The sequence below is a fragment of the Molossus molossus genome, unplaced genomic scaffold (genome assembly GCF_014108415.1).
Source record: "Molossus molossus isolate mMolMol1 unplaced genomic scaffold, mMolMol1.p scaffold_m16_p_6, whole genome shotgun sequence".
In the NCBI taxonomy this organism is placed as follows: Eukaryota; Metazoa; Chordata; class Mammalia; order Chiroptera; family Molossidae; genus Molossus; species Molossus molossus.
In genome coordinates this window covers 33,923,600-34,067,778 of record NW_023425399.1, presented here as the reverse complement: position 1 = coordinate 34,067,778, position 144,179 = coordinate 33,923,600, and positions in this window count along the sequence as shown.

Sequence of the window (144,179 nt, the reverse complement as noted above, 5' to 3'; positions counted from 1 at the left end):
CTGAATATTTCTTGCCACTCCCTTATAGCCTGCAAAGTTTCTTTTGAGAAATCAGCTGACAGTCTAATGGGAACTCCCTTGTAGGTAACAAACTGGTTTTCTCTTGCTGCTTTTAAGATTCTCTCTTTGTCTCGAACCTTTTGCATTTTGATGATGATGTGTTTTGGTGTGGGCCTCTTGGGGTTCAGCTTGTTTGGGACTCTCTGTGCCTCCTGGACTTTTATGTCTGTTTCTGTCACCAAGTTAGGAAAGTTTTCTACCATTATTGTTTCAAATAGGTTTTCAATTTCTTGTTCTCTCTGTTCTCCTTCTGGCACCCCCAAGATGCGAATGTTGACATGCTTGAAGTTGTCCCAGAGGCTCCTTACACTCTCCTCATTTTTTTTGGATTCTTTTTTCTTTTTGCTGTTTCTGATTTTGCTGTTTCTGTTTCTTTTTGCTTCCTTATATTCCAAATGAATGGTTTGCTTCTTGGCTTTACCTACTCTACTATTAAATCTGTGTAAATTATTCTTTATTTCAGTTAGTGCCTCCTTCATTTCCGACTGATCCTTTTTTATGCTCTTGATGCCCTCATTAAGTTCGCTGAGGTTCTCACTAAGTTCATTGAGTATCTTTATAAGCAGTATTTTGAACTCAGCATCTGTTAGGTTGCTTATTTCTATTTCGCTTAGTTCTTTTCTTAGAGATTTTATCTGTTCTTTCATTTGGGACCTGTTTTTTTTTGTCTCCTCATTTTGGCTGCCTCCCTGTGTTTGTTTCTATGTATTACTTAACAGGAGGTATGGGGCTAGCTGAGACCAGATGCTGCTTGTTTAAAAAAATTTAGGAAAACCTAAAGCAGGATCCAAGGCAGGCCAATCCTATGGTTAAGCAACTGGCAACAGTTGGGTGGGCCTGAAAGTTGGGTGGGGCGGGGCCTCAGGGAATCACCTGGGTGGGGCTACCAGTGCGAGCCAGGTTGCTAGAGTCTCACATAATGGCACTGTCTGCTGCCCAAGGAAGGGCTCACCAGAACAAAGGCCTCTGACATCATGTTTGTCATGGAGAAAGCCCCCTCTCCAGCCCTTGCTCCAATGCCAAATAGCTCAGTTCTTCCTTGTGTGTCTCTGGCGCCCCTTGAGCTCCCTCCCCTCCAAGCTTAGAGGGAGTGAGTCTGATAAGTCCATGCGTGGGCCCTTTAAGAGGAGCTGCCTGGGGCTCTAGCTGCCTCAGCCTCCCTGAGCCTCAGTTCCTGCTGGTTTTTCCAGCCAGAATTGATGGGGACTTCTCTTCCTGGCACTGCAACCCTGAGCGGGGCACCTGGTGTGGGACGGGGACTCCTCAGTCTTCAGGGAGGACCTTCCCAGCCGAGGAATCCTCCTGATTTTTATCTGCCACACATGGGTGTGAGACCAGCCCATCCCTCCTACCAGTCTGGATGTGGCTGCTGCTTTAATTTTGTAGTTGTAGGACTTCCATTCAGCTTGATTTCAGGTGGTTTTGAATGATGGTTGTTTTGTAGTTTAGTTGTAACTTTGATGTGGTTGTGGAGGATGCAATATCATGTTTACCTACCTGCCATCTTGACCAGAAGTCTCCCCCTCACACCTTTATTCCCTTATCTACCATATAAAGCAATTGGAATGGATGATCCTCACCTAATATGCTACCTTAAATCTGTGCTAATCTAAAATTAAGACTATGGAGCAGTGGTTCTCAACCTTCCTAATGCCAGACCCTTTAATATAATTCCTCATGTTGTGGTGACCCCCAACCATAAAATTATTTTTGTTGCTACTTCATAACTGTAATTTTGCTACTGTTATGTTTTAGACAACCCCTGTGAAAGGGTCGTTCAAGAAACTCTTTACCCATTCCTATCTTCCCTACAGCACAAGGCTGCTTATTTAACCACCTCAGTGTATCCCTCACCTTCCAACACAATTTGACACTTGATGAAATTGTTACAGATATTCCTGATCTCATTTTCATTATTGCAGGTATACAACTGTAATGCCAATGTTTGAAATACTATTTGCTCATGTAGCCAAGTCATGGCGGCAGGTTAGGGAAGATTCCCATTGCCATATATAAATACTCAACCCCATGGGATATTTTCTCTTAAAACTTCTAAGTGTCCATCTCTTGATGATTATGTCATTATTATTTATTGAGCTGTGAGAAGTGGTTCTCAGTACACAGAGCAGAGAGGAACAAGCTTACAATTTTAATAAGGCCCACAACATAATTAAGACATACAATTTCTTCTAATGCCAGGCCAGGAGAACTTTTCAGCCTATAATATGAATGACTAAACACTTTCATGTTTGAATTTATACATGGCTATAAAATATATTTTCATTTTTTACATCAGCCCTTTTATTTAATTTTCCCATGCAAAAATGAAACACCCCACATCATATTCCACTAAAAATGGGAAGTTCAATCAGGCTGCAGATGCATCTATTTCTTTATTCAAATGCATCCTGAACATTGTGTGCATAGTCACTCATCTGATCATGAAAAAATAAATAAAACCAAATTGCTCCTTAGACTAGCTCTATCTATTTGTGCAAGTCTTCCTTCAAGTAGGGCAGACTGTGGTTCTGTAAGGCAAGCAAGGATGAGAATGATTAATTCATTATATAAACTCAATCTTTTACTCAACATATTTCTAGAGTTCCTACAATAATGTGTTCATTGAGGGACATAAAACATGCACAGGATACCCCTTTTCTCATGGAAGCTGCATCTAGTTTGGATTGTAAAACAGAGACAAGTGCAATGCAAGGGGCTCAGTTAAAAGTTAGGAACTGATCTTGAGAAAGTATGAGAAGAGGAATGGGAAAGGAGACATCATTTCAGTTTTGAGGCATCAGATAAACTCCATGGAGATAATTAAATTTGAAAAAGGCTTGCAAAATAAGGAGAACTTCATTAGGCAGAGAATAGAAATGGGCATTCCACTAAAAGAGAGCAAGGTTAGTTAGGGGAAGAGACCATGTGTATTCAAAAACTTAAAATAATTATTACTGAGAGATACGTTTAGGCTTATTATTCACTGGGGAGATTTGGGAACATATGGTTAGGTCACAGGGGATCTGTGTGCTAGAGTTAGGAGCTTGAAGTTTAGTTGCTAGATTTTAGAGACTCACTAAAGATCTTAGAATGAGGACATGTTGTGCCACAGTGGGTTTGAGTGGGATTCAGAAAACAGGAGGTCCCTAACTTTAACCTTAACCCTAACTCTAAGGAGGATTAAAAGGCTAGAGCGAAAGTGGTATTGGGAATGGAAAGAAATAAATACCAGAAAGATACATAAAAGATGTGAAAAAGGAGTCCAAAAGACATTAAGGGATTGCATAGGGAGTAGGGGTTGAAGGTACCTGTTATTGACCCAAGAAATACATCTGAAATCAATGAACCAGTAATTTCCATTAACTGACTTTTTGTGGGTTGTATTCTGTACATAGCATAAAAATGACTATAGATTAATCCAAGATGTAGACCTATTAGAAGTGAATAATCAACTAAAGTAAATTACCAACCACAGAAAACTTTGAAATGTTGCAAGTAGTCGAGTAAAAGAAAGAATAGGTAGTACGAGAAGTGAAAAAGCAAAAAAAAGCAAAGTTACTCAAGCATTAATATATAGTAACCACTTGAAGAAATTAAAGTATAATTCTGAAAAATTAGTGATGGGTTTAAGTAAAAGTATCTAGTGTTAATCATAATCATACATGAATTTATGACACTAACAATGGAGACATTAACCTTGTACCAAGACAGATATCCTCAGTAGTGTCACAGTGAGTATGCCTTATTTCAGTCTTCAAAAGATTGAGTGATAGAAATTGTAAGTTTCTCATTGAGAAAACAAAGGCAAGCAATAACTACAGGACAAAGTACAAGAAAGTTTGTCCTAAATATGAAAGCAAACTAAAATATTTTTCATGTTGGAGCACCCAATTTAGCACAAAAATAGGGGAGACTTTATAATCTCTTGGCACTAAAAACATTGTCAAAATAGAAGTTCCAAATGAATTTCAGATCTTATACTAGTAGAGATGGAACTGTAATTATATCTCACTGCTTGGCTCTACAATAAATAGGAATTTCATTATAGCCATGTGTTATTGGTTTTTATCTGTGAGACTCAACTTACATGAAAAGCAAAGAAGACTTGACTATAGTTACAAAATAGAATGTAAATGTTATGAAACTTAACAACTATCTCTCAGGAGATAGAAAGTATAAATGGTGGAAACAGGCAGGGAAAAGAGTAAACACAAAGAGTAGCATATCTTACATAGAGAGAATTAAAAAAATTTCATAATGATGGAAAAAGAAAAATGTTTAAGTATATAAATTAAAGATACATAAAATTAGTCACTGGGATTAAATAAGGATAAATAGCAATCAATATTGAAAAGACGTGAGGTGGGAGGAGAGGGGTGATGTTTAGGAGTTATACCCTCATCTTTCATATAACAAAATAGAGAGATTAAAGTTAATAATTCAAAAAACACTGAGTCGCTACATTATTTAAAATTATAGAACTAACCACCAGGACCATTTGAACAGAAATGTTAAAAGAGATTACATCTGAGGAATAAAACTAGGAAGGGTTTAATTGTGGAAGTAGAACCAGTTTCTTTTTATGATGAACCCTCCTATTTCATTTGATTGTTTTATGTAATATGGCAAAATTAATTATGAATTAGTAAAAATGACATTTAAAAATTATAGAATGGAGGAAGATGAAGGAAAGAGAGAAAAGAAATGAAAAAGAGAAAAAATATATATTCTGCTTTCATGGCATAGGGGGTCATTTGGGAAGGGAGCAGAGAAAATGCAAGAAGGCCAGATAATTTTCTGCCAATGAAATTACCTTTTCTACCAAGGGAAAATAAATCAAAGTCAGGCCAAGGAGCGAGGTGGTAGTAGGTTTGTAGGTCTAAAATAACTTACAAAAGACAAAAATCTATTTCTGTAAGAGCACATAAATAAAAAAAACTAACAAAAGAATTTGAAAGGTTTAGAGTGAGGAAAAAATGGTGGCGGAGTGAACGGAAGCTACACAGACCGTCTCCCAGAACCAAACTGGAATTACAACTATAACACAGACAAATCGACGGGAAAAAGCAACAGAAAAGCAGCTTGGAGGACCATATAACCAGGGACACTGACTCCATCCCGGTAGGCTTGCGAAGGTGCGAGACGGGGGCTGGGAGCCCACGGTCGGCAGCTCTGCAGCGGCCTTAGCTGGCAGCTGCACCCTCGGGTTACACTCCCAGGCGGCTCCACAGCGCAGAGCCGGGACAGAGGCTGAAACAGCCACAGCCACTCACCTTGGGCTCCGGCAGAGGGAGGGCAGACTGGACTGGAGCTGTGTCAGGACACTCAGGACCTGGAGGGCGCTCAGAGCTTTGGCTGAGTGCAGCCACGCAGGATGGTGGTGGCCACATTGCTCCTTCCCAAGGCTCTAAGAGAGGCAGCAGCCCCTCCCTCGGAGATCCAACCCCACCCTGTGGGCCATTGAAGTGCTAACTTAGGCTCACTAACAACCAGCATCTGCCCACCCTCGGGAAATCCCCTTGTACTAAGCACCTGAGGGAGCTTTTCAATCAACTGACAACCCAAAACTCATCAAGTAACCTAGACTGCTAGCCTCCAGGCAAAAAGCTAGAGGATAACAGTACCTTTCCTGGGCTGGCAACTTTAACCAGGAAAGTAAGACTTGACAGTGGTGTTCAACGTGGGTCCTCCCTCGCTCATCTAAACACAGGAGAGGGAGCCACAAACAGCAGAACACCAACACCCACATGGAAAACTTGACAGGCTCCAAAGCCCACAGTGATAGCCAAAATGGTGAAACACAGAAACAGAAGCCAAATGAAAGAGCAAGAGACCTCCACCGAAGATGAGATCAATTAGGCATGTTAACAGAGCTAGAATTCAGAGCCATGATCTTCAGGAAGCTGAACACCATGAGTAAGGACATAGAGACACTAAAAATAAGCCAATTGGAAATTAAACACCAACAAGAAGAGATAAAAAATGACATATCAGAAATGAAAAACACATTGGAAGGTTTAAAAAGCAGAGTAGAGGAAGCTGAGGACCGGATCAGTGAATTAGAAGACAGGGTAGAAAAAATCAACCAATCAGAAAAACAAAAGGAAAAAACTATTAAAAAACAGGAAGACAGCTTAAGAGAACTATGGGACAACTGGAAACGTAATAATATTTGCATCATAGGAGTCCCCGAAGAAGAAGAAAATGAGCAAGGGATAGAGAATATATTCAAAAAAATAATGCGAGAAAACTTCCCTAATTTGGTGAAGGAAGAAGGCATTCAAGTTCAAGAAGCACAGAGAGTTCCAAGTAAGAAGAACCCAAACAGGCCCACACCAAGACACATAGTAATTAAAATGCCACAAATTAAAGACAAAGAGAGAATCCTAAAAGCAGCAAGAGACAAGCAACAGGTTACCTACAAAGGGAACCCCATAAGGCTCTCAGCTGACTTCTCACAAGAAACACTACAGGCCAGAAGAGAATGGCATGAAGTAATCAAAGTCATGAAAAACAAGAATCTGAATCCAAGACTACTCTACCCAGCAAGGCTATCATTCAAAATAGAAGATCAAATAAAGAGCTTCCCAGACAAAAAAAAAAGGCTAAGGGAATACATTAGCACCAAACCAGCACTGCAAGAAATGTTAAAAGGACTGCTGTAATTAGCAGTAGAAATGGGAAGAAAAATAGAACCACACTAAACAAAAAATGGCAATAAATAAGTACATATCAATAATCACCTTAAACGTAAATGGATTGAATGCTCCCATAAAAAGACACAGAGTAGCTGATTGGATAAGAAAGCATGACTCATCTATATGTTGTTTACAAGAGACCCACCTCTCAACAAAAGACTTACATAGGTTGAAAGTGAAGGGATGGAAAAAAATTTTCCAAGCAAATGGAAAGCAAAAAAAAGCTGGGGTAGCAATTCTCATATCTGATAAAATAGATTTCAAAATGAAGACCATAACTAGAGACAAAGACGGCCACTACATAATATTGAAAGGATCCATCCAACAGGAAGATATAACCTTGATAAACATATATGCACCCAATATAGGAGCACCAAAATATATTAAAAATCTTCTGGAGTACTTCCAAGGAGAAATCGACAACAATACAATCATAGCAGGGGACTTCAACACCCCGTTGACAGCACTGGATAGATCCTCTAGGCAAAAAATTAGCAAGGAAACAGAGACTCTAAATGAAGCACTAGACTAAATGGATTTAATAGATATCTACAGAGAATTACACCCCAAAACTACAGAATACACATTCTTCTCAAGTGCACATGGGACATTCTCAAAGATAGACCACATGATAGGACACAAACTAAATCTCTACAAATTCAAGAAGATTGAAATCATATCAAGCATCTTCTCAGATCACAATGGCATGAAACTAGAAATCAATTGCAACAAGAACATGCAAAGACATTTCAACACATGGAGGCTAAATAGCATGTTATTAAACAACGAATGGGTCACCGAGGAGATCAAGGAAGAAATTAAAAACTTCCTGGAAACCAATGAAAATGAACACACAACAACACAAAATCTATGGGATGCAGCGAAAGCAGTTCTGAGAGGGAAGTTCATAGCACTACAGGCCTACCTCAAAAAACAAGAAAAATTTCTAATTGACTGTCTAACCTCACAACTTAAAGAATTAGAAAGCAAACAAAAAGAAAGCCCCAGAGCAAGTAGAAGGAAGGAAATAGTAAAAATCAGAGCAGAAATAAATGACATAGAGACCAAAAAAACAATTCAAAGGATCAATGAAACAAAGAGCTGGTTTTTCGAAAAGATAAACAAGATTGATGGACCCTTAGCTAGACTCACCAAGAAACGAAGAGAGAGAACCCAAATACACAAAATCAGAAATGAAAGAGGAGAAGTAACAACCAACACCACGGAAATACAAAAGATCATTAACAACTACTATGAACAACTATATGGCAACAAATTCGATAATCTAAGCGAAATGGACAAATTTCTAGAAACACAGAGTCTCCCAAAACTATTCCCAGAAGAGATAGAAAACTTGAACAGACCAATAACAACTAAGGAAATTGAAGAGGTAATCAAGACTCTCCCAGCAAACAAAAGCCCAGGCCCAGATGGCTTCACGGGGGAGTTTTACCGAACATTCAAAAAAGAACTAGCACCCATTCTCCTCAAAATATTTCAAAAAATTCAAGAAGAAGGAAGACTTCCAAACTCGTTCTATGAGGCCAGCATAATTCTACTTCCAAAACCAGAAAAAGTCACTATGAAGAAAGAAAACTACAGGCCAATATCCCTGATGAACATAGACGCCAAAATCCTGAACAAAATATTAGCAAATCGGATCCAGAAATACATCAAAAAAATTATTCACCATGACCAAGTGGGAGTCATTCCAGGGATGCAAGGCTGGTACAATATTCGCAAATCAATAAACGTGATACACCACATAAACAAAATGAAGAATAAAAAGCACATGACCATATCAATAGATGCTGAAAAAGCATTCGACAAAATTCAGCATCCATTTCTGATGATAACGCGCAGCAATGTAGGAATAGAGGGATCATATCTCGACATAATAAAGGCCATATATGAAAGACCTACAGCCAACATCATACTCAATGGACAGAAACTAAAAACATTTCCATTAAGAACAGGAACAAGACAGGGATGGCCACTTTCGCCACTCTTATTTAACATTGTACTGGAAGTCTTAGCCACAGCAATCAGACATGAAGGAAAAATAAAAGGGATCCAAAATGGAAAGGAGGAAGTGAAACTGTCATTATTTGCAGATGACATGATATTATACATAGAAAACCCTAAAGACTCCATCAAAAATCTACTAGACTTAATAAATGAATTTGGCAAAGTAGCAGGATACAAAATTAACATCAAGAAATCGACGGCATTCTTGTATACCAATGATGAACTCACAGAAAGAGAAACTGAAAAAACAATCCCATTTACCATCGCACCAAAAAAATTACGATACCTAGGAATAAACTTAACCAAAGAAGTAAAGGACCTATTTGCTAAAAACTACAGGTCATTTAAAAAAGAAATAGAGGAAGATATAAAAAAGTGGAAGCAAATACCCTGTTCATGTATTGGAAGAATTAACATCATTAAAATGTCCATATTACCCAAAGCAATCTATATATTCAATGCAATCCCCATCAAAATACTAACGACATATTTCATAGAACTAGAACAAATACTTCAAAAGTTTATATGGAACCAAAAAAGACCCCGAATAGTCACAGCAATCTTGAAAAAAAAAAGAACAAAGTAGGTGGGATCACAATACCAGATATCAGGTTATACTACAAAGCGACTGTAACCAAAACAGCCTGGTACTGGCACAAGAACAGGCATATAGACCAGTGGAACAGAACTGAAAACCCAGAAATGGACCCAAGGCAATATGCTCAATTAATATTTGACAAAGGTGGCAAGAGTCTACAGTGGAGTAAAGAGAGCCTCTTTAATAAATGGTGTTGGGAAAATTGGACAGCTACATGCAAAATAATGAAACTAGACCATCAACTTACACCATACACAAAAATAAACTCAAAGTGGATAAAGGACTTAAATGTGACCCGTGAATCCATAAAAATTCTAGAAGAAAATGTAGGCAACAAAATTTTGGACATCATACGGAGCAGAATTTTCACTGATACATCACCTAAGGCAACAGAAATAAAGGAGAAAATGAACACATGGGACTACATTAAACTAAAAAGCTTCTGCACAGCAAAAGAAACAATCATCAAAATGGAAAGGCAACCCACTGTATGGGAGAACATCATTGCCAATGATGTATCAGATAAGGGGTTAATTTCCAATATATATAGAGTGCTCATACAACTCAACAAAAGGAAGACAAAGAACCCAATTAAAAAATGGGCAGAGGAGCTGAATAGACACCTCTCCAAACAGGACATACAAATGGCCAAAAGACATATGAAGAAATGCTCAACATCACTAATCATCAGAGAGATGCAAATTAAAACAACAATGAGGTATCACCTCGCACCTGTCAGAATGGCCGCCATCAACAAATCATCAAACAACAAGTGTTGGCGAGGGTGTGGAGAAAAGGGGACTCCAGTACACTGCTGGTGGGAATGCAGACTGGTGCAGCCGCTATGGAAAACAATATGGTGCTACCTCAAAAAATTAAAAATTGAACTTCCATTTGACCCAGTGATCCCACTTCTAGGAATATACCCTAAGTAGCCTGAAACACCAATCAGGAAGAATATATGTACCCCCATGTTCATAGCAGCACTATTTACAATAGCTAAGATCTGGAAACAGCCCAAGTGTCCACCAGTAGACGAATGGATAAAAAGCTGTGGTACATATACACAATGGAGTACTATGCAGCTGTAAGAAAGAAAGATCTCTTATCCTTTCAGACGACATGGAGGGACCTGGAAAGTATTATCCTAAGTGAAAGAAGCCAAGCAGAAAAAGACAAATACCACATGATCTCACTTATATACGGAATATAATGAACATAACAGTCTGAGGAATACAGTAGACCCAGACACATGGAAGTAGGGCACAGACTGACATCCCTCAGAAGAGGGGGTGGGGGAGTGGGGGGGTGGGAAGAGATAAACCCCAGAACTTATATGCATGTATGCATGACCAATAGACATGGACAACTAAGCCGGGGACGGGGCGGAGGTGGGGTGGGGTGGGGGGTGCCAATGGGGTAAAAAGGTAAAATATCTGTAACAAAAAAATAAATAAAAAATTCATTAAAAAAAAAAATACCAAAGATTACATTTATTCATGTAAAACTCTAGAAAAGGCAAACTGTAATGACAGAAATGCTAGAAAACTGGGAGTCAGGAAAAGGCATTGTCGGCAACAAGGGCTGGAGGGAACTGTTCAGGGCGATGGAGCTGTTTTACAGCTTGTTTATTGTGGAGATTGCATGACTGTTGGCAGTTACCAAAATTGTTCAAACTGCGTATTTAAAACAAATGAATTTATTGTATTACCTCAATAAATAAAAAAATTATTAAAATAAAAAAAAAGATTGATAGATTAGTAATGGATTAAAAAAATGAGAGGATGGGTGCAGAAGAGGGAATGAGACTTTTAATATGTAAATTTTTTCTTTTGAATCTTATAAATGTATTATCAATTTTTAAAAATAACATAAAAATAGAAAAATAAATAATATATTTTATATAGTAAATGATGTTTAGTGTTTCTGTTAATAAAATACAGTAAAACAAATAAACACAAAGAATACTTTGTTACAACTTAGTAAAAATATCATCCAAAATGACTTTACAGATCTTTCAAACACAGACAAGTTTTCAAAAGTTAAACACTATGACTACATATATATGGTTATATACCAAGTTCATATTTTTTAAAAAGATGTTACTAATTTTAATAAATTTATGATTAATATAGAGCATCATTTTAACAGTTCTAAAAATGAAAAGTCAGTAAAATTTACTAAAATTCAAAATTCTTTCTGATGAACACACTCACCAAAATAGCAATATATGTACACTCTCCTACTCTAATAAAATATATTGTCTCAGTCCAGAAGACAGCATCATACTTAACAGGGAATCACTGAAGACTTAACAGGGAACCCCAGAAATGTCAGGAAAAATGCAATGATGTTTATTATCACCGCTAGTGTTTAACATTCTACTGGAGGTACTAGCTGATATAACTATACAAAAGAAAACTTAGAAGCATAAAAATTGAAAGAAAAAAAAGAGGAGGAAAAAAGTCATCACAATTTTCAGATGATTTGACAGAAAAAAAAACTCAGATTCAATTAAGGTAGTGTAATTTTTATGGAAATCAGTACTTTCATATTCACAAATATCAACCATCTAGAAAATCCGATGGAAAGATCCTGTGAACAATAACAACAGAAAAAAAAAAAAAAAAAAAAACAAGTTTGTCCTGGCCGGGTGGCTCAGTTGGTTGGAGTAGCCTCCCATTTGCCAGGGTTGCAGGTTCAATTCCCAGTTAGGGCACATGCAAAAGTCAACCAATGAATGCATCAATAAGTGACACAACAAATCTGTTTCTCTCTCTCTCTCTCTCTGAAATCAATAAAAAAAATTTAAAGAAAGAAAAAGTAAGTTAGCGAGGAGAAATACTTAGCAAGAAATGCACAAAAACTTTTATGAAGAATTGGTTTTTGTACCCATTTTTATTTGTCATTTATTTTGTACCCATTGTTTTGTCATTTATTTTATTTATAAATCAGAGAGAATCATTCATATGAAGATGAAAAAAACTCAATACAGAGATGAGAATTATTATGCAGGCACAGATGTATTTATATTAAAAAGAATTTTAAAAGTAGATCTTGATTGAATGACCTTATCTAAGAAAACAGAAATCATTTAAACCCAATAGAGAGACTCACGAAAGAATTCTGAAATTTCAATAGCAGGGCTGCAGATTAGAAAGAACATATATTTCCTCATCCATGAAGTTTCAAGCTGTTTTAGTGAACTTTGCCCTCTCAGTCTTGTCAACATCCTAAGAGTTTTTTAACTGTAACTAAATTAAATTGATGAACAATATCAATAGCTATTATCATCTGTTAAGCCATTGTTACATATCAAGGCCCTGTGTTGATAAAGATTTTACATATGTTTTCTTATAAGATACTTGTAATACACAACATAAACACCAAGAAGCTATTTTTTTATTTTATTTTGCAGATAAGATACATAAGGCTCAGACAGATAAATCTCTTGGCCAAGACCATACACATGATACAAGGCAGAGCCTGATTTCCAGTTTGGGTCTCAGCCTCACACAGCACACCTGTGTTTTTTCCACTTTAGTATGCTCCTTTCTATTTAGTCAACTTCCAATCAATCCTTCACATACCACTTAAAAAAAAAAACAAAAAACTCGGATCTGAAGTAAACAGTTTTAAGACTCCTTACCATAACTTTCCAGGCGAAGGTATTAACGAGAAGTATGATAGACATTAAAGCTATAAAAGGCCTAGAAACTCTACAGCCTTGATAGTAATTCCCATATAATGACTGGTGCATCTTCCCATAATAACAATTAAAAAGGCAGAGGAAACAACACAATAACAACTTCAGTCTTATACAAACATTTCAGAGCCCTTGAGGGCATAGTAGAACCATTGAATAAGGTACATCTCTGTTGACAGTCTCTCTCTTTTATTTTTTTATTTTTTGCGTAGTTATTTGTTCTTAGGGCAATGTTAGTTACATTGCAAGCATCACTGTTTATTCTAAATATAAGAAATGATCTAAAAATTACTTTTATCATAAAAATCATAGTTTTCCTCATTGTGAAAAACAGCGTCTCCATCATGGTCAGTTGCATGACAAGAGTCTTTTTGGATTGGAGCCAAACACAGCTTCCCAAGAAAAACTCTTTGATCAATTAGGAAATGATAATGTGTGCTTTTCTATTTTTCTTGTACCAAATTGTCTTAGATGGAGCTGAACTCTGTAAAGCATTTACTGACTACGTTTATAGGTAGCCCATTTAATACACAATATTTTATTTGTTTTTTATTCTCAGCCCCTTTTAACCTCTAGACTGTAATGACTTCCATATGGCTAGCCAAGTCTATTTTTAGATTGTTAATTATTCATCTCTATTTTTAGCTCTCTTCTTTCTTTTGGTTGCTGATTATTGTAAGACCTAAAGTGCCTTCTCAAATTTTGACCATGTTGTTTTTCTGCCAGATTAGAGGCCAGATCTGTCAGTGAATACTAGTCTTTCCCTCCTCAATATCAATCTTTTCCACTTTAATTTTTATCTTAACAAATCAGCTAAGACAATAAGATTCAACATATATGTCAAAGAACTCCAAATTATACAATATGTTAAATAAATATCAAATAAGATACACATTTTCAGAGGGATCTTGGCCATGTGGCTACCATTAAGTTGGAGAATAGTAAAACTGTCTGTTAAAATATTTCACAAAGTTTGGGCTGAAAAATCAAGTTTTGCACATGTAAAACAACCTATTTAGGATTCTCATTCCTTGCTCTAGACAGATTTTTCTTATTTTAGAATACAAATGTGCAATAAGAATTGCATTTGAGATCAATAAGATGCTCCAGTTTCAGTCTTTGGAGATCTTGGTTTTTGCCTTTGAAAATTCCCAAGTATAATATCATCCTAAATTGGTGAGCCTTTAATCTGTTCTTCATCACATGAAATTGTCAGGTTGTTTTCTTTCCCTTCTTGCTGCGTGTGTGTGTGTGTGTGTGTGTGTGTGTGTGTGTGTGTTTAAAGAACAAAATAGAATAAAATACTGAGGATTTTCGCAAATACCTAAGGTTAAAATTCAGAATGTCTTCTTTCATGTGCCTATTACATATAGAAACTTAAAAGATACCTAAATTTTGTTCTAACAATAATGCTGCATTTTAACCATGTAGTTTTTGTAAATTAGTCTATATCCAAATAGGAAAACAGCAAGGAATGGACTTTGCCCTAAACCCATCCTATATCACTCTGCAACCTTAAATCTCTCTTGTCAAAGCTGATTCCAACTGTCTTTCTAAAATGCCATTTGCTCTGTGTGCAAGGGATGGGATTTGGAGGGCAGAGCATTGAGAACAAGTGTGGAAGTGGGGAATTTGGCACCACTGTGGTTTATAAAACACTTGTGTTGACTGTTTTTGTCATTCGATTTGATGTTTTAAGCTAACTACCATATCCCCTAAAATGTGAAGGTAATTCATCAGACTCTTTAGCAAGAATAAAGTTTATGAAAACACTTCATAAACTCTAAAATAACTCACAAATAGGAGGAATTACTTTTCATCCCTTAGGGCTAAAGAATTTAAAATTTCAGTACATTGACAAAAGCTTTTAAATGTAAGGACATATTCATGCCAAATTTTAAAAAAGAGTATGTTTGCTTCTGCAGTTGGCTAAAATCCATCCTTGGCTTTTCAAAGAAATGTGCTTTAGTGAAACTGAATACTCACATGTCTCTGTGTCCTTTTTATAAAATATTTATCCCATGAGAGGATGCCCCTTTAAGAAAGGTATTGAGTGATCACATGGTCTCATGTGCACTATGTGACACTCTTCAGACAGCATGGTCTACAATAAACCTTAAGTGTTTCTTTAAAAACATTCCCCATATGTCTTCATATGAAAGAGCATGTAACATACAACAGGATCACAAGTTACATGACATCTGGCAAACAAGCTCTCCAAAGCTGACCTGAAATAAAGCCTGATACGCATAAGACATTAATAAAAAGAAAGAAAAAAAAGAAAGGAAAATAAAAGATTGGGGAATTCTATCTTTATTGTTGACACTGATATGTGAAAAACAGTCCTCACTTTATAAATTTAAGATTTCCATTGAGAAACACTGTAGAATAAAACACTTTTATTACAATGTATTCTTAAAATTGAAGATTTAAATTGTCCCTTAACAAAATCCCTAGGAGATGATACAGATACAAAAACAAGAAAAGATTAGGAGTGTGTTTCTATCCTATCTGTCCATTAAAAAAATAGTAAACATGAAAAACAGTGGGTCTAAGCCTACTGTAAGAACAAAATGCATAAACATGACTTTTAACTTTCTTATATTTTTTTTATCTCCTCTGTCCATACAAGGATAAAATAAACCCATTTTATTTTAAGTGGGCACAGCATGAATTGTGGTAATCAGCTTTGTTGTCACTTATATTTTCCATCAGTGATTCAATGCCTGAAATTCTCAGTTAGAGAAATATGAATTCATCCATGAATTTAGAAAAAACTTAATCAAGTTCCATAATTCAATAATTAGCACAAGCACTTCAGCCTAGCAGAAATCACTGGGAGAAATTCAGGTAATTTCAGAAAATGACAGGGGAAAGCTTCAGAGCAATACACTCTTCCGAATAAAAAATAGGGGAGTGCATTAAAATCACAACAATAATTTTTCCAGAAACTATGTCTTGAGCAGCATCTATGTCCTTGATATTTTTCAATATCTTTTATGCTCACAATAACCTTGTGAGACATGTACTATTATTATTTTTACAGTCATAAAACTAATGTGTATGATTTGGTAAACCCAATAAACAACATTGACAAGACTTGAACTTAGGATTCTGTTTCCCCAAGACTGGGCCTTTTTTCATTACACAATATAACTTCTGTAAAAATAAATGTTTTCTTTCGTTTTCTTGGTTACATGCTTTAAGTCAGATACTTCGCTAAGTGCTTTAGTTATTTTGTCTCATCAACTCTTTCCCCAAACCCTGTGAGTTAGGCACTATTATAATCGCATCCATATTTATTTTAGGTGATGAAACAGAAACATGGAGACATAGACTAAGGTCACACAGGAGGAGGGGAAGTCAGAATTTGAACATAGGCTTCTGACTCTGAAATCTTCCATTATACTGCCTTTCCAACAACAGGCATGATAAATCTAATGGAATGATAATTACACAACTATTACATTGCAAGTGTGATTTTGGTGTGCTAACTTAAGTTACAAGAAACCATCTTTCCTTTCTCCAGGGTGGACACAGTAGTGTCTGATTGCTTGATGTATCAAACCAAAACACACCTCTCTACTATGCGAGGTTAAATGCCATACACACACCCCAGCTCTGACCCCATCAGCCTCATTTCTCCACACTTCCAGAATTTTCCCTTCCAGAATTTTCCCAGATCCACTCTGTGAAACATCCATGTGCCTTGAGATGATTGAACAGTGTCCTACTGGCAAACAAGATCATGATCACAGAAATTTGGAAAATGTTCTATTCCACAAACTTGGTTTTGCGGGGTGGTTTTATTTTAATTTTTATAGATAGCAGTACTTCTCAGGGATCAATAATATGGCAGTGTGTGCTATGAACCTCTGAATTCTAGAAATAATATGCAGAATTATTCAATCCCCAAATGTATTTGAAGTGAAACACCAATGGACCCTTCACAGAATGTTAATTTCTGCAGGACCACAGTCAGGTAAAAGATGCTCTATGTGTTTACACTTCATCTACTCATATTCTTGAACTCTGAGCTCCCTCTCCCCCATTCTCTCCCACAAATGCCTTTCTCTTTTCTCTCTGTAAGCCCAAGCCTTCCACCCCTTGCTAAATCTCACTCAAAAGATCTCATGGAGAAAATCTTCTTCCCTGATGTGCTTTCTCTTGGCTTCATTTCTCATTAGCACAGCACCCAGATTGTTTTCTGTAAAGGGTTATTCATAGTGTCCTGTGAACACAGGTGTAAACATCTTTAAACAAAGGATTTTACATAAATTTAAAAATTTTCATTTAATTTTTTGCATTTATCTTCAAGTAGAGCAGGAGGGAGAGAGAGAGAGAAACATCGAAGTGAGAGAGACACATCGAATGGTTGCCACGCACACGAACCCAACCAGGGGCAGGGACAAAATGCAACCAAGGTACTTTCCCTTAGCAGGAACCAAACCCGGTACTCTCTGGTCCATGTGCTGACACTCTAACCACTGAGCCAAACTGGCCAGGGCCCATTTGATTATTTTTATAAACAATCTATTGTGCCTCTATAGTGAAATGTCCAGAGAGGGTAAATTCTAGACTGCAGACTCTTTTCCAGGAGTGGCACCTTGTGCCCCCAGTGCTACTTCTCCAGGCCCAGCAGAGGGCTGGCCATAAAAGAGAGGAGGGCGCCCTGGCTGGTTTGGCTCAGCGGTTGGAGCGTCGGCCTGCAGTACAGAGAGACCCGGGTTCGGTTCCCGCTAAGGGCACGTACCTCGGTTGCAGTTTGTCCCCGGCCCTGGTTGGTCGTGTGGGTGGCAGCCACTCGATGTGTCCCTTCACATCGATGTTTCTCTCTCTCTCTTTTCCTCTCTCTCCCTCTCGCTCTATCTGAACAAAAAATGGAAAAATGTCCTCAGATGAGGATAAAAAAAAAGAGAGAGAGAGAGAGAGGAGGGCCACATTTGTCACAATTTGAAGGTGCAAACTGTATTCTTAGAAGAGGTGGAACTGTACTTAAATAAACATGATATGAGGCAGGAAGTCACCCTTAGAAGAAAGATCTCCTAGGTTTTTATTTTGTTTTGTTTTGTTTTGTGTTGAGCTTGAGATAAGAGTCTGTGTGCAAATAGCTTATTTGGGGGAAATGATACCAATAATAGGAGTAGATGATTGGGAAGTTTCCAAATACAGTGTATTGATCACTGATCTCACCACCTGGGGCTCAACCCCCACTGGGAAATGTTAAAGAGCCCCATAGAATGAGCTTTAGAATTGCCTGCCTTTGGGATGCACTAGCTCCCATCCTCCACGGGCTAAGGGTTGCCTGGTGGGCTGTAACACTCAGGCTCCGGCAGGCAAAGAATGTTTGAGTGCCATGGGGTTCCTGCCCCAGAGCAGAAAGCATGAAATGTGTGGTGTAGCTGGGTAGACCCTATTTGGTTTAAACTGCACAGAGCCAGATGTGTCAACATGGATCAGAGAAAAAGATGGGCAAAGTGTCTGAGAAAGGGCCCAAGAGGTGGCTGGGTTTGTGTGGGATCTATTTCACTCACTGAAGTGTTGCCCCTTCACAAGCCCCATCTCTGGAACAACATGGGGAGCAGAGGAGTCTTAACTAGACCTGCAAAGTTAGAAGAGCATTGGGTGAAAGCCCCTGAGAAAGAGAAACAGTTCTGCAGAATGACATTTGGCAAACAATTTCAGCACACAAGTCGGCAGATGCAAATACTTGGATATCACTGATGCCAGTTTGGATAACAGCCCATGGACCTTTAAAGAAAAGTGCACCATGTTATAAGGACCTGCTATTTTATAGCCAAGAAAGCTTCTGAACACAAATGTAGCCTTCATGGACATTTGTATAAAATTATAAACGTCAATTTTTTCAAAAGGCAGAAAAATAACCTGCTAAGGACCCAAGCAGGTAGAGAAATCATCCTGAACTCGATTACATAACACACATTCCAGTGACTTCTCTCAGCAAAGAGGGAAATGGCAGAGACTCCTGTCTCTCTTCATGTCCCAAACATGTGGTAGTATGCACATTGGGATGAAATATCAATGTTTGTAATTTGAATGAAGTAAAATGATAAATGGTCTCCCAGTCTATGTCTCTCAGTCCAAGGGGAAAAGATGGAGGAAGAAACATGAACATTTTCCACATAAAAGGCAAGAGAGAATGAGAGAGAGAGAAGCCCTCAGGAAGGGGAGAAACATCAGAGACACAGATGACAGTCTGCAAGGACCAAAAAGTGAAAGAGCAAAGCAAACGTGCTGCCCACCCTTAATCACAAGTGACTTATTTAAATAGACAAAATGACAGGCTGAACTCCATCTATTTTAACTGCCAAATCCTATCAGCAGGGTGTGATTACCTCCCAAGACCACCTTCTGGAGGGGCGGTTGAGGGCCTGCCTCAAACCTGCCCCGAGACTCCCTGGCATTCCTTCCTCCATCCAGAAATCCGGAATCCTTCTAAGGAAACATTTGTGGCCATTAAACCAATTGGAGTTGAACCCATGTCCTAGAGGTTGACAGGATAATTTATTAATGTGCTATATAACCAAGTCTGGATTTTTAAAAAGAATTTGCACAGATTTTTTCTTCTTTTTTTAAAGCTTTGCAAGATACTAAGTGTTCTTGAAATCTATCGATGAAGGAAGGGAAATAGTAATTTCTGGCCTAGAATTTCCTATTCATAATATAAAGGAATTCATCTTTTATTTCAAATACAAAATAACAAGGAATTAAACCCCAGGGAAATTTAACTAAAATTGTGTCTTATGAGTTAAACAGGAAGAAAGCTAGAAACAGTATTAGCAGCCATACTATTTTGCAACTATGTAATAAAAAAGAACTAAATGAAGTGGTTCCTTTAAATTAAAAAATAAAAATAAAAACCCAAATACTCTTGTATGCCAACCTTTTAGAAAGAAATAAGAAAATAAACTTTTGAGGGTGTGTTTTCGTGCTTAATAGTTTTCCAGGTAAAATGAACTGTGTGTATTTGTGTGTTTTGTATCTGGAAGAACAGAATTTATTGTAATGCCTCTTCATTTTCCCAAAACTTAGAATTGGGAAGGCAGATATAAATATCTATGAAGAATTAAGAAGTAAATAAATCTGCGACCCACCGAATATGTAAAATGTTCTATGCATGCAAAGTCAGCAACTTTCAGTACACAATCCAGACCAAGGCATATTATTTTATGTATCGATGCACATTTTTAAAGACATTATTTGCATATCAATCTAAGCGGTGTTTTGGGATAAATTCTCAAGAAGCTTGCTCTGAAAATCAGAAATTTATTTTCTGACTCATGTAAACATATGTGTTTGAACTTTCCTGTGAATTCAATGCTAGGATTCTCAGGTATTAATTGGATAATTGAAACCTCTTAAATCAGCAACTCAGGCTGCCCTTTATGTTTCCAGCTGTTCTCCAGAGCAAGGAAAAGCTCTTAGGCTGTGATGTAATGCCAGCCTATTGCTCCAGTCTTGCCTAAAATATATTACCCATGGACCATGATGACTTTTCTCTTATGCATACAATTTCACATTCCAGGCATTAATCTCTTTTGGATTAACAAAGAAAACACTTCATATTAAAGCAATGAAAAGTTGTTTATGTTCAAACTGATGAAAAGGATATTCTCCCATATTTTAACTTTTCATGTCCCTGGTTGGTAAAGAAAACATCCCTAGATAAAATGACATTTCAATTATCCTAAGTAAAAAGAGAGGAGGGAAAACACACACACACACACACACACACACACACACACACACACACACGGGAAACTACAATATATCCTATGTGGACCTGAGGGTGTTTTCTTTGTTCTTTTTGGTTCAAGATGAAACAGCTGTTTATTGTTCAAAATAGCATCTCACATTTAGATCTTTTTCGCGTCAAAAGGAAGCCATCCTATCCTTCCAGTTTGCTAACATTAGAGAGGAGTAAACACTCATTTCCTACATATATTATTTATATTGCAGACTTGTGAACTTTTGCATCCAGTGTCAGACTGACCCCTCTCCTACTAGATCCTGAATCTTCCTTCCCCTGACCCCACCAACAGACCAGAGTAACCTGAAGGTCATCTTTTCCTTTTCATTTAAAAAAAAGCAACAACATGTTTCCTTGTTGCAATTCAGCAGCTCTAACCCAAGGTTTGTTCCTACCAAAAGGGAGGTGGCAGTTGACATTTTATCAGGGGGCTTATATTGGTGTCTCAGAAGAAACTTAATGGTGGTGAAATCTTTTCAAGGGTCTCATGTTTCCACTCCTTCCCTCTCTGAGCCCTATGTACCTGCCAATTTGATTTTAAAACCACATCTGCATTTTGGGGAGGAAAAAAAAAACTACCTTCATACCTAGCAGTCTTAAGCTGGTTAATCTAAATAGTTTGAAACATGCTTGCAGACCCTTAATACAAAAAGGCAGAAAATTTATCTTTTTCAAATGAGTCCTTTAAAATAAACCCTCTACTCTTAATTTAGGGATAATTTTGAAACCTGCCACATTAAAACTGAATGACTGACTTAGGTTCAAGGTAATCTCCACCCTGCCCAACTTCTTTACTGGTAAAAAATAAATAAATAAATAAATAAATAAATAAATACCTATTAAATTAAAATGCTAAAAGAAAAGATTCTTAGAATATAATTAGCATTTAATAAGAAGAAACCCAGGAATTTATCTTCTCTCACATATTCAGGTAGTATTACAGAAAGACCATAATGGGGTTACTATCTATATTATTATCATTAAAATACAAATAGTTTAAAGACCTATATCCAAATTATAAAACCCTTTTACAGAAATGTTAAAATCTAGAAAATAATCATACAATTCAAAGAACAAAATTTAGAACTCAACAAGTCATAATCCATCAATTTACAAATAAAGAAACTGAGGCCCATAGAGATTCAAGTTCTGGTCCATCATAGGTTAATAAGATTGTGCTATTTATTGAATTAAAGACATAATCATTCTGTCACTCTCCTGAATAAGAGAGAGCCTAGGATGCTGGAAATAAGCCAGCATAATTAGAATTGTCAAATCAATTTTTTTAAAATTAACATTGAGGTGGAGATTGAACTGGTTATTTGTCCCAGCTTAGGTAAAACCAAAACAGCTAAATGATGAACATTTTTTGTTTGTTTTTCAATAATTTTTTTTCAGTTCATGTAGGATGCCCTCAAACTTCATACAATTCTCTCAATATATTATAGAATAAGATCTTGTCCATTATTCTGTATTTCCTGCATGCTTTTGAATATTTATTCATTTAAATGTAGCTTTCATGTCATCTAAGCATCTCTATGAAGCCATTTCTTTTCACAACAAGTCATCTGAGTTTTATCTCCAGACCTTTTAGGAGTTGGTGAAACATGAATATGACAATAGTCAAAAGAGAATGGGAAATTCATTTCAAAAATCATTTGTAACCTTTTCCTCTTCCCCATCTCTAAATACCACTGTTTTTTTTTTTTGTTTTTTTTTTCTGGTTAGTAGTGCTGGGCATTTACTCCTTTTTCTCATTTTGTGCTCTAAAAAAATGGGAAAGGATCTGAAAGAATGAGCCGTGTCTGAGATCCGGCTGGTTCCCACCCTTTGGAGACCCCGTCTCGCCCACGCAAGTGGCACTCTATAACCTTATTTCCACTGACATTTTTTTTGAATCTTAGAAAAACTGGGCACTAGGATGTACCCCCCCCCCCAACTCCCAGTATCTTGAATTTACCCAATCACGCCTTACTCAGCAGCTCAGTGTCTTAACGACCCTGGCAAAATGACATGGGTCATATTTTCACATGGATGAACTATTCCTGAACAATTTCTCCAGTGTATGAGGCACAAACAGGCTTTTCTTTAATATCAGGCATGCATGTCTTCCCCGCCTCTTGCTTTTTAACAAACATATGTATTGTGGCCAGTGCAAGAGAAATTCTATTACCCATTAATGTTTGAGTTTCTCTCCTCCTCACCCCCTTTCCCTACCTCCTTCAGACCTTTCTCTCTTTCTGTTTCTCTCTCGCTCTCTCCCTCACTCTCTCTCCCCTTCTCCCTCTTCCTCTCTATATTTCAAGATATCAAAACATAGAGGACCTCTGCCCAATTTTTATTTTTTGCATGTGCAGATGGATAAAATTATGTGTCCATTTTATTTTCTCTTATACTCTTTTCTACACAGGAATTTGGGGCAAGAAGAAGTATCAGTTACCGTAGTCATTTTGGCAAACTTAATACGTACATTTCTTGTTCCTGGAGGAGATTATTTCTGTCTGGGGCTACTTTGTTTCATGAAATGCCAAGTTTGGGGCTGGAAGTGGGGCCCATTACAAGTTAAAATCCTAGATATACCTATATTATAACTGTTGCTAGCTGTGTTTTCAAAAAAGAGTGTTATCCCCAAATGATTTTGGTATCTACCACCTGGTTTTTAAGTATATAACATCCTATATTGTACTTGCAATGGCAGATAATTGATATATATTGTTGAATGAGTGAATAAATGAATGATGTGTCATACTAGCAGGACTTCCTCTTTTTTTTTTTTTTTAATTGTTTAGTCATAATCCCTGTTTATTCTTTATAAATTTAAGTAACTATAAAACATTTCTTCCTGGAAAAAAATCCATTTAGTTTTTTGGAGGGAACAATTGTCTAAAATGTGTCTCTGGAAGTCAGTGTTTACTTCTAAAAGCAATTGAAACAAAAAAATTCCCATGATGACACAGAGATGGTGTGTTTCAAAGTGTCAGCAGTCAGCAGTTCACCTAGTGCATGTACTGGATGTTTTGACTTTGCTCTCACTCAGTAGCTCTGTCCACAAACCCTCTCTCTCATTGAGATTCCTCCTCACGTCAGCATGATCAGTCACTGGAAACCGGGCTACTGAATCATTGCTATGAATGGAAAAACAAAAAAAGATAGTTGCCAACTCTATGAGAAGTTATCAATTTCTCTCCAAAGGTATTATTTATGGAAAGTTTGAAGGATCACCTGGGCTCACTTCTTAGAAAGAAATTACAAAATGTGAAATCCAAGTAATGATACTAAAAAATGAGTCTCAAGAAATCTATTTTCTCATGAGGGAAGAGGGATTGGGGGCTCAGGAAGGAGGTGAAGGGATTCCAAACTACAAATTCATAGTTACAAAATAGTCATGTGGATGTAAAGTAAAGCTTACAAAATGTAGCCAATAATATTGCGACTCCCGTGTATGGTGCCAGTTGGGTACCGGAAATATCGAGGTGAACACTATACATATGATTGTCTAACCACTTAGCTGTACATCTGAAAACAATACATAATAAAATTGAAAGTAACTGGAAAAAAAAGAAAAAAAAAAAAACCTATGTCCTTTTGTGTGTGTGTGGCCATCCTACAATCAGCAGTATGTTCTGTGTGAACTGTGTCTGGGGTTTATTTTCTGAATATAGGCATTTGCATCTGTTTTGAAGCAACCTCCTGATAGGTTTCCCATCATCAGTTTAATGATCCAAATTTTATGACTCTCTGAGGGCCCGGAACATTGGGAGGTGCTTTTACATCAGTGGTATAGAAGAAGGAAATATCACATTTCTGTTGGCTAAAAACAAAGAGATGTTTTAATTGCGTATCCTGTTTTCTCAATACCAACCCTACCAATGAGAGACTTTCTGACTTTTCCAGAACAAGTTTAAGTACAATCTAATTTTTTCCCAATGATAAAAACAAAATGATTGTTAGAACACAAGGTAATTACTAGACCATTCAAGAAGCCAATTAATTCTTTACCACGTTTTTTGTTTTTGTTTTTGTTTTTTTCCAGAACAAAGGGATATAGTCTGTCTGAAGAACAATGTAAAACTAATCTGAGAACCTTCATGGCACCTGTCCGAAAACATGCAGATCAAGAAAGAAGTCCATTTCAGTGTTTGTTTCAATTCAAGTAGTTTGTTAATGCTTTCTTTTTATTAATCACATAAATTTGAAGCTCAATGTTACTTCTGCAGGTAGTCACAGGAGTTCAGGAGTTGGTATGATGGTAACAACTGCTTGCTCCTACCTCTGAACTATACATCTCTTAGCCAAAAGGGCCAGCACGCTGACCTTGAATCAATGAAATGTCAACACAGCAATAGTTTTGTAAGTGCAATAAAAGATGGTTAACTCAGGTGCCTCGTGTTACCCTGCAACTCCCAGCCCACACTAACCTTGGATGTCCCCAGAACATGCCTTATCGAGTGAAAGGGAAATTGTCCACTGCCAGAGGTCACCATCATCCAGTCCTCCTGCAGCCACAAAGAGCATCATGCAAGGGCTTTCTAGAATTTCACATGGTGCTGAGCAAAATGGCTAGATCCTACAGATATGACGGACTTCTTAAGACAGATCACAGTGAGGAAGACAGAGTCAGCAAGTGTGGGGCCCTCCCTCCATAATACCTGCAGCTAGGCATTCGCTGGGATGCCAGAATAACTCACAAGCCCTCTTGAGAAAGTCACTCTGTGGTCGTATCTCCTCATCTGTAAACTGATGCCCTGACCATTAGGTTATAAATGCAGAGTAGCTTATGTGTAGAGTCACAGCAACAGTAATTTGTGTACCACAGTTTCATTTCCTTTAAAAAGTTATGAATAAGTATATATCAGGCAAATCTGGAAAATAACATGGCTAGATCTTTTAAAATATTGACTACCTTACACAATTCTTTAAGCCTTAAAGTCCTCACCATGGGAGATTCCAGCATAACATGTCTGTTGATAATACATTTTTTTAAATGAGGTAACTTCTTTTCAGGTATCAAATATTATTCTCAATATTCTTCATATTGGTCAGTCTTCAAATATAAATTTGGCTCTTGATAGTGACCAAACATCATTAAGTATCAATCGCATAAATAGATGGGTGATAAAAGTAAGCATTACAGTCCTGGCCAGTTTGGTTCGGTGATTAGCGTATTGGCCCATGCACTGAATGGTCACAGGTTTGATTACTGGTCAAGGGCACATACCTGGGTTGCAGATTTGACTCCCAACCAGGGTTGGGGAACCAACTGATGCGGCTCTCTCATATCAATGTTTTTTCTTTCTCTCTTCCTCCTCCCTCTTTCTCTTCCACTTTCTCTAAAAATCAATGGAAGATAAATATCCTCAGGGGAGAATTAAGAGAAAAAAAGTAGACATTACAAATTTAGGCAAAACTCTAGTGTAACTATAAATATAATAGGACTGATTTCCTCTGCTGATTGCAAGCCAAGCCTAAGGGCAATTTCAAGGCTGAAGCTATGGATGAAAGGGTGATCTGACAGGGACAGCTGTCATCTGTCATCCCGTTGACCTTCAGGGTTAATTCACCTGATCTGGCTGGCTGACTAAGGGTCATCTCACTCACCCTCACTACCCCATGGGTATCCTTTTTAAAATTCCTTGAATGATAATTTTTTAAAAAGAAAAAAGGAGCCCTTCTTTCATCTGAAATGGCTATTCATTCTTTCAACAAATGTTTATTGAGCTCCTCCTATATAGTAAACATTGTCTACTATATGCTGATGAACAAGACAGACTAGACTCCTATGCTCAGAGTAAGGACACAGAATAAAAAAGAAAACACAAAATCAACAAAAATTTTAAATGGTAATAAATGTAATGAAGAAAATATGGGGTCACTAGACAAAGAAAGTCATTAAATTAAGTCCCCACTTAAAGTTGTTGACAGGTGCTGTGACTCTAAGAGAAACAATGTATAATAAACCAATTTTACCATAGGCTAATATATATAAACAAGGGTTAAGTTCATATGGCAGAATATGACGACATGAGGTTGAACAAAATAGGAGGTAGAGTAGTCCTGTCTCTGAGAAGGCAACATTTCTACTAAGATCTGAATAATGAAAAGGTGACAGCCATAGGACACCATGGGGAGGATTTCCAGGCTGAGGGAACAATAAGCCTATAGGTTCTAAGATAAGGTGAGACAGGTGGTTTCTTTGAACTAAGTAGTCAAGTACCATGTGACTGAGGTTTATAAGCAAAATTCATTATATGCCGAAATACTAACTGTAGTCTTCTGCCTCAACATCAAGTCATTGGCATCCTCAAAATCTATTGTCCAAAAGCAACATCTGAGCAGCAGGTATGAACCTTTCCAAGGTGACCACTTGGAAAGACACAAACTTCCATGGATAGAAATATTCTCAGGTGTTAGAATGAAAACAAGATATTCTCTTAGAATCATACGAGTGGAAGTGTAACACATTTATTTAAGATGACAATGGCCAGTATTTAATTTAGGACTTTTTATTTAAAGGCCTAAACATTACTTCCTGCTCAGGCAAGCTTGAGAAGATGGGATCAAGGGGGTTTTCTGGTCCAGTGAGCAAAGGATGGGAAAATCAGAAAGATTCTGAGTTATAATCCCAGTTGAGCTACTAGGTGACCTTTAGGCAAGTCATTTGACCTCACTGTGCCTCATGCTCCCAGCTGGAAAATTGGATAAGATCAGCAGGATATCACTGCAAACCAGATGCTACACCAAACTCATGCTCTCTCAGCTAAATAAATTACCACCAAAAAGACAGGGGGTGGAGGGAGTCCAATCTATCAGCCCATGTGAAATGCCCAATTAATGACATTTGGTCCCTCTTTATATTGAAAGTTATTAATTTCTCCCCTATTCATCAAATCAAATTAATAAAATGAGTAGTTCAAACGAGAGTACTATTTCCTGATATACTTAGAAGTGTCACTCTAGCTTACATTTACTTTGTCATAGTATATTTGCAGGTTAATAATTGCTACAATTCCAGTCTTGCCTCATTACACCTTCCCATGACAAGTCATGCCAGTGTCAATGACACACAGCTAGAACAACAAAGAGAAGATTGAAACAGGAGTTTATTTTCCCATTTTTCAAAAAAAATTAACTTGCAGTTTCTATATGAAACAGAACAACGATGTTTTGTATCTAGGTATTAACAAGATATTTGAATAGAGAACAAAAATTCCATCACTCAGAATGCTTTGTTGATAACAATAATAAGTAGTATTTTGCTTACAAAGACCAATTTAGAAAATGCAAAAATATTTTAAAATGAAGATTATTTTTAGTTTAAGCACCTTAATTAAGTCTCATGGGGGGGGGGGGACAAATATATACATATATATATTCTTCTAAGTTAAATTATCTACATTACTGAATAAAAAGAATTTGATGAGAAAACCATATGATAAAGTTGATATTTGCATGTATTTGAGAATAACATCCTAATTCTATAACTTGAAATTGTACCACAGATGGTAAAACAAAGCTTTAATCATCATCTACATGTAGACCAGGTCAACACAGGTGTATACCTTTCCAAACATAGGCATATTTAAGAATATCTGGGTGTCTGGTTTAATTTTATAGTTTCCACTTGAATATTTCTAAGATCATGTGAATATACATTGAAAGAAAGTTAACTAAGCAAGCTGAAGATATTAAAAATATGACTGTGGGGGCTAGCATATGCCTAACATTACTCCAAAGGTTTATATACACAGAATGTATGTGGAATAAAATCTCACTTATTAAAGCCTCATTAAGCCCTGGACGGTTTGGCTCAGCAGTTAGAGCATCGTACCGAGGATCAGAGAGTCCCGGGTTCAGTTCTCGATAAGTACCACAGTTGCAATTTCTTCCTGGCCTCAGTTGGGGTCGTGTGGGTGGCAACCACTTGATGTGTTCTCTCATGTCGATGTTTCTCTCTCTCTCTTCCTTCCTCTCTCCCTCCAGCTCTATCTGAAGATAAATGCAAAAGTGTCCTCCAATAAGGATTAAAAAAAAACTCATTAACTTTTCTCCTCTCTGCTCTAAAATTTTACAAACAATAGCCTTTGCTCTGGGAGACCTGGGTGGGAGAGCAATGACAACGTCTTGGGTTGGGCTGTCTGTGAACAAGGCAGCTTGTGTTTGGCTGCTTTCCTTCCAGCTGTCAAGGGATGCTCCAGGCAATACTAAAGTTGCTTTGCTTTGTTTTTGAATTAAATGTTGCTCTCTATTCTTTGATCTTGATTCTGATAAAAGTATTTTCTCACCTAAGAGCCAGTTGCTATGTCTTTAAAAATCCATGGTCAATATAGATGTTGGATGAGTGGCTGAAATTTACACAGTTGAGTGACCATGGCAAGGTTGCCTAATATATCAGAGACTTATTTTTCACTCATCTATGAAATGGAGAAGGTAATAGTAATCTTTTCAAAAGACTATGATAAGGATCACCAAAATAAGAGTGTTTTGCCAATTACAACATGCTACAGAAATGTTATTTCTTATTGTTCTAGCCTGTTGTTTATCCTCATGGGTTTGCCTTGAGCTGGTTACCCAAAGAGGTAGCTCTTCATCCTCCTCTATGTACAACCAAGTAGGCATGTGACTAGCCCTGAATCAGTTACCAGAGAAGCCAGCCAGGCATCCCCCCAGATGCCCAGATCTTGGACAGCATATGAGGGACCACAGGAACCACATGAAAGGAGTCAGAGCAGCCTGTGCTTGCATTGGCCATATCATATGACTTCTCAATCTGTAATTATTAGCTATAATCCTCACATTTAGGAAACCACAGCAATAAGTAACTGGCATTATTTAATATGTACAAAATCAAGCTGCATGTATCATTCCCCTGCTCATTTTCAGCAGGGTATTACCTGTTTTGTTTTTAAGCATGGATAAAAATTTGGAACAAATCTAGCCATCAAAAAAGAAAAAGATTAATAATAAGAGCGGGAGAGAAGAAAGAAGGGATGAAGGGAGAAAGAGAGAGAGAAAGAGGAAGGTTAGGGAAAGAAAAGAGTCAATTCCTACAAAATGACAAGTAGTAAATAAAATATACATTTGGAAGCTTGTATAGAAATATATAAATCAGTATCAGTCATCTTCAGAAATCAAAGACATTCATTATCATTAATTATTATATAACACTTGTGATGGTGCTTTTGGATAGAGTAGTGTTATGATATAACTAACACCCTTATAGTGAGATATGTTTTAGAGATTGTTTGAATGGAGGTTCTAAAAATGAATATATCTAAGTTTTTAACAGCCAGAAGTTATGTAAAGTTTGGGAGAAAAAATGATTATATTTTATTATGTAACTAGATGCTTTTTTATGCCATTTTTTTCTTCTACTATACTGACCTGAAGTGTCATCTTTTAAAAATTTTTCATAATTATTTTCTTAGCTATAAACTCATTATCAAAGCAATTATATATGCTACCCAGGCTTAGAGCTATAGTAAATAATGCTAAACACATAATTCATTTGCAATGAATAATTGTTTTTTTTAAAAAGTGAAATGTAGAAATGTCATCAAAATGGAAATTTCTGTGTAACATATGGATTTTAAAATCTCAGCCTGGCAACGTTTGATAATTTCAGTAGAGTGAAGAGAAGTGGTTATTTTTTGTAATATGTGAGTGTGGATATGGATGCTCAAATTACATTTTTTTCAGCTATTATGTTCATATGCTACCCAAACAACTTACTTAAAAAATCATTAAACCAACTATTTAATATCACTTAGAGAATAAAGTCAATCTTTTCTTTCTCGTTTACAGTTAATAATTCTTGAAACTCTTTTGTACATATGGACAACTTAGGTCATAGGGTTACCCATAAAATGATGACAATACTTGGGAAATTCCCATCATGCTTTGTTTCGTTTAATATCAAGAACCTTGAATTATTCCCTCAGCCCCAGCCGCAAGGTGTTGGTAAAGAATAACATTCTCCAGATGGCACATTGACAAACTTCTGGCATTTAGCTGAAAGCAAATAACATTTATTTGTACTTCATAAAGATTTTGATGAGACACTATCAAGTATTTCAGTGGCGCCCAGTACAACCTCTTAGGTTAATAATATTTATTTTAAAGCTTTCCAAAATATTAGACATTGTATGTGATAGATGATAATGGCTCTTAAAGCCTGTTTTATAAATTGCATTGATGTGAAAGATATTTGCAAAATAAAAGCAACAAAGAATGGCAGCATGAGAGGTCCCCTTGAAGTTACAACAATGTGAACAGCTATAATTCAAGAAAGGATTCCCTAAAAGCAACTGGTTTTCTTTAGTAAGAATTTGTATTAGCTGATTTATAGTCACTCTATTCTTTCTTTTTCTTCTTCTTCTTCTTCTTTTTATTGATGTTACAGAGACAGAAAAAGAGAGATAGGAACATCAATGAGAAAGAACATCAATTGGCTGCCTCCTACATGCCCCCCACTGGGGGTTGGGCCCACAAACTGGGCATGTGCCCTGACCAGGAAACAAACTGGTGACCTCTTGGTGCATGGGTTGATGCTCAACCACCAAGTCACACCAGCTGGGCATATCCACTCTATTCTTAACTATTAATGTAAGCTTACAATGACAAGTTGATCATTCACTAACTCTTAATAAGTATTAAACCGAGTCAAATAAAGTTCATAAATACAAGTGCCTAGAATTAAAATGCATGTTGGAAGTCTTTGGGAAGAGACATAGCTTTAGCCTGCAAAATTTGGTCTGTTTCATTGGAAAATCTTCTATAGTTTGTTTCAAAGACAGGCTACTAAGTAGGTAACTAGTATCAGAAACACATAGTAACTGATATAATATGATTCCCAAAACTCAACCTCAAATATCACCTTTAATATATTATGGCAACTTGTATTTTTCTAAAGCAGCTCATTTCATATTTAGATGCTTGCCAAGTTCTCCGAACTTTACATAGTACTTAAATGTGGCTTTTAACTGCGACTTGCATTCCTTAATGCATATTCCAAAATTTACTTTCTGCCTTCTTCTCTCTGGTAACAACTGGTCATTTTTGCTGACTCATATTTAATTCTTAGTCTAGAGTGGCTATTATTTTTTCATCTACTCAAAAGAAACCTAATTATTCATCATCTTACATTTGTGAATTTGTAAATTAGAACATTGCTCTAATTTCTGAAATTTTAAGGTAATATGATAGTCTAGATTTTTATTTCCTTTTCTGGTCCCAATGGCCAAGAAGATAAAATTTCCATTTTTCTTCACCACATCCCTTGGTCTCTCATCCATACTTCTTATAAATGCAACTGGAAAGCTTTCTATTTGGGGTGCGAAAAAACAAAACATTACACTTGGCCTGGATCCTGTCACCACCAAAAGATACATTACCTACCTCAGGTATATGATACCATTAGTTTTCAGCTATTCAGGTATAACAGTAAAAAATGAAGTCCACCGTGTCCTCTATACCCCCAATCTCATTTCAAGGCTCAGCTGTCTAAGAACCTGGACATGTCCACCTGGATGTCCCAATGGCATCTCCAACCTTAATGTCTAAACATGATTCTGGTCTTCTAAGCATACCTGCCTCGCTTGTTTCCCAGGCCTCAGTGAATGGTAATACAAGTTACCAGCTGCACTGAATGAAAAGAGGGCAGAATCAGCCATGTCTTCTAACATTCAATCAACAATTCCCAATTGATTATAAATATACAGAATCTCTTGATTTTCTGCCTTCATCTCTGTGCCTTTCACTACAGCCCCTCGGTTGCTCAGGCCCTCCTTATCTCTGCTGAATCCAGTCAATCTCCCCACAGCTGCCAGAGTGACCTATTAATATGAAAATTCATGTACATCACTCCTTCATGAATCCATTAGTGACTTCCTGTTGCCATCATAATAAAAACCAAGCTCTTTGGCACGCCACGGAAGACTCAATAAATTGGTTCTTATCTGCCTCCCCTGTCTAATCTATCAACAGTCCCCTATTCCATTCAATCCTTTATAGCCTTTACTCTAACCATACCCATCTTTAAATTCACCATCTATTCTCACACCTCTCCTTATCACATATGGTATTTTTATCTTCTTTGAATGTTCCTATGCTCCTTCAACTAGTTAATTATATTTACCCTTAGAAATTCATTTCAGAAATCCATTCCTTTGGAAACGTCCCCTTACTTGGCCCTGGTGTGGAGCAATGGTGTTTCCAAAGTCCTTTCGGCTTACCCACTAGCATTCTCATTCACTCTTTGCAACCAAAACTGTAAGACAACTGTTTTACCTCTTTGAGTTATATCTTCATTTGCCTGTCCTCACACACCTCCACATTATCAAACTATGAGCTCTTTGAGGTCAGGGATGCTGGTCACCGATTCTTTACATGTAATATAACACCTAGCACAGTTTCTTGTACATTGTAGATATTCACTAAGTACTTGTTACAGGGACAAATAAAGTTAATTGGTTAATTTTTGACTACACACAAACTTCTTTTTTTTTTTCTCCATCTTTTTCCACCAGGATTTTTTAAATGAGTTTTTAGTGACTGGTCACATTAGCAAAACTAGGAGGTGTCATTCTATACTTTATTTGGATAATTCTTCAAAAGAGGAGCAGGAAATAGGGAGAAGGAGAGAGAGAGAGAGAGAGAGAGAGAGAGAGAGAGAGAGAGAGAGAGAGAGAGACTCAGGTAAGCTATAAATTGTCTTATAGATTTTTGTCTACCAAGAACTAACTGACCTTCATAGATGGTGTAAAGTTCAATGTCATAACCTCACTTTCCAAAATCTGTGACATTGGAGTCAGCTTCTTGGACAGAAGAAACAGTCATGGCCTACACCACATCACTTGAAGAGTTCTGTCAAAATTCCTCCCTGTTGGCAAATGTCTTCTGTCTGTCCCTCCAGATCCACCTCCTGCTCTTCTCCACAGGGCACTCTGTAAGCTCCCTCGTCCACTAGGCTCTTGTTGAGTTCACCCAGTAAGGAGCCCCAGGAGGAAATGGGGGGAAGAAGGGTGTGGGAGATGTTGAGTGTCCTGGCTTCCTCCCTACAAGGTCACCTCTGGCAGTTGTTACCATAGGCTGAAGGTCACTGTCCCTGTCAGCACAGACTCCTCTATGTGGCCCACTCCTATGGTCATGATAACAACTCTTTCTCCTTATCCCTGCAAGAGTAAGGGTAGTGACAATGTAGTAACAGATTACTAATGTCAGGTTACTTATCTCTACCTTGTGGGTTATCCTCTACCTCACCTCCACTTTGCAAATAAAGCTTCCTCAAATGATTGCTCATTCGAACATGCCTTCTGTTTCCCACTGGGACTTGGACTGATATACACCTTTCTCATTACTCTTTAAATGATTTCTTATTTTATTGATGTCATCATTTGAGTTATACCTCTGGATTAAGGTAATCATCTGGGGTGGGGCAAGAAGAAAAAATGAGAAAGAAGTGCATGTTAACCCATGAGGATCCACTGATTATGTTACCAGATGTGTTACATTTCCTGGGATTATGTACAATGAAGAAGGAAGCATTCCGATTGCTTGGGACTGAAGTGGCTACCAAGTGATGCTGGGAGTTTAGAATGGAAGAGGGTAAAATGACAGGCCAACAAACCCAAAGTGGTTATTCCTTACATGTGTGGCGTGTGCAATGCCATTGTTTGAAATAAATGGTTTTCAAAGCTCTAAAGGCTTTAGGCCAAGTATTTACCATTCTACAGCTGACTTGACTCCACCGTGCATGCTCTGTGCAAGTCACCCCAAGGGAGCCTCCGTGGGTACTGCCATTTCTGTGTCAATTGTCCTGCAGACACCCAGGGATCCTGCCTGAAGCCTCAGAGGGTCCACATACCCTCAAATGGAGAGGCCCTAGGGGAAACACAGAGTTTTTCAGATTGTAGAAACCTCCTTCACTTTGCCTGTCACAGCAGTTTAAGGGTGAACTTCTTCCTCTGAATTTTCAAGGATAAAATGTGTTCTGACCAGGAGCTCCTGGTGGCAAGCCTCAGACCAGGTGCAGCCTCGCTTTTCTAACAAACGCCTTTGAGCTAACAACTAGAGAGGTCTTGACCAAATAAATTATGATCTAAATGGTTTAATTATTTACAGTTTTTTCCCTATAAAATTGGTCTTTATTTTTAATGTGGGGAGAGAAAAAAGAAGATAAGGAGGGTGGTTTGATGGAGGAAGCATGCTTAATAGGAACAATTTAAAAAATGAATTCTAGACCTAGTTCTGTTTATTATGTGATAGAAGTCAAATGTACTTAGTCTTTCTCTTTAAATAAAATAATAACTCCCTTACAGTTGTATTACATGTTGGTTTCTCTCTTTTTTATTTCAAGTACCCTTCCAATTCTCAAATTCCAAATGACCTTTTCAAAGACATTACATCTTTCTCATTACTGCCTGAATACCACTTGTTGCTTATCTAGGAACCTGCAGTGTTATTTGCTCCACACCCAATATCTGATAAGCTCCCAAAACCAATGTGTTAGTCATGTGAAACTGAGCTCTGACTAGTCTACTAGTACAAATCTCTAGACTAAAGTTGCTTCATAAAGCATCTTTAGTTTAATTAAGCTCTCTGACAAATTGACATTATGGAAGTGAGCATTTTTATTTCTTCTGAGCAGGGTTCTCACAATCAGCTAAAAAGCAAGGTTTCTTATGTGAGCCTCACAAGAAATATCAGAGTAGAGGATGACCACTCAGTCACTTGGCATGAAGTCACTCTCTTGAAGATACTGCCAACAAGGTTATAAATCGTTTTGGTGGTTTTTGTGAGTTGGACTCTGGTCAACTGAGTTCTTGACTCAAACCACCAACTCATTTCACGTAATTGACTGCATAGCCCTCAGTCTGCAACAACATTTTTCCAGGACTTACCTCCTAGGTATAGGCAGAATTTGAATCAATGCCTTCAGGCCAATAGGCTTCAAAGTACATCATTAATAACCACTGCATTCCATTCACACTAGATAAGGCTTTGTGGGCTGGGGAAAAATTCATAGGTTTTTATCTATTTGGGTTGGCACCACTGAGGAGTTAAACTTAAGCTAGCCAGGTCTATTCACCCCAAGCCATGAGCCTACCTTCGGGAAAATAATTTTGGAGAAGCAAACATGAGGGGATATGTCACATATGAGGAAGCTGCCAATATCCCAGAAAAGGTAAAAATGAATAAATTAAAAAGGTTTTCACTGTTTCCATTCTTAGGGAATATTTGCTCTGCTGAACCATCTCTATGATTCAACAGCATATATTAGCATATCACTTCTTTATTTACAATTGGTGCAAGACTTGATCAAATGATTTTTTTTTTCTTTTAATGTCTGAAAGTTATTAGGGGAACAAAATTTCTGTACATATCTGAGTGGGCTAACTGTACTTTATGTTATATAAGAATTAATCATGCAAGACCATTAAAATGGTAATTGATAACAGAAAGTATCATTATTTTTTACAGCATCAAGCCCTTCAGTTATCTATCAGTTAAGAAACACAAGCCCAGCCAGTGTGGCTCAGTGGTTGAGCATGGACCATGCACTAACAGGTTGTCGGTTTGATTCCTGGTCAGGACACATGCCCAGGTTGTGGGCCTGATCCCCAGTGGGGGGGCATGCAGGAGGCAGCCAATTGATGTTCTCTCTCATGGATGTTTCTCTCTCTTTCTCTCTCTCTCTCTCTCTCTCTCTCCCTCTCTCCCCCTTCCTCTCTCTCTCAAATCAATAAAAAAAAATGTAAAAAGAAGCACAATAAATCAATCTTAAATGACAGGATCTGTCTTTTATTTATTATATGATTTTAATATGCACATGTGGTTTAAATTAATTAATCATTTCTTTTTTTTCAAATCTGACAGTAGTCAACACCTATAAGCATTTTTTTAAGCAGTGATCTGGGTGCTCCCTTGCTAAATCTTTGGATTATTCCAACTTGGATTTAATTTCACATTCAGCTCTATTGTAAACAACCACAGACATGCCAAAGGCTTTTTATGAGTTTCTTTGTAAACATTTTTTTTTTTTGTTAAAAATGTATAAAAGTATACCTCAAACAGATTTTGATCCCTTTTGATGATTGAGGTATCCTCTCAGCAATTGTATATGCATTAAGGCAAAACATGACTCATAATTTCTTAGTCACCCTGTATTGTCTGGAAAAAAAAAATGTATAAGGAGGGAAAAAAATCTTATTTTAAAGTAATATTTTTCCCCATATTAACTAAAAATGAGAATATCAAAAAAGTAGGCCCAAAATAAAAAGACATTTTTAAAAATTTAATTTTAAGAGTATTTTTCAACTATTCTGTTAACCCCATTTTCTCCTTGGCTTTGAGGCTTTAGAAATTATCATCCACAGCCCTTCTGACTTACAAACCTGGCATTTTTACCTTGTAAATTCAAATCCTACATAAACTGTCCATGTTTCTACACTTGGAATATTCACTTGGTACTGTTCTTACAAAATGTTCCATTGCTGAGAAAAGAAATAGATTTGATTCAATCCCCCTGCCTACTATGTGCACTTCAACCAATAATTTTTAATGGATTTGAATCATTAACTGATTTTATGATATCAGACTATTATAGTGTTATTAGTTACATAATGAAGTATTCAATTTGGCATTCCTCATTAGATTAATCAAACTGTGATGCTTAAGATTAGGTTAGAGTAATGTCAGCACGTACTAATTTGTTTAATTTTAGAATTTTATATCAGAGACCAAAGCAATCTGTGGGGTTAAATTGTCTTTCCTCATATCAGATTCATGATCTTCTGGGTTCACAGATCAAGTTCCCTTCTTTCCATGAGCCATGTGAAATCCGCCAAACACTGTTTAGCTTATACAATGTGTTATACACAGCAAAGCCTGATCCTTCAGTGGGTACAAAGAAGGTAATTCAATCTTAAAGTTCTACTGCTGTCATAAGTGTTTATGACATCACCAAGACCTAGCCGATGAATTGTAGCTTTGTCTTCCTTCTGCTAACATGCATTATTAGAGATGGACTGTCAACGTCTAAGAAGTCATTTTAACTCCTCCTTTACAAAAATCGCTCCTTATAAAAATTCCCTGATTGTCAGGATAGTAGAACAAATGACTGCTAATCTTCTAATAACTCTACCAATGGAGGAAGGCACAACCCTTACTGTTAATTCTCAGAGTTCACACACAATCATACAATCATGCTTTTCATTCCCAGACCTCAAAAGCTCTTACAAATTAGTGAATATTTTAAGATCACCTCCTATGTCCAACCCTGAAGGCCCAATTCAAGTCTTACTTCCTGGATGAAGACAGGGTAGGCATAAGGGAAAGAACATTGGTTTAGAATTGGAGAAAAAAATGGTTCCCATGCTGTCTCCATCACTTACTAGAAAAGGTGGATATTACTGGCCTCTGTTCCTTCCCTCTGTCATTTGTGTGAAAGCTAAAGGTTTTGGATGGGAATAGCCCTGACCATTTTCAAAGGAATGATCCTTCGTCATGTAAAGCAGTAAATATAAGCCTGTTGTCATCATATCTTTCAGGAGCAGAGATAACCCAGCCTAAGCCAACTAGCACATGGCTTCCTTACAGATATTTGCTTCAGAAGTATACAGGTGACCTAAGTTTATTCTAGCTTAGGGAAGCTTTATACACTGATTGCCTCTTGTCTTTAAAGATGGTGTGGTGTAAAATTCAAAGGCTTGGAGCTGCTGTAGCTACCATAAAATAAGGCACCTGGAAGACAAAGCCAACATAAGAAGAAAGAATGGATGAAAGAATCTCAGAGCAAAGGAGCTGAAGGCCTAATCAAACCATACCTGCAGCTTGCCCTACCTTGTCACTTTCCAATCACATGAGCTCATCACTTATATTGTTTAAGACAGTTGGAATAGAGCTTTCAGTTCCTTGTGATCAAAATACTCCGATTCTTCAGTTTTCATGCCCTCACTTGTAAATGAGGATAACAGCAACTACCTTTTAGAGCATTGTTGAGGATTAAATAAAATGAGACACATTTGGCATATTGTAGAGCTTTTTCTATCAGTAATCTAAAGCACTTGTCTGCACTGTGCATCTGTATCATTCTGTTTAGGTACCTCGAATTTTGTTGTTAGTCTTTTAGGATTATGAATTTTTAACTTGAGGTGGGGATTGTCCTTTAATAACCACTTTGAGAACCAAAGGAGAGTTACAGATTCTATCGGGGGGGGGGGGGGCAATTATGTCACATAAGCGTTATGAAGAAAACTGCTGCCATAATATACAAGGAGGGGTGTCCTATAGTTAGTGAGAAGGTTAACAAACTGGATGGACTGGTGAAACTCTTTCATTAGGTATTCATCCTCAACAGATATTATGACCCCTTTGAAGAAGTTATTGTTCCTTTTTACATAAGTCTGAAGTTTGCTAACCTAATGCAATATAGTCTCTTCTCTCTTGCTCAGTGCCACAAGTTTTCTAAGTGACCACGGTTCCGCTTTCCTATGAATCACAAAACTTTCCCTCCCTTGCTGACAAAAATAATTTTTATAGATAATCTTATTTGAAAATGTATTTTTAAAACCAATTTAATTTTGATGTGCTACGATGTCAAAGGAGTTAATGTGGTCTACTTTCATGCAGTGTCTACTTTCTCCTTCTGCGTGCAGTTGTTAATAAAGCACTAAATCTTATGTTAACACTCATCCATCCAGGTGCAGAACACCTGGATTCATTTTATACTATCTGCATCATTTAAGACATGCTGCTTCACAAACCTCCCAAAAGTTAGTCACTTAAAGCAATAATTATGTATTTACCTCATGGTTCTGTTGGTCAGCAATTTGGGCTAAGCTCAGCTGGTTGGTTCTCTTGTTTTCCATTGGGCTCCCTCATGCACCCATGTCAGCTGTCAGGTTGATTAAGGGTTGCTGTTTGAGGATAGCCTTAGTTCAGTTCCATGTGGTCTTTCATTTTGCAGCAGTCTAGGTTGAGATTGTTCTGGCAGTGGGGGTCCAAGAGAGAGCATTGATGTGCACAAGGCTTCTAGAGGCCTGATCTGAAGACTGGCACAATGTCACTTTTGTCACATCCTGATGATCCATTCAATGCCCCCAGCCCACTCAGATACAGAAATTAGGACATAAAGAACTCTTGATATGTGCAGCAGGAGAGGAGCATTGCAAAGGGATTTGGGTACAAAGAGGGGAATAACTGTGGCCATTTTGCAATTAATCAATCACCCCCTCACTCCCTTTCTAGACTTTAAATCCTCAAGAATGGTGTCATGTTACTTGTATTTTCAGTGTTTATCACTGTACTTCCTATATGCTTCACCCTCAGCCCTCTTTGGATTTGGTGATGGTGACTGCCTTGTCCAATTTGGCTGGTATAACAGAACACCATGGACTGGGTGGTTTATAACCAACAGAAATTTATTTCTTAGAATTCTGGAGGGTGGGAAGTCCAAGATCAAGACACCAGCGGATTTGGTGTTTGGTGAGAGCCCACTTCCTGGTTCATAGACACTGTCATCTCTCTGAAACCTCACTTGACAGAGGGTCAAAGAAACTCTCCAGGATCTTTTGTAAGAGCCCTAATCCCTTTCATGGGAGTTCTGACCTTATGACCTACTCACCCACAAAGGGTCGCACTTCTTAATACCATCACATTGGGAGTTAGAATTTTAATATATAAATTTTGAGGGAACATAATCATTCAGTCTATAGCAGCAACTTAGACCATCATATCCATTTATAACAAACATGGTCAGCCAAAAGATCTATTCATTAATGTGAAAATAGAGCCACAGTCAATGTAAATGTTTAGGTTAATGGGTTACAAAGCAATATTTGTCTCAGTCATTGCACACCTCAGACTGCACAATAAAATCAATGTGGTACTTTGAAAACTATGAATGCCCACCACAGACAATTAAATTAGAATACAAGAGGTTAGGGTCTGTACATATTTAAAAGTTCACTAAGTGATACTATTGCACAGCTATGGCTGAGAATGATGAATTTAACTATTAAACTACCTACCCATCTAATGGAGCTGTGGTTCTCAAAATTTAGTGTGCATCAGAATCACTTTGAGATCTTTAAATACAGATTGCTGGGCTCCACAACCCAATTTCTATCTCAGTAGATCTATCTGACATGGGGCACAGGTAATGCCAGGTAATGCAGGTTGAAGAAACACACTTTGGGAAATCAATGTTTTAAAGAAATATAGTCTATTGGCATTTTAAAAATACACTATCTCAGAGATGTGCTGCCAAAAAGGCAGACGTTTCTATGTTATTGCCATATAGTAATTCAAGTAGAGGGAAAGGGAGGTTTCTCTTACATCTACCAATATGTGGGTCCCTGATCCACTGGTTCTAATTGATTAAAATGAGGTCTGGGCACTGCATAGACTAGAATTTGCCCTGGGTGATTCTATTGTGCATCCAGGAGTGAGAAATTGTAGCCCAGTCATTGTGAAAGTATTGTCACAGAATCAGCATCACCAGTAGCACCTGAGAACTTGTTAAAAATGGAAATTTTCAGTCATCATCCCAGACCTATTGAATCAGAATTTCTTGGGGTGGTGCCCAGCGATGTGTTTTAACAAGCCCTTCTGGTGGTTCTGGTAAATGCTATAGTTTGAGAACCTCTGCATTAGTGTATACTAACAATGCAAGGAAGCAATTAGTGCCAAATGAGTGATATAGATTCCAAGCCCCATACGTGTTTGTAGAAAGTCATGCTGGGGAGTTTACTGAAGTTAGGATACAGAGGAGGAGTAAAATCTGAATGAGCAGAGAGAAGATGGAGCTTCAGTTTTTCTAGCCCAAAGAAGTACGTGATCTAGAGTGCATGGGAGTCAGAATCCACAGGTGGTCCTGGAGCAGTCAGCTGACCACACTGGAGGCTGTAGGTGGTTTATGCCATAAACTAGAGGGCCATAAGTCCACACTGGAACACAGCCTGTTCTAGAATTTCAAGAAGAGATGGAAAGCTTCACAACGGGACTATTCCAATTTCCAGGCTGAAGCAGCAAATGACTTTAAGAACCCCGTTACCTCCAGAGAATTGTAAATAAATCATTGGTGGAAAGGTGAATTCTCTTGCTATGGGAAACAAAGAGGAAGGAATGGCTCATTGTGAGAACATAATACTGCCCCCTTTCAGAGAAAATAGATAATGCCAGGGGCACTATTTCCTTTCCGCATTCAATAAACCTTATTGAGTGCTTCCCATATGTCAGGGATCATGTTAGTCACTAGGAATACATCTGGGAACAAAACACAGTCCCTGCCCTGAAGGAATTAGTCTAGTCAGGGAGGAAGAGTCAAAGGCACCCACAAAATGTGCCTTACTTTAAGGTGTTTCATCATATCCGGGAAACCACATTCTTGTTAATCTCTGTAAGAAAAAAAGAAAGTATTCTGTTCAGATTTAGATACCTGATCCCCATCTCTCATACCCCTTCACTATGAGGTTCCCCCTGGGAGAAGCACACAATGAACAATTACTAAAATGGGAAAAGAAGACCATGAGCACGTGGACATGGCTTCCCAATGCAGGGTTCCCAGCTGAAAAATGGATTCAGGGATGTAGGTTCTTGGCCTAGATGAGTGTTCATAGTCTATTTCCTTAAATTCAGATATGATTTTGCAAAGAAAGCACCAAGCTAGCTAGCCAACCAGCTATGAAACAAAGACTGAAAGCCCTCACAACCTAGGGAGGAAAGCTACAAAAAAAACAAACAAAAAAAAAAAACATCACCAGACTGCCCTAGACCACCATTCTGAAGGTTAAGTCAATCTCTTTGCACAGACCAGACTTCCAGAGGAGAGAAAGGTATAGAAAGAGTGGAAATATAATTAGTCATCTCCAACGAGTGAGACCATCTTCCTAAATCAATTGTTTTAGGAAGAGAGGCAGTAAATACAAGATTGAAATGTAGGCATATACCTTTGAAAGCACAGTAACCCCTCACCACACATAAAAGTTTTCTGGTCAATATCTAGGAGTAGGAAAAAATAACTGTTACTACTTTTCCTTCCTTAGGAAGGATGCAGTAAGGGTATGGAAGGAGCTGGATCTCACATAAGGAGTGAGGGTGGTGACCCTTCCTACATTTAAATTACTTAGCCCACACTACATAGATTAATAACCCTGAGCTCTTATCAAGAACTAGCAAATATCTCCTCTTGGTTTTAGTTGCTATTTTCACATTGGGTCCATTTCCAGACCATTCTTCTTCACTGAGCTCCAAAATTACATAATAAATTGCCTCTTTAATATGTCAGTTGTAAGTGTAATAGGCACTTCAAACTTAGCCAATCTAGAAGTGAGCTTGGTATCCTTCCCTGTGGTACTGGCTCTTTGCTCAATGATTCAGTAACTTTGATGGCTTCCCATGACACTTGCTGTAGAATCCTACTAGGCTGTACATGAGCTGGACCCGTGCCCACACCAGTCTTAACCTCTACCCATCTTCTCCTTGCTTAGTCCAGTCAGACATAATAGCATCTTTGCTGTGCCGGGGATATGTGAACATCTCTATATCACATCTTAGCTGTGGTTCTTCCTTTGTCCTCTTCTCTCACAGACCAGCATGGCCTCCTCCTTCACAACATTAGGTCTCAGATCAAATGTCAACTCAGTAGAAAAAGCCTTTTCTAACTATCCTGTCTAACCTTTCCTCAATTTTAGCTCTTCATTCTGATTTTTTCATTATACTTGTCACCATATGATATATTACATTTATATGTTTATTGACTTGTGGAGTATTTCATCTAACCAGAATACAGACTCCATAACAAAGAAACTTAGTCTGATTTGTTCTTGTATCTTCAAGTGCCCTGAACAGTGGTTGGCACACAGTAGTTAAATTGGAGCAGATTCCCCATGTATACGTAGCCTCCCGGTTTATGTAGAAAGGAACACCAAGTCAGCTAAAGAGCCCTTCACCTTTATGAGTTTTACAAATTTTGAGCTCTGCCCACCATTTACTTGAGTTTTCATCAAAACTTACCTCCTTCCCACCACCCCAATCAAGTGATCTAAGAATGGTATCCACCCCCCAATCCCAGTGAAAAGTGTGGTCTCAGAAATTACTGCCTTGCTATTTCCAGATGTGAGATTCAGACTCTTCCACATATGTGAGACAGCACGAATGCAAAAATATTATATTATCTGGGACATCATTATGCTTGGCAGGAAAACCATAACATAGTAGTTAAATTTGGAACTGCCAAGGCAATACAGGTTGAATGATCATCATAATTCAAATGAATAAATGTTTATTTTTACTTAAAGCAAATTGAATAAACTATTTAACAACAATACTACTAAAGACAGCTAATAAACTTGAGAAATCATGGATTTAAATAAAAATTTGCTAATAATGGGTTGCTGAAGGATAACATTTTGGTTCTTATGGCTGCTTATTGGAGGCTCATTTTCGCTTCTTATTGAAATAGTTGGCAATATTTATGATCAGGCCTCTCAAAATTCTTTCTCATCATTTCAGAAGACCTAGGATGTGCTCAACTCTAATTTGACAATCCAAGTTTCTATTTAAATTGGGAAATTACTTTAAAACTACTGGAAACAAACATCTAAATTCATGTGTCATACACTAGAATGAACCTCTCTGGTAATAAACTAAAATAGTAAACTCAAAAGCACTTTCTTTTTGCCAAACCTCTCAACACATATCTTGTCAGCCTCCATGGGGTGACTGCATCTCACTTCTAAGACCCTAGCCTCCGTGTACTTTTGTAATTTGCTCAGTCTTCCATACAGAAAGAATGAGTAACAATGACACTAATCTCAGTAGGAAGGGAAGAAATAATCCTAAAGGCCTTCATTAGGCTTCCTTTCCCTCTCGGATGTCAAATCTAATCACCTCCCCCTTCATTACTGCCTGTCAGAACGGTAAGTGAGAACAAGTTTGATTTTTATCAAATACATTTCAATTTCACTCTCTGGCATTTTAGTAGCAAGAATCTGGGCAAGACCACAACTTTATCTATTAGCACACTCAAAACACGAGTCTCAACTGCAGTAAGAACTGAAGACACACATGCTCTAAAGCTTTTTCCCTTAGATGGAGACTCCATTTGCTCACCTGCATTACTTTAAGCGGAGTCACACACAGGCTAATGCAGATTGTTACCTGAGTCTCACATCTGCGTTTCATAAGACCTTTTACCCCTTGTTTTTTTCTTTCAACTCCAAAAACTAAAAAAGAACTTTTCCAGGGACAATTTCTTTTTTTCTTTTGTTGTAATATGTACTTTTCCAGCACATTATCACACGATCTATTTGATCTTTGGAATTTGTAGGTGGCAAGAACATCACAAAACTATATCAGACATGTATGACAACAAGTATCATGTGTCCTCTAATTAGCATGAAATCCAGCAATATCTACTGAGCACCTACTATGGGCATGCTCCTGGGAAAGGCAACAGTGGATATTAAATGTGTGGAGAATCATAGAGCAGAAAGCCATTGTTTTCTTATTTTCTGATAACATTGACCTCAGGCCGGCAATAAGCAAATGTGTTATTTAGGAGGTGTGATTAAGCAGTAGGGGAAAAACACTATATGCAAAATCACCTTTCATACCCAGGTAGCACAGTTTTGGGGATGCCAGAAGATTAGTTAGGCTTTAAATTCAAAGCACCAGTCTCCCTGTGCAGTGGAGAAGATGGAGCTAAATCACTCTGATGTCCTTGTCAATCAGAGACATACATTTCTCTAATGAGAGAGATGACCAAGAAAGTCCTAAGACCTTGGAAACAGCGCGGGGTGGGGGCAGCCCCTTCCTCTCCTTGCCACTTGAGGAGAAAGTAAAGGTAGCCACTATTGAGAGGATTTAAGCAATGGAAATGCAGCCACATTTATTTAAATTATTACCTTCCCATGGTGGCTTCCTGCCTGAGCCACACCCCCAAACGTACATCCAGCTCAGGCGGCCTCAGATCTGCTACTATTTGAAATATCTTTCTTATTCTTTTCATTCTTTCTTTGTTACCTGGAAACAAAATTAAACTAAACAGGATAGAGGCTGTTCAAACCACACACACTCTATCTAGCTACCATCTAGAGAGACACACATTATATTTTCAATGATTATAAAACCTAGTTCTCAGTGGGATCCTTTGTGTTTTGCTTTTTTGTAAACTTCTGATGTTCTCTCTTAATCTGGTGAATAGCTCCACCTTTTCCTGGTTCACACAAGCTTATTAAGGTCACCCAACTTCAAAGTTCCTCCCTGTGGCTCAAATGGTGAAGCTCTCCCGTGTGTGAGTGTCTAGAGGACGCCAATGGAAGGAGGAATAATACTCTTCTGTAAGGCGATCTGGACCAATGACAATGCTGCACTCTTTTTGCCATGAATACCAGTGGTGATTTCGGCATCACAGGTCGCCCAGATAATGTCTCTAAAAGGCATCAGTGTTCTCTGAGATGCTTCCCACGTATCCTGTTGCAAGATCTAAAGGGTCTCCGAACTGAATACAGTTGCCCAGTTTGTCATAGGTGGTGCCAGAAATGCTAATCAACTTCAGATATATTCCCCGGATAACAGTGGAAATTTTCTGTTTCAAATCCATCCAACAAGAAGTTAGATGCAAGAATGCCTATCTGCCACACCGACTTTCCCTTCTCTTCCCTTTGCCTAGTTGAGATCACAACACACAACCTGTTGCTTTGAGTGCTTCATGTAAAGACTCCTATTTGTGCTTGCAAATAAATCAGTTCGTGAGCAGCCACCCCAGGCTAAGGATTTTAACAACAATTTCTTTCCCTTGGATCTCACCAAAAGGCATCTTTAAAGTGATTCAAGCACCGATTTCTCTGATGATGTCCATCCCCTCCCCCTTTAAACAAGACATGTTTAAACATACAGGGCATGAAAAAGAGAAGGCAGGAAAGACTCATGGGAACAGATTGTAAATCTTTAAGGGGAGAAAGGGCTTAGCAGAGTCAGACAACCCAAGATTGGAGTTGCCTGGGCAGAACGAAGTTTTCTGGGCTCCTGCAGGCCTGCGGCTGTGGCAATGTCTCACACTGTTGCCACGAAGGGTCTTTCACAAGTCTGCTTAAAGATGTAAGCAGAGGAAATCTTCTTTTTCTTTTAATTTCTCAAAAACAATGTGTTTCCTTGCCTGAAAGCCCAAAAGATATCCTTCCACTTATATAATCAAACGTTCAGGTCTGGTTAACTGTTGTTACATTTGCCTGTTTTCTCATGTTTGGTCAACCCCAGGAGATGGTCTGATGTAGTAGGTAAGTAGATTCATGTCCCAAATCCATCACTACCACTTGTGTGACCTTCAGAAAGTCACTTAATATATCTATGTCTTAGTTCCTCATCCATTAAATAGGAATAATAAGACTACTATTTACCTCATGCCATGGTTTGAGGGTTAAATGTGATCATCTGGATAAAGCATTTAGACTGATCCTAAATGCTCAATAAATATTAGCTGCAATGGTTATTCCCAAAGGAAGGACAGAAGTAGTCAAATCATGGAAAAGACTAATCATTTTAGATGCTATTAATATAAAAAGCTGCTTGCCTTGATCCAAAGTATTTCTTTTATTTTTATTTTTTTTAGAACAAATAAAATATATCTTAATTATTTTAAATTTCACTCTGCCAATTTGTAAAATGTATTCATAAATTTACATAACAATTATTTAGTTTTGATCTGTCTCCTCAGGAGACCAAACACTAAAACAGAGGACGCTCCACCCCAGGCAAAGGACACCCACGAGGGGCTGGAGGACAGTGTGTATTTTCATTGACAAGCTGCTAACAAGCCAAACCTCTGGAAGGTCACAACACTCACTTGGCAAAGTAGATGCTATCTGCTTTATTGGAAACGTCTTAGGAGTATAATAAATAAAATTTTGTTTCCATAGTTTGAACGTGTAATTCTGTTGGCCAGGAGCTGTCAGAGAGAGATTAGTGACTGCAATAATGCTTAACAAAGTTGGGCTGATGAAAGAAGAGCTTAGCAAGTAGCTCATTTCTGAACAATAAAGCGCTTTTAATTGGAACAAAGCAGACACTTCCCAAAAAAGTCCTAAGTTCTGGCAGGGTGTACTTCCCACAGTTTGGTACTAGAAAAGTTTTCCAGAGTCACCCACATATTGAAGAGACACCACAGGTCTCAGTCTGTTTTGTGGCTATGCAAGATGTATCAACCACGGTGGAAATTCTCAAATTTGCCAACTGTGAAGCAAGCACAAACACTGCTTGCATGCAATGGGGAGTCTGGCAGGTCCCCAGAATTAATGCAAGATTGTCGTGCTGGGCTATACGGCCATGTCATGGCCTTCTGAACTGGTAAAGGGAATAAAGTGCCAGAAAGAAGTAGGCTCTTCTGATTCCAGCAACATAGCCTGTGGTTGGCTGGCACAGTTCAAGAAAGTTTACTTTGGCTGGGCCAGTGTGGCTCAGTGGATTGAGCATCATCGCATAGGCTGAGAGGTCCCGGTTCGATTCCCAGTCAGGGCACATGCCTAGATTTCAGGCTCAATCCCCAGTAGGGGGCGTGCAGGAGGCAGCCAATTGATGTCTCTCTCAAAGTATGTTTCTCTCTCTCCCTTCCTCTCTATCTAAAAACTCAATTAAAAATTTTTAAAAAAAGAAATGTTACTTTCAAAGTAGTAGAGGAAAAGATACGTGTGACTTAACTGGGTGAAATTTATCACTGACCTAGAAACCAACCCTTTGGACAGCCAGAAAGAAACAAATTCAAGAGCAAAAGAAAGCAATTAAATATGAAGATGAGAGTTAGGACATGTAGTCGTAGTCTGGGTTTCCCGTGGGTTTATATACAGGAAAGTACAATAATAGGATATACCTCATGGTCCACATCGGCCCAAGGTTAAGTTTACACACCATGGTGAAAGTGAAAAGTCCAAAAAAGGATTCACATTCACAGTTAATCAATCATCTTACCACAGGAATTCATGCATTAAAAACCAGGTAAGCAGACAAGTAGCTACAGGAGTGATTAGAGTGTATCCTGACCTACAACACAAGTTCACAAACAAATACAAAATTGTCTAACCAACAGTGAATTTGAAGGAAGAAAAATTGAATGGAGAGGGTAGCAGCAGGTCATGAAAGTATAAAGAATTTAGACATGAATCTCAGATAAAGTCAGTTTTTAAGATTAAATGGGAAAAGGATACCACTTTTTCCCTCAGGGTCAACTGAATTTTTCTTGTTTACACCAAAGCTGTTTCGAAGTTACACTAAGACTATTCATCTTTCATTTTTAGTTTCTTAGGATAGGAGATTAACAGTGTGTTCCAGCCACCCTGTTTCCTATAGACAGTGATATACTGCTTTGTCACCTCTACCTTCTCAACTGCCACCAACGTGTCCATCTTCACTGCCATCATCTCCAACAGCACCACCTTCACTTCTACCTCTACTATTACCAGCAGCAGCTCTGACATCTCCTCCACTACTACTGACTCCATTTCCGTTTCCACCTAAACCTCCACCCCTATCATCATCACACCTTCCCCGTCGCCACTTCCGCCCTACCACCACTGTCATCACCTCCACCTCCTCTCCTTCTCCACCAATACCACCACCGCTGTCACTGCTGCCTCAACCACCTCACACCACTACCTCCTCTTCCTCTAACTCCACCACCAGTATCTTTATCCCCACGTTCACCACCACCACCTTCACTTTTATAGACCACACCCCTATTGTCACATCCTCACCTCTACCACTTTCTCCCAAACTGACTCTGCTACCTCCACTCTCTCTCTCTTCACCTCCACCAACATTATCTCCTTATTATCTCCATTGCAATCATCACCAACTGCAGCAACATCTCTACTTCCATCAGAACCACTTCTGGTACTTTCATCACCTCTATGACCTTTGTTGCCACCTCTTCCATCCCCACCTCCATCACCACATCACCATGGCTACCACTAGTGTATCGAGAAGCCAGGAGCTAAGTATTTTATAACCATTACTTTTATTTAATTCTCAAAGAAACTATATGAGGTGGGTATTTTTATTCTCATTTTTACAGACAAAAGTCAGAGAAGTTATTGCTGTTTACTCCAAATCACAGAGACACAAAAAAGCTAATCCAAATTTCTATTCCAAGTGTGTACAATTCCATGTTTTTATGTTCTATTGAACTGTGGTGTTTTCCCTAATGAAAAGAAGAAACTAACTGTAAACAGAACAAATATACTTTTTCCACACATCTTTAAGGGCACAACGAATGCAGTAAGTGTTAAGGGCACAGACATAAGTATGTAGCTCATGGGTAGCCATTCTCTTCCTGTACCCAATACAGACTCAGCCTGTGACTAAGGCAGTCCTATCAATATGAGGTGATCCTGAGATTTAAAATTCCTAATTTCATAATAGTTATGTAATTTTTCCATTTATTTTATGAAACATTTTTAATCTTTTATTTTTATCTTAAGTTTATTTAGGTGACATTGGTTAATAAAAGTATGTATGCTTCAAGTGTACCGTTCTATAACACATCATTTGTAGATTGTATTGCATGTCCACCACCCCAAGTCAAATGTCTTTTTGTGACCATATATTTGACCCCTTTTACCATTTGCTACTTCCCCTCATCCCCTTTCCCTCTGATAACCACCATACTGTTGTCTGCGACTATGAGTTTTTGTTTGTCTGTTTGTACTACTTGTTTATTTGTAGCTTTCAATTTTATATCCTCATACGAGTTAGATTTTTTCCATCTGACTTATTTCAATTAGCATGATATTCTCAAAATTCCTCTATGTTGTCACAAACGGCAGCATTTCATCTTTTCTCATGGCTCAGTACTATTCTATTGTATATATGTACTACATTTTCTTCATCCAACCATCTATCAAAGGACACTTCAGTTGTTTTCAGTCTTGGCCACTGTGAATAATGCTTCAAGAATAGGTGTGCATTTATCTTGCCCTGGCAGGTTTGGCTCAACAGTTAGAGCGTTGTTCCGTGGACCAAAGAGGCCCGGGTTCAGTTCCCGTTAAGGACACACACCTTGGTTGCAATTTGTCCCCAGCCCTGGTTGGGGTTGTGTGGGTGGCAGCCACTCCATGTGTCTCTTTCATGTCGATGTTTCTTTCTCTCTCTCTCTTCCTCTCTCCCTCCCACTCTATCTGAAAATAAATGCAACAACAACAAAAAGAATAGGTGTGCATTTATCTTTACAAATAAATGCTTTTATACTCTTGGGTAGATACCCAGAAGAGGGGTTTCTGAGTCATATGGTAATTCCATTCTTAATTTGTTGAAGCACCACCACGTTGTTTTCCATGGTAGCTAGACAAGTTTATATTCCCTGCAGCAGTGAATGAGGGTTTCTTTTTCTCCACAACTTCTTCAACACTTGTTATTACTTGTCTTATTTATATTGCCATTCTGCTAGATGTGAGGTGGTAACATTGTAGTTTTGATTCAAATTTCCCTAACAGTTAGTGAAGTTGAGTTTCTCCATTTTTCCAAACAAGATTTGTTTATTACAATTAAACTAGTGGACATTTTGAAATGGAAGGCATTATTTTAGATATAAAACCTCAAAATATATATGCTGGATGTTGAGATGTATCTACAAGTCCATATACCGAATAGTGAAAATGAATGGCTCATTTCCTTAATGCAGTATGGTCTGTGTTACTATCATGTAAGACTATCTATATAAATTAGAAGAAAGGAAATAATCATCATTGTTTGCTATCTCATAATATTCAACCAACTTTAGGAATTAAAAACAAAAGACATCATCCATCTTGGCTTACAGCCTTGGGGATATCTTTCAAATGATAAACCGTTCCCATAGTCTCTGAATCCTAAAACACAGGCAGAGTCACTGCATAAAGTAGAAGACAGAATCTATACTTCAGAGTCAAGCAGAACTGAACTCTTATCACAGTATTGCTACATATTAGCTCTGCTACTCTGAGCAGTTTATTTAATTCATATTTTCCCAACTGGTAGGCTAAGGCCCACTGTCATGTCACATAGTGGTTTAGGTATGCCAAGATATTGATGCCCTCAGCCATAGAGACACATTGCTGAATCTTGGGACCTATATGTTCCAGCCTCCTCAGGAGTGGTGAGAACAAGTAGGATCACATTCCATGTGTGCCGTGACCTAGAAAATGCTCTGAAATAATAATAACCTCTAAACCTCAGGCCTGTGGGGTGAAACAAGATCACCCTATTCAGAGGGCTACCGTTCAGATCTGTGAGGAAAACTGCATGGTTCAGGAATCCACACACAATTTATGCTCAAAAAAATTATTTTTTTCAATATATTACTCTCTGCTTCTAGTTACAATTTCTTACACTATAATCAACTCATTAAGAAATGGAATGGACCTGGCTGAGTGGCTTAGTTGGTTGGAGGATCATCCCATAAACCTAAAAGTTGCGGGTTCGATGCCAGTCAAGGCTCATAACTAGGTTGCGGGTTCCATCCTCAGTAAGGGCACATATAAGAGGTAACTAGCTATGGCCGGTTTTTCTCAGTGGTTAAAGCGTCAGCCTGCGGACCAGAGAGACCCAGGTTCGGTTCCTGCTAAGAGCATGTACCTCAGTTGCAGTTTGTCCCTGGGCCCGGTTGGGATTGTGAGGGTGGCAACCAGTCAATGTGTCTTTCACATCGATGTTTCTCTCTCTCTCTTCCTCCCACTCTATCTGAAGATGAATGCAAAAATGTCCTCAGGTGAGGATTAAAAAAAAAAAAAGAAAGAAAAAGTAACTAATCATTTCAATGTTTCTCTCACTCCACCCCCCCCCCCATCTCTTCTCTCTAAAATCAGTCAACATATCCTCAGTTGAGGATAAAAAAAATAGTGGAATGGCCTGACCTTGGGTGTTAAAGGTGGTGAGTAGACTGCACTTCTTTTGGCTACTGGCTAGACAATGATCAATTTCACATCTACTGTAGACAAAGCAAGCCTGGCTGGAGGTATAAGAAATATGCCCCTTCTGCACCATAGCCCATGCATATTATTAAGTTGTTACTAAAATACTGATGATTTTTAAATGTACATCTCTATTCTTGATTTTACTACTGAGCTCCAGATTCAAAATTCAAATTTCATTTTGGACACAGCCACATTGATAACACATTAGTATCTCAACTTAACCACCTACCACCAATTCCTACCAAGCCTGCTTTCCTCTGGTCTCACATCCTGACTTGTGCCACCATCATCTTATTAGTTGCTATGGAGCTCCTATCCTTACCTTTCATCACACCATATATCCCTTTATCGTGCTGCCATGGAAAATTTTAGGACTCTTCTTTTACAATTTTCCAAACATCCTTTATAGCCCATACTGTCCTAGTTAGTCTCACATTATTTTTCCCTGACCTTCTCAATGGTCAATATGCCTCAGATCCTACTTGATCCCAATTAATTCTATGGTCTGTTTGGCATTAAAGGTTTATAATAAATGAATTATCCTAAAATATAAAACTAGTTGTGTGTTGTGTTTAAACAAAACCCTTTCTTCTTTCTTACATTTATACCCTTTAAAATGTGGCTTTGGAGCTCCTCCATCAAGAGAGGAAGGCTAGCAAAAAAAATAATAATAATAATAAAATGAACTAAGAAGTTCTGCACAGCAAAAGAAACAATCAACAAACGAAAAGACAACGCATGGAATACAAGAAAATATTTGCAAATCATATGATAAAGGATTTATTTCCAAAATATGTAAGAAACTTATAAACTAAATAACAAAAAATCCAATTAAAAGTTGGTAAAAGACCTAAATAGATATTTTTCCAAAGAAGACATACAAATGGTCAGAAGATACATGAAAAGGTGTTCCATATCATCAATCATTAGGGTAAAGCAAATCAAAACCACAATAAGATATTGTAACTTAAAAATGCAAGTTTGGCTGCCTGCTGCAACAAAAGCCAAACTCGTGGGGCAGGTGTTGGTGCAAAAGGAAAGAGATTTTATTCAGTTATCACATGACCTGAGAAAATGGTGGACTCTCATCTCAAAGACCAATCTCCCTTTCCTGATCAAGCCTGCAGTTATAGAGATAAGAAGGGAGGGTCTCCCCTCCCCCCCAGTCAATTATCTTGCTAGATTTTGGCATGCTTGGGCCCTGTCCATTCATTTTTCTAGCTTTTGGCAATGCTTGGTGTAAGAACCTCCCCCTGTGCTATCATGGTCCATGGTGGAGGCTCTCTGGTTCTCCGTGACTGTCTGCAGTGGGGAGGGGGGTTGAAGGACTCTCCAATAGGAAGCATGAAGATGCTGCAGCCCTCAGCCTGTCTGGTGATGTCAGACAGGGTGCCCACACATCCAGGGCAGCCAGTTGGAGTCTGAGGGGCAATCCCTAGATCCCAGTGCATTGGCATTTTCTGCACAGCCCCCAGGAAGTCTACCCCCTTCAAAGTGGCTAGCCAGGTTAGCACTCTAACTGACAGCTACCTACAGTAACAACAATATCACTTCGAACTTATGAGGATGGCTATTATAAAAGACAAGAGAAGTATTGGAGAGAATGTGGACTGCATTGTTGGTGGAAATGTAGGTTGGTAAAGCTATTGTGGAAAATGGTATGTCAGTTCCTCAAAAAATCACAAATAGAACTACCATGTGATTCAGAAACCCCAATTTTATATATATGTATGAAGAAAACAGAATCAGTATATCAAAGATATCTAAACTCTCATGCTTATTGTATCAATATTCATTCACAATAGCCAAGATATGATAATAACCTAAGTGTCTGTAAGTGAATGAATGGATGAAGAAAATGTGCCACACATACACACAATGTAATATTATTCAGCCATAAGAAAGAAGGAATTCTTACCATTTGTAACATTGATGAACCTGGAGGATATCATGCTAAGTGAAATAAGCTAGACAGAGAAATGTTATATAATCTCATTTATATGTGTAATCTAAAAAAATAAACGAAAGATTAACTCATAAAAATAGATAGTAGAATGGTGGTTCCCAAAGACTAGGGAGGTGGGGGAAATAGGTAGATACTGGTCAAAGGGTATAAACCTTCAATTGCACATGACTAAGTTCTGGGTAACTAATGTATAGTGTTGTAGAGAAACTCATTCAGAAATGCAGTATGTCACCCTGGCTGGTTTGGCTCAGTGGTTGGAGCATCGGCCTGCGGACCAGAGAGTCCCGGGTTCGGTTCCCGCTAGGGGTACGTACCAAAAAAAAAAGAAAAAAGAAATGCAGTATGTCTCCAGCAGTAAAGATGTCTGTCTAAAAAATATTGGACTGTGTTTAACCTTCTATGACTATTTAACGTTAGGGGAGATTGGAAACAAAAGGAATGCTTAGGAAACAATTCCACTTGTCTAGGAAAGAGCTAATTAATGTAAGAGGTAAATCAAAAAGATATAAAAAATGACCTAAAGTGAACTGAACTGGGCAGAGTTTTGATAAAATTTTAAAAGCCCAGGAGTGAGAACTATGTGTGAAAGATGACAAGGATAATTCTATATATTAGTGAGTTAGAGAAATAAAAATCATGAAGGTGAAGATCATTCTGAAATTTTGGTTGTGATTTGAAAAAAGTTCTGAGTTTTATTAGATGTGATTTTTGTGCCAGGATTTAAACCTAATATTTGACAAACAAGAGGACAGAGACAGAAACGATGTTTTCAGAAGCACTGATAGGGCAACTCCAAAAAGATAAATATAGCTAGGATGGCACACCCAGTGATTTTGGTCTGATTATGTTTACCTTACCATATAATTTTACAATTTTTCTTCAACATCATCAACTTTTATTTATTTATTTTTAATTTTATTTTTGTTACAAATGTTTCTCCTTTTTTACCCCATTGATACCCTCCTTCCCATCCCACCCACCCCATCCACGTCTTTGTTGTCCATGTCCATTGGTTATGCATACATGCATATAAGTTCTGCGGTTTATCTTTTCCCACCCCCCACCATTCCCTCTTCTGAGGGTTATCAGTCTGTACCCTACTTCCATGTTTCTGGGTCTACCCTATTCCTCAGATTGTTATGTGCATTATATTCCATAAATAAATGAGATCATGTCTTTTTCTGCTTGGCTTGTTTCACTTAGGATAATACTTTCCAGGTCCCTCCATGTGGTCTCAAAGAATAAGAGATCTTTCTTTCTTACAGCTGCATATTACTCCATTGTGTATATGTACCACTACATTTTTATCCATTCGTCTACTGATGAACACTTGGGCTGTTTCCAGATCTTAGCTATTGTAAATAGTGCTGCTATGAACATGGGGGTACATATATTCTTTCTGATTGGTGTTTTGGGCTTCTTAGGGTATATTCCTAGAACTGGAATCACTGGGTCAAATGGCAGTTCAATTTTTAATTTTTTGAGGTAACACCATATTGTTTTCCATAGTGGCTGCACCAGTCTGCATTCCCACCAGCAAGAAGTGCACTTGAGTCCCCTTTTCTCCACACCCTTGCCAACACTTGTTGTTTGATGATTTGTTGATGGCGACCATTCTGACAGGTGTGAGGTGATACCTTATTTTTGTTTTAATTTGCATCTCTCTGATGATTAGTGATGTTGAGCATTTCTTCATATGTCTCTTGACCATTTGTATGTCCTCTTTGGAGAGGTGTCTATTCAGCTCCTCTGCCCATTTTTTAACTGGGTTCTTTGTCTTCCTTTTGTTGAGTTGTATGAGCACTATATATATTGGAAATTAACCCCTTATCTGATGTATCATTGGCAATGATGCTCTCCCATACAGTGGGTTGCCTTTCCATTTTGATGGTTGTTTCTTTTGCTGTGCAGAAGCTTTTTAGTTTGATGCAGTCACATGTGTTCATTTTCTCCTTTGTTTCTGTTGCCTCAGGTGATGCATCAGTGAAAATTCTGCTCCGTATGATGTCTGAAATTTTGTTGCCTACATTTTCTTCTAGAATTTTTATGGATTCACGGGTCACATTTAAGTTTTTTTTATCCATTTTGAGTTTATTCTTATGTATGGTGTAGTTGATGGTCTAGTTTCATTTTTTTGCATGTAGCGGTTTAATTTTCCCAACACCATTTATAAAAGAGGCTGTCTTTACTCCACTGTATGCTCTTGCCACCTTTGTCAAATATTAATTGAGCATAATGTCTTGGGTCCATTTCTGTGTTCTCTACTCTGTTCCACTGGTTTATATGCCTGTCCTTGTGCCAGTACCAGGTTGTTTTGATTACAGTTGCTTTGTAGTATAACCTGATATCTGGTATTGTGATCCCACCTACTTTGTCCTTCTTTTTCAAAATTGCTGTGGCTATTTCAGGTCTTTTTTGATTCCATATGAACTTTTGAAGTATTTGTTCTAGTTCTGTGAAATATGTCGTTGGTATTTTGATGAAAATTGCATTAAATCTATAGGTTGCTTTGGGTAATAAGGACATTTTAATGATGTTAATTCTTCCAATCCATGAACAAGGTATGTGCTTCCGCTTTTTTATATCTTCCTCTATTCCTTTTTTCAATGTCTTGAGGTGTTCTGCAAATAGGTCTTTTACTTCTTTGGTTAAGTTTATTCCTAGGTATCTTAATTTTAATGATAAATGGGATTGTTTTTTCAGTTTCTCTTTCTGTGAGCTCATCATTGGTTGCACTGATTTCTTGACGTTAATTTTGTATCCTAGTACTTTGTAAAATTCATTTATTAAGTCTAGTACATTTTTGATGAAGTCTTTAGGGTTTTCTATGTATAATATCATGTCATCTGCAAATAATGACAGTTTCACTTCTTTCTTCCCAATTTGGATCCCTTTTATTTTTTCTTCATGTTTGCTTGCTGTGGCTAATACTTCCAGTACAATGTTAAATAAGACTGGCGAAAGTAGACATCCCTGTCTTGTTTCTGTGCTTAATGGAAATGTTTTTAGTTTCACCCATTGAGTTTGATGTTGGCTGTAGGTCTTTCATATATGGCCTTTATTATGTCGAGATACCATCCCTCTATTTCCACATCGCTGAGCGTTTTTATCAGAAATGGATGCTGGATTTTGTCGAATGCTTTTTCAGTGTCTATTGATATGATCATGTGGTTTTTATTCTTCATTTTGATTATGTGGTGTATCATATTTATTGATTTGTGACTATTGTACCAGCATTGGATCCCTGGGATGAATCCGACTTGGTCATGGTGAATAATTTTTTTGATGTATTGCTGGATACGATTTGCTAATATTTTGTTTAGGATTTTGGTGTCTATATTCATCAGGGATGTTGTAGTTTTCTTACTTTGTAGTGTCTTTTTCTGGTTTTGGAATTAGAATTATGCTGGCCTCATAAAACGAGTTTGGAAGTCTTCCTTCTTCTTGAATTTTTTGAAATACTTTGAGGAGAATGGGTGTTAGTTCTTTTTTGAACGTTCGGTATAACTCCCCTGTGAAGCCATCTGGGCCTGGGCTTTTGTTTGCTGGGAGAGTCTTGTTTACCTCTTCAATTTCCTGAGTTGTTATTGGTTTGTTCAAGTTTTCTATCTCTTCCCGGTCCAGTTTTGGGAGACTGAGTGTTTCTAGAAATTTGTCCATTTAGCTTAGAATGTCGAATTTGTTGCCATATAATTGTTCATAGTATTTGTTAACGATCTTTTTCTGTGGTGTCAGTTGTTACTTCTCCTCTTTCATTTCTGATTTTGTGCATTTGGGTTCTGTCTGTTTCTTGGTGAGTCTGGCTAAGGGTCCATCAACCTTGTTTATCTTTTCAAAGAACCAGCTCTTTGTTTCACTGATCCTTTGAACTGTTTTTTTCGTTTCCATGTCATTTATTTCTGCTCTGATCTTTACTATTTCCTTCCTTCTACTTGCTCTGGGGTTTTCTTTTTGTTTGCTTTCTAATTCCTTAAGTTGTGAAGTTAGACAGTCAATTAGAAATTTTTCTTAATTCTTGAGGTAGGCCTGTAGTGCTAGGAACTTCCCTCTCAGAACTGCTTTTACTGCATCCTATAGGTTTTGTGTTGTTGTGTGTTCATTTTCATTGGTTTCCAGGAAGTTTTTAATTTCTTCCTTGATTTCCTCAGTAACCCATTCATTGTTTAATAACATGCTATTTAGCCTCCATGTGTTCAAATGTCTTTGCATGTTTTTGTTGCAATTGATTTCTAGTTTCATGCCATTGTGATCTGAGAACATGCTTGATATGATTTCAATCTCCTTGAACTTGTAGAGATTTAGTTTGTGTCCTATCATGTGGTCTATCTTTGAGAATGTCCCATGTGCACTTGAGAAGAATGTGAATTCTGTAGTTTTGGGGTGTAATTCTCTATAGATATCTATTAAATCCATTTGGTCTAGTGCTTCATTTAGAGTCTCTGTTTCCTTGCTAATTTTTTGTCTAGAGGATTTATTTAGTGGTGTCAACGGGGTGTTGAAGTCCCCTGTTATGATTGTATTGCTATCGATTTCTCCTTTAAAGTCCTCCAGAAGATTTTTAAATATGTTGGTGCTCCTATATTGGGTGCATATATGTTTAGCAAGGTTATATCTTCCTGTTGGATAGATCCTTTCAATATTATGTAGTGGCCGTCTTTGTCTCTAGTATGGTCTTCATTTTGAAATCTATTTTATCAGACATGAGTATTGCTACCTCAGCTTTTTTTTGCTTTCCGTGTGCTTGGAAAATATTTTTACATCCCTTCACTTTCACTCTATAAGCATCATCAACTTTTAAATGAAAGACAAGTTTTGTTGATTATTTCAACTTTATTTCTATCTCCATTCCATCTTAGGTCTCTGAGCAAAAAATATCTGTCAGTATAAGCTGCTAAGCATCTGAGGTTGTTTTTTACATGGTATTACAACCAAATGTGACTAATACACTGATTCAGAAGAAATTAACAGTTGATTGAGCATGAGTATAAGAAACAGCAGAGAGACAAAGTGCGCTTTGAAATTTAGAAACTAGATTACTGACAATGGGAGTATGGCTTCTATCATATACTCACTCATATGCTAGATAAACTTTGTATCTTTCTTTTCACTTACTCCCTATGTACAGTTTTTATTTATGAATCTATAATAGTTTTGGAAGAGCTCTGAACATGTGTGGGACACATAACTTGCTGAGAACATGATAAAAACTAGGGATGTTTTCTTGGAAAAAAAGAACAACATACAACTTTTTACAAGTCATCTCAGAACCGTAATCTCAGAAGAGTGTTTTTAAAAAGATAAAGAGAAGGCTTTTGTTGATATTTTTCCTACCAAATGTTGGAACTTTCTTTACCTTTCCTTATGTCATTTGACTAGACTTTAGATTTTGGTAAGAGAAGAGTGGGTCTCCTATACTCTGAACAGAGCTATAAAAAGTGTTTACATTACAGTTTGCAAAGGGCTTGCTGCAATTATTGCTTGGGAGAATGATTTAAGATGTATAAAGCATTGCATATAAAATTAGTAGTTTGTAGATAATGTCACTCATTAATTTTCAATTTATTCACTGAAAAGTATATTGGAGGGTAAAGGAAACTTGAGAGTAGTAAGTTACTTAAGTGGCTTTCCTCATAAAATGGAATATAGCAAAAAATTTTAATGAAAAAATTTTTATTTGGTATAAACTTACCAAAGTATTTGTAGATTAGCAATTTTTTCTCCAAGACTATCTCTAAATGGAGACAGCTGTAGTCAGCATAATATGAAAACTTGTCTCTTTAGGAGAAGACAATAGAACCTCCCACATAACTCCTTCAGTTTTCTCATTTACATCCTCCCAGAATAAATGTTTAACATTAGACACACCTGGAAGGGGCAGACAGACTGAGCCAAACAAAGAGAAGGTGATCATCTACACAAATGTCTCCTCAATTCATTCCAAGTTGACCCCGTCAGACAAGTTGCCACTTTTTCTTTTGACCTTGGGAATCTACACAGAATAATTTTTACTTGAAAGGTGGGAGTTGCATTTGAAACAATATAAGAAATTTCTCCAAGTAGCAAAATAAAATTGTTCTTTGCCTTGGCCAGCTACAATTACTTCATTGCTATGACATATGACATCATAGTCCCCAGACTCGGGGGTGTTTCTAATGAGCTGGAGTTGGAAGGGTCCCAGTGGAATGCAGAGAACCAAAAGGCACACTGTTCTTTCAAATTCCATCATGATATTAGGAGGGAAAACAAAGGGTTCTTCAAGAGCCAGAGGTCAACCTGTTAAGTAGTATCAAAAGGTAGCAATAATGAAAGGGAATGGCCAGACAGTTTCAGAGCGTAACAACAGATAATTGTCACCTGTCTTTAGTATATTATTACTTCTGCTTCATCAGTAATAATAATAAATATATGTTAAAATATTCTTATAATTGGGCATGTTATCACATGAGACCCTTGCCATATAATTGCATCAAAAGAAATATGATTACAGTTTCTAGTGCATAGATATTATTGTAATTATATATACTTTTTAATTTAAAAAAAATACACATAAAAATAAATAAAAAGAAAAGACACAAATGTTTACCCAGAACACAAGTTAGTCTCTTTCTGCTCCTGAGCACAAAGGACCCTCAGAGAAGCAGCCACCTTCCCTAGGGCCCATGTAAGCCTTTAACTACATATTCCTTTCTAGGAATGATTCTAATTATTTAGCCAATTTATCAAGAAGACAGCCCCAGTGCTAACCCCAACATTAATGTATCAGAGGTCACAGGAACTAACAGGAGCCTCTTCCATAAGGCAAAAGTGACAGAAATGGACATGGGGATCTTATTTGTAGTCCTGCCACTAACTACTAATGCTCAGCTAGGTTAGGGAACTTAGACAAGCTTCTCTCAAAAATATATATATTTTAAAAATACAAATAGTATGGAGTTTTCAGATACATTCACAAATTTTGTGACAGACCCATTCAACACATACCCTTCTGTGAGAGGGCGGGCCAAGGGGAGCTGTACATTACTTCTAAGCTTCTGAAACATGCTTCAAAAATGTTTTCTTGGGAAAGCCCATGATGAGAGCACAATATAGTGGGAGAGTTTAGTACAACCATATGAGAATCATAGAACAAATAGGGAAACATAATTAAGGCTATATAAGATTTCAGTAAAATAAGAACTTTGATATCATGAATCTAGATAGTCAACAAACAAATAAACCTTAATTTTTTATTATGGAGAATTTCCAAACATGCATAAAAGTAGAGAGAGCAATATAGTGAACTTCAATGTGTCCATTAAGCAGCTTTGAAAGTTACTAGTGAACCTAATTTTCTCATTTTCTCACCAATGACTTCTATTCTCTTCAATTCCCCTTTCTCTTCCTTTTATGTCTTGGAGTCATAGATACACACTTTCTATACTCCTATGGTAGATGTACTGCAAAAGATGGCCCCAATTTTTTACATAACTACCCATCCCCTTTTCTTTTTCCATTTACCATTCAATGCCCTCCAACATGAGCAGCAGAGACACGGACATGCAACTTATTTGAGCCAATGTTATCTTAGCAGAAATAACAAGAATTGTGCTTCTGTCTCCTCTTTTGTTTCCAGCATCCCCATGAGAAAATGCCTGAGCTAGCTGACTGGAGGTTGAAAGTCCCAGTCATCCTAGCTGAGGCTAGCCTAAATTAGCCAACAGCCAGCCAACTTCCAGATCATCAAATAAGCCTAGCCAAAATCAGCAGAATTTTCCAGCCAACTGTCCCTGGATTGTGAGCAACAAGTGCTCTTAGAAATCACCAAGAAAAAAAAAAGAAAAATGATCAATAATGTGCAATTTCCAGATATTCTATACAACTGAGGATTTGTTGTTTCACAGCATTATTTTGACAATAGATGCCTGACACAGAACTTATGGATTATTTATAAATATTATATATTTCTGCTCAAGATGCAAAAAGAAGCACACAGAAGACAATAGCCCCCCTACACACACACATAGAAATCAGATAGATTGGTAAATAGATGATAGATAGATAGATAGATAGATAGATAGATAGATAGATAGATAGACAGATAGATAATATTTTTAATCAATCAAAACAAATACCAGCTAACTAATTGTGCATTGATATCAAAAGTAAAAACAGAGAGAGCATTTTAAGCTGTGGGCTGGACAGAGGTGCTGGTGACCTGAATTCAGCTCCTGCAGGAAAATGTGGCCCATTCACACTCAGACACCAGAGCCAGGGACATTGTGTGAGTCAGAGGGCTGGTACGGGCGAGTTGGCTGAGAACACTGGCTGAGAAAAGAGCCACCGTCACCCATGTGTTTATGGTCAATTGATTCCAATGAGGGTACCAAAACAATTCATTGAGGAAAAAGAATAGTCTTTTAACAAATAATGCTGGGAAAATTGAATATATACATGAACAAGAAAAAAATTGGATTCCTACTTCACACCATATGTAAAAACTTACTCAAAATGAATCAAACATCTAAATATAAGATCTAAAACTATAAAGCAGAAGAAAATATTGGGGCAAACTTAAATGATTTTTCTCAGATATGACACAAAATTATAAGCAATCAAAAAATAAACTAAATCAATTGGACTTTATCAAAATTAAAAATGTTTGTGCTTCAAAAGATATCACAAAAAAAAAGTGAAAAAGCAACCCACAGAGTGGCAAATATTTGCAAATCACATTATCTGATAAGGGTCTGCTATCCAGAGTAAAGAATAAAGAATTCTTACAACTCAACAATAAAAGAGAATCCAATTTTAAAATGAGCAAAGAACTTTATAAACATTTCTCCAAAGAAGAGATACAAATAGTCATAAATACATGAAATGATAGTCAACATCATAGTCATTAGGAAAATGCAAATCAAAACCACAATATGATAGATCTTCATACCCACTAATATGCTTTTAATAAAAAAGACAGACAATAACAAGTATTATTAAGGATGTGAAGAAATTTGTACCCTCATGCTTTGTTGGTGAGAATGTAAACTAGCGCAGCCACTTTAGCAAAGAGTTAGGCAGTTTCTCAAAAAGTTAAATATAAAGTTACCTTAGGGCCCAGGAATCCTATTCCTAGGTATGTACCAAGAGAATTGGAAACATATGTTCATACACAAGTGTCCATAGTGGCATTAATCATAATAGCCAAACATATATATAACTCAAATGTCCATAAAGTAATGAAAGAATGGACAAAATATGGTATGTCCATATGATAGAATATTATTCAGCCATAAAAAAGTAATGAAATACTGATTTATGATACAATATGGATGAACCTTGAAGACATTATGATAAGGAGAAGTCAGACCAAAAAAGGCCACATATTGTCTGATTCTATTCATGACTTGTCCAGAATACAAAAATCCATCGAAATAGAAAGTAAATCAGTGGTTTCCAGGGGTTGAGGAAGTGAGAAATTGAGAGTGACTACTAATGAGAACATGGTTTCTTTGGGAGGCAATAAAAATGTTCTATAATTAGTGCTGATGGTTGCACAGCCTTGGAAATATGCTAGGAACCACTATGTTGTAGACTTTAATAGAGTGTATTTTATGACATGGATTGTATTTCAATAACAATAGTAATAAAGACATACAGAAGAGAGATTCAGTAGATTTACCAATATCTAATAGGAGTTCCAGAAGGAGATTGTAGAGGAAAAAGCAGTGTCAATATTATAAAAGGTGACAACTTATTAAATAAAAAGATTATATGATACCTCAAATTAAAATAACATGCTAACTGTAGAACAGGATTAATAAAATAAATCCATATATAAACATACCTTTGTGAGTTTGCAGAAAAGAATAACCTAACCTTAAAGCTGTCAGAGAAACTATAAATTACCTTAAAAAGAATAAGAACACTAATAGCAGCCTCTCAATAGCCCCATGAGTTTACTAGAAAATAATGGAGAATTGTTGTTATATTATTCAGGGAAAATCACTTTTAATTAGAACTTTACATTTAGCTAAGCTATGAGTCAAAAATTAAATTCCAAAAAATGGCATATGTATATTAAAAAACTAATGAACACCCAAATTTATACACGACACATTATTTGGGCATGTTGTAGTAAATTATATATTCATAGTAAGCATATATTTTTCAAGAAACTACTTTAAATTGATTTTTGAATGATTCTTTTAATTAATCATAACTGAAATTAAACATTATTTAAAACAAATGACAAGAACATAAGTGACTAAATATAGTGCCTTTAATTATTTGTTTTTCTATTCCTTCTAAATATTCCCCATGTAACTCAAGGTTGTTGCATGTATCTTGGATCATATATATTTTATTTCCATATTATTTATTTTTCTATTTCTATTTTATTCTCTATTTTTTTCTACTTTTTCCCCCCATTTTTCATTTCTTTATGAATTGTTTCCATTCTACATTTCCATTTCTATTCTCTCACCTATATATCTTCTCAATCTGTGTTTCTATTCTGTATTTTTATTTGCATTCTATATCACTTTCATTTCTTTGTGTGTTAACTTTTTGTTGTTGTTGTTAATCCTCACCTGAGGATATTTTTTCATTAATTTTTTTTTTTTTTTTTTTAGAGAGAGTGGAAGTGGGAAGGGGTACAGAGAGAGAGAAAATGAGAGAGAGAAACATCAATGTGAGAAAGACACATTGATTGCATGCCTCCGGCATGTACCCCAACTGGGTAGGGGACAGAACCTGAAACCTAGGTACATGCCCTTGACTGGGAATTGATCCTGTGAAGCTTCGGTACAAGGGCGAACACTCTAACCACTAGGCCACACCAGCCAGGGTTCTTTGTAGATTAGCTTTACACACTATACATTGATACTGAGATACATATATAAGAATTTGGTTTATTTACAAAAGTTTGTTCTATTGTGTCTCCTATTCTCCTGCTAGTATTCAACATTCCTGTTGCTGTGATTCAGTTTCTCATTTGATGTCTCAAAATACTCCTCCTGCCCCACTGGCCACACACACACACACACACACACACACACACACGCACACACGCACGTTTTCCTCCTGAGGCTTTCTCCTGCCTCCAATATCTCAGTCCATTCCCAGGCCTGTCACATTTCCACTCCTCTCTCAACCAAGTTTCCTGCCAAGGTTCTGAGTTCACTCCAGTCTGCTCACCTGCTTATCCCACACACTAAAGCCAGGCCTCGTGCGCATCCCTGTGCTGGATGCTCAGGCTGCTGCATCTTATCTGGGCTGCCTTTGCCCTGGGGCTGTCATCACTGATGCAACTGTGGGGCTACCAGTGCTTGCTCCTCCCTACTACTCCTTCTTTGGGTTTTCATCCCCTAGAGGGGCACTTAAATGGTTATGATATTTTCTTTTCCTCAACACTGTTCTTCACAACCAGGTGCTTACATCAGGGCTAATTCTGGGCGTGATGCCTCTTTTATTCTCAGGGCCCATTAATGAGTCTAGCTAATTTTGTCACAATTATGGAGAAAGTATCTCTACTGCAAGGCTAAGGGAGGAGTCACATAGAAGGTTGCCATCTGATTCTTTGAAAAAGGTAAATGGTTGTAAAAGAGTTGATGTAATGACTTAGCACTCACCTTTGGAAATTCATCAAGCTGTATACTTATGCAAATATATGTATGTATATAATGCTCAAGTAAAATAATTATTTTTATAGTTTTTTTTTAATTTTTAATTTTTTTTTTGTTACAGATGTTTCTCCTTTTTTACCCCATTGGCACCCCCCCTCCCCATCCCCCCTGCCCCGTCCCCGGCTTTGTTGTCCATGTCCATTGGTTATGCATATCTCTTCCCACCCTCCCCACCCCCTCTTCTGAGGGATGTCAGCCTGTGCCCTACTTCCATGTTTTCGGGTCTACTGTATTCCTCAGACTGTTATGTTAATTATATTCCGTATATAAGTGAGATCATGTGGTATTTGTCTTTTTCTGCTTGTCTTATTTCACTTAGGATAATACTTTCCAGGTCCCTCCATTTTGTCTCAACGGATAAGAGATCTTTTTTTCTTACCGCTGCATAGTACTCCATTGTGTATATGTACCACTGCTTTTTTATCCATTCGTCTATTGATGGACACTTGGGCTGTTTCCAGATCTTAGCTATTGTAAATAATGCTGCTATGAACATGGGGGTACATATATTCTTCCTGATTGGTGTTTCAGGCTTCTTAGGGTATATTCCTAGAAGCGGGATCACTGGGTCAAATGGAAGTTCAATTTTTAATTTTTTGAGGTAACACCATATTGTTTTCCATAGTGGATGCACCAGTCTGCATTCCCACCGGCAGTGTACTAGAGTCCCCTTTTCTCCACACCCTCACCAGCACTTGTTTGATGATTTGTTGATGGCAGCCATTCTGACAGGTGTGAGGTGATACCTCATTGTTGTTTTAATTTTCACTGATACATCACCTAAGGCAATAGAAACAAAGGAAAAAATGAACACATGGGACTACATCAAACTAAAAAGCTTCTGCACAGCAAAAGAAACAATCATCAAAATGGAAAGGCAACCCACTGTATGGGAGAACATCATTGCCAATGATACATCAGATAAGGGGTTAATTTCCAAAATATATAGAGTACTAATACAACTCAACAAAAGGAAGACAAAGGACCCAATTAAAAAATGGGCAGAGGAGCTGAATAGACACCTCTCCAAACATGACATACAAATGGTCAAGAGACATATGAAGAAATGCTCAACATCACTAATCATCAGAGAGATGAAAATATTTTTATAGTTTTAAAGTGTATTATAATTTTTAGAGTTAAGAAACAAGAAGTAAAGCTTCACACAAAGCTAAGTAAAAAGGTCAACATACCTATAGACAAAAAAATGTTAACAGGATTTCTGCTTGAAGTCAAGGATATTAGGGTTCTATGTGATTATTTTTCCTTCTTCCTAACTTTCTGAATTTTCTAAAGTTTCTGTTATAAGAAGGCATTGCATTATGGTTAAGAGTATTCTCTATGAATTGTATTTCTGGGTAGAATGCTTAGGTTAATAGTATGAGAAGAAAAATAAAAAGGATTTTGGACACACAATCCATTGGTTCATCTTTACTTATGTTTCATACTTTCTTTTGTCTCCATTTTTATTATTTCCTTCTTCATATGCATCTTTATCACTGTCTTCACATTCCTCTATTTCACTATATTACTGAAATAAAGTCTTTAACCCTACCTACCTCTAGTACTATTTCAAAAATTCCTGATTTTAGGTGCTAAATAAATCTTCAAAATAAAAGATATGTAAAATTTGTTTTTATAGGTTTTCATAACAATTAAATAAAGCTATTAAATAAAAGATGTCATCAGGTTTGTCATGATAATGAATTGAGACCAGTTGAAGAGAGAGAAGTCTCAAAACATTTTTCATTTGGGTTCAACCTTAATATTTTCTTTTTATCAGATATCAACTTTGAGATAAAACTTTTAGAAGTTGGTCCATTGCTTACAACAAACCCAGAAGAGTTTTAAAAGTTCACCTTTATCTGATGGAGTAAAGATTGCCAGAGATGAGCCCCAGCTGGAGCCCAAATTAGAGTAATTAAGAAGCAAAAAGCCAAAGTACTTTCCTATAATTTGTTTATTTTATTAGAAGATTAAACAGTATTACTGGTGCAGAATTTGTCATACTTATAGAAACAGAAAGAGAGTGCATTGTTTAAGTGCTATGTGTTAACAGATATGAAAGTTAGAGACCCACAAAACAAGACTGGGTCATCAAACAGTAAGAGATATGCTTTAAAAAAAAAAAAAAAAAGAGAAAGAAAGAAAAAAGACATGTAATTTTACTTTCATGATAAGAATAAAGCCATTACCAAATGAGGAAATGGCTCCTTGAAACTATCACAAAACATTCCTCTGTGGTCCAGAGAAACAGAGAGAGACCTGAAATTTGGAATCGATACCAACTTACCTGATGTTTTTGATACACTCTTATAAATCCTAACTATATTAGGGAAAAAAGAGAAACTGTTATACAATATCATGATCTAAAATGTTTTGAGGATTTAAAACCCCCCAATCTCCCTTTTCCCCTCCTTCTAAGCTGTACTAAATATGCTTATGCCACTATTTATGTATGTTATTAATTAACTTTCTGATAGAGAATTTGGCTCATTTGTGTGTTCCATCTCCCCCTCTCTTCCTAATGTTGAAATGTATATGGTTATTACTGTGGCTGATACTATTGTTTGCTTATTTAGTTTCTCTTTTGGAGGAGATTTCAGAGTAACAGAAGAGAAGAAGGATATGGTGCAGGTAGATAAAGGAAAATTGGTTATTTAATGTCAGGAAGATAAGGAATTCTTGTCTTAAGAGTTTTCATATTTCTTTTAAAAAAAGGAGCTGAAATCAAGAGGTGTAGGTACGGTCAGAAGCTTAAAGAAATTTCAAAACACACTTACCAAGCTCTTACTTGGGGGTATTGTGATAGTTATATCTAGCTTTGATTGGGGATACAAAGAAGACTTCATGAAGGAAATTTCAAGGTGGCACCTGAAAAATAGGGATGACTTAGGCAGGTGGAAGTAGAGAAGGAAAAAAGAGCTTAAACAAGAGTTTAAAGTGTTGGGAAGGTAGGGGTGAATAGCCTTCAGATTGTAAATGGTAGATATGACTGGATGGGTAGTCAGGGGTCAGACTAGGGGAACTCCTTTATTGTGTGTTATGCATCTATAATTGTATGTGTTTATGAGGTGATGCCGAAGAAGAATGATAAGTAGGAGAGAGACCTGTTTACTTTTTATGTTTTACATAGTTCACTGTGACAAGAATAAATGTAACAGAAAGGGAAAATAAAGGCAGAGAGAGCACTTTGATAGCTTCTGCTATTGCGCCTTGGTGAGAAATGGTATGGAAATGACAGAAGAAATAGAGTAGAAGAGACAAGTTTAAATAGTATTTGAAGACAAAATAATCACAACTAGCTAATTGATTGACTTTATGGGATGAGATAAAATTGATTTGTTGGGAAAGAGAATGATTTACAATTAACTCCTTGGTTTTTAGTTTATGTAGCCAGACAAACAGTGATATCATCTCTAAGAGAAAAATAACAGAAAGCAAAGCAGGTCTAGAAGGGGTTTGGGTGAGGCAGAGAAATTGAAGGATCTACTGAACATTCAAGATGAAATGTCAAAAAGTATTAGCATATACAAATTTAAAGCTCAAAAGAGGGGTCAGCTGTAACTTGCAGGTGGGGTTGAACCATGAGAATGAGTCCCACTTGGAAAAAAGGGCTAAGACCAGAATTTTAAGAAGAATCAATTGTTAAGGGTTGAGCAGCAGATGACAGAAGTCTAAGGAAAGAACAAGGTGATACAAATGCCAGAGAGATCATGAAATTGAAGAGTTACAAAAACGGAATGGTCAATAATATTGTGTCACAGAGGGATGAAGGGAACCATATAAAGGCTGATGGTAACCTTTATTATGGCAGGTTCAGTAGCATTGAAGAGGCAAAGCCAAGTCAAACCTTAATGTGGGGAGGAGAGGTGAGAAGTGCCCACAAGGTGAAGAAGACATAGTTGAGGATCTTTAGCAAGTAACTTGGCTGGGAATTAAAAGAGAATGGTGGTCAGTGTGGTCAGATCAATGGAGGGCTTTGTCTAGAGAAAAGTAAATATAGGCATGTTCTTTTGCTGGGAGTCAGGTAGATGCTTGGTATTTCTCTATTTTGACATGGAGTATGAGGTGAGGTCACCTCTTGGGAGTAAGAAGGGTTAGGTTGGGTAGAGGATTTAAAGGGGGTAGCAAAATTTTGTAATTTACTTACAGGAAATTGAAAGAGAATCTAACAATATAGAGTGGTCTTGAGGGCCTTGATGAGGTTGAAAGAAAAATAAGAAATTTAGCCTTTGTTTCTCTTTTTTGTTTCTCCCTCTCATATCAGCCTTTCCAATTCTAACTTTTCCACTTATCTGCTTCCAAACTAAATGAATGCTCACAGTGATGGTACTGTCACTACCAAAACAACAAAGAAGACATTGCACTTTTTCTATATCACTAGATACCTATGGGACCAACCCAGGATTTGTATGATGCAGCTACAATGTTTAAATATGTGCAAATTACTTGACAATACTGTACCTCTAATTTGCAATCTGATAATCAGAAATAATATTATTTACCTGACACTGTATGAGTTAATAGAGGCAATATATGGACAGGCCTAGAACACTGCTTGTTCTATAATAGAATATGCATAAATTTAAATTCCTCCATAAAGAGGGAAAAATAATGATTAATGTGTTAAATTGGGTGGAAGAAAATATAGTAGATGATACAACAACAGGAAATAGGACAAAGGAATGGGAAAAGGCTTGCTAAGTAGATTTTTTTTGCTGGAAAGAAAAATGCATGAGAAACCAAGACATAGATGGAGATGGATATGTCTAAAGAAAGATGCTCAAATACAAAAGTGTAGAGGAGGGCAAGGAAGTTCCTCAAGCACCATTAATCACAGTGCTTGATGTCAATCCCTCTGGGGTTCAGGAGCAAAGAAACAGGCAGAAAAAGCATGTGCAGTCCTGTATATCATTCAAAAAAGCAGCTGCTACTCAAATCTGGAAAGTCAAGACTCTTTAAAAAAAATAAAATACTGGAGCCAAACAAGATCCCAGAAATAGCATACTTGTAGAAAACCACTCACTACTTCTGGGAAAATAGATTTAGAGTTGAATTGAGGATAACATTGCACAACGTGGACATGAAGAAAAAGGAAAGAGAACTTCACTGGGTTTATCTGAAGGTTCCTGTCATTGATACATTCAGCAAATAATTATTGAATACCTAGTATGTGCCAAGCACTGTGTCCTCTGTAGAGAATTATTTCTCCTTTGGCATATTAAGGTTGATTAAACAGTTGGCTTTATGGATCTAGAAACCACAAAATTTTTAGAGCAGAGAAATGCAATCTAATGTGAAATAATATTGAACTGGAAATACTGGAGAGGGATGAAAATAATTTTATCTCTGCCATTGATTCATTGTACCACTTTAATCATGCCTCTATGTCTCTATACTATTGAACTAGAGTTTCCTCCGTGTGTCATAAATGCAGATCGTTGTCTATTAACATCTGTCGTACCTATTGTAGATACATAAACAGGCTTCTCTTTGGCCAACATTATTGATAATTTTAAAGATATTTTATAAATGAGATTTATTATGAGGAGAGTAAAATAACCCTTAAAATGAGGGGAAAAATTGGACATTAATTACACATCATATTTTCTTGGGAATACTAATTATGAATGCTCCTCTTTCCCCCACATCATCTAACATAGCACTGTTGACATAATAAATGTCAATTAATCTCCAGATGAATAAAAGATCATGATTGTCATTTAAGAGAAAGTTCCTATGTCACCAAAATTTAACCAACCATATACATGATTTAGCATCATCCCCCTCCCCAAGGAGATTTCTTATCAGGTATTCAGAATAAAAATTACATTCTACATCTCGATTGAGAACTTTGGTTCTAATCATGTTTTAAGAAGAACATGGAAACAGGTGAGTGAAGTTTGCTGATGGTTTTGATTTATTTTTCTAGATAGTGAATCAAAAGAAGCCTCAGAGGAAGTCCAGATGGTTTAGTCACATTAGGGATGGAAAGTGCATTGACCCTTGAAGTTTGACTTGCTGGAACATAATGTCCCATTAGACATTTTAACAGTAAGGGGATGGAGAGACTATAGAGATGAACCGTAGAGACTGATGGATAATATTAGTAGCAGAGGGAGTGAACAAGAAGAGTAAATAGGAGAGAAAAAATAAATATCAAGGAAAGGACTTGACGGTACAAAATCAAAAGAAAGTAGAAACTGGAAATTATCTCACTAATTTATTGGATAGACTATGTTGGCTAATAAAATCCTCTTTGTCATCTCTTAAGGGAATGGAGCTCTTCAACTAATGTAGTTCTATCTTTGATGACAATTCCCAGAAAAGAGGGATGTGGAATGTTAAAACTGGCAGTGCCCTCACCACCAGCACAGGTAAGATTATTGGACCACAGTACAGGGTGGTCTAGTAAGACTGTAGCTAGAGATAAAATATAAATTATTACAAGATATATCTTGTTAAAAGCCTGTTTCTCCCTCATGTGAATTTCTTGCTAATCAAACATATCAATTCTCTCAGTATCTTTATTTATTAAAGTCCAATTCATCCTCTGATGCTTGGATTGGCCAATGGTTAATATGGTGCCCATCAGCCAGAGACTTGAAAGACAAGAAGAGTGAAGCTGAGGTGTTATTCCCTCTCTGTCCCCAGTTATCTCCCTGAGAGACTGTGTTGGGCTGGCTGTAACCCTTGACCAAAGGTCAGTGCTTCTCTCCAGATGGGCCCCTCTTCACAGCTCTGTGCTTCCAAGGACTAGCAGCCTAGTTATGAGAAGCTCTAAGGTACCGCACCACCTCTTATTATTATCCTCAGCCTGTGCACAGCTTTTTAAATAGACCCTTTGTTAAACCCTCTGTTTGGTTATCTATCACAGCTTAACAAATCTCCCTGAAACCTAGTAGCTTAAAATAGTAATCATGTGGCCCTGGCAGGTTTGGCTCAGTGGTAGAGCATCAGCCCGTGGACCAATGAGTCACGGGTTCAATTCTGGTCAAGGGCACGTACCTCGGTTACAGTTCATCCCAGGCCCTGGTCAGGGTCATGCGGGAGGCAACCAGCCGATGTGTCCCTCTCACGTCGATGTTTCTCTCTCTCTTCTTTTCTCTCCTTCTCTCCCCCTCCCACTCTATCAGAAGATAAATAGAAGAATATCCTCAGATAAGGAATAAAAAAACATAGCAATCATGTATTAGCTCTCCCAGTGTCCATTGGTCAAGAATTTGGGAAGAGATTGGCAAGGCTGGTCTCGCTTAGGGTCGCTCCTGTGGTTTCAATTACATGTTGGCTGGGGCTTCAGCCATTTAGGTCTAGATGATGTACTTCCATGATGACTTACCCACACAGTAGGAAGTTGGTGCTGACTATTGAGCTTTATGAGTATGGTTTTCTCATAGCAAGTGTGAAAGTGTGTGTGTGTGTGTGTGTGTGTGTGTGTGTGTGTGTGAGAGAGAAAGAGAGAGAGAGAGAGAGAGAGTCATATCACCTTTTATGGCCTCGTCTTATGGTTTATGGAGTGGCACATCTGCATTATGCTTTCTGTTAAGGGAAGCAGTCAGAAAGGACCACCCAAGATCAATGGGAGGGAAGACAGACCTTACCTCTTGATTGAGACATGCCAACTTCACATTGTAAGAAGAGTATGTGAGATGGATATGTATATACATACCACTGTGGTCATCTTTGCTAAATACAATCTGCCAACTTCTCCTTGAATTATCTTGATTTGACTCTGTCATCTCTTTTCTGCTGATATTGTGACAGTTACAGTCAAGATGATTCTAGGGTCACTCCAGATCTGGAACTATAAAAATCTTCTTAAGAATCAAATAACTACCTAAACACCAGCAGGATGAAATGGTCAGCAGGGACATACTGAGTTTGAGACCAGAATATAGACAAATTCTCTGGGTATAGCAAGTTGCTGGAGGAACACTCTATTTACAGTGAGAGGTATATTTTCAGATCATAATGGTCATTCAGACATGTGACTGGTTTCAGGGAGTCCTGTGAGGTTAACAGAAGTGTGCAGAAAATCCTGAGTAAAGGGAATAAGCTGTTGAATTAAACAGATCTAAATTTTAATTCTTTTTCTGTCCATTTTTTTGGTTGTAAGATTCTGGGCAAGTTGCTAAGCTTATCAGACCTCAGTTTTCTCACCCTTTAAATAAGGATGTGGTTGAGACATCTACTGGTGTCAGGCAGGATCTAACCAGGAAAACAGAAACTGCTTTATATGTTTACACCAGGGAGAATTTAATACAGATCTGTGGTCAACAGAGGATGGAGAAGTTGAGAGTCCATGGAAGATTGTGAGGAAACTCAGAAGTTAGCCACCTCTGGAAGCCATTTCCACCCCCAAACTAGAGGAACAAAAGGAAGAGGTGCCCCGGGGGGACACTGTGGACCTACCTGCAGGAGCAAGAGCCTCTGGAGAAAACGGCCATTCTTAGTACCTGTCAACTTTGAATTCATTCTCTCTTCCCCGTTACCTTTGCCCAAGCAAAATCACAGATCTGAAAGGACATAGATCTTCTAATACAATTATCAGTTTGTAGCTTTTTTTGTCTTTATTGTTGAGATTATTACAAATGTCTCCCCAATTATCCCCCTCTACTTGGTTCCCGGCCCACCACAGGAGTTCACCATCCTATTGCCTGTGTCTATGGGCAATGTGTATATGCATATAAGTTCTCTAATAAAAATATTTCTAATGCATAATTTAATTGCACAATAGTAATATGAAAATGTTTGTCCTAACTTTGGGAAGCATTGAGGCATTTAACAAACTCAGTATAGGGTCCTTATAGTAAGTATATACCCACTAGTAGGTAGCCATTATTATTATTATTATTATTATTACTATTATTATTAGAAAATCTGTAGACTGAGTGTGGGGAATCAAGCCCTGAATGTGCATCTGGAGTAAGAATTAAACATTGAGACTAAGGATTTATTAAGATAAGGATTTGAGTACAAAATGCCTCGGGAAAGAAACCTAAAATGGAAAATGAAACAAAGATTTAGGCTGGGACTAAAAAACAATAGAGAAGCCCACTTTCTAGAACTGGGTAGTATGAATGAATTAATATTAGCTATCCCAGAGTACTGAAGCACTAGGAGCTACATTATTCTGGCTCTTGAGTAGAACTTCACCTGAAGATGGAGATCAGGAGACATTATCCAAAGAGAAAGGTTTCCAGCCAAGGCAATCAAGTAGGTGATTACATTAACCACATTGGTGGAAAATAACCATGAACAAATCTGACTCTGACTGTATTGTAAACAAATCATATCAACTTTGACAGGTTAACGAAACCAGCATTAGTATGTGGGCCTCACAGTGTGGAGCTCAGTTCTGCAGATCATACTACCTCACTCAGCCTCATCGGCCTGTTTGCCAGTATGCACACAAATGTTTTGATCACTGCTTGTCCTTGGCATATGTGCTAATACTGGCAAGACCCAACCAATAATCGTTACCAAATCCATTTCACTTTCTGTTGACTAGGTGTCATATGTCCAACAAAGTGAATGTTTTAAAACAATTCCTGTTTTTTTGTGTGTTACTTTGTATTAGAATGCTAGTGCCAATTACTACATTTCAAACAAGAACAAACATGATGAAGGGACCCCATCACATTACATGCAGCATAAAGTAGCATCCAACTGCTTAAATGACACAGAGAAGATGATGCCTCAGAAAGGAATAAAAGTACACAAAGGCATTAGAACCTGAATGCCATTCTGAGACAGGAATGCCTCAGTAAGTCAAGATTGTATTCATCAAGAAGGAAAAAAAGGTCAGCATTACATACACTAAAAAGTGGCCTTTCCATGGAGACGTCTGAACCTAATTTATCTTGCTTCACTAAGACAGGAAATGCACTACAATGTTCAGGATGGGGGAAAATGACAATTTAATGATTATGGAACATCTTTCACTTTCCAGGGTAATTGAACAATCTCAACATCAAAGGCAGAGCCGGTAGCCTTTTGGAAAATGGAATGTCATTTTCTTTCCTTTTCACTTTTTACTACATCAATGGACTTTAGCATTTTCTCTGGCTTTATTTATCCATTTTCATTTAGCATTGATACAAAACAGACCTGACTTTAAGTGTACTATGCAAAGAAATAATTTATGTTGGAAACTTTAAATGGATGAGAAAGAACTACTTTTGTATCTGTTACATTTTAATGACTTTAAATATATCCAGCTGAACAAAGTTCAGACCTTCATCGTACAGGTGAAAGTAGCTTGATATAATAGACATCCTATTTCACCAACCACCTCATCAAGGAAAACATACAAGCTGCCACCTCTGAGACATGCCCTTCTCCTAATTCACCAATTCTTCCATCTATAAATGCTAGCAGCATTATCAAATTTTAAAGCTGATTTTTACCAGAAGTTCTTTATAATTTTCTCCAATGATCATTTGCTAATTTTAGAGAAGGGAGGGGTGTAACTCCTAATACTGAACTTATGGAAGAAATTGATCGAAAACAACTATGAATTTCCAGTATCTTTCCTTTTCTAATATTGAACTTAAAAACTTAAAAAAAATTTTTTTTTCATAGAATGGAATTTCAGGGCTAATAAGCATTTCCCTAGATTAAAAGTTTGGCTATAACTTGCTACCCATAATACTGACAAGAAAAGTGCCTACTGCAAACTGGTATTGATTAAATAATGATAAATAACAGGAAAAATTTGAGAGAGAGAATGTTGTTTGTTTTTGTTTGTTTTACCATAATTAACCTTAAGTCCCCAGGTTCTACAATAAAATTTTGCCTAGAATGAAACTAAGGTGCAGTGAACATTATAGAATTCATGAGGAAAGCAATGATAATGACTTGTTTTATAGACGTTCAAGTCCAGGGTTGGAGCCCCACTCCATATCCTTTAGTTAGTTCCCCAAATGAACAACTAACAAAAATTAGAGGGAGAAAAAATGAATGTTTCCTTGGATTTCAAGAAAGTGATGGCAGACATCTTCCCTCTTCCTAGGTGTCATGAAGTTGGTGTTCATTTATTAGGGAGAGAAGAGAATTCTTATTTGGCTTATTTTCCTTATTGGAGTTAAGAGCCATTTGATGTTGAGGCCATTTAAATATCGTGATTTGGCATTTTCTTTTGGGACTAGAGTGCCTTTGGTTTAGGAAGCTCTTTTGACTCATTTCCTAAGGGCATCAAGAAAAAGGAAATGGGGAGCTGGCTGCTTAACTGGTGCTCTAGGATTTTAGAGAAAAAACATAATGAAGACTAAGATTTTCCTCTACACGGTCCAAGACAGCTTGCCAGACTGGAAAAGTAGATGGGGATTTAAATATGGTTTATCAATGAGCTTTCACTGTGGCAATGCTACCTAACAACTCAAAAACCTCAGTGGTTTACAACAACAGACATTTAATTTATGCTCATAGATCTTAAGGTCAACTGTGGTCAGAAGGAGTTAACTGGGCTTCTCTGGGTCAGGCTTTGGGTCAGGTTCAGGTTTGCTCCACAAGTTCTCCTTCCAGGACCCAAGCAGAAGGAGCAATGACCACCGAAAGCAAGATCTTTCATGGCAAAGACCAGATCTCATGAAGGCTGATGAAAGTTTGTAAGACCCTTAAAGCCCAGGTTTGGAACTATCACTTCTGCTCACATCCCATTACCTAATGCAAGCTAGGTGTCCAAAACCAACTCAATAGGGAAAGAACATTCTGCCTCCAGGGAATCCATGAGAAGGAAAAATTATGAACAAATAATACAGTCTACTCTACCTGGAGTCTGGGTTACGTTTCTCCTCATCATGGCATTATATTCCAGTATTTATAGCTGAGCTCCAGAGGGTTACAGAAACTTATAGAAATTGTTCATGCAATTTGTATTCTCATACATTTTTCTTATTCTCCCAGGCATTTTTTACTCCTCTTCCTCAAAAGAGATCAGAAATTTCAGCTTTAGACACTTAGCTTTAAGACTGAATGCCTGTGGTAGGCTGGAAAATCCATCTCCTCCCTCCTCCACACCCTCTCCCTCCACAACTTCCTGCCAAGATATCAGGTCCTAATCCTTGTAATCTGTCAATATTATCTTATTTGGAAAAGGGATCTTTGCAGATGAATCGAGTTAAGCACTTTGAGATGGGGAGATGATCCAGCCTGGATTATCCAGAGGGGCCCTAATGCAATCACGCGTGTTCTTGTAAGAGAGGCAGAGGAACCATTGATGTACACACACAGGAGGTAGCAATGTGAAGATGGAGGCAAAGATTGGAGTGATGTGGCCACAAGCCAAGAAATGGCAGCAGAGGCAGAAAACAGATTCTCCCCTAGAGCCTTTGAAGGGAGTACAGCCCCTTTAACACCTTGATTTTGGCCCAAGGAAGCTGATTTTGGACTTCTCGTCTCCAGAAATGTGGGAGAATAAATTTCTGTTGTTTTAAGCCACTGAGTTTTGTTAATTTGTTACAGCAGCCCCAGGAAACTAATACAATGCCTTCCTTCAATTTTTGCCTTCCTTAAAGAGCTTTTAATGTCTGAAGTGAAGTATTCTGGTAGATTAAATTTCCAAGGAAGGAGGAAAACAGAAATACTGCCCTCAAGTTTTCAGTTTGAGCACAGGCCAAGAGTTAATGACATGTAAAAACAAACTTGTGATCTCTGTCCATCTCATATTAGGCGGTTTCCTACATCTTCACATCATATTTTAAAGTGATCGGTCCCCTTCTTATAACTAACCAGGAGAATAACCCAAAAGGGGATAGGAAATATATATTTTTTAAATTGACCATCCACAATAAGATGCCTCTTAAACTTACTAGAATGGCTAAAATTAAAAAGACTGGTGATAAAAATTATTGACAAGATGTGGAACAACTCAAGCCCTCCTAGACTGTCTATGAACAAACACTCTGAGAAACACTTTGGCAGTTGCTTACAAAGTTAAACATGACCAAGCAATTCTACTCCCTAGATATTTGCTCAAGAGAAATCAAAACAGGTGTCTACAAAAACACTTGTACATAAATGATCATAGAAGCTTAATTTATAATACCCCCAAACTGGAAACAACCCAAATATCCATTAGCAGAGGACTGGATATATTCACATAATAGAATATGCCACAGTGACAAAAAGAGCAAACTACTGATGCCTGCAAAAAACAGGTTAATTGGCTTCTTCTCCTGAAGGATTCTCAAAGCCTCTCATGGTTTCCTCTTTCAAAGAAAATCTTAGGCTGGGGTGTAAATTAGAATATTTACATTATGTTGCATGAAAAAAAGTCAAATGTTAAAAGTGCATATGCTACCCACCAGTGTGGCTCAGTAGACTGATCATTGTCCCATGGACTGAAAGCTCCTGGTTTGATTCCCAGTTAGGGCACATGCCCGGGTTGCAGGCTTGATCCCCAATGAGGGGCATGAAGGAGGCAGCTAGCTGATAGATGTTTCTCACATCCATGTTTCTATCTCTGTCTCTAAAAATATCAATAAAAAACTCTTTTTTTAAAGTGCATATACTGCATAGCTCCATTTCATGTGAATTTGTAAGATAGGAAAATTTCATCTATGGTGACTGAAATCAGATCACTGGCTGCCTAGGGAAGGGATAGGAGTGACTGCAAGGAGACTAGAGGGAACCCTCTGGACTCATCCAAATGTTATACATCTCAATTGGTAGGACAGTTGCATACAGTAGCCTAACTCATCACACTCCACACTTAATATCTGACATGTTACTGCATGGAGGTTATATTTCAATAAAGTGATTAAAAAATACTAACACTAATTAATATTAATCAAACCTGTTTGGAAGCAGAGCTCTCAGATTCTTTCAGTTGGTTTTGATTCAAGGATCCTAATGAAACTCAATCAGACAGGCAGGAAGAGAATAAACAAATGAGGTGGAGACATCTCTGTGTTCTAGAGCATTCTGAGTCTGAGCTGGCTCTAAGATTGGCCCCTCAAGACAGCAGGATGTGGTGGCTGAAGTGAGGAAGGTGGAATAGAGTGACAAAAACACCCGAGGCCCCAACTCTACCTGAGCACCAGCCTCAGCCAGTCCTGGTGTGGAATGCCTTTGAAGACAATAGAGGGCATTGAGGCTTTCAAGTTCCAAATTGGAAAACAGTTTTAACACAGAGGCTTGCTCGCCAATATAGTGTTGTATTGCCTTCTTTTCCTGAAGGATTTGCAAGGGATCCTGTGGTTTCCCCTTTTACAGAAAATGTTCATCTCGGCATCGGTTTGGATGCTTACATTTGTTATTACATATAGGTTGACTATTTCAAATATAATTAACCACCTTCATCTTCATTCTGAAATACTTGAGAAATTGTTTTATAACCAATTAGAGGTGTTTATGTTAGAGTCAATTCATTTAATTACATTTTGAGTACTTTCCTAACACTGTGTTTTCCAATGGGATCTGCTCTTCTTTCCATCCAAAGCTCTTTTTGGAGGGTGTAAAATGTCTACTCTATGCTTGCTTACAGAAGAAAAGTTCTGAAAGTTACCAGCGAATGGTATAACCTACTCAAGAAATGAACTGTGCATTTCAAAAACTCTTGCACATATTTCAGGCACAAATAGACACACAGGGTTGACCATCCAATAATTAAAATGGCAGTTGTCAAAGTTTTCTATAAATTTGACATGGAAATTAGCTCACCATGATTTGTTGCTCCATAACTTCTCCTCCCCAATCACACTAAGGACACACCAAGTGTATGTTTTAGGAAGTGAGCCCTCCAACCCTTTATTTACCCCACAGCAGACATGCTGTGGAACAGCTATTATGACTTGTTGACACAGCATCAATAAGGCAGCCTTCTGAATTTTCTCTCCAGTTGTAACTCAGAGTTCTGTGTTCTCATATATACTCAAGAGAAGCCCATAATTAAGGATGCCCTGGGAGAAATTTCCAGAAAACATACAAAACCAAAACACTGTTTTGAAGCAACCATGAAAAAAACAGGCATTCAGGTTACAAGCCTCAGAGTAGAGACTTAATTACATTTTTTTCATATACTGTATACAAAGGGATAGAAAAAATCAATATAATTCACAGTAGCTCTCCTATTATCCTTCCCCTGGAGAAAAGAGAGCCCAGGCTTAAGGAAATTGTAGCTAATATTTTATGTGTGTTTATATTATACCTGTCCTCTTACTCACAGTACAAATTACCACCACTGAAAAACAAAACAAATGGCAACAAGAAAAAGAGAAAAACAAAAACAGCCCAAAGTTTACAATGCCTTAATATTTAAGACTGGCAAAGGCAACCTTTTATGAGAGAAGCTGATCCCAAACTTTCACTTATTTCAGACTCACTTTTTAAAACAGACTGCTGGGCTCCACCCAAGAATTTCTGATTCAGTAAGTTGGCCTCTAAGAAGTTCCCAAGCGATGCTGATGCTGCAGGTACAAGGGCCACACTTTGAAAATGACTGTGCTCGAGGTCAATGACACCTCTTTGCCTAACACTAACCCCTCCGTCTCTACCTCTACCCTTACTTGTTTCCCATCAGAAATGATAATGAGCCCTTCTTTGTAACAATAATGAGTCAATAACAACCCAAAGTTTGAGACAGAGAATTAATTACTGAATATAGGGATGGGGTCTACCACTGTGGGATTCCTCCAGGTCTATAGGAAACAACCTTGACCTATGGAGACAAGATGCAGATCGGTAAAGAGGAAACTTGCCACGTCTATCAATGATGAAATGGATATAAAGCATACCCCCAAAAATGAAAAAAAAAATTGCAGTGGAATTCTGAACATCACTGAGAAAATTGTGTAAGAAGATGGAGATTATCTGGGAAACTTGCAGATAGAATTCTGAGTAGCTCTGTGCCAGAAAATATAACCCAATACAATTTACAACAAGTTAAATCAAACTGGCTGGGTTACTTGAAACCCACTATGAAAATTTTGGGTGTGTTTTTTTCAATAAACATGGTGCTTTCAGCAGGTGAGAATGAAATTGTTCATTCTCTTGAAACTATGCTATTCCCCGACTTCTTCTGTCCTTCAAGCAAGGCTTTCTCTGATTGGCAGAAGGATGTTGCAAAGGGAGGAGGCCAATTCCAGGGACTTGAAATGTCACCCAAGTCACACAAGGCAACACCTACTTATAGAAGACCAGTATCCATGTTCTCGTGAAACTCTAAGGGCTACTTCTGTGACGGTGCGGCAGAGCCAGTAACATGTGGGTGATCACAGAGCCTCGTACTGACATTCTCCTGACAAATGTGCACATACGACTTTTGAGTGATGTCAGAGAAAGTCAACTTGGGATAATGGGAAAAATGGTTTCCAAACTAATCTAAGGGGACCTGAGATACCTATGCAGATAATCAGTACCTATCACCCAAGACCCCGATTATCCCTCCTCACATTTCATATCTCTTCAGTGCTTTCACAACCCCCATCATTTTAATCCAATGACACCTGTGCAGGTGGGGGGGGGGCAGAGAGAATAAAAGATGGGCAGGAGGAAGGCAATGTTCAGTGACGGCAGGGATTCGGGGGAGACCACATCTCCCTTGAGGTTTCCATTCACGCCCACCCTCCCAGGAATCTGAGCACATGCAGAAACAGGCAGACAAACATGAAGGCCCATAAATAGGCGGATACAGCTTTTTGGAGGACATGCAGGGGATTGAAAGCTGCTAATATTCAAAATCAGAGAAGCACATAAACAGAACTGTCCTGCCGATGCCTGCTTTCCCCGCTGGCTCTCAGGAGTTGCACCTCAGGCCTGAACTTGCCTGGACAGGGTGACTCTTGGTGGCTCATCCTGTGTCCAGAGGTTTTGCTTATTAGTCACAAACTCAGTCTCTCTGTGTGTCTGAGAAAGAGCCGTGATTCATCTTGACAACTGTCAGTATGTTACCTCAAATGGGAGCAAGGAGAGATGAGCAACCTGGTGCCGGAAAAGAACACAAAAGAGGAGATGCCACTTCCCGTAACACTTCCAAGGTTTGGGCTAGAAGAGTTTATGTGGCAAGAACGCTGGGCCAGGAGCAGCCCAGCAGAAAAGGGCAGTGTCAGCACGTTTTCCAAGGCCTGCCCTTCGGATGTGAGAACTGGCAACGCGAGCTCAGCAGACCTGAAATGTATTCCCATGAATAAAAATGTTATGTTCACCTTTCTTCCCTAAACTGTACTTTCTTCAGGTTTCAAGGGAATCCGTTTTTAGTTTCATAACTTAATTCTGCATAGCCAACTCTAATATTATATTTAGAAAAAAATAATAAAATATTTAGAGCCATGACCCACAAATTCTACACTCAGGCATATTCCTAAGAAAAAATGTGCACATATATTCGCTGGAAGACAAAAATGCAATAGAATAGTCATAGCAGAATTATTTCTAATAACCCCAAAGTGGAAATATCCCCAACACACATCGACAGGGAAGTGGAGGAGTGGTGTAGGTCCACATAGCAATGAGGAGGGTATAATGAAACCCATGAACACGATGTGGAGCAAAAGCAGCCAGACCCTAGAGAGTAATGCTGTGTGTTCCATTTCATATAAAGACAAGGCTACACAAAATGCAAGCCTGCTGTTAGGAGAGAGGAGAGCAGCTACACTTGCTCGGGGAGGAGCAGGAGGAAGAGTTCTGGGGGAGTGGAAAGGGCTGTTCCTTAATCTGGATGTTGGTTACATGCATGGTCAGCTTGTAAAATGCATCACGCTGTCTGCTTATGACATGTTCCCTTTTATGTACGTGAATGTGAAGCTTACTCCAATAGAAAGTTAATTAACACACATATGCCAAAAGTACCTACTAGGCTGTCACTAGGCAGATTTTTTAACTTTAGAATATGAATGTAGTGAGCAGGACAAATAAGAAATACTGTAAGAATTTGTCACATAAACCATCCTGTCCCAATTGTCATGTCAGCATAATGGAATAAGATGGCACATAGTGGAAAGAGTTAGTCCTCTGCATTATGGTCCTTATAAGTGTCTTACACCAGTGAAGGAACATCTGATAACACAAACTTCAGGATATGACGCATCAGTTTACCATCCGGGAAACGAGGCAAAGACCATGTGCCATGAGATGCCTTTCTCCCAAGCTCTCCCAGGCAAAAGAAGGTACATTTTTCATTATTTTCTTTCTTCTACCCTCAGATCCCACTCCAGAGATAAAATGTAATCAGAGGAGACAACCGATCAATAGGAAACTCATTTTGCCTAGATAAATAACAAATGGGTCAACTGAACCCCATAAATCATTTCTTAAGCTTTAGGCACAGTTGATCAGACATATTTTCCTGAACAGGAAAGCATTCTTCTTTTTAAAAAGGCAGCATCCTCTGGATAACAACACTACTCCTTGACTGAGACTCTGCACTAGAATATGTTTCTGAAGAGATGGGTGTTGCTAAAAGGCCCATAACTCTTCTGATAAGGAGTTCCAGAACCATGTTCATATGAGTAGAAACCAAAAAATAGAAACATACCCTTTTAAACATCAAAATTTTAACTTTAAACATGTTAAATGAAAATACTCCTAATTATTTTATAATCAACATTCAATTACAATACCACTTGGACATGGGCACGAAGGCTTTAAGGACTCTTTTAGTTCATAACCTGTCTGTTAAAGCCAGATTGGAGCAAGGACAGGGACATTTTAAAGTTCCTTATTCTGATATTTCAGGTCTTGAGACAAAACAAATGATAATGATACAAATTGTGCCCATGTCGGTGATTACTGTCTTCCAAAGGTCCCAGTTCCTGTCATAAGAAATAGCTCTAAAGGGACCAAAGAGATCGTCAGTTCCTACTTTCTTGTTTTCTCGACGAAATGGGAACTCGTTGATGGCTGAATGGCTTGCCTATGATCACTCAGTAAAGAGTGGCAGGGCAAGAATTCAAGCCGAGTCTCCCAACCTCCAAATCAGGGTCAAGTCCACGGCAGGACACTGTCTCTGAACTATATCCAGGGAGCAGTGTCCATGGCAGGTGGTCCCCTCACATTCCTCGTGAGGGAAATGAGGGTGATGCTGGAGAATGGGACAGGGAGAACCACCACACCCCAGCCAGTACCCAATGCACTTCAGACAGAGCACAGACCTCTTATTTCCTGAAAATGGGTATTTCAGGACAAATTTTCAGGATATTTTAGCAAAGAACTGGCCTTTAAAAATCAAAACAGAATTTAGTATTTTTTAAAATTTTCTTCTCTCAACCTTGAGATACTGATGTTGTATGTATATACAAGTATCTTCAAAGATAGAAAAAACATATACAGATATCAGTAAAATGACATAACCCAGAATATATAACCAAGCATCAGGACCCCTCAGCTCACTGTAACTTTAAGCATATTTCTCATGCTCTTTGTATCCTCCTGACACATGTCCAACGTATGACCCAGCTTCCTTATTCTTGGAGAAAGGCCCGTCAGCAAATGGCAATCAGACCTGGGGCCTGACAGAAAATCCCACACTCTGGAAGATGTGTTGGAGACGTTTTATGACAAGATCAATTATGTTACCCCCAGCTTTCTTTTTCAGAGTTTCTAAAGTCTATTAATAAAGCAAAGGCAGTGATACACACACGCAGACACGCACACACACACATATGCACACACTCACACCGAGTTGTACAGTGAGGAAACTTGTTTATGCATGTGTCTTGTTTTACACACTTTAATTAAGTTATTTGTGGCCTTGGGATAGGAGGCAGGATTCTGTGATTATTTTTTAATAGAACAAAAATCCATGTTGGAGACTCTTCCTCCCAAATCATTGCTGCCAAAAAAATAACATGTCACACAATTACAGACTCAACATATCCCTTTAATGTTCTCATTTTTACCAAGACAGACAAATCATTGCCACTAAGAAACCTCCCTGTCTTAGGTTTTGAACCTAGTTAATTTGATAATTATATTACAGTAAAAGAGCAAGGCCTAACAGCTACAATAGAGAAAGTATAATTAGCAATCATAACTTTTATTTTTAGTTAGCATTGTTCTCACAAGAGTTATTGTTCAGAAGGAATCTCCTGACTCATTTCATAAAATGTATTATGGAAAATTATTTTAAAGTTTCCTAAAGCTTAGTTTATCAGCTAGCTATTGCTGTACAACAAATCACAACAAACCATAATGGTTTTAAATACTAACCATTTATTCAATTTATGATACCATTTATTTAGCTTATGTTCTCAATCATGGCAGGGCAGCAATTTCGGCTGGGTTCAGCTGGATGCTTCTCGTCTTGGCTGAGCTCCATCATGTGTCTGTGGTCCATGTGGGTCATCTAGGTACTTCTGAGTCTGGGAGTTGACCGGTTGCTGGCTGAGGCAATGGGATAATTGAACCATGGGCCTCTCTCATTCTCGAGTGAGCTGCCTGAGCAGGAAAAAACACTACCCTGCAGGACTTGTTGAGGCTGGACTTAGACGTTGCATATCATCAATTCCTCTGCTTTCTACTGGTCAAAGCAAATCACAAGATCTGCTCAGAGTCCAGGGCTAGGGAAATAGACTTCACCTCTTGAAGGGAGGAGCTGCAAAGTCTCATCGTCAGAGTGTGGCAATGGGGAGCTATGAATTGAGGCCAGCAATACAATCAATCTTTCATATTTTAGTCTAAGACAATATACGTTCTTCAACTAATGTTATCCAGTTTCTAATTATATTTCAGTTAGTCTTGGAAATAAGATGTTGAGCAGAACCACAGTTCATGTACTTTCTAATTATTGTCCACCTGAGTCAGTACATAACCATAGTCATGTTACAATTTTATATTGAAATAAAAACTGCTTTTTCTAGAAGCATTATATCAGCATGCCCTAAGATTATTGTGGGTGGGAAAATCTTTGCAAATTCAGGTTTATTTTCAAAGCTTCTAGTAGAGAGCACTTGGTAGTCACTCCACAAATATTTATTGAAATTTTTATGTGAAATATGGCGGTCTCCTTTGGCAAACTCATCTACCTTTTTGTATTCTATTTTCTACTTGTATCTTCCTAACTTCTCTTCTGATCTAAATACAGGTACCAATGGTTTTTAATTAGAAGTTAATCTGTTTTATGTGTCAGCGTATTAAATGGATTATATTGATTGAGTGCATCATGCATAGACAAATCTTGTACCTTTTCCAGTGTTTCGTTCTATCAAATCCTTTTTGTTTTGACACTAACTTCACACACCCTACTCTTCCATCATGTTTAAATACTTCCTATGAGGCCTGTAACACAAGGGGGCTTTAAAAATGCTGATGCCTAGGCCCCACCCCTGACTTTTTGATTTGGTTGATCGGGGCTATGACTTGAGAACTGGCATTTTTGAGGCTCCCCAGGGGATTGCAATGTGCAGCCAAACTGAAGAGCCCTCGATTTTACAGACCCTCACACATCCCTTCCTTAGGAAAAGCTTTTGTGACACCACTCCACCCTTGTCATATACCCTGTTATCTCATTTTTTCTTTCCTTCTTAGAAAGTGTTAGAGCTGAGAGCTGGGGCCTTGTATTTATTTATGTCTTTATTTGTTTGACTGTTTACTTCCCAGGGAACACTCCTGATTTTTCTCTGCATGGCAATGCCTGCATGTGTATGTGGCAGCTAGCACACAGTAAGCATTCAACACGCATTATTGAATGCATTACCTTAATGCACTAGAAGCAAATGCTTTGTGAATTATAACTTAAATGTAATGATCTTGGGCAGGGATTCCTAAACTTTAACCCTAATCAGAATCACTCAAAGAATCTCAGCTCCAGAATTTCTGATTCAGAGTTCTGGGGAATGGACCTGAGAATTTACATTTCTAATGAGTTCCCAGTAGATGCTGCTGCTGTGAACCACAGACCACAGGACCATGGCCCTTAAGCTTTTGTGGAGAGGCAGCAAAACACAGTGACCAAACCTATGGCCTGTAGCATACTGCCTGGTTTAAGGCCTAGCTCTGCTACTTATGAGCTCTGTGGCACTGGGGAGGTGCTCAATCTTCTAAGTGCTACTGATTAACTATGGGAGAGATGCTTAACCTCATAAGGTCTCAGTTTCTCCATCTGTGAAATAGAGATAACACGGGAACTTACCTCCTCAATTTGTTATAAGGATTAAATGTGTTAATATTTATAAAATGCTGGAAAGAGGGGTTGACAGAGAGGAAGCACAACATAAATATATCCAGGCAGTATGTTTTTACTGGAAGCATACTGACAACACTTCTGCACACTGACTTTAACATTTTAGTTTTATAGATGAAAACTAAAGACCACCTCTCTCCCTCAACACACACGCTAAGAATCACTATGGTATCCAAATTTCAAAGCCTCATGTTAGATTCATCATCGTCATCATAAATACCATTAATTGATCATCTAGTCTGTGCTGATGTTTTACAAGGGTATCTTATTTTATCTTTCCAAATATGAATTAGGTGTTTTTGTTCTGAATTAATATACAAGGAAATTGAGTCTGAGAAAGGTAGTGACATTTAAGTAACTGAGCTAGAAAATCCTAGAATTGAGGCTTGAAGAATCTCTCTAGAAGTGAACAAAATCATGAGTAACAGAAAAGCCTTGATCAAATTGGTTTAAGCAAAAAAGCAAATGACTGGCTCATGTGTCTCAAAACTCCAAGGTATTTTGATTCATCTACCAGCTGGATTCAGGGGTTCAGATGATAGTCATGTGCCTCCTAACGATATTCTGGTCAATGGTGACCACATGTATGTCGGTGGTCCCATAAGGATATGGAGCTAAATTTCCTGTAGGAAATGGAAGAATACATGGTTCAGGAAGATCCTGTACAAGGACACAGTTAAGGAGCTATCTTCTTTATTGATTTTAAAGAAAGAGTAAAGGAGAGGGAGAGAGAGATGGAAACATTGATGAGAGAATATCAATTGACCACCTCCTGCATGCCCCCCACTGGGGATCAGGCTCCCAACATGGGCATGTGCCCTGACCAGGAATCAAACTGGCGACCTCTTGGCACATGGGCTGATGCTCAACCACTGAGCCACACCAGCTGGACCACAGGAGCTATCTTAGCAAATATTAAAAGCCACTGTCACTTTAGTAAAGCTCTCTGTGGTAGTGCAGAGCCAGCCTTTCCCTGTACTTTGGAAATATTTTCAGGTTGTAATGATGTAAAGCACAGATAAGTTTTACTTCTTCCATCAGCTCGATGCCAGAGAGAGCCCTCTGTGCCCTCTAGGGTCAATGGAACCAGCAACAAATTTCCAAAGTCAAAATATCGAATCTTCTGTTCTGCACCCTCTTTGTGTCCAACACCCTCCTTTTTTATGAATACCACAAAATTCCTTAATCTGACCACTGCGCCAGTGCAATAGCCAAAACCACACAGGGATGATAATCTCTTATGTTCCTTTATCTTGATTTCTTATTCCTGCTGATCCTCAGGCCACATTTCTCTTATTCAACCTGGTTCTCCTTGATAATTCCAATCAAGCCAGCCCACATCCCTGTTCATGAAACAGCATTGACAGTTTCCACATTCTATTTCTGATCCTGTTGGAAGGAAGCAAGAGGAGGGCTTGTGGAGCAGACAGTGTTTATAAAGTCTACAGCAGTGGACAGTAATGCCCGAGGCCCTCATATTCACTCACCACTCTCTCACTGACTCATGCAGAGCAATTTCCTAGTCCTGAAAACTGCAGTCATGGTAAGTGCCTTATGCAGGTATTCCTTTTTTTTTTTTTTTTTATCTTTTATACCATATTTTTACTGTACCTTCCTTATGTTTAGATATGTTTGGATACTTGCAATTGTGTTTCAGTTGTCTAACATGTTAAGTATAGTAACATGCTGTACAGGCTTATAACCTAGGAGCAATGGGCTATACTATTACTCCATTTAGGTGAGTAAAGAGCTAGGTTTGTAGATGTCTAGGTTTGTGTAAGTGCACGCTATGAAGTTTGCACAACATAGCAATTACTGAATGATGCATTTCTCAGAATCTATTCCCATTGTTAAGCAATGCATGACTGCATTTATTCTGGATTCCATACTCTCTCTCATTTTCTCTTGCTCTTACTCTCTTCTTCCACTTCTCTTCTTCTTAGGCTCGTATCTCCCTGTATTAGCTTCACATTCAACAAAGCCCTCCACAGGTGACCCCCCAAAAGATCAAGGCTAACAGCATCTTTTTGGCTAACAACTCCAGAGTCTTCTCCACAGTTTAAGCAAAAGTTCTGGAACTGAGTTTCATTGAGCTAAGCTGAATTACATGCCTGTTGAAAACCAATTACAGTAGCTGAAGGTATAGAACAGGCTAACTCTGACCTGGGTCATAGGGCTAAGCAAGTGTTTCTCTCATGGGACTAGAAGAACAGATAGTTGAGAAAATTTGACTTGACTCCCCCTTCAAAAAAATCACAGAATTGTTAGCAAATGCTAACATTTTAATCAACTGCTCACCAACTCTACTGCTCTCCTAGAAAGCCACTAGGCTGGAAGTCAGAAAATTTGGGCCTCTTTTTCTCTTTATTGTCAAGTTATGTTGACTTTGTCAAGTCTATCACTCTCCCTTGACTTTATTTCCCTCATCTACTATGTGAAGAAAGAAGCTTGGAATTCTAGGCTTCCTCTCAACGGCAAAGTTCAAAGATTTCTATGTGTACGTGTTTTATCAACCCAACTTGAATGTAACTACCCAAGTGACATCATTTTTTTTAAATTCTGATAGGAACAAAGAACCTAAAATGGACTTGGGAATCAATGGCCAAGGCAGTAGGAAGATACAGAGATAAATTAGTAAGAGGAAGAATGGTAACCAGTGGCACCATGTTTATATTCAGTAGGTGAGTGCAAAGCAAAAACTAGGGACACTGTGTTAGCAGTATAAAGAAAGGCTAGAAGACATCAGGGGAGAGATGAGCATGTTGAGAAAAAGGATCTGGAAGAAAATGATGTTTGAGCTGAATTGTAAAGGAGAACTTGAGGATTGCCACGTGAATAGAGATGGAAAGACATTTCTGGCAAAAAAAAAAAAAAAAATGGCATGAGCCATGAGATATGGAGATGTATGGCATGGCCAAAATTAGATGCCTGTGGGATTGAGGGGTTGGGGAGAGATCGAGCTGGAAAGGAAGGCTAAGAGAAGAGTCTAAGAGGTCCAGTGTGCCATTTCAGGAAGTTCGGGCTGAACTCTAATGGAGGATGAAAAGGCAGGAGGGAGGGAAGACAGCAGTTAGCTGGCATGGAGGTCATGCCAGTTACTTGGCAAAGAGTGTCCAATATAATCCTCACCACACTTCTGTTGATATACTTGTTATCCTCATTTCAGATGAGACAACTGAGGCTGGAATAAAATTGAATATTATGGGTAATCAGTGGAGCACTAGAAGTGTGTTGATGGAGTTAGAGCTCTTACCCAGATCATCTGCTAAATTCAAAGCTCGTATCCTTTCACTCTGCCCTTTATCAGTGGCACCTTCATCTCAGAGGAGTCCTGTAAGGACTGAGTTTAGCTCTCCACACGTAGGAATCTGGATATGACTGGCTGAAACATCAGCCCTCTTCTGAATGTCCCCATACACCCAATGTTTTTAGCAGTTAACTATGGCATTCTTCTCCAATCAGACCAATAGGCACTATTTTTAACTCATGATAATGTGATGTTTGTGAAACTTGGTTAGTAACTAAGAGAGGAACCCTTGGCAATTTTACAAAGTGTCTAACTGGTTACTTCTGCAAACAAGTCACTGAGTGAGGTTTCTGGAAAGAAGGCAGGCTGTCTAGGAGAAGAAGCATAACTCCAAATATAGAAATATATTCAAATCAAGTAACTTTTGTAATTGGACCAATGGACATGGGCCACCATGTAAGCTTGCCACAAAACATTATTAGAAAAAAAATTTTCCAACTCTTTGTCAGGCTTACCATTGCTTGAATTGTCTAAGAATTAGGGGATTTAAATTCAGACTTAAGAATTAAAGATGAAAATCTTGTCATAGCCCTGAACATAATACTGATTGACTACCAGTTTTAAAAATTAGCCTGACTCATTTCTTCTTTTCCTTCAATTAAATTTTTAAATTAGGGGTAAAAATAAAAGGTAATTTAATTTTCCTTGCACAGTGTCATTGTGGACCCTTCATTTGCACTGCTAGGCTGTGGAAATACAGGTTCAGGAAATACCTAGAGTCTCTATCTTTACAATTTAAAAGGCACAACAAAGAGAGCCTGTCTGAAGTCATTCTTTACAAAGAGAGCCCTCCACTTAAGGTGATGATTCTGTGTTTCTCAGAAGAATCACAATTATCACCACAGTAAAACTCGATGGCCTAGCTCCAAGGATGGCATTTCAAAATCGGTATTCAATTTGCAACATTTCATGAAACCACTGCAAAGTTTGCAATATAGTGAAAGTATAAGGACCTATAAAGAATTATGTAATCACTAGGTCTTGTATACGAAGTGTTGGTTTTGGATTGCTAACAAATGTTCAAACTTCCTTAGGAAAAAAAAGAAAAAAAGAAAAAGAAAAACAAATTGCAGGGCCAAGAGGATGAGTGGATTGAGTGTCAGCGTTTATGTTCAGGCAGCATGGATTGGCTCCAGCCTGAGGTTAACTTAGAATTAAAATGGAACTGGTGGTCTTGCCTTGGCAGACAAGAGGTTATAACAAATCTATGACCACATACATACAGACACCACGGTCGCCAGCTAAACCACACACATGTGGCACACTCAGAGAGCTTCAGTGAGGCGGTTACCAACAAAACTCGGATCCTTTTTCTTCTCTTTCTAGAAGACAGAGAAACATAATCCCTTCACACAGCCGTTAAAGAAACCTACATCAGAGTTAACAGATTAGATGTTCTACCCAGAATTTAAATTAATGTTATTAATGGCTAGAGAAAGTTCATCCTCTATAGAAAGTAAGTAAACCAGCTTCCATCAACAAGTCACTTATTTTCCTACCGAAGTGAAAGTGGATTTAAAAAAAAAAAAAAAAAAAGCACTATCTTCCTGGATGTTTACAATGAAGACCTCTCTGCTTTTCTTGAATCTAACAAATGAGCATCTGTTTAGGGAAATCAGACTCATTGACCACCCCTGAAGCAATCAAGATTCAAGACTCCGCTAATTAAAGATTCAAAGGGGCAAGCCACATGCAGACCTTGGTGGATTGCTGAGCATCCCCTAGAAGGCAGGAAAAGAAGGAGGAAGCCCCACTATGAATGAGAGGCCATGGTGAAGGGTGGACACAAGAGCCATCATGTTAGGCTGCCAACATGTTCCCCCAGTGGGTCTCAATCTACAGTAAACTTGAGAATTAGTCCTTGTGTCCATTGAACAAATATCTGTAACATGGAGAAGAAAGGGGGCTCCAAGTTCTGACAAAGCAGAATGGGATATCACACCCTACCTAGAGGAGGAGCATGAGGCACTTATGAAGTGTTTGGAGGGTGGTTTCACCTGTGTGGTTCTGTCAAAATTCCATAGGGTTTAAATGGCTTCCTCTGAATCATGTACTGTATTAGTTATCTATTGCTACATAACTAACCACCCCAACTTAGTGTCCTAAAACAACAACCTAAATTATTACTTGTAAGAGTATGGGTCATCTGGGCAGACTTGTGGATCTGGGCTAAGCTCAGCTATCTTGGCTGTCCTCATTCAAGGGAAGTGACTTAGAGGCTGGCTGGCTAAAACTGCCTCATTCTGTATCTGACCCTTGGATGGTTGTAGGTGGGGGCAACAAAGGGAATATGCCATGTGTCATCCATCCTCCAACAAATTAATCTTGACTAGGTTTCATGGTATTAGCAGGGTTCCAAGAGAATGTGCAAAAGCATGCAAAGACCCTTTGCAAAGACCCACCCAGGTTTCACTTTTGCCACATTTATTTGGCCAAATTCACAAAGCCAGGGGCAGAAAAATAGAGTCCACCTCTTGGTGGGAGTTGCTGCAAAGTGACATTATAATGGATCAATTACAGAAAAAAGAAGACTTGGAGCCTTTACACAATCTACCACACCCATCTAATCAATGGCAATGTTAGGAGCAAACATTCCTATTTCAAATTTCACTCTTTATGCTACCCCACACTAAGTTATACAAATCCCATGCCGTATTTAATCTAATAGACATCAAGAAAAATTGAGCATGGAGGCTTTTGAATTATACTCTCTGACTTATTACAAGCGTTCAGCATTTCATTGCAGTATGACTTTGTGAATATCACTTAACCAATCAGTTTGTGACTTCGGTTTCTTCATTTATAAAGTGGAGTTAATAACAGAGCCCAGATCACAAGGCGATTGTGAGGGAGGACTGAATGAAACTTTGAAAAAGAAACTATAACTTTAAAGTGCTCAAAATATCATCATCATTATTGATATTGACAAAATAACTCTGATCCATCTTTTTCCCCTATTCACATCCTTTTTCTATTACAAGGTCCTAGAACAGAGATATTCTCACCCAACATGCAGTTGACCCTTGTGTCTTGCCCTGTACCTCTCTGACATCAGTGAGAGACAGCCAGTCTTCTCCTACCATGACAATTTTATGGACCAAGAAATGTGTGCACTTAAATTCCCAAGTCAGTTGTTAGGCGTGGGGACTGCTTGCCAGGAGCTTCCTGAAACTTCTTCTTGCCTGAACTCTGAGTCTGGGGTTTGCCTTGTTAAATTGTGGTATAGGCTGGGATTCCTCAAGTCTGGAAGCTATGCTGGGACCAAGATATTTTTGGCCCATACTGGCGTGGGTATCTGTCCAGATTTGCTGCCACAAAGAAAATGTGTCTGTCTATTTACAAACACTTAAGGGTGGGTGGGACTTGCCTGAGTACAAACTCCAAAAATTTATGAATTGGGGAAAGACTACTATATACATTCTGCTATGGTGGGGGATGGGGGTAATTGGGGGGGCAATAATAATCAAAAAGCCATTCCTTATGAAAACTTTTCCAGAATAATCTTATCTTAAAATCATAAACACAACCTTATGAAACACTATCTCATAAACACAATAGTCCACATTAATGTGCATACTGATATTGATTTATTTTTTACCACGAATCTATTTTTCTCTTTAATTAGATTCTTTCTCTCCTCGTTTGCTTAGTTCAAATGGAGCTTGAGCTCATTCTAGACCCTTGACACTCAAAGTGTGGCCTGCTGACCAGTAAGTAATACCAGCTCCACCTGAGAGCTCCTAGACCTGCCCCAGATCTACACGACAAGAACCTGCTCTGATTCTGATGCCCGTTAAAGTTTTAAAAACAACGAGGGAGGTCAGTACCTCCCAAACATCCGAAAGCTACATAACCACCTAGAGGACTTGCCGAAACACAGACTTCTGGACTCTACCCTGGAGATCTGGTTCATCAGATCTGAGGAGAGGCCCCGATTCTGCATTCCTAACAGGCTCCCAGATGCTGCGGGTCCAGGACCCACACCTTGAGAAGCGAGGACCAACACTAATTAAATTGCCCAATATCTTACCAATTATGTCAAAACCAAGACCAGATACCAGTTTCAGAGTTTCCTTCCCAGAGCACTTTCTAATGTATGATACTACATTCCATTGAATTCTCAGTCTTTTTTTTTTCTCTCCTTTTACATGAAGTTCACATTCTCTTCTCCACCATACAACCTGCAGTATTCTCTTCAGTTTCTAACATACAATTTCATCCCTTTAACCCATTTCAAACCTCTCTCACATCTGACTTTTTTAAATCTTAGCAGAGAACATGTTGCTCAAATAACATTTATTGAATTAACCCTCGTCTCCTCATTCTGTTCTCTTTTGTAAGGTCCCCTGGTTTAGTCCCCTGGCTCCAGCAGGCACTGCCTTCCTCATAATCAGTTCTATTGTCTCTACTCTTGGCATCCCTCCTCCAGTGTCTTCCTACCTTTTCCTCCTAATGCATCTTCTCTTTTTGGCACCAGCTACAGTAACAGCTGCTTTTCCTGTACTTTACCTCCAAGCTACCCAGTTCCTCAGTAGACATGAAGTGACGAGTGGAAGAGAGGGAGAAAAAGAACTTGACTTTGAGGAAAGTAGTTAAGAAGTCAGAGGAAAGTAAACGAAAGCCAGAGCTGAGACATTAAATCGCTTTCCTTTTGGACCTTCACTGATACTAGCTACTGAATTCTAAGAGGCGTGGTTCAGAATCAGAAAGAAAAAATGTCAAAATTGAGTAGAGTCCCATCTAGACAAGTATTCTATGCATCCTGTAATAACTATTTAGAAATAGTGTAGATACAGAGAGTTTAAGGAAAACCAAAAAAGGCAAAACTTCAAAATCCTTGGGTAGTTTGGGTGCAGCTCCAAAAATGAGCAAGAGACTCCGCCTGGTGAAGGACATGCCCCTTCCTCACTCAGAGCTCTGTGCTACCACCTCTAAAAACACTTGAGCCCCCACCCCAAATAGCATGAGTAGAGTCATTGTATTTTAACAAATAAAAATACAAGACAATCAGTAGAATTTGAATTTCAGATAAACAATAAATAAGTTTTACTATAATAATGTCCTTATAAGTATTTATAAAGTTGTACTATAAGTCTTTGGGCATACTTATACTACAAAATTACTTGTTTTTTATTTGAAATTCAAATGTCATGTACTTTTATGGCTTGTAGTTTCAGAAAATTCAAAGTCATGCAACATTTTATCCAGGCCCAAAACAAGCAAATCATAGAGTAAGAGGAGATATCTAAAATAAATATATCAGACAAAGCAGTAATATCTAGAACATACAAAGAATGCCTCCAAATCAATAGGAAAAAGACAACACAATTTTTTTTTTATGGGAAAATGATTGGAATGTGCACTTGTCCTAAGAGAATATCTAAGTAGACAGGTCAAAAGGTGCTTAATTTAACTGTTCATCAGGGAAATGAAAATTAAAACCCCCTGTGAGATTCCATGTGTACCACCAGAAGGGACCGAAAATATCAAGTGTTGGTGAGAAACTGGAGCAAGCAGAACCTCATTCTCTGCTCGTAGGAGTGCAAATCTGTGTGAGCTGGAAAACCACCTGGCAGTGTGGGAAGGCTGAGCCCATGCACATTCTACAACCCAGCCCCCCACTCCACCACATAGACATACGTTTGTTCACCAAAGACGTGCTCACAAAAATTCATAGATCATTCATCATGACAGACCAAACTGAAAATAATGTCTACCAGGAAAAAAATAAGTAAATAAATTATGAAATATTTAAACAATAAGATACTATTTAGAATGAACAACCTAGAACAATATGCTACAATATGGATCATAAAAAATAATTTAACACAAGTGCCTGTCTCAGACACAGAAAAGCATATACTCTATGATTCATTTATATGAAGTTTCAAAAACAGGAAAAACTGGTCTTTGGTGCTAAAATCAGAATAATAGCTACCCTTGGAGATGGTGACTGGGTGGGGCCATGGGAACTTTGGGGCTGGCCATGTGCTATGTGTTGATTTGAGTGCTGGTTTGCAATTTCTTTGTGAAAGTTGTGGGGTTGTATCTCTTGCCAAATATGTTGTAGTTCAATAAGATTTACATTAAAACCTTGGTGGATTAAAAGAAGTTACCAGGGAAGAGATGGCTATTCTCTAATCCCAATTATGTTTATGTAACAGGAACCAATACTGTTACCATTATAGCCATCATTGCCATAATCATATGGCCCCATTACATAACAATTTGCCATGTGCTAAACTAGGTTCTAAATATTTTGTTTATACCACTTTGTTTGACCTTTTAATCCACACAAGAATGCTACATCCTTCCACTATTATCCTTCCACTTTTAAAAAATATGTTTTTATTGATTTTTTAGAGAGAGAGGAAGGGAGAAAGAAGCATTGATGTGAGAGAGAAACATCAATCAGCTGCCTCCTGCACACCCCCTACTGGGGTTTGAGCCCACAACATGGGCACGTGCCCTGTCCACGAATCAAACTGAGACCTCTCCGTCGATGGGTAACATTCAATCCACTGAGCCACACCAGCTGGACTATTCTTCTACTTTTACAGATGAAGAAACAGGTGGAAAGAGCGTAGGTAGCTTGTCCAGGGAAACACAATTTGTAAGTGGCAGAGTCAAGTTTTGAAACCAGGATCTGATTCTAAAGCAGGTGCCCCTTTCTCTGCAGGACTAAATCTACAGGTAGAGACTGAAAATTCCAAAAGGAAGTTCTCTACCACTGATTTTCTGAGTCCTGAAATAGCACAAAATCCCAAGTTTCAGTCCCTCTTCATGCTAAGAAATACCTGTCTGAAGCCTGAATTTAATTCAATTATCTGGAGTTAGTGGGTGATTCCTATGATCAGTTCTCAGTTGAACAAGGAAGGAAAAGTAAATTCCATTTTAGTATCCCAGTTATCTCCATAATAAAGTATATACGTAAAAAGAAAAAGTTAGTTAATTTTTTAAAATCAGACTTTAAAAATCAAGCAACAATCCTCCATCATAGTCCCAACAAACACACCCACTTCACAAGGTTGAGTTCACACGTCCATAATACAAGTTTTTCTCACCAACGCTTCTTAAACTTTAGGGTAAGTAAGCAAGAATCATCTAGAGAGCTTGTTTGAACAGATTTCTGGACCCCATCCCAGGAGACTCTGATTCATCAGGTCTGAGGAGAGCCTGAGAATGTGCATTCCTCACAAACCCCCAGGTGATACTGACGCTATTGTCCTGGGACCACACTTGGAGTATGTCGGCTTCATGCCAGGACAGAATGTGGGAGAGATACCCACAGCTGTTTTGTTTGGGGATTGATTCCTCTTTGTTGCTAATATTTACAGCTACTACATCAGGCTAGGTCTCTGTGACACACAGCAACTGGTCCCCTCTTCCTTCTTCCCAGCCTCTGCTTTTTTCATCGTGTGTCACTGTCACCCATTCTTCCTGTCACAATGAGCTGATGGGCCATGAGGCTTCCCTACAGCCGCAGCTCTGCCTGTCTTTTGATTTCCCTTGAATTACAAGGCCTCCAGGATACACATTTCTCCACATAATTTAGGACATGTTTGCTGCATTTTGACTTGCTTTGTGTCAGAGGCTAGAAAATAATAATAATTTTTAAGTAAAAAAATTTTAGATCTGTAAGAACTAAAGCCATGTTTTGAAATTGCTTTGTTAATTTTGCTTTACTTTTTTCCTAATCTGGGTATTTTGAGAAAGAGCAAACTCACTATTCTATGTTGCAGGTGAAGGATTTTGTGGGGTTCTGAAGCAATCCCCAATAACTCTCTTTTCCATTCCTCTTCAGAAAGCCCAAAGAAGTTTTTCTCCACGGGCGTTCAGCTCCAACACAGTACAGGTCTCTCTCTCTCTCAGAGTTTTGAGGTGTTTTTGGTAAAACACCAGCTCTGTTGAGGGATGTGTATAATCAGCTTCCTTATGTCAAGTGATAAATCACATCAAAACCTAGAAAGCTGTGGGCTACAGTAAGCAACATTTTCCTTCTGCTTTAATATGCCACAGCCCATGAAAAACTCAAGCTAGCCCAGCCAGTGTGGCTCAGTGGTTGAGTGTCGACCCATGTACCCCAAGAGGTTGCCAGTTTGATTCCCAGTCAGTGCACATGCCCAGGTTGTGGGCCCGATCCCAAATGCGGTGCATGCAGAAGGGGGCCAATTGATGTTCTCTCTCATCGATGTTTCTTTTTCTCTCTCCCTTCTTCTCTCTCTAAAATCAATAAAGAAAAAATATTGCCCAGCTGGTATGGCTCAGTGGTTAAGTGTCAGCCCATGCACCTAGAGGTCATTGGTTTGATTCCCAGTCAGGGCACAGGCCCAGGTTGTAGGCCTAATCCCCAGTGGGGGGCATGCAGGAGGCGGCCAATCGATCGATGTTCTCTTTCATCCATGTTCTCTCTCATTGATGTTTCTATCTCTCTCCCCCTCTCCCTTACTCTTTCTAAAATCAATAAAAGGAAAAAAAAATTAAATATTAAAAAAAAATCTCAAGCTATTATATGGGGAGTAAGGGTGTGGAATCCTAGGCCCATCATCTTGCTCCTAGTTGGCTGTCACTCTTAGAAATACCACTTAACTTTCCATCCTTTTCAGTTGTAAAACAGAGACTGTTCTAAGTGGTCCCCAATGTCCTTCCTTCTCCAAGAGTCAGTGAACCCATGAACCTACAGATAAGAACCAAAGAAAACACCCGTCTTTCCAACATACTCTGGCACAAGTGGTGGTTTTACCTGATGCATGGGTCACAGAGAGACGTCAAGCCAATCATTGGACTGGGAAGAAGATATCAAAGCTAGAAAGTGTAGGTATAATGCATCATCACAGGAGAGAGCATTGCGTTTGTTTTCTTTCCTTTGAAGTCAGTGGAGAAAAAAGCAACATTACCAAAATCCAACATTATCAACCAAGAATCACTTAGTCTGTTTTCAGATTCTGTTGCTACAGTAGCAGAAGAAAGTAGCCAGCTTCTTCCCAGGGGCTCCTGGGTAGAGAGCATCCATCAAATCACAGAGACACACCCTCTATTCAAACTCAATTTGGCTAAAATGACTTTTTTATGAGAACTCATGAGAAAATGGTTGACTTCCAGCCCTTATGTTATCAGAGTTGTTTGACATTGAATTACATGGGCCTGGACTATAAATCTTGACTTCAGCCTCACATGCAATGCATTTGATGTGTCTGGGAACCTGCTGTAAGAAAGAAATTAGCTGTAAAACAAAGTAAAATGCCTGTTCCCATGGGAAGACTCTGCAGGACTGCTAATAGATCATGTGTTCGCTTGGAAGACACTTGTTTCTTTGGTCAAACAGCAACTAATATTTTTGCTTTCCACCGCCTTGAACAGGAAATATGGTGCTAAGGGCCGATAGACAGGGCAAGGCATCATATTAATTACACGGTCAGTAAACATTTGCTCGCCCGTGTTTCCTGTCTGAATGCTTCCTGGTTGGAGATCAGCGATGCCGCTGGCCTCTGTTAACTTTTTTAGTCTTGTTTAAATGTTGGGGAAGATGGAGTGCATTTTCAGGGAGCCCCAGAATGAAAGGAGGATGGGGTCCACGGGATCTGGGACTGTTGAGAGCAGCCCTTGTGCCTCAACGGCCACAGCCCACTGCCCCCACAAGGACAAACTGTCTGGGAACTTGAAAGGAGTGACTCTTAAATATGGTGATTTGATTGCATTTGAAAATTCTCTTTCCACTTTGGCGAATGGACATTAAACAGAGGTTTGAGTTCATTCTAAAGAAGAGAAAAAGCAAAGCATTGTGGGAAAGATAGATAAGTAGTAATCATGGCAAAACACCTGCCATCTAAACACCTCCACTTGGAAATCTCTTCTCTGGGGTTACTGTCAAGGGTGGACCAAAACCACGACCACCTGAAGTTGCTCTTTAAAGCTGTTCTCAAAATGCAACCTTGGACCCTGCAGCCTGGCATGCCCTTAGAAATGCAGAGTTAGAAATGCAAAGTTAGAAATGCAGTCTCAGGCCCCACCACATACCTGTTTGGTCAGGAACCTGTGGGGTGGGGCCAGAAATGTGAATTGTAACAAATTCTTCAGGTTGTTCTGATGCCCACTAAAGTCTGAGGATTTAAGGCTATCACCAAAATTGTCATGAAAGGGTTCTCATATACTTTCTGTATCAGTACGAATGTCACTCAGGCCCAAGACCCAGACTCTCTTGTGGGAGCTGCAGGGCCCTGGTGATCTAGTCCAACCTGCATGCCCCATTCACAAATGCCACCTAAACACACTTCAGCTGGCCTGGTTTATTCCCTCCTGGAGGATTTTGCCAAGAACCATCTCATGCCTGGCTCCTTAGCTCACTCAGCTTCCTGTTCAAATGTCACACTTTTTATAAAGTAGTCCCCAACCACAGGCATCCCTTTAAGTACCTGCCAACAGACACTGTCTAATATTGTCCTTGTAGCAACTTTCCAAGACAGGAGATGACTGTGTCTATGAGTTTGTTTCTAAGTTTACGGCTCGTTCTCCCTAACAAAATATAAACTTCCATCAGAACAGGCACCCGTTTCTTTAAGTCCACAGTTCCAATATATGACCCTACACTTCTACCAAGTCTAGTGATCTTTCCTCTCCTCTCACCCTTCTCAAAACCTATTCTCATTTGTCAATTGTACCTCAATAAAGCTGGGGAAGGACCTATTCTTATTCACACTAAGTTATAAATCAATGCAGATGAAGACAGAACATTTACATTAAGAAAAATAAAAACCAATGCAAATTTCAGGCATTATTCAATAAGTACTGTGTAGTATTTAGATGGTGGAGAGGGTCAGATGGGTCCCTGAAACAGCACTCCTTGGATATCTAAAGAAGGCCCTATAATGTTTTCCAGTACGGGAGCTCTGATTTAGATGTACCCTCTTAAGGAAATTTTTTTTCTTTACCTGAAGCAGAAGACTGCTTTTTTTCCTAATAAATTGTATCTGTTATGAGCTGATAGGAAAGTCAAAATCAAAATTCAGTGCCTACGCTAACTTACTCTATATCTAATTGTGGTATATCACTTTACATTTTTTTCCTCTCTTTGAGTTTTTTTTTTTTCCTTACATTTTAAATTATTTTCAATGATAGTTGACCTACAACATTATATTAGTTTCAGGTGTACAGTGATTAAATATTTGTATACCTTACAAAGTGATTATCTCAATAAGTCTAATAGTACCCATCTGACACTATACACAGATATTATATTATTGACGATATTCCTTATGCTGTACTTTAAATCCCTGTCACTATTTTTATAACTGGCAATTTGTTCTTCTAAATCCCTTTCACCTTTTTCATTCATTCCTTGACCACCTTCTGAAAAGATATATGTGCCCCTATGTTCACGGCACATTATTTACAATGTCCAAGGTATGGAAGCAATCTCTCTCCATATTTCATCTCCATATCTTCTTCAAAGCTCAGCATAGAGGCAGGAACATGAATGTGAAGAGAGGGCATCGAAACAAGCCTGCGGACCCTGAAGATGCAGACGACTGTGCACAATATAACAGGTTATTTTATTGGTCTTTCAACAAAAGATGCTTGAACGGCTTTATGTTTGCCTCCATAACAGCTTCCAAGCTTCCAAGAGGCATTAGAGCCCCTCGCTGCCTGCAGAGATGGAAGAATAACACAGATGACAGTGCATTCAGAAAGACACAGACAATGCCCACGGTTGCTCCATTACTCTGTCATCGGAGATATCAGCGCTAGGTTGGGCGCTGAGCATTAGCCCATGTAGCCTGATATGAGTTCATGGGCCTGGAATTCAAAACACTAACCAGCTGTGGGAACCCAGTGAGAAGCCTGTCACACTGAATGGTATCCAGATTAGAGCTGTGAGAATTTGGGAAAACCCTTCTTGCTAAGTAAGTTTGCTTCTTCGTCTTCTTTCTTTTCTAAGTGCGCAGTGTGCACAAGAATCTTGAAGGTATAGCCACATATATGAACAATAAAAAAAAGGCAACTCTAAAAATATTTTTTGTGGCAATCAGGAAAATTGTCATACTTACTAGATCTTCTATGACCTTTTAATTATAATTTTTAGGTGTGATAATAGCATTAGTTTTACGTAGCAAAATATTCATAATTCTTTAGAGATGTGTAAAATGAAATGACATCTGGAATTTGCTTTAAAATAATTCAGGGGGGGAAAGGAGAGAAGGAAAGAAAAAGATTTAACAAGTATCACAACCCCTCAGTAATTGTTGAATCTGGGCTGGGTTAAGGAGGATCAATAATATACCTTCTCTCCTTATGAACATATATTTGAAAATAAACACAATGTGAGTTTATTACAAAAAGGGGAAAAAATAAATGATGCCAGACCAAAGGGAAAGTTTTTCCTTAAGCAATGTAAAATTACCTTTTTAGCTTAGGATTTTCTCAAGGCCAAGACACTGTCAAATAAATAATCTATAAGTCAAATAATAAGAAAATCATGCTCTCAGCTGCTCTGGCCTTAGAACATCCTTCAAAGATCTATGCATTGGGAGGAACAGGCAGAAGCTTAAGTAAAGCGACCAGAAATTGGACATGGCACATGCTTTATTTGGTTCCTGACTGTTAATTACTGGCCCTAGCAGTGTCCATGATGGAAAAAGACCAGACAGAGATCTGGGGGTCCCAGGTGCTGTGGGTTTTTTTCCTCACAAGTCCCTGTGTGACTTTCAGTTAGCATCTCTAGGCTTTTGTTTCCTCATGTGCAAAATCACAGGGTTGCATGATACGAGAGCAAAGGTTTCTTTTAGGCTTTAAAGTACAAATTCCAGATTACTTGAGCAAATCTGCTTCAGTAACTTAGAAGATAAAACAGGTCAAGTTCTGGATATGAATTGGCAAATCAGGAGACAGCAAATTTATTAAGGCCCTGTTGAATTCTCAACACAGGAAACCCAAGCGTAGCAACCTTTGCTCTTAAGAAAATCTAATTGGCAAATGAAGTAATATGAAAAACAAATAGATTTTTTATTTTTAATGGTCTTAGCCACAGCATAATTGTATTAAGGGGAAAAAATGCCTATTCAAATATTTTATGCATTTGTTTCCCTAATACAGAAAAGAATGAATATAAACGACCCTTATTTATACATCAAGAAAGTTCTAAAATAATTTTTATTCCCTTCACAATTATTAAAACCATGTACTTCCAGTGAAATGAAACTGTTTGAAGTGGGAGGGTTGGGAGGGCAGAGCTGGATTTACAAGACCACCCAAACCATTCATTTGCTTATATTCTTCTCTGGAAAGTTTAGCAAGTGTTACAAATACATGACTGGTTTCAGAAAGAAGCCCTACCTTGAGGCAGCATTGGATGTACTAAAGTCCATTTTATTCCGAGGTTTTACTTCCTACAGCTTGGTGTCTTTGGATTTCTTGCACCTCTGTCTGCTTTATTTGAAAATTGAGGTCAGTGAACCACACACCATCAAGCATGCAGGACGGCTCTAGATTTCACTGAGATACTTACTGGTAAATCTCATAATGAAAACAATCTTTTTAAAAATACTAGTTGATTATGTTACACTAAGCTTTGTATAATAAAAATACTTAGGCATCCTGGAGTTTCCTATTTCAGTAAATGTGTTTCATTTAGATTAAACTCTGCATTTCAAATCTTGCTCATTTTTTTTTTTTCATTCAAATCATCCTATCCCTTTTTAAGAACCAGCTATGAAATATTGGGGAATGGCGGCTGGTGCAAAGGGGGAACGGACATGTGATTCCTCTGAGAAATCTTGATGAAAGGAAAGAGAATTTTACTCATTCCAGTGGGCTCTATGAACTTGGCTATCATTTATTACCAAATCTAAAACACAAAATGATGACATTTATATTTGACATCTATCACTTGCAATGTTGTTGCCAGAAAATAATCACTTTTTTTCTTAAAATAATTTTTAGAATAATTTTTCTGAATTCTATATTGCCATTTTCTGATCTTCTGAGACCAGTTCTTTTCTCCAGTATGAAAATGTGTCTCCAATTTTATAATGAACATTAGTGAGATTCAACATACATACATTTATTTTAAGGTAATCTTTTGAGAATGGTACAATTCCATGAAGTTGGTCATAATTATACATAAGCCCATCTAATTTCTGCTTTGATGCATTCCAAAAATGTTGTGAGCTTCAGAAAAATTATTTGTGCCACCTGATAGAAGGTATTTATTGACTCTCAGCAGTTTTACCACCAAGTCTAAAATAAGGAAATGAAGTCAGCTTTCTGGGTTATCAAAGCCAAAGATTCTCAATGTTCGAATCATCTGGAGGACTCAGTAAAACACTGAGCCCATCTCCAAGATTTCAGATTTTAAAGTTCTGGGTTGGAACCTTAAAAATTGCATCTCTAACCAGTTCCTGGATGATGCTGATACTGATACTGCTGGTCTTGGGACCATACTTTGAAAACCACTGATTTAATATATATGGCAAAGTCCTGGCCGGTTTTGCTCAGCAGTTAGAGCATCGACCCACAGACCAATGAGTCCCAGGTTCAATTCTAGTCAAGGGCATGTACCTTGGTTGCAGTTCGTCCCTAGCACTGGTCGGGTAGTGTGGGAGGCAACCAGTCGATGTGGCCCTATCGCATTGATGTTTCTCTGTCTCTCTCCCTCTCTCTCCCTCCCTCCCACTCTGTCTGATAATAAGTAGAAAAATATCCTCAGGTAAGGAATAAATATATATATATTTATTTAGATAACAGAAAACTATAATTGCTCCACTCTGTTCTTTAGAGCATCTAAACACTTTGACCATCTACCCATTTGGGAAACCAAAAACTAAATAGTAAAACGAAATCACCACAGGCTTGAGCTCAGCTATAGCAGAGTGCAATCAACTCAAAATTAGGGAAGGTATTGCTTAATGCTCAGTCTGAGGAAGCTTATTTGTTCACATGTAACCCTGGCCATTCAAGGTGCACAAAGAATCAATAATTTGAGGGGGGGGGGTGAGTAGGGGAAGGGTAGAGTATTGGGTTTGCCCCCTTACCCCGTCATTGATGGACAAAGCATTGTAAAAAATCTGAAGTTTCTGCCATGGCCAGTGTACTCAGTGGTTAGAGTGCTGGGTTTGATTCCAGGTCAAGGACATGTACCTGGGTTGCAGGTTCAATTCCTGGCCCCAGTGGGTCGGAGTATGGGAAGGAGACAACCAATCGATGTGTCTCTCTCACATCAATGTTTCTCTCTCTCTCTCTCCCCCCTCCCTCCCTTCTACTCTCTCTATAAACATAAATGGAAAAAATATCCTCCGGTAAGGAGTAACAAAAAAAAAAAGAATCTTAAGTTTCAGAGTGTGATCTAAATCCTACCCACGTGACCCGAGGAAATGAGGTTCATCACCTTAGCTACAGCCGTTGACCTCTGTGGATGATGAGTTCTGTCTTTAGCACCTCTGGGTCCTCGGACATTCTGGCTGGCCCAGGCCTCTACTTTCGTCACTAGACCCTTTAGTTGCCCCTCATACTGAGGTGATGATGACATGAAGCATAAAGAAGTCTTTCAATAGTGATTTCCTGTATCTCACTTATCCTAGCTCAGAAAAATCTTGCCATTCAAATTAACTGGCGTCACAGAGGGGGTGGAAGAAGGGAGGGATGCTAGGGGAATCCAGGATGGGGGAGGGGAGTCCTTTCAAACGCTCTCCCTGTGAGAAGAGGAGACAGGAGCAGGAAGAGGAGGAGCCCAGGGCTGGCTATTTTTAAATTGAAAGGCAAAGCCCTTTAGTCCCCTCCTCTTTCTCTCAAGCCCCCGGAACAACTTGCCAAAGGCATAAATCGCCCCGGCAAATCATTCTGTCTGCATTTCCTCTGTACTCAAATTAGCTAGTGAGGGCAGCCAAAGCCACGCAGAAGAAAAGGGGACCTTCCCCTCAAAACCTGCCCCCTCCTTTCACAAAGCTGCCTTCCATGAGAATCGAAGTGTCACCTTTCAAATGATGTCACTCAGGGAGGGATCCAGGAGGGAAGAGGAAGGAACACTCACAATGGTTGGAGTGGAAGTTGAGTTTGACACACAGGGAACAACTCCAGTTCGTGGGGGGAGGAACAGCATCACCGCTGCCTGTAGGTCCCACGATGAAGAAGGGGCCGGATCACTGAGGATGCAGATGGCATTTAGCAGCTCTCCTGGCTCTCATCCCTGGGTAGGGGTGGGGGTGGGGGTGGTGAAAGGGAATCTCAGTAATGCCTGCGCCAAGCGAATTGAAGGAAAGAGAATGTTACCCTGGTGTTGATACAAAAAAGTCTAGGGCAGGACAAAGGCAACTCTCAATTTACCCTCTGGCCTACTTACTCTTGCATAAAGGGTGTTATCTGTACCAGGAAAGAGAACTGATGCCTGCATTAACACTTGTTGCCTCTGTTTTATTTTTAGTCTCTTCCATCATAGAAGGAGAGCAGGGCCAGTTGGACTTCAGGTGTCAGACCACACTTGATTTTCTCAGGTTTCCCTGCACACAAAGGCCCCAAATAATTTTCCATCAAGACCTGGCCAGGAGGTACAGCCAGCTCCCACAGAGGCTGCTGAACCTGAGGATGGGAGCTTGGTTGTCTGTCCCCGGTGGGGTCTGTATCATCACCCCACTTGATTTTCCCATCCAGTTGGTGGTTTTCTCCTGCTGAGGTAATGCTTGGATATAAAAAGAAGAGGAAAAGAAATATAATCAAGATAATGCAGCCAATCTAAGAAAATAATGAATAGTTTCAAAACAGTGTCTGGTGAAAATGTTGACACAGTGATAGGGTATATCAGTGAGAGGCCAGCACAGACTTCCTGGGACACAGCACCTGTGTTTTCTTCACTTTTGTGGAGGAAATGAGCTGTCACCTGCAACACCTGGGAAGCCTGGGAATGCCCATGGCTGTCAGTCTGATCAGGCCCTGAATTCTAGGGAGGGTGATGTAGTCAAGAACACCCAAGCACACTGGTTCCCAAACTCCCCCGCCAGTCCCAGACTTCTTCCACATTGTTTGCAAGAGATGAACCACTTAACATTTTCTTCACAACAATTATTTGCTTAAATGAAGTCAGTGAAAAAAAAAGAACAATAGTTTTGTGGAACAAAGTGGAAGTAGAAACATGGACACTGAAGTATGTGAGGAACTCCAATAGAGCACAAAACCAAAATCAGCCCCAGACCTGAGCCTGAGGCCTGTTTCTCTCCCTTTTAAAGGCAAATTCACATGTTAGGGAGCAAATGGAAATGTGTTAGCAGTGAATGGGGATTGAGCACCTAATCCAAAGAAATGAAAGAGATTGAACAGAAACTTTGCCACAGGATCCAAAGTTATTTAGCTCTGCCAGCATCCCAAATAAAATCATTTCAAGAAATACTTAAGGCAGTGTTTTTCAACCTTTTTTATCAGCCATGACCCACTAAAAAAGTGAGCTGTATGTCACAAACTACACACACACACACACACACACACACACACACCCTCTCTAAATGCCCTTACCAAAAGTGAAAGAGTGATACACTCTGATACTTTTTATTCTATTCAATTTTTTTAAATACTGGTTGTGACCTAAAGGTGTGTTAGTAGCCAGAGTTTTAAAAATACTGCTTAAACTTTGGGAAACATGGGTTACACTCACACTCTTAACTCATTCAGTGAAGAAATCACACAATCTACACTTACCCAATAACTTCTTGTTCAGTACACTCGATTGACTCTTTTAAAATATTCTTCTTCAGCTTTCTTTCTTTCCCACTAAAATCCATAATCTCTCCTGAGACAAAGTTATCAATGTGCCTTAGGTTTTATTGCAAAAGATGCACCATAAATGCAAAATGACTAAATTTAATATTAACACAGCTGGACATCTAGAAATTTACATATTTATTTTCCTATTATTTGGTTGTCACAAATAAAAAGAATATTATCATCAGAGATTATCTTTCACTGATGTCAGTGATGGACACAGAAGAAGAGATTTCCCCCTTCCTGCCAGGGTCCCTTAAAGGGCTCCCCATGAAAGCTTGTCTGTGATGGTAAGTGGCATGATTCAACAGCGATGCACACAGCAGACATGTTGGGGTGGAAGGGGCTGTTTTTGCAAAGCCACTACTGTGACCACTTAGCCACATGTGGAAAAACCACACTGTGCATCATCGCACCATTGGCCTTGCCAACAGGCCTGAAACTGAAGCATATCCTGAAAAGCAGTGACTTTCTTCTGATATAAAATCCTAGGATAAGATGGCAACAGTTGTAGTTTTATCACTTAGAGAACAATGTCAGGGAGTTTCATCTGGGATTCTGGTTTTCCCCTTTGTGGAACAACAAATGTAGTAGAATCTTATTTTTAGATTTCTTTGATCACACACCATTGTTCTTAATTCAAAACTCCAGCAATAAAAGTATATTATATAAAGGGCAAGACAATGAAATTGATTACAATCCTATTTTATCCTCAAAATAACTTCAATAACAATAACTTACATTTTGAAATCTAACTCTATGCCATGGGCTACACTAAGCACTATCTTGAATTTAACTCATTTACCCTTAACATTAACACTATGAGAGAAATTATCATCATCATCATCATCATCATCATCATCACCAGGTTATAGAAGAGGAAACTGAGGCTCAGGGATACAAAGTGAATTTCCCAATGTCATGCAACTCAGTGTCAAAATCACGGCTGGACTTAAACCCAATGCTCTTAAATCCTTCCTGTATTCTAATTCTCCCCAAAGTAACTCAACTGAGACCACAATACTAGGCTAGAAGAATAGTAACACAGCTCTCATATGAGGACTCAAACAGATGGTAATAAGCACAGAAATGTAATGACTACGTGGGTGAAAGCTTTTACAAAAATCTCCATTCTCTGTATGTCATCGCAGGACCCTCCATCAGCTTCTGCCCTTACTTTCCATCCTCTACAAACAGACACAAACATGGTTCAGCATGAATGTCCCTAAAAACATGTTAGAAATGCACATTTTTATATCCCACTTGTTTTGATGTAGGTTTGATAATTATTTAGGTATGGTAAGGCCAATAAATCAGGATATCATTGCCATTGTAAGTGTACTTTATTATACTCACAGACCTAAGAGAAGGGGGTGGGCCACGCCATTGGGGCACCAGGGTCCTTTAAGAGACAGAGGGAGAAGGGGTCAAGAGCATTTTCTGAGGGAAGATACAGGGGAGGCAGGGGATGTAGGTTTTGGATTAGTGTGTTTAAACGGCAGCCCTCTCTGGGGCACAGGTATTGTTCCTAATTGTCTTGTACCCGTCCCAGGGAAGATTAAGGCAGGTGGATAATAGCCCAGAGTGGGAGGGCTTGATAAATGCAGTGATGGAGCTTGAGTTTGGGATTAAGCCGTTTGCATGTGTGCTTCAGGGTAAGCTATCTCTAGAAATTGGTTAGCACCAGGAGGGAAATTCCCAGAGTCAGCAAAATCGCAGTTGGCAAAGCATCACAATCCAGAAAACATGAGACGTGGTCACTATGCCACTCTAGACCTACTGATTCCCAAAACTCTGAGCCTTAGGCCAGGAGTCTGTTTTTACAAGCCCTCCAACTTTCTCTGGTGCACACGATAGGGTAAGAGCTACAGTTTTAGGATTTACACGCCTATGTTCTCCACGGCACGAGGAGTAGTAGGTATGCAGTGAAGACTTGGATTTTTCCTTCTGTCAAAACTTAGCCACTTTAAGTATGGAGAGTAAATGTATATCCATGGACTATTTGAAGAAATTACTTTTAAAGATATTAAATACACATGAAGACTTCAAACATTACTATAAACCTTCTTATGTCCCCTAAGCAGCCGTGTATCTAAATTAGAATAAAGGCAACCATTTTCAAATTTATTTCAATAAACAGCACTCTGAGAACTCCCGTGACCCCATTAAAACTTGATGTTCAATCTTTAGAATGATCTGAAAGACAGTTTGGGGGACAACGGCATTAAACAGCCTTTTGAGTTTCCCTCTAGAAAGCTCCCTGTAATTTATTTTTCTGGAATTCTTCATAAAATTCTGAAGAACTGCCTTCTATATTTGGTCAACAAGAGAAGCAGTGGGTAGTTTTATGTAAATTGGGATGATTAAAGGATCCATCTTGGTACTCCCCAAACTCTGAAGTCTGTGTTTGAAGGGAAAAGACAAGCTTCATGGCCCGGACTCAGCTGTGCTTGGATTAGTCGTCGGTCTCGGGCAAGTGAGTGCGCCTCGATGGGCTTTTGCTTTTCCGGTCTGTAGTGCAAGGTGCTGAATGAGAGTGTATTTCAATGCCAGTGTGCTTCCATCTGTATTTAGAGACAGAGGGGAACTCCTCAGGAAAAATCCATGGGGGATGAAGAAAAAAATAAAGCTTTCCCTCCCACCTTCTAAATTTTTCTAGCTGGGTTAATAATCAAATGAACAAACAGATTAACAGGAGAAAACATATATATATATATATATAAAATGTAATACATGCACACAGGGAATTCACATAAGCATGAAAATTCCAAAGATAGTGAGGCAACATTAGGTTTGGACAAAGGAGAAAAGGGGGCTAAGGGCCCGAGATTTCGAAAGTGAGAATGGAAGATTCACAGGTAGTTAAGAAAGAGTAGAATGTATGTAACAGGTAAATTTTTACTAGGCCACCCAGAAACATGAGATGCCAGGGCAATCCAGTGTAGTAAATAGGTCCCTGTTTGACCCTGTCCCATCCATCATACTCAGCTCAAGTTTGGCTGCAATGAACATCCTGAGATTCCTTCCTAAAGTGGCTTTTTTTTTTTTTTTTTTTTAAATCTGAAATTTCTTGGGCAGAAGGAGGGAGAAGGGAAAGTGAAATGTTCTTTCTGAGTCTTTTGTTTCTTTATAACCAACTTAAAAGCAATGTCCCAAAGGCAAAACTTTTAGTCCCCTTCAAATTCCTTCAAGGAGATAATGTTTTTACCACAATCCAATAGGAATACGCTTTCTACCTATTCTGAGCTCCAAAAACTTCATTGCGATTTTTGCTTGAGTCACCCTGGTCTACATGTCTGTTTGAAACAGGAGTTCCCAATCTTGGTTACACATCAGAGTCATCTGGGGGAGGTTGTAAAACGCTGATGTCTGGGACCAACTCCCAGATACTGTTCTTGAGTGTGTGTCTCTTCCATGACCCCTGAGTCTCGAGCTCTTTCCTTCTCTAAAATGCATGTACGTCATTTCCACTCTGGCAGTGGGAACTGCATCCCTATGGTCTTTGTGGGTAAAGAAGAGTTTTCAGGTTGAGTCTGCCCTCAAAAAAATTTGATGATAGCCCTGGATGGTGTGGTTCAATGGATAGAGAGCATCAGCCTATGCACCAAAGGGTCACAGGTTCGCTTCCTGGTCAAGGGCACATACCTGGGTTGCAGGTTCAATCCCAGGCCCCAGCCGGGAGCCAACCAATAGATGAGTCTCTCTCACACTGATGTTTCTCTCTCCCTCTCTTTCCCTCTTCCTCCCTACATCCCTCCCCTCCATTCTCTCTAAAAATCAATGGAAAAATATCTTTGGGTGGGAATTAACAACAACAACAAAAAATTGTGATATGTAGCAGTAACAAACAGAGTATTTCCTGTACTAAAATATTCAATATTCACCCAGATGCAGTTGTCATTGGTGTTCACCTAAACTGTTCAAGTTCTTTCTCCATAGGCTAAACTAGCCATCCTGTGGAGATGATTCCCACAGGGGAATAGCTTCTTTAGTGCACAATGAAACACCAGACACCGGCACTGGGGCACGGGGGTGGATTCTGTACTAATTTTAACGTTGTTGGTGGCGGTGGTAAGAGTGGTTCTCTGCCCCCCGCACTTCCCCACACATACATCACAATGTCTAAAATAAAACTACAGTCAAAATTAGGGTTTGGCAAGGATGTGGAGCAACAGGAACTCTCATATACTGTTGGTTGACATGTAAATGGTACAAGCACTTTGGAAAACTGTTTGGCAGTATTTGCTAAAGATAAGTACATGACATCTGAAAAACTAACAATTATAACTCCGAGATACATATATATATTTACCACAGACTTGTGCAGGAATATTCTCAGTAGCACTATTCATAATAATCAAAACTGAGAATAAACAAAATTTCCATGACACATGAATCAATAAATAAATTGTGGTTAATTTATACCGTGAAATACTACAGAACAATTAAAATGAATGGATTTTAAACCACAGACATGACATAAGTGTACTTCACAAACATGTTAAGTATATGAAACCAGACACAAAAGACTACAACCTGTGTGATTCCATTTGTGTCAAATAGAAAACACAGGTAAAATCAGTCTATGGTGCTAGAAGTCAGGATGGTGGTTATCTTGGAGGGAGGGGTTTGGTAATGACTGAAGGGGAACATAAAAAAGTCTGGGGTCCCAGTAATGTTTCTTGATCTGGGTGTTGGTTGCATGAGTGTTTAGCTTTTGAAAATTTATCAAGCTGTGTACTTAAGCTGTGTGGACTTTTCTGTATATGAGTTACACTTTAATAAAAAGTTTCTATTTTTTAAAACTGCTTTCTAATACTAGATTGCATTTAATTCGGTATAATCTACTATAGATTCCTCTTTGGTAATTTCAAGTCCATCTAATCTAAGACTGATGAATAAATAAGACTGCAGAAGACCCTACAAAGAAGTAGAGAAATCTTAATTATACTTCTTCTCTTTACCCAAATCTACTTCACCAAAATCAAGATTGCTGCCTTTGATATTGAGATATTCACAGCTCACCCACAATACTGTCAGCCAAACTTATGAAAATAGCAGCTTTGATACTGCTTGAAGTATTATAGAAAAATTCTCCTTATAATATAATTAATGACTCTTATCTTGCAAAGCTCCCCTGAGCAGGGCATTTTCCATGCAATGTAGCACAGCAATCTGTTACCATCTTCAAAACTTAGACTAGGAAGTGCCATCTCAGGCCAGAGTGACACAGTAGGAAGAGAAAGCAAACCTGAACTTAATGAGCAATAGCCAATGTATCTATGAGATTTCCATATCTGACAGTCTTTGAATCTCCCAGCAACTCTATGAATCTGAGAAATGGTCACTTTTCCCATTTCTCAGTTGAGCAAACAGCACCATGGATTTGTATAGTGACACAGCTGAAGAGTGGCATAATTTGGTTCAATGCCCACACAATGACCTGCCATCTAATTCTCCTTCTCTTGCCAGACCTTTTTAGATGAGCCAAAGTAAGAATAATATCTACTGTTGGGGCCACTCTTGGACTACTGACATGATGATTCTTTACAATATTCCTGTGACTAAACGTAGTTCACCTGTCCAAGCCACACTTTGACGTTTTCATTTTAGAACTGAAGAGCTGGGCACCTGGAAGTACATCTTCCCTATCAACTTAAGCAAGGCCTTGCCTTTGCTCATGGAATACATGAATAAAGAATCAGTCATTGAGCCCTGACTGGTTTGGCTTAGCAGTTAGAGCATCAGCCCACAGACCAAAGGGTCTCAGGGTTGATTCCCAGTCAAGGGCACACACTTGTATTGCAGGTTCAATCCCTGGCCCCAGTTGGGGTCATGCAAAAGGCAACCAATCGATGTGCCTCTCTCACATCAATGTTTCTCTTTCTCTCTCTCCCTCCCTCTCTCTCTCTCTTTTCCTCCCTTCCACTCTTTCTATAAAAAAAAAAAAAAAAAACAATGGAAAAATATCCTTGGGGGATGATTAACAACAACAACAACAAAATCAGTCATTGAGAAGGACTTCCAAATAGTTTAAGATATAGATTTCCTGCATAAGAACTCCAAAACCCATGTACTTAACTTGACATATCAGATTCTATGATATGCTCTACAGTGGATACATTCTATAGGAAAAAGAGAGACCACCAAACACAAGGTAATCGAGGCCCATGGGATAAAATATTCAATAACAGCCCTGGCCAGTTTGGCTCAGCGGTTAGAGCGTCGGCCTGCGGTCTGGAGAGACCCGGGTTCGGTTCCCGCTAAGGGCACGTACTTCGGTTGCAGTTTGTCCCCGGCCCTGGTTGGTTGTGCGGGTGGCAGCCACTCGATGTGTCCCTTCACGTCGATGTTTCTCTCTCTCTCTCTCCCTCCCACTCTATCTGTACAAAAAATGGAAAAATATCCTCGGGTGAGGATAAAAAAAAAAAAAAATTCAATAATATTATTGAGCTTGGGCCAGTGTTTCCTAGTGGTTAGAGCATCGGCTGGTACACTGAAGGGTCGTGGGTTTGAATCCTAGTCAAAGGCATGTACCAGTTGGGGCAAGTGCAGGAGGCAATCAATCAATGTGTCTCTCTCACATGGATATCTCTCTCTCTCTCTTTTTTTTTTTAATTTTCACCCAAGGACATTTTTTCATTTTTTGTTCAGATAGAGTGGGAGGGAAAGAGAGAGAGAGAGAGAGAGAGAGAGAGAGAGAGAGAGAGAGAGAGAGAGAAACATAAACGTGAAAGGGACACATCAAGTAGTTGCCACCCGCATGACCCAACCAGAGCCGGGGACAAACTGCAACCAAGGTACATGCCCTTACCAGGAACCAAACCCGAGTCTCTCTGGACCACAGGCTGACACTCTAACTGCTGAGCCAAACCAGCCAGGGCTCGCTCTCTCGTGCTCTCTCTCTCTCATCTGTCTCTCTTCTTCCACTCTCTCTAAAAATCAACGAAAAAAAATATACTTGAGTGAGGATTAACAAAATAACATTATTAAAATGTTAAGGAAGCAGTCCTCCTGCCCCCAAACCAGAAACATTACCATCAATCACCTGGGCATTTGTTAAAACTGCAAGTTATTGGGCCTCACCCCACAGACCAAAAGCAAAATCTGAAACTCTGGAGGTGGGACTCAGCCACCTACGTTTCAGCAAGCCCTCCAGGTAACTCTGCCACAGCTACAGTTTGAAAATAACTGTGTTAGAATAAGAAAGCAATAGGTAAACTATGACAAGTGTTTAAAGCACAGTGCAACATGACAACCCAAACTGAGAGCATAAAAGAAAGGTTACCATCGTCCTTAGAAGTAAAACAGAGCAAAACAAAGAACACAGCATGTTGGCAATACTTTATAAGGAAGAAGAAATAAATCCCAAAACATAAAAGGCAAGTTTTTGTTTTTCCTTGAAAACAGATTTTTGCTCACATTTATATTATTCCTGGTTGTTCTTGATAAAGTGAAGACAAGGATGGAATTACTTGGCGGGGAAATGCTTTGAAGGGGAGCTGCAGCAGATACTAGGAGCTGGGCATTGCTCTTCTATAGGCTTCCTTGCAGATATCTATTTTTTCCTGCCTTTTAATCATCCTTTTCTTACATTTTCTTCTTTCTCCCCTTACTGAGGACTTGGACACCTGCTTATAGCACCCCAGACATCATTGACTCCCTTCTGGATGCCGTGAGGTTTAAGATGTTGACATTCCAAATCTGTCCTTCAGATCCCATAGGTACAAAGCTACATTTTACGATAGTATCTGAAATAATAGTTTTTAACTCAAAGTGTATACGGCTTTCACACGTAGATTCCCTTTTAAAAGCTTCAATGCTGTCTTCATAATTCGGACACGAGACCTAATACATGGAAGACACTCAGTAAAGAAATTCTTATTCAATAAATATAGGTAATTCTCCCAAGTATTCTATAAGGGAAGCACAGCAGCTATCCTTATTTTGAAGGTAGAAAATAGTCAGGGAGGATGCAAGTCTTAGCTCATGTGCCAAAGGAAAAGTTAGCCCAAGCACCTGTGTTCAGACACGTGTTCATTACACATGGGTCAACACACCACCGGTGACAGCAATGGAAACCAAACCATTTACAGCAACACTGCAGGAAATACAAATGCCTGAAATGGCTTTTCAAGGCCAGTGAAAAGCATGCTCTGCAATCCAGCTGGGGAGTCTATCTTGCTGACCTCTTGCACCAAGGAATTCCTCTGGTTTCTATTTCTAACTTTTCAATTATGCAATGCTGTTACTGGGATGGGAGATTTGTTAACATGCTTGAGAATTTGTTGCCCTTCTCTTGAGTTAAATCATCAATCTTTGGACAAGAGACATTTCACATCAGCGACCTATGTTCTGGGCAGAACCTTTGAGTGGATAGTGAACAGGCCAGTAGGCTAGGCTAAAGCTTCACAAAGGTAGCATCACCCATCATCCTGGAGGGAAAAGAAGCAAAGCAAAGTTTGATCAGGGAGAGATTGTCTCAATTTGAAATTCAAAGAGCTTTATGAACACAGATCTCAGTTACAACATAGAGAGAAGTGGATAAACCAGTGGGTCCCACAATGAAAGAAATGCATCCAGAAGATCTGGTGTGACCAGGAATGGGCACGTTGAACCAGCAGCACAGCTGTGTCGAATGTAAAGCTTCCAGAGACTGTCCTCCTAGAAACACTAAAATTAACAATATTCTACATTTAGACCTGGACCTAAAAACAGGGCCCAAATTCCTGATGTGCATGGCAAACATAAGGAAGACATTTGACAGCTCAAATTCCTCAGTGTCACCTTCCTATTTGACCATGGGAAAGTGGTTTTCCTTCTTCCTCTTAGTGCGGCGCCCAATATTTTATTGTTCTTAGTTCATTCTTAGCTCCATCTGCAGATCCATGCTGTCCACCGTAGAGAAGACCCCTGTAGCCTCCGTAGTCCAGGCTCCTGTCCCAGCTAGTGTAGAGCCAGGTCCACCCAACGGGAGACCGTGCAGGAGGTTAGAGGCAGATGGAACGGAGAGGGCAGGTAGTTCTCCCACCCTTCTCTTTCAGAGGCAGTGTCTCGGCAGCACCTGTGCTTTGGTTCCTGGGGTTCTAGCTTTTGTTAGGTGGCCTCAGCTTCTGGTCGCAGGGACACTACTTGCTCCCTGGTACTTCTAGCTCTGAGGGTGTCAGTGGCTCTCTGTTTTTGCTAATCTCTGCATTTTTTTCATCAGCCTCTATTTGGCATCTTAGATCTTCCATTAGCTGTGTTCAATTCCCTTCCCTGTTTTAGTTTCCTCTGATTTCAAGTTAAATCTGTTTCTGTTCTCCTGACTGACCTCTAACTGCTTCCTAGAGTTGCTGCATGCCACCCAGCTTGGACAGCAGCCATGGGTGCCCCGCTGCAGCATCCAAGGAAGAGGTGGTGGAGCCCTCACCTTGACCTCTGACACCCACTGTTCACCAGTTCACTCTGGCTGCCTGATTGGCCATGTGGGGTCCTCATCTTTTTTCAATACCTCATTCTAATCCATCCCAAAGCTTTGAGATCAGAGATAAAACCGAGCACTGAATTTTGGCCTGTCTTCTTCCACTGTCTGTTCTTCATGCCCCCAGAATCTGATCTCTGCTAGGAATCAGCAAATGAATGAAAAGTAAATGTGGGCTGAAGCTGTTACATTTGAATAGGTGTCTTCATCATTAAATACAGAATAAGACTTTAAAGGGGAATTTCAGCAGTGACCAAGGGGTAACTATTTTAGTACAAGAACAACCTCAAATCATACTTCGGGAGGAGTTGACTATTCTCATAAGGAAAGAAGGTGACCAGTCTAGCTTGGGGCAGGGTGAAGGGGGTTGGGGGAGAGGGGGCAGGAGAATAGAGAGAAACTTTTCAGCCACCAAACAAAAGCTGACCTTATCTGAGTGCTTACTGCATGCAAGACACTGTTCTAAATAGTTTATGTGTATTATCTCATTTAATTTTGACAGCATAATGTGATATTAATACTTTTTTAAAACAAATAGCAAAACAGAGAATAAAAAGTTTGATTATTTGCCCAAGATTATATACTTGGTGAACAATGGAGCCAAGATTCGGGTACTTCAGGCTCCGTCACCTCCTATTTGTGAGTCACACCAAGGAGAAATAAAGTAGGAAGTTAAAAAAAGCTATCACATTACAAATAATAGAACATAAAGTGGCACCTCTCTTTGTTTCTTTCATGTTTTTTCTGAAGTATTCCTGATTTTGCGTTTTTAGCCCATGGTGTATGTGTTTGTTCTAGGAAAAGACAATCACTCAGTGATGGGGACACTGCAGAGGTTGAGTGGCGTTAAGGGGGAGGGGACAACATAATTAGCAACATGGGAGGAATCCGTTGTGTTATCACAGCCTGGTGGTGATTTTTTCAGGCATGATGACTTTGCAAGGCTGGAGACATGCTTCCTCAGGAAGAGGGAGAGTGACAGAAACATTTCCTCTCCCTGGAGACAGGATTCAGCCAAAGCACGGTCATGAGAGAACGACTTCACCAACACACAATTCAGCCCATGGTCCTAACAATGACCATCTAAAACCTTAAAGTACTGCTGACAAGTTCCTCTATGCTCAGAACATGGACAATAATGCACGGAGAGATTTATACAGCATTTACCTTGCATGAAAATACAAAGAAAGATTTTTTTTAAAGTATAGTGATAGTAGAAATAAATCAAACTATCTAGGAAATACCACTGTGATTCTAGTATATGTTCTTCTCTCAAATAAAGATGCTGGAGTTTTTCTGGAGATGACACATTTATCCAAATCCTTCTGGCAAACAAACAGCAAACCCAACTCAACTGATGTAAAAAAAAAATTAAAAATTTTATTGACTCAATACCCATGAATGGTTTCAAGAAGTATCATATCTAGGAACTCAAATGATATTCACAGAACATTCAGGAATCACAGCCTTTCTTGGTACAGTCTTTTCAAAACAGACTCTGCCACCACAATTGAAGATGGCAAGAGGGAACCCAACAGCTGTAGGACAGCTTTTCTGGGATACTTCTTAGAAACGCCAGCAGACAGACAAGACTTCTAACATACCTTCCTTCTCCACCTCCTTCCATACCTCCTATATATGCAACAAGGGGCTGGGATTTGCTACAACTGGATGGATATGGGTCATTCCTGACGAGCCTGGGTCATGTCAACACCCTAGAATATGGGGTTGGAGTCACCTCTGCTAGCTGTGGAGGAAGAAGGTCTTCAAGGTACGTATGAATGCTGTTACCTGAGAGAGAAGGGGTACTGGATAGAAAAACAAAAGCAAAGGTCTATAACATGGGTGAATGTATAGACATAAGGTATTTTACAAACAGATCAGAGAAGAATCTGTAATAGGATACAATTTCTAAAATTGAAAGTAGGAAAAGAGATTTGATGAAAACGAACCAAGATGGGTTTGCTCATTCATTCATTCATTCATTTATGTGATGACCATTTACTTGAGTCTCTAGCAAGATCTGACTCCTCCCTCTATGCATTGAAATGCTTTACCTTTCAACTCATTTCAGGGGAGACTTCCAATCCAAAGTTTACATGCGATAAAATTTAATATTTTATGTTAAAATTATGAATAACAAACACTTCAGAGGAATATTCTGGTATGATACTAAGTGATTTCAGTCTTCCATATTTCTTCCCCATACTTAAACATAGATTTAACGATAGTATTTAATATGTATTCTTTTTTCAAGAACCATCCCCCAAACTAAGTTATTCTTCTGCCAAGAAAAAACATTTCTAAATAGGTGGAATTTTTAAAATACTTTTTCACAAGTTATTAAAATATCTGAATCTTCTCAGCATTATTCAATTTGTATTCAGAAGTGAAGATGTATATATTTCAAGAATAATTTTATTCACTGAGTCAGAGAGTAAGTTGGTGGCTTAAGAAACAGGACAAAGGGGAAATACACAGTCTCCATTCTGCATTTTTCTTTTGCACAGTATTATTTGTGTCTTCAAACCTAAGCAGCTCAGGGCAGGAGTGCGTCTGTTTATTTTGGCACTGCCAGAGTTATTGTACAAGCCTCTTTTGCTTGCTAAGTTTAAGGAACAATAAATAATAATAATGGGAAAGGGCAGTTTGATGTCATGACTTAGTGGAAGCTGGGAGGTCATTTGGCAGCTGACCCCCAACTGCAAAACTCACACTTCACATCCATTACAGAACTCAACATAGATTAAACAAGAAGGGATGCCCCACTTCTTTTTAATAGTATACGACGTGGTGATGCCTCAAAAGAGAAAAGCCCAGTGCCCCATTGTGCCTCTGGCTGTCCAGTCAGTGTGGGTCGCAGTGCCAACTTGGCCATAAATTTCCTCTGTCAGAAAACTTTGCAGCCAGGATCAACCATAGAAAATTATGTTCAGTGGAAAACATTTTCCGTCACATTACCGTAACATCCTTCTGATTCACAAACTGCTAATTCCACCAATAATATAGGATTTAGAATGACACTTTTTTGATAAAGAAAACTCTGTACTGAGCTAGATTTTTAAAATTTTCTTAAGCTTCTCTCAAGGTACAGTTTTATGCAATTCCCAGTAAGAACCCCACTCCTTTAAAATAAAGCATCAAAAGATATAAAAATTTTACCATCCTCCCTTTGATAGGTTTGCCTTACTCCTCTCTGCAATAGGTTTCTCTGAGAGGTTCTCTAGTGAGCAGTGAGGATGCTAATGAGAGTATTTGTTGCCCAAACTGCCAGGAGTTTTGGTAATAGAAGTGATCAGTATTTCTTTTATTTTTTCTTTATTAATTTTTAAAGAGAAAGGAAAGGAGAGGGAGAGAGATAGAAACATCAATGAGAGAGAACATCAACTGGCTGCCTCTTGCCTGCCCCACACTGGGGATTGGGTCCACAACCTGGGCAAGTGCCCCGACCGGGAATCGAACTGATGACCTCTTGTTGCATGGGTTGATGCTCAACCGCTGAGCCACACCGGGCAGGCGTGATCAGTAGTTCTTTACTACATGGATAGTGATGGGGATATTTAACTTGAAGGAGGCACAAATTCAAAGAGACTGCACTTCTGTTCTGGCTAAAGAGAGATTAATTAGTTGTGTTGTTGCTAATGCGCTTTTAAACATGATCAATTTAGAAATTTATTTTTTCCCTAAATGGAAGAATTCCAAGTATTTTGACTTTGCCATTTTTTTCCCTGGTAGAAATTAGGCATGAGAGAGGCTTCTTTCCAAGGCCCTCCTCTAGTCTTATGTTGGATCTGCAGTTCCTCCTCAGAGGTGCTTCCGATTCCTTCAGCTCTTCCAGATCATTCTATGCTGGCTTGAAGCTGAGCAATTTATAACTTTCCCCCTGGACTTGTGCGTATGCCGCTTAGGTGGGGACAGATTGATTTAGTAATATACTGGAGCAAACATTTCTTAGAGACAGTGTATTCAAGGGGAGGAGAGTTATTGGGGTAAATGGGAAAGCCAGTTGGAATTAAAATATGAGGAAGCCTTCTTTCTATAAATTAGGCAGAGGTTTAATGCTACAAATGTTCCCATATACCTGATGCATTCAACACAGCACATTAATTAATTTCCTCTGAGCTAAGCTATGGGCTTAATAGTGCCATATGACAACCTCCAAGAATCAAAACTCTGTCAGAAACTGCTAAGTCTCAACAAGACTATTTCCTATACTTCCTGGGCATACAGACAAACCACATTTCCCAGTCTCCCTTGCAGTAAGAATGGCCATGTGACCAGGTTCGAGTCAATGAATGTAAGCAGAGGTACTATTTGCCATTTCCAGCCTGGCCAGAAGAACCTCTCAAGTAATTCTCTAAATCCCTTCTTCTCTCTTCTGCCATCGAAAGCAGAAAATCCACCCAACTAAGAGGCCCTCTGGGAAGTCACAATATAAGAGCCTGGGTCCTTGAATGAACCTATGAAAGGTCCACTGATCAAGAACAGCTACACTGTACAAAAAATACAATACAAAAATAAACTTGTATTGTGGTAAACTCTTGAGATTGGGGTGTTGGTGATGTGGGTTATGACAAGTTATTGTTCCCTATTCTTATCACCCTTCCCGAAAAAGATTTAGAAAATAGGAAAAAGAAATGTCTATAAAAAGATATTTGCATGTGCCAGTAAGCCAACTGTGGCTTGTGAACACAACAAATAATATATTTCAATGTGTCTTAAGTACTGCTTTTAAAATGAAAAGTGCTAAACAAATGTCAGCATTAGCTATTATTATGCCTAACACCCAATTAAGGCAGAAACTACTGTCAAAATTACAAAAATTGGGTATAGCCTCATAGAATTGTCTTAATAATTCTTCTGAGGTAATAGTTCTTTCCAAAGCAACATGGTTTTAATGACCATCTAGAAATTAGAAATTTACCAGTTCTAGTATGTATTTCTGAAAACTGCATGCTCATCATTCTGAAGCAAGATTGAGGATTTAGTTTATGACCATTTGACAATCACCGTAGTAATAACTGTTTCAGTCCAGAATTTTCAGTGGAAGCTAAAACTAGTGAGTAAAAGTTTGCTGAGAAACAGTGTATCAGACAAAATCACCATTAGACAAAGACCACAGTACTAATTGTTGCAGGCAAAATCCACCAATGGGTGCTAAACTCAATGGTGAAAGTTTGAGGAGAAACAATATGTTTGCATAGTCTCCAATATCTCCCCCAAGACATTGATCAGTTGCAATAGGAAAAGTAGTAGCTTTACATGGAGAAACCCACAGAAGCCACCTTAACAGAGTGATCAAGGTTAACATCACCATCAATAAGACCTCAGTATGATGACATTCCTTCCCCCTGATACCATGCACTAAGAAGGACATAGTGTTCAGTCTGTGGCATTCTTTTTACAAATCAATAACACAATCTAATCAGGAGAATACAGCAGACAAACCCTAACTGAAAGAGAGTCTAAAGATCAAATAACCAGCACTTATTAAAAGTGTTGAGGTCATGAAAGACAAGCAAAAAGAGTGAGGGACAATCTTAGTTTAGAGGAGGTTCAGAAGACATAACAAAAACAATATGGGATCCAGGATTGGATCCTGGAACAGAGAAAGAACATTAGAGTAAAAAACAGGTGAAATTCTAGTAAGATCTATAGTTTAGTTGAGTGTTATATTAATGTTAATGTCTTGATTTTGATAATTGAACTATATTTTTATATGTTGCTAACATAAGGGGAAGCTGAATACAGGGTGTACAGGAACTCTGCATGAGATTTGCAACTTTTCTATAAGACTAAAATTATTTCAAAAAAAGAGGGCAGGTATTTATATAGTTTCAAAGTTTCTCCCTTTAATATATTTAACTACAAAGGGAAAAAGAGTAACTTTACGGTGGGGAAACCTGGAAGATACCATATGAAGCAAGTAATAAAAAATAATATCACCACTTATGGGACAAATGGAAACTAAATGCCTCTTGACATGATGTACTGAGGAGAATTTATCATCAGTTCTGTAATAGTCTTGTCCAAAAAAAAAAAAAAAATGTATAACATGAATTTAATCATGAAGAACCTCAGAAAAATCCAGGTTGATGGACATTCTACAAAATGACTGGCTTGTACTCTCTAAAACTGTCAAAGTGTGAAAGACAAGAAAGATTGAGGAACTGTTTTAGATTAAAGGAGACATAAGAGGTATGGCAACTAAATGCATCGAGCAACCCTGAATAAGATCCTGAACCATATTTATCTTTCTTTGGCTGTAAAAGAAATGAATGGGACAATTGGTAACATTGGAATAAAGTTTGCAGATTAGACAATAGATTTTTATTACTCTCAATATTCTGATTTTGATCATGGTCCTATGGTTATGTAAGAGAATGTCCTTGTTTTTACAAACTACCTAATGCTGTATTTAGGATTAAAAGAGACATCATGTCTGCAACTTAGTCTCAAAAGTTCAGAAAATATTATCCACACACAATTACACACACACACATATACATACGGATGAAAGATTTATGGAAATTATTGTATGTATTTGCAATTTTTCTATAACTCTCAAATTATTTTAAAATAAAAGCTTTAACAATAAGAAAAAAAACAAATTTGTAAGGCATATTATGTCCCCTTAAGAACCTTTTCTTAAATTTTGGTGTGGGAGATTTAAAACAAATGAGCATGGAAATATTAAGGATTCTGGTGCCACTGCACCCCCTCCAAGCTTAGAGGGAGTGAGTCGGATAAGTCCATGCACGGGCCCTTTAAGGAGCTGCCTGAGGCTCAGCCACCTCAGCTTCCCTGAGCCTCAGTTCCCGCTGGTTTTTTCAGCCAGAAGTTATGGGGACTTCTCTTCCTGGCACTGGAACCCTGAGCAGGGCACCTGGTGTGGGACGGGGACCCCTCTGTCCTCAGGGAGGACCTTCCCAGCTGAGGTATCCTCCTGATTTTTATCCTCCACATGTGAGTGTGGGACCAGTCCATCCGCCTCCACCCTCCTACCAGTCTCCATGCAGCTGCTTCTTTAATTTCATAGTTGTAGGACTTCCATTCAGCTCTATTTCAGGCAGTTTTGAATGATGGTTTTACTGTAGTTTAGTTGTAACCTTGATGTGGTTGTGGGAGGACACGGTACTGCGTTTACCTACACTGCTATCTTCAAACTTTTTTTTTTTTTTTTGGTATGTGCCCCTAGTGGGAACCGAACCCGGGACTCTCTGGTCCGCAGGCGGACACTCCAACCACAGAGCCAAACCAGCCAGGGTTTTCTTTATTGATTTTAGAGAGAGAGGAAGGGAGAGGGAGGGAGAGATAGAAACCTTAATGAGAGAGAACATTGATTGGCCGCCTCCTGCATGCCTTGCACTGGGCATGTGCCCTGACCTGGAATCAAACAAGCAACCTCTTGGCACATGGGTCAACGCTCAACCACTGAGCCACACTTGCTAGGCACATAGAGGGAATTTAAATGCATATTACAAAGTGAAAGAAGAAAATCTCAAAAGACTGTATAATTCCAATTCTGTGACATTCTGGAAAAGTCAAAACCGTAAAGACAAAAAGATCAGTAGTTGCCAGTTTAGAAAGAGAGGTATGAATAGGCATGGAGGGGGTTTAGGACAATGAAACTACTCTGTATGACACCAAAATGGTGGACACACGTCATCACACATTTGCCCAAACTATTAAATTGCACGCTGAGAGTAAACCCTAATGGACTTTGAGGGATAATGATGAGTTTGTGTAAGTTCATCAGTGTGACAAATATACCACACTGGTGGAGAATGTTGATGATAGGGGAGACTGTGCATGTGTGGGGTTGGGGTTATACAGAAAATGTCTGTACCTTCCTCTCAATTTTGTTGTGAACCTCAACTTCCTCTAAAAATGAAAGTCTGTTAAAGAAAAAAAAGGATGCACACATTTACCCCAAAAAGAATATATTCTCTTTTAAACATTTGTCTTTTTATCAGCAAACACTGTTGATTTTTTTTAAGTGATTTAATTATCCCGACTCTTTGTAAATGCTGCACAAGCTTCAAATTCTCCTGAATTTCCAGATTAATTTGGTCATCCTGAAATAAGATTCAGCTATGAAATATGTGGTTCTATACAGGAAACACCATAGGACACTTTCAAGACATTCATATCTAGAAGTGCCCTTCAAATCACAGCAGTAAGAAAGAAGTCTTGACAGGAAGCACTCAAAATCAGAAGAGACTCTAGAAAGCATTTAGCTTTAAACACTTAGGAGGACTGACCCCTGAGGGCCAGGTCCTGCATTGCTGGCCACCAGGACCACTGTTGCTTCTGGTGGGAGTGACCAGAGGGACCCGAGGCTGCTGGGCTCCTTCCCACAAGGAGCACAGGTGGAACAGGCAGGAAGCCCCAGGAAGCTGGAGTCACAACACCCATACTACAGGGTCACCATGGCCTGGCACAGGCTTATGTGGCTGCCCTGGGCTTTCTCGCATACCAATGAGGCTCAGCAAGAGTGACAGCACGAGTCCCAGTCCCTGTGCCTGGACCATCAGGCCCTCCAGGCGCTGGCCACGGTGGGCAACGGCCTGCCCCTTTGGTCTCCCAGCCACTCACCCTGATGCACGCAGGAGTCCTGGATGCTGTGCCATGCCACTTTCTCTCCCGTTATCAGGATGAAATCCTCCTAAGGACACTTGGCCTTGACTGAGGACCAGCCATGTCAGGGATGCCCCTGAGCTCTGGGAGCTAAGGGCACTTTCCCAGTGGAAAGATGCGCCCAAGGCCTCCTGGCTCCAGGGCCTCTCCCCACTGCTCAGTAGCAGTAAGGGACACGGGCTGCCTGTCACTGGGCAGGCCCGCTAGCCCGGAAAGACCCGCCCTGCACCCCGTGCATCCTTCCAGGGAACGCAGACCTCCAAGGGTCCGAACTGCCCTGGAATGGGATGGAGGGAGGGAGGGAGGCCCGACCTCCTGTAAGAAACCCAGCGCCCGCGTCGATGCCGTACCTCCAGGCGTCCAGCCTCTCGTTCTGCATTTGAGTTCCAGGACTCCCTGGATCCTTAGGCTGAAGTCCAGGCAGCTCTGGGGATGCAGACAAGACAAAGGCTCAGTGGGCATCACCGCAGAGCCAGGTCTCCCTGCAGACCCCACAAGACAGAAATGCGGATGCCCCCAGGAGGCAAGTCTGATGCCACAAAGTTCATTTTAATCTGCAGTCAACACTTTTTGGTTCTGACCATCTGTAGGGCCAACCTGGGCGGAGTGGGGTCGGTAGCAGCACTGCAACCTAAGGCGGGCCGGAGCACTACCAGGCTAGTCCCAGGGGACTGGATGGCAGAGTGGGCAGCCACAGGCGCTTGGGGGCCTGACAGCGACCTTCCTGAGAAGCAGCTGGCAGTTAGCCAGCTGCTGGCGGCTGTCAGCAGTTCAGAGGGGTGGGGACACCTGCCCAAGGTGGTCATTTACAAGGACATTTCCAAATCTTTTACAAGGACAAAGCAGCTTTCTGGATTCTGTTTTATTATTGAATAAGTCATTTAAAAAAGAGTGCTGCTTTAAGGCATGAACATTTTTTCTCTGTTAGGGCCCTTATGCCTATGAATAGCTGGAGAGGGCTTCCTTACGTTACCAAACCAAGGATATAGAAACAGCAGAGAAGCCACGGCAGACCCCCTCAGCGGGCAGAAGGAGCAGCAGGATCTTCTTTAGTCTGAACTTGGCCCTCAAGACTTTGCATTCTGGAATTTACTCCAAAATCACACTGCATCTCTGGGCATTTTCTGGGAAGACCTTGTTGGATTGAAATTTTTATTTCTGAGGACACAGGGCATGCTACATTCATTCATTCTTTCTGCAGCTATTTATTGAATAGCTACTAAATGCCAAGACTTATGCTGAGGCTGAGAGTATAGCAATAAATAAGACCCATGAGATCTCTTCACTTAAAGATCTTATATTTGAGTAGGATCAGTTAGATAGTAAATAAGTAAACATATAAAAATAAAGGATATTACAATAAGTACTAGGAAGACCTTGAACAGAGGGATAAAATAAAGAGAAACTGGGGAAGGCAACTTCAGCGTCAGTGTCCAGGGAAAGCCTCTCTGAGGGGGTAACATTTAGCTGAGACTTTAGAGTTGAACGTTGTCATGGGCATGTTGAGTTTGACATTTCAGCCCTCCAATGGGGAGTTGTCAGGTAGGCAATTATATATGTATGTGGAGTTTAGAAGAATAGCAGTTAAGGCCATGAGGATGAGATGGGATTATCTAGGTTGGTTGTTCAGAATCTTAGTTGCACCTTGAACTGATTCACCTGGTAACTTTTGAAAAAAATTTTCAGTGCCTCAGCTATGCCCCAAAGTAATTTCATCAGAGTCTCTATGGTAGAACTAAGTGTCAATACTTTTTAAATCTCCCCCGGTGGTTCCAAAGTGTTGCCAAATTTAAGAACCATTGTCATAAATATTCATCTAGAACAGTAGTCTTAATAGTGGGTGATTTACCTTTAAGGGATATTTGGCGATCGTATCTGGAGATATTTTAGATTGCCACAACTGGGTGGGGTGGGAGGGGGTGATCCTGGCATCCAGAAGGTAGAAGCCAAGGATACAGGCGTAGGACATCCCCTACAACAAAGAATTCTCTAGTCCAAAATGTCAGAGGGCCAAGGCTGAGAAACCCAAATCATATTAGATATAGAACAGTGGTTCTTAAACTTGAGTTCTGAAGGGCTTATTAAAATACAGATTGCCGGATCCCATGGAGAGACTGGTCTGCTTAATCTAATATTTTATACTCTTGTGAACATCAGCCCTCAAGGTTGGTACTAGCTGTTACCCTATGATTAGAGTTAAGAAACATTTTGAAAAATATCTTTCTTGGCAACTGCCTCAGAGTTCTGATCTCTTGCTTAACTCTGTCCAAGAACCCACCTAAAAAATCTACCTTTTGACAGTGCTGAATGCCACTGAACTGTATACTAACAGCCCTCAAAGGACCCAAAACATGGTCCAGCTCAGCTCCCTCGTTTTACCAGTGATAAAACAGAGACCTCAAAGAACAGCACCACACAGCCATGGTTGGCAAGAAGAACTCAGACTTCCTGATTCTCCTCACTATGCCCTTTATACTCTGCAAAGAAATCTTAGAAGCAAATGTCTGGAATCAGTGACTTAAGATCAAAATATCTCCTGTTTGCACGCGTGGCTCCATTGTTCGGCAGCTTGCGTGCGTCAGGAATTCTCGCCGGCACAGCCAGGCCAGGGTGGGGGTTTCCCTGCTGACTCTTCCCGGTGGAATGTGTTAACTAACAAGTCAACACGGGTGCCAGGCAGGTAAAGGCCCACATCCGATGGATCAAGGACCTGGAATCTTTTATTAAGTAATTTGTTTCCTTTGTACCAGGCCCAACTCTCTAACTAGAGCTCTGGCTCTACCCATTAGGCCCCTGCTTTGCAGTGACCTTGCTGCTGGTGAGGTCACATCACTAACCAGCTGAGCCCAGCCCAGTGTGAGTTCTGTGACAAACCTCAGTGAGTTGAGCAAGTCTGACATGAATCCCTCGCAGGCCTTTATTCACAGGTGGGGCACCGACGGTGCAAGCGAGGGAGTGCTTTTTCTTCACTAAGGTCTTTCTTGTACTGAGAGAATTAAGAAGCAGGGGTTTGGCTGAGCACGGAATGGTGCACAGCGAGTACCTCATCCTTTTTTGGTAGGCTTTGTCTCTAGTGGAGTACCAGGTTCGCAAAGTCCTAAGGAATAAACTACCTAAAAAAACTCTAGAGCCTGGCCAGTGTGGCTCAGTGGTGGAGCATCGACCCATGCACCAAGAGCTCGCTGGTTCAATTCCCGGTCAGGGCACATGCCCAGGTTGTGGGCCAAATCCCCAGTGAGGGGCATGCAGGAGGCGGCCAATTGATGTTCTCTCTCACTGATGTTTCTAGCTCATTCTCTCTCTCCCTTCTTTTCTCTAAAATCAATAAAGAAAAATAAATAAACAAAAGAAATAAAAACTCTAGAGCCTCCCATTTGCCATAGATAAAAATTCATCTAACTTTCTAATAACCTGAGGATAAATAAAAGTTGGTGGACACAAAATGAACTTAGAAATTATTTGGATTAGTGTCTTTGCAAGGTTATATCACTTTTCTCTCAAACAGCCTAAAACTTACAGGCTTGAAACAACAGCCATTTCTTTAGCTCATTATTCTGTAGTTCAACTGACGGTTCTGGTCTGGGCTCTCATGTGTTTGTTCCTGTGGTCAGCTGGTAGACTGGCTCTGGGGTCACCTCGATCACATGTCTGGATGTGGGCTGGGCAACAGAGACAACTGAGCCAAGGGTTTCTCATCCTCCAGCAAAGTCCAGGCTCCTTCAGTTGGTGGGCTAAACATTCCAAAGAGCAGCAAGAAAAAGTCAGTCTCAATGCTCAAGCACTTTCAAGTCTCTGCTTTCATCATACTTGCTACCATCCCACTGGCCAGAGCAAGTCACACAGAGGCAGTTCTGTAGGACTACCAGCCCTGCCCAGCGTGCTCCCTTACTTCCTTGTCTTCTAGAATACTTCAGTGACATGGATTGCTCAACACTGGTAGCAAAGTAGTTACAACTTCGAACTGCAAGATGGTGGAGACAGTATTCAGGAAAGGGACTGAGGGTAGATAAATCACTGCTTACTTATGCCTTTGAGTTAAAAAAAAAAATGAACATATCAAAAATACCCCACAAATCCAGACCCAAATAGAAATAGAATTAATAGTAGAAGACATAAAATAAAAAAACTGAATCATATACAAAATGTAATAAAAAAAAAACTTAAATACCAAGTAAATTAAGAAATCCACAATGAAGAAAGTTTGGATGTTAATGTAATTGCAGTGTAAAAGTTATATTGTTTTACCAAGTTCTGTGGCTTCTGTATCTCCTGTTGACCTGTTTACCAGTCAGGTGTGTGAGAGAGAACATTTTAATATAATTGAAATATTTAAAAAATATTCTACACTATTGCACAAATGTTTTCTTTTATTGTTGAGTGTTTATTTTGTTTTTCCAGATGACCAAGAGAAAATTTCTCTGGAAGTATAAAATAGTTTTAAGAAGTAGCAAAGTGGGTGCCTATTTTCTTTTTTTTTTTCTTTTCTTTTCTTGAACTTACATCTAGAGCTAAAGTAAAATGCAAGCTGTTGGATAAATGTGTTTTTTTCCTCTTCAAAAAGCTCCACAATTAGTTCATTGTGTTAGATGTACATTTGAAATGGAGGGAAGGGAACAACACTTATTTCCACTGTAAGATACAATATGTATATTTTACCAGCTTTGCTTATCCATGCCATAAAACGTGTCTTGTTCCCTGGAAATGCTATAGCTGATTTGTTTCCCTCTGAGGCATAAATGCCGTAGTAGCTGACAAATAACAAGTTGCAAGTATGTGGACAGTTTTCCAATTATCAGGGGACCACTTCATTCCCTGAGCACTAACATTTACAATCATGGCAAACTGGAAACATTGGATCCCATTCCCATTGGCCTTTTCTGTCATCACATACCCAAGTATAAGGTCCTAGGAGTCCTGGGAGTGAAACTCCTGAAACTCATTATCGAGGGCAAGAGATGGAACGGATCCAAGCTGCCTGCATCCTCAGCCTGTCTCACAATGTTTAAGAAAGAACAGAGAAAGGATTCTCCCTCTGTTCATTAAGTCAGTGGAGAATCTTTCCTCCAGTCTGCTTCCAAAGGTTCAATGAAAACCTCCTCCCCATCTCCACTCCAAAAAGTCATTGCTCGCAGCTCATTCCCTGGAAGAAAGAAGAAGCAAAACTCTATGGATTAAGCACTAAGATTTATAGAACCAAGGCCAAAGGTATGCTGACCCAAGGTATATTGATTTGTACAGACTAGGAATCTGACACTCTTGGAAGAGTTGTCATAAATTTTCTTTTTTTAATCCTCACCCAAGGATATTTTTCCATTTATCTTTAGATAGCATGGAAGGAGGGAGGAGAAAGAGAGAGAGAAACATTGATGTGAAAGAGGCACGTCAACTGGTTGCCTCTCAGCAACCCCAACCAGGGCCTGGACCGAACTGCAACAGAGGTATGTGCCTTTGACCAGAATCAAACCTGCAACTCTTTAGTCTGAGGTCCAGCGCTCCAACCAATGAGCCAAGCTGGCCAGGGCTATAAATCTTTTTAATACTCAGAATCGGGCTCAAGATATCTAAGTGTAAACAAGATATAATGATATTTGCAACACATATTTATGATTCTTGGAAATACCTTTGTGTAAGCATAGTCCTAAATATCTAATAAATATCTAAATATCCACATACATTCACACATATATAATCACACATCACAAAGCTTGTAGTGAACACTCTTGGTTCCCACCCTAATTCTCTTTACCAGGCTGGTGTACCTATCCAGCTGCTGTGGGTATTTTACCACTGTCCCTCATTTGGACAACTGCCCTTAGCCAAACCAGATCCATCTTGCCTGGAATGTTACTCTCCCTGTTCCTGGGACTATGGAGAGACAACCAATGCTTAACTGAAAGTGAGTTTAAAAAATAATTATAAAAAGACCAGTTTTTTTGCTGCAAGATAGGACAAACTACAGTGCAATCCATGCTCCAGAACGCCTCACTGAATGAATGAGGTTGAAGCTCAGCTGCGATGAGATCACCCCTTTCTTAATGCTCTCCCTGGCCCATACTACTTTCCTCACTCCCTTCCTCCTGAGAGCACTTCCTCAATAAGCCATGTGCACCGAATCCCTGTCTCAGGCTCTGCCTGTAAGGAATTCAACATGAGACAACACCTCACTACTGATCTTGAAAGTGTTCAGCATGGGCCCTGGCCGGTTTGGCTCAGCGGTTAGAGCGTCGGCCTGCGGTCCGTAGAGACCCGGGTTCGGTTCCCGCTAAGGGCACGTACTTCGGTTGCAGTTTGTCCCCGCCCCTGGTTGGTCGTGCGGGTGGCAGCCACTCGATGTGTCCCTTCACGTCGATGTTTCTCTCTCTCTCTCCCTTCCCCTCTCTCCCTCCCACTCTATCTGTACAAAAAATGGAAAAATATCCTCTGGTGAGGATAAAAAAAAAAAAAAAAAAGAAAGTGTTCAGCATGGATGCCGCTCTTGGTCTCACTCCATCTCTGTCTTTTACTTTCAAAGCCTTTGCTATTGAGTATATGCTTGATAAGATTTCCTCTCCGCCCTCTGTCTCAGTCTCTGTCACTCATGTAGGCAGCAAAGTCGGTTCCTTCCCCTGAGCTGCCTGACACACTCCTATGGAAACCCACAGCCCATGGCCCTCTTTACAACAATGTATAGATCTGATTACATGCACCCTGCCAGAAAAGAAAAGTCTCTAGAAATGATGCTTGGGAGACTATAATCTCCCTTGAACTTGAAACCCACAGACAACTGTCACAGGATTGGCTGGCCCTGGAAAACTTTCCCATAACAAGACCATTTTTTGAAACCAATGAAGCTGACCCAGTCTTTGATAAGCTATCTCTAAAGGGCATAATATGTCAAATATTTTCTTATTATCTTCCCCTGTACGCTTTCTGAGCACATTCAATACTCTTTTCTTTTCCTCCCTCCCAAAATTTATTTTCTGCCTCTGTATAGAGGTGTGGCCCTCTTAAACGCTGCGTGTAGAAAAACTTGAAACAAAATAAAATGAAAAACCTAAGTAACCATGCCCCGTAATATATCACCTCAACTAAACTTCGATATAGAAGGAGGTCTGTCTCTTGGAATTCAATGAATGTGTCCACTTGCCATGGCTGTTTCTTGCTAACCCTTTCTCTTTTTTCATCAGACATGGAAATGAACAAATTAAACATTATGGATGCTGGTTACTTTTTTACTAGAATGATCATATTTCTCATAGCCGGTGTTCGCTGAACACTTTCTATGTGCCAGGACTGTTCTAATTGCTTTGCATCTATGATCTCATGCAAACACAACTACATTATTAAGCAGATACTGTTTTTATACCCTTTTTATAGATGAGACAACTTTATATTCTAGGTTTCCATATAGAAATCCTATGCTGTACTAATCTTGCTTCTCTTATATAATTTTGAAAGAAAATATCCCTTTAAAAATACATTCTGAATAGTAGTGTACCAAGCTATTTCTGTAGTCAGGTTATGCTTTAAAAACACATTATACTGCTAAAATACAAACTTTTAATAAGGACTAACTAGGTACCTATCATATGCATGATCTTTAGTCATAGAAGCAACAACATGAGTATTTTTATTACCCTCAAAGAGTTGGGAAATAGGCTTGGAGAGGTTACATAACTTTCCCCACTGTGGATTCATGCCTACTCCTAATATCTGTGAATCCAGAGCAAGAACACAAGTGAGGCCTGTCACCTTTTCTTTTTTTTTACATCTTCAAGGCTATTTATGCTCACAAAGGACTGACCGTGCAACAGGTAGACACCCCAGGCCACCTGCCAAGCTTTATCCACACCTCCCGTGCTGCAAACAGTAGCCTCTTCAGGCCTCCAGGGACATGCAGTGCCACTCACTCTCAGGAGGACACACTGGGAGACCCTGGAGGCCCTGGAAAAGATTCTGGGCAATTTGGCAGAGAATCCTGTCCAGGTTACCTGGAGCATGGTCTGAAAGGGAGAGTGGGATTCCAGGTGAGTACAAGCTTCAGACCTGTGGACTTTTTGCTTCATGGAAAGAATTGCAATCAAGGAGAAGCGGCACATGGCTTACTACAGCACAGGACCTAAGGCAGGAATTCCGATGGCCCAGCTCTGAGAATGGTATTTGCTCTATAGCTAAGAAATGAGTGCGGCAGAGTTTGACTCTGGATCCTTAAGAGCCCTAACCATTCAACTCCACCATCCTACTACAGCTTAAATTTCTCTGATGTATGATTTACTTCAGTACAAAAATGAATCACGGTGCTATCCCACGGTTTTTCTTGCTTTAAATAAGAACATCTATATCCCTTGAAGGATTACATGAGCAAATAAACCTGGCCTTTTAAAAGTTTGAAAGGGTAGATGATCAATAGGCAATATTTAGCAGAATTCTTTCCATACTTAGAATGCCTCTCTCAAGAGTTCAAGGCCCAAGCAAATAATTAACAAGATTATACATGCCTGCCCGTCTATAGCAAAGACAAGAGAAGCAGAAAGCAGAAGTTCAAGGCCTTTACTTTAAGGTAAATTAAGAACATAGCAATAGCTATTGAGAGCTAGCACCTAGCATGGTGCTTGGAGTATACTAGGTACCCAGTGAATATTCCTCCAAAGAAATACACAAATTAATGCAGCATAAATTTGTGAGTAAAATTTAAGTATTTGACTCTTCTCTCTCTTCGACCAGAATTTTTCTCTTCTTGGTAAGATTTATTTGACAACTTTAGCAATGCAATCAATGTTACTCTGTTTACTCTGTGTCCAATAAAAAAAATTCATATCTCTATGTTTTAAAAGAGGATTGAGTTTCTTTGGGTAAAGCTCCAATATTTCCTGAAAATTTCAGAAGCAAATTTTCTACTTTAAAATGTCTTCAGCTATTTAAGGAATAGCTGCCTCCCATCATTACCATGTGAGATAATATTACAAGTCTTTTTCATTCTGTCTTCCTCAACAATCCTCTAATCAGCAACTTAGATACAGATCCAGAGATCTAAGACTCACTTCCTTCTCTCAAATGCCAGATTTGTAATATGATGAATAAAAGGCTAATTATGTGTTCTTAATTTCTATGGAAAACTATTTTTAATAGCCCTGGCCGGTTTGGTTCAGCAGTTAGAGCATCGGCCTGTGGTCCCAAGAGACCCGGGTTCGGTTCTTGCTAGGGGTGCGTGCCTCGGTTGCAGTTTGTCCCCGGCCCTGGTTGGGTCGTGTGGATGGCAGCCACTCGATGTGTCCCTTTCATGTCGATGTTTCTCTCTCTCTCTCCCTCCCACTCTACCTGAACAAAAAATGGAAAAATGTCCTCGGGTGAGGATAAAAAAATAAAATAAAATAAAATGTTACTAACCCTTTCAGAAAAGGTTATCCTTTTAAAAAAAAATGTTTTAAATTATTTTTAATAATATGGTGTGTGTGTGTGTGTGTGTGTGTGTGTGTGTGTAGAGAGAGAGAGAGACTAAGAGACAAATATACCAGTGAATAAAAATTAAATAACTATCAGTGATTTACTTTCAAAACTAGATAGAAAAATAAAGTGACATGTGGAGGGGTATTGATACATATACATATAAATATATATAAATAAATATATCATATATAAATATAAATATATGTATATTTATAGTATATATATTAATATATATATGTATAAAACCATTGAGAGCCATATGGTTATCGATATAAAACTACATAAGATGATAATAGAAGTCAATATTTGGAATATGTATTGCCCCATCCATATCTCATTTACATTTGTCATTTCCATGGAATATGTATTTCCAAATATTCATATAAGAAAACCCCACTAATGTAAAAAGAAGCAAACCAAGAGAAAAATTGACATGACAGAGACACATCGAGTGGCCGCCATCCACACGACCCCAACCAGGGCCGGGGAAAAACTGCAACCGAGGTACATGCCCTTAGCGGGAACTGAACCCGGGACTCTCTGGTCTGTGGGCCAACACTCGAACCACTGAGCCAAACCAGCCAGGGCCTGAGGTTTTCTTAAAGACTCATCCTGGTTCATTCAACTCTTTGCCTCCTAGCACAATTATTGTTGTTCCTACTGCAAAGGACCACATAGCATATATTGTCAATGCCCCATCCATATCTCATTTACATTTGTCATTTCCATGGTGGCTTCCAATTGCCAGTACCTGGGATTCTTTGACTAAGGACTCTGTCTCTCTCCATGCACATGGCAACTAGAAATACCAGGGAATTAATGTCTAATACCGAAGGAGAGACTTTCAGTGACTGTCAGTAGTTAGTAAGTAAATACTCCCATACCCTCTCCCTTGAACATCTGAAATACATGTTCTACATTGTCTCACAGGTTTCCCCAAGGGGATGAAGCTCTAGTGTCTCATAGCTACTTGCTTGGTGATACATCATTTATTGATTGTCTTGCCTTTCTTGTCTGACTTCTCCAGGTCCTTACTGATGTTTCCTAAAATCACCCACTCACAAATAAAAACTACTTTCATTCAAATTCTTATCTAAGGACCCGTTTCTAGGGAACTCCAACCAAAGGAAGACTGCCCGATCCTGGAGCTGCAATGTGTCCGGCCAGAGAGGCTTCAGTCTTTCATTCCTATGAGGCTGCTACGTAGAAGCTTTTGGCTGATTGTGATTTAAGTAGAAAGGAGTGAAGAGTGGGGAAAATAAGGAAGAGGGTTTTAGAGAAACAGGAGGAAAAACAGAAGAGGAGATGATGGTGGCTGAAGAGAAGAAGGAAGAAAGAGGAAAAAAAAGAAAAGGGGAGAGGGAAAGGAGAAGGGAGAAGAAGAAGGAGAGTGAGGAGAAAAAGATTTGCAGGATTGTTTGGATTATACTATTTCCAAAGCCAACACTTGTAGCAGAAACTCTGGGGTACCTGGTATATGTGTCAAGGCAGGAACAGGGTGGGATCTCTAAGGCACAAGTTAAAACTGACTCCACAACTGGGGACAGCCCTAGGTGGGTGTGAGCATGGCTTGCATTTTAGTGGAAATGGTAGGCTGAAGGTCAGAAGACTTGGTGTCTGGTTTTGACTCTCCCAGTAATATTCTGGATGGCTCTGTCCAAATTACTTTATCTTCCTAGGTCTCACTTTCTTTGTTTTTGTTTGTTTTTTTTTTTTGTTTTTTTTAAGTACATTAAGAAAACTAATGCATGCCTTGCTTACCTCAAACGGAGAGGGTCAGTAAAATAAAAGTAGAGTAGTGACTTGAAAAGTGTAAAGGACTATTCATGGGAAAGCAAACTCAGCAACCTCTAGGCAAGTAAGGCAGGCATGTTGGGAGGGACCATACAGGGAACTAGAGAGGCCACTTTCCAACCATGTTATCTGCTTATGACAATTTGATAATTGTCATTAGAACTCTGGTATTTTCGAGAAGCCAAAAATCTAAACCTTTATACAAAATCTTCTGACTACTACATATTAACTAGTTCAAATTTTTGAAAAACATAATTAAGACCAGCACAGCACAGGTCAAACAATACCTAATCACGGGCTTCATTCCTCCCTTGGCAATCAGGTGTGACCTCTGCCTTTACCAATGAAGGTAGCAAGGCCTTGGGCTACCTGAAGGCCTGTCTTTGTCACAAACTACTAATTAAAATATTCTTCAGACTAGACCATGCACCAACATAGAGTCATCCAGACCCCCCTAATTTGGTTTGCCCAGAGACTAGAACATCCAAGCTTGGGGACACATTGCCTCCACAAGGTCTATCTGGTGGTACCCCTTATACACACAGGCCCTCCAAGGTAGTCCAAATAACTTTCTCTTCAGCAGCAATGCCCAACCAAACCCAAGTTTGCAGAGACTATCAGCACACCAGTTCCAGATTATCCATTTTGGGGTCATCTGTGTTTATTCCAAGAAGTGTGAATGGCATCACCTACCCCAAACAGAGAAGGCCATTGTGACCCTGGACAAAGCAAACATTCTTTCCATGAATATTTAACTAGAAGCCACAGCTTATCAGTATGTGCCACAACTGGGCTGATCCTGTCTTCCTTTGTCCTGGAAAATGTCCTATGAAGATGATCAGAATGTTTTCTGTTCTGACTTCATTTGCCTCCGTAGCTCTTATTGAGCAATTTTGAATTCAAATGATTCTTCTCATGTCTTCTTCCCTGAAAACAAAGTTAAAGTAGCCTTGCCTGTCAGGACTTCAGAAGTTTACCTGGTTTATCTTATAACAAGGTCGCCAGTGACAAAGGTGCTCTAAGGTATTCAGTAAGTAGTGGAGCTGCTCACCTTGCCCTGATGGTGAAGGGCAACGCTGACTATAAATGATCTTTGGAAATTCAAATAAAGGTCTAATGGTGGTGAACACATGGTATATGGGGGGGAAAAAGAAAGAAAGAGAAAGGCCCTAGCTGGCTGGCTCAGATGGTTGGAGTGTCATCCCATACACCAAAAGGTGGCGGGCTTAATTCCTGGTCAGGGCACATACTTAGGTTGTGGGTTCAATCCCCAGTCCAGGCATGTAGGGGAAGCAACTGATCAATGTTTCTCTCACATCAATGTTTCTCTCTCACTCTCTAAAAATCAATAAAAACACATTCTCAGGTGAGGATTTTAAAAAAAGAAAGAGAGCATTCAATTGGACCTGCAAACCATATACCTTATGCCAAACATTTAAAGTATATGCAAAAGGTGTCTGGAAGACTAATCTTTAATAACTTGCATGGGTTGATTTATTATATAGAATATATTACATTATATAAATACATAGGTACACACACACACACAAACACAGAGTTAACATAGTTGGTGTTTGAGGACTTGCATCCCAGTTTACATCAGTGGTCCTGGACTACGCTTGTTGCCCTGGTGTACAATAGTGCCACTTTTCACTCTCAGAAATATCTTTCCAACTTGGACAAAGAAACTGCGGTACCACCTGGTATGTCATTCTACTTCTGTATGATTCTACTCTTCTTCAGCTATGAGACTGATATGAAGCTACACCTTCTCAGCTCTAATTCTTTGTCTGTAAAACGAGAAGGATGGTAACAGTTACCTCTTAAGGCTGCTGCAAAGATAAAGTGTGGTAATAAATTTTAAATGCCTAACCTGCTACATGGTAAGCACTCGATATGTTTTAGCTATTCCTATTTAAAGATATGTCATCTGGGAAGAAATTCGTCATATGGGATTGACCCATCATCATCACAAATCACTTCATCCATCTTCAGATATTTTAGGTAAAATACCTTTGACCCCAGAAATAACTCCATCACAGCTTCCACAGTACCACTTAGGCACATTCAGTGATGGATAGTACACATGCTCTAGTGTCCCTTGAAGACTGGGCTGTAGGAACTCAGGTGGTAGAGCAAACCTGCCTCAGAAGACAGGGAAACACTGCCCTCTAAGTTGTTCTCAGATTTTTAAAAGAATCAAAGCTAAGGTCTGCTGGGCTTCCCTGCTTCTGTTCTGCCCCATCTCTTGCAGCTGTGAGGGATCAGCCTGTGCCTGACCCCTGTTCAATGTGGGTTGTGCATTGACCACATGATTGTCGGATTCCGGTCCTGCTCACCCACAGTTCACTTGCCAGAGGATTTTCCCAGCTCCACATTTTCCAAATGAAGTTCTCCATTTCTCTTCCAGTGGTGGATGACAAGGGCCAAATATAATTTCAATTACAGCAATAACAAATTCATAAGGGCCCTGACCTTGTCATCTGTCTTAATTCACTGAGACTCCCCATTTAAAACTTGACAAAGACAACTGCAACAGAATGTTGATTAGAAACTAGATAGCATATTTTTGTATTTTAAATTATCTACTTGTAAGTCCATAAAAGATAACAATTCTCAAATTGTAGGGAGAATTATTTGGTATTAGCTGGTAATTATGTATTTTGTGAGTACGGATATGTAAACAGAATAGCTAACATATATTAAAGACTTCCCATGTGCCAGGAATTAGGACAAGCACTGTGTTGCATTTAATTCTCATAATAACATTATGAACTGTACCCATTTTTCAGGTGAGGATTTGAGGCTCAGAGTGAGGCAGTAATTTGTTCAAAGTCATACAGCTAAAAAGACCCAGTTATGAACTACAAATGTGACTCCGGAAACTATGGTTGAACCACTACCCGCCACGGCTCCTTGCATATATACAAACACACACAGTGACTTCGCATTTCCTGTTCTGATGAGAACTGGCCTGGGGGAAACCACCCACCTCTCAAAAGAAGTAATGAGAACCCTTGCTGGGTACAAGGGGAGAAGCCCAAAGACTATGGAACTGGGGGAAAGCTGGAACAAACCAGAATCAAGCAGATAATCCACCAAAGTTTTCAACCCACTGGATTAGCCCAGGAGATAAGCTATGGGGCAGAAATGAAGAAACTAACCTGTGGCCAATTTTAAATCTTCATAATAACACTTATAAGTGCTAACACTTATTAAGTGCATAATGTGTGCTAGACACTATCCTAAGCATTTGGACATAAAATTATTCATTTAATTGTCAATATTGTCTCTTATACCCATTTTGCAGATGAAAAAAACTAAGGCACAGGGTCCAAGACCACAGAAATTATAGGTAATAAAGTTGGTATTTGAACCAAGGAAATCTAGCTTAGGAAAACAAACTCACAACCTTTCAGTACAGTTATGCTGAAAGCACTCATTTTCTTAGGGGATATATATTTTTGGTTGAAATTTTGCATGCAAGCCAAAAGAAAACACAGTTTAGAATCCAGATTATGAATGCTTTTGGTAAACAAGCACTATTTTTCTCTTTAGGGCACAGGGAACTGTCTACAACACGGGGTAAGAATAGCTTTAGAGCCCACGGTAGCCAAAGCACTATTTCTGAGATTATGAGAGTCATGAAGTACTGCCAGTATTTATGGCAATGAATCATATTCCCAGTCTACTTTCCAGTTGCCATCTGGAGCTCAAGGGAAGTCAAGATGGGTGGTATCTCAACGTTACATATCCACAGAGCTCTTCTGAAAAAACTGAGAACATTACCCGAGGCATAATAACCCTCATAAATAATCTATCAGCTTGAGGACATTAAATGTAAAGAAAGGGTGACCTCTGACCTTCCATTCCCTTTAATGGTGCTTCATCGGGCTCACAAATGGAGGCAAATTCATAATGGAGGAATCAATTCTGCCACTTGGAAATAATTAAGACACATACATCAAACAACAGCTTTTTTTATTCTTTCTAATTAAGTGATCCATCCCAGAGGAGTGCTGAATTGGTCAGTGCAAATATAAATTACACTAAGCATGAGTGTTTTCAGATCAATGCAGGAGTCTCGATGCTTTCCCTGCACTCTTGCTGTACTTTCCAGACATGAAACTACTGTTCTGACTGTGCCATCGGGAAAATACAAAACTGGATTCAGTGTGCAAGAAGACATTCAGAATCCCCACAGGTGGCCCAACAGTCTGCCTGCCCTGTGGATGAAGCAATCTCAGTGACAAGGCTGACTTTGTGAGGAAACTCCTCAGCATTCCATCTGCAGCCCCACTCTCCCCTCGGACTTCAAAATATCAGCAGATATAACATCAGGCTTGGGGATTAGTGGCTCAAACTTTGAAGGACATGTTTATACGTTTTGCTAGACTGCCTTCCCCTTCCTGAGAAAGCCCATGGATGGGTTTTTGCCGTTGTCTTAGGCCTCAACCATCAGTACAGTGGCACGTCTGGCTGCTAGGAGGCCAGGCCTGGCTAGTTGAAACCTTTGTCTAACTTCCAGACCAACTCGGAAATTACATGCAGTAATGATTGGTCAAACTCATCATGTTTCTCCCAAGAAACTGAAGCAGACTGAAAAGTAAACTAAATATACACAACTTATTTTTATGTGCCCTTGCTAACAGCATATGGATATTAATATTATTTTACTTCACTATGACTTTGGAAGATCCTTATAAATGACACTTGCCTTCAAAACTCATTAGGGAAGCATATAAGAGCACCTTTTTATATCCATGTACAGAAAGCAAAGAAAAGAACACCAAATTTAAATGGTGTTTAAACCCTGGCTCTGCCACTTTTGACTTGTGTACCTATACGTCTGCAAAGGGAGGGAACTCCACTGTTCATTTGCAGCCCAGTGACTATGACAGTGCTGCCATATAAGTAGGTACTCAATAAGTATGTGACTATAAATATGTACTTGGATAAATGAGTCAGTGAATGTCTTGTTGTATGGAAATCACACCTCTGAACAAGCTTTGGATCTGCTGTCTTAGACTGAGTTCTCCAGAGCAGACATGAGGAGAGGATGTGTGGATAAGTAACTTATTAAGAAAATCCTCTAAAGAGAAATTTCTGAGTGGAAGAAGCAAGCAGAAATGCGATACACCAAGCAAGGGTGCAATGTCAGGTGACATCCCGTGGGGAGCTCTGGAGCATAGATCATGCCTCAGAGTTTGTCCCTCTCTAGGGAAAGAAGTTGAGCTTTCAACCTCCCTTACCCATCGGT